The sequence below is a fragment of the Bactrocera dorsalis genome, chromosome 4 (assembly GCF_023373825.1).
Source record: "Bactrocera dorsalis isolate Fly_Bdor chromosome 4, ASM2337382v1, whole genome shotgun sequence".
In the NCBI taxonomy this organism is placed as follows: Eukaryota; Metazoa; Arthropoda; class Insecta; order Diptera; family Tephritidae; genus Bactrocera; species Bactrocera dorsalis.
This window is the reverse complement of record NC_064306.1, coordinates 63,270,936-63,415,114: the sequence shown is the minus strand read 5'-3', so window position 1 is coordinate 63,415,114 and position 144,179 is coordinate 63,270,936. Positions and strand designations below refer to the sequence as shown.

General features: G+C 38.6%; 1 protein-coding gene across 2 annotated transcripts; it reads right to left on the bottom strand.

Moving 5' to 3' along the window:
* Positions 1 to 36,807: 36,807 nt before the first annotated feature.
* Positions 36,808 to 128,587, bottom strand: LOC105226985 (runt-related transcription factor 3). 2 transcript variants are annotated; one of them, XM_049455313.1, is made up of 6 exons: positions 128,466 to 128,587; positions 76,025 to 76,671; positions 58,140 to 58,253; positions 54,504 to 54,620; positions 38,410 to 38,604; positions 36,808 to 38,212 (listed from the first exon to the last, which is right to left on the bottom strand). In XM_049455313.1, the coding sequence occupies exons 2-6, from the start codon at positions 76,533 to 76,535 to the stop codon at positions 37,245 to 37,247; spliced, it is 1,905 nt and encodes a 634-aa protein (XP_049311270.1). In that variant the 5' UTR covers positions 76,536 to 76,671; positions 128,466 to 128,587; the 3' UTR covers positions 36,808 to 37,244. The 2 variants fall into 2 exon arrangements, with proteins under 2 accessions (XP_049311270.1, XP_049311271.1); XM_049455314.1 differs by having other exon boundaries at positions 54,504 to 54,605.
* Between the last annotated feature and the right edge of the window lie 15,592 nt (positions 128,588 to 144,179).

Genomic DNA, 144,179 nt, shown 5'->3' with positions numbered 1-144,179 from the left:
CGTGGTGCACCCACTTTACACATAGCTTTCTCTTACTCGAATATACGATAATAATATGCTGTACACGTTCAGTTGGCAATCTTTAAAGTGCCTGCAACTACAACTACAACTACTATTTTGTGGAATTTTTTGTTGTTTTCGTCGGTAACAACATTCCAGTCCAATGTGTTCACCAACACCGCTGATCATTTTACCACGTCTTAGCTTAGCATACCAACTCTTGATGCTTGATTTTCCTTCGTCATCATTCATCACACCTAATATAAGTATTTCTGCTCTCTGATTTATTTTGTCGATTAACTATTTAGTCTAATAATGAAAGTTGAACTCTTCTGGAACTATTCATATTTTTTTGCAACCTAAACTTTAATCCTCTGTACCACGAATATTAAACACTTCAGCATAATCGAGCCAAAACTGATAACTTCAAGAAAACAAAAAAAAAATTAATATTGCAAATTCCACACATTTATTGGAGTAACAAATTTTCATTATTATTTCGCATATTTACTTGTCTTCGCAAGCGCTGCCCATACTTCTATTAACTGCTGAAGCAAATTTAGAAAATATTTTTGCTCAAACTCGATAAAAATTGTACAGTGATTGTAAATTCCCTGCCAAACTCCGCGACTTCACGCAAATCCAGCCAGTTGCTGTACTAACTCGCTGCTTCCAACAGCTGCCGCGGGTCAGCCGCCTAAAAGTGTGCCGCAGTCTTCCAGTTATAACCAGTAAGCGCGTATATATGCATATGTGTGCGTGTATTGGTTTGTCTGCGGCGATTGTTATTTATTTTGCTGGCGCTGTCTGCTATTTAATTCGCGAAAATATTCAATATTTATAAATTTTTTCCTCAAGGTTAGTAACAAGAATTGACTATTAGAACCGATGGTGTGCTGCAACAGCAAGAATGGCGCAAATTCCTTGCAGAGTTCCGCCATCGAAAGAGCTGAGCGTGTGTTGCTAATATTATTTGGTAGCTTATAGTATGTGCTATGTTGGTGAAAGTTAGTTTATTTGCAAAAAGTTGAAAGAGTGAGAGCAAGCTAAAATATATTTTTTTTCTTCTAATACTCAATTCATAAATTTTAAGCAGGAAGCATGTTAGAACTGGAAATTTTGCTCAGTGTAGCAAAAATTTAGATAAATTTAGAAAAAAAAAATACTTTCTTAATGACTTTGTATCCTTCTTTTCCATCCTAAGCTTAGAGAAATCATTTCCCAGAAACTTCATATCATGATATCATAATAGCTTAGCACAATAGAACACTACAACTCGTTTAATACATATCCTGCTTTAGCTGCGCTGAATACTTTTTCCTAAAATGAGTGAACAATTTTTACTGAGAGAGAGAGAGTATAGAATCCTAGTTCTCGTTGCTTTTTTCGGTTGATTTCGTCAAAAGAATTGATTATGCATTCATCTTCAGCGATGAGGCTCATTTCAGGCTGATTGGCTTCGACATTAAGCAAAATATGCGTTATTGGTCAGGCAGCAATCCACACGAACTCTATGAGTCCCCATTGCATCCCGAAAAAATTACGGTAGGGTTCCGATTTATGGACCGGCGGCGTCATTGGGCCGTACTTCTTCCGTGATGATCAAGACCGGCACGTTCCTGTGGAAGGGAATCCCTACGGCTCAATGATAACCGAAAATGTTTGGCCCGAATTGGATGATATGGATTTGGAAAATATGTGGTTCCAACAGGATGGCACCACAAGCCACACAGCGAATGTCACAATCGATTTATTGAAAACCAAGTTTGGTGAATGTGTTATTTCACGAAATGGCCCAGTCAATTGGCCGCCTCAGTCGTGCGATTTTACGCCCTGAGATTGTTTCCTGTGTGGCTACGTCATGGTCTATGCTAAGAATTTCATTAATATCTCAACCCGTTTTTTTTTTGTCAAAGCGAGAAGTGGTCGCCTCACGAGGCTCGAACCAATTAAGCCATAAACCCTGTTCGCGAAGGCATTTATAGGAATCTCTTTAGAAAACAGCAACTTAAGTCAAAACTATGTATATATTATCGACCAAATCAATGCCAAGACTAGTTTGAAATGAATACCTCATAAAAGCCTACCGTCGGTCAAGTGGTCATCTTCACGAAAGCGAAGCAAATTTTGGCCAACATATGTAAGCGGCTTCTTCGGTGGCAAGTACTGAATATTCCTTTCCACAATTGAACAAATTTATAATAAGAACCTACATAATCTACACAAAAACTTCTATAGACGCAAAAAAAGTTAACCAAAGTGTTCAACGTGGTCACATTCCAGCTGCTGTAATGGTTTGGTTGGGAATGTAAAGTCATTATATTTCTGTAAAGGCCCTGCAAAGGCATTATACCTCTTCGCTACTATGAAAAATGAGTTAGAACTGAGACAAAAATGGATGCTTTGGAAGGCGCGTTAAGGCAGTTAAACAATACTTTCTTCAATGGATAGCATTATATCTTCCAGCAAGATTTTGATCCAGGAAACAAGCCAAAAATCTCTCAACAGAAGCTTAAAGACAATATTCCTGATATCAAAGCTGCCGGTGATTGCCTCTCTGTAAGTGGACATTTGAATTCATTGGACTACAAGTTTTGATCAGAATTCGAAGACATGCCCTGTCGAATACCCCAAAAATAGTTAGAGAGTCTCAAAGATTATTTGGTCCGTCAATACTGTTGGTTTTGGAAACTGTGGCTACGTCTTGTTGAGCAAAGACGGAATGGTCTCAGGACTAATGGGAATGCAAAAGATGATCATTTCGAGTAAGATTTTTTATACTCGTATCGCTCACTTAATATTAGCATTCTTAAATTCTGTTAACTTTGTTTCAAAATGTATTACAGTTTCATTTTTATAACGGTCTGAATTTGTAACAGAACTTATGGCAGCATTAAGTAAACTTGTGGTCCCTTTTGAGTTCTTATGACACACGAAGCAAGGAAAGCGAGAAAAAATAGATAAACACAGCGTTTAATGGCTTCGTTGTATGAAACTGGAGTTGCCTTTAAAAGAGTATAAATTGAGATATAGAGACTTAGAGATTTATACAGGAAAGAATCTTCGAAAAGTGCAGAAAATGGAAATTAAAGCAAATCTTTGAAGTAAACTGAAACTTGCTTTGAGTAAAGAATATTTTTATCATCACCAAAATAGAAAAAACAAGCTGAAAATCTATTGGAAGTATCAAAATACTTAATTCCAAACTTTCCCAAGTCTCATGCCAAGTATTTGGAATATAATTTGTTATCTCATTTCTCTCAGTGCACTACGAAAACTAATCCAAGTAGAAGCTTGGAGCTCTAGCTGCCAAATAAGTTCTTAAGCATACACTTAAAATGTGGTAAAGTGAAAAATGAGAAAAGGATAACGTAAAGTATGCGACACCCACACTCTAAAGCACCTACACACACACACACACCTACATATGAGTGTAAGCAAGCGCCGGGCTAAAAGCAAGCTTAGTCCCGGTGCAGCTTAAGTGTAAGGCTGCCAAGTAGAGGCAACATCTCTCAACTTGACAAGCATTAGTTTGGATTTTTAATGGTTTTAGCGCAAAACTAATTCCCGGAAAAATAGCAATTACACGAAAAGAAGCGCCAAAGCTCGAAGCAGCACTAACATATGTGTATATGGTATATATATATGTGTGTGTGTCACACATTCTTAAGTCCGCGAAAGCAAGAGCAAGTTATTGGAGTTAAGAGCAAAAAGTTTCGCCAAGCAAGCCACTTTTACTATTCATCAACGACGCTCACACAACGGCTTCTTTTACTCATGCTCTCACATACTCACCGACATATGCGAGTGCAAGGATGAGCCGGCGCTGCCACATGCTTTCGCGTTGTCGTTTACATATTGTCGGCGGTTAGCGACTTGAAAGGCGATCATCATTTTTAACTCGGCGAACTATTAATTTTAAGTGAACGCTGTGGAAAAATACTCGGCTTCGTTGTATTAAAATCGTTGCACTCCGCCATCTCGACTGAACTGTTGTTGGTGTGGACGCTTGCAGGCTTTTATACGCATGCATATGTCTTTATATGTATAATGTGGGAGATAATGTAACAGTGTGCATATAAAATTATATATATTGTAAGCACTTCTTGTTGTTGTTTGCAGAATGGAAACCCAGTAGAGAAGACGAAAGAGCTGAGTGTGAGAAGGGAAAGAATGAAATCATGTAAATAGTACCAGCAAAGCAGAGTACTGAGACCAGAACAAGCAGAAGAAAGCTAAAGCGATACGATTGGTTCGGATCTGGAGGCCTCGAGCAATTCGTTGGAGGTCTAAGTTGCTTAAGACATCAATATCGCAATTTGATTTATTGTAGATAACTTCTGGGGTAGATACTCGTATATCTTCATCGTCTGTAGATGAGTTCAGATTCAATTAGATTTTGGGTAATTGTTCTTTAGAATTGATTAATACTTCATCAGTTATGAAAAGCCGAGTTCATTTGAATTCCGTGCGGACTTAAATATATGAAAAAATTATGTTACAAGCTTTAATATTGACATCTTTCGCTTCGATTTCTTTGGCTTGGACAATCCTAAATATCTGGTCATTATACTTTTCATAAATATACCTCCGAACCCCTTTCGCTGTCGAGCATTATGAGGACCGGAAGATGCCAGTGCATGCCAACTTTTTGCAGGAGAAGCTATTTTCTGGTCAGTGTCTCAGGAGACTAGGAATCTCACTGAAAATTCGTTGAAGTCTCGAGTCTCTCTCTAGACTGTGAACAAAGAGACTTCGACTTATTGCTACAGATTTGCGATGATATCGATACCTTGATCAATAGTCGTCGATTCCTCAATATGGTCGCCTAGATGCAGTGAAACGCAGACGAGGAAGCTACACAGATATGTCAGAACCCCGCACTCCGGACCACAACGAGATGCTTCTTGGTGTCTCCCGTCGAACAGCTGCGTAGCGAGGCCTATATATTGCCAATTAATGAGCATAATGAGCTCCTCTCAAAGCAGTTTCTGGTGCCGTGCTTTCGTAAAAACCATCCCTGCAGTCACCTGCTTGTACCGGAATCGCCTCCTAGGAGCATCAAAAGGTTCTTCCTCAACTACGTCGACGACATAAAACAATTCGCTGACCAGACTTCGGACGCAACAAACTTCAGACATGCACTTACCGCCATTCACAGTGGCACCATAAACACCTTCACCGATTTCTTGGCGTACTTAGAGTCAAACCACCACTCTTTGCAGATGAAGAACTCGAGTTGCCGCGAGAAATTAAAGTGACCCATGCGCATCCTCGTTCTGGATACTGCAGGAGGTTAAACTCCTATTTATTCAGAATCGACACCGATAGATCAAAAATATGTCCAGCGTGCAACGAGTCTCCTGATGACACTAACCGTCTCTGTGCATGCCCAGCTAACCTTACACGTCTGACACCTCGCTCCCTATGGTTCAACCCCGTCGAAACAGCACGTTTCAATCCCCAAACCAACGCTAGATGATCTCGATGACAACTTATCTGAACGTTACCATTCTGACGGGGACTAGCCGTTACTACAACATCAATTATACTAACGAATCCAACCATTTGTCAAAGGTTCTCCAACATCCACTCAGAACATAGGGTTTATGAGGAATGCAAATACGTACTAGTCTCAAACTCATTACAAACGTACTAGTTTGATATTAATGCTTTATTCTACGGTTCAGCGGTAATTTCTCTAACATTAAGCCTTCCTTGCTTTTTCTTTTTATTTTTACAACAACTCTACATATTTTCGCCTAGACACTCACACACACACATACACACTTGGCCCTCAAGAATGTCTAATAAATATGTGCATTGTGTTTTTAATGTTTGAAGTAGTTTTTAATCCTTTCGACTTTCGTACAACAACATAAAACAACAACAAAGACATCAATAAGCGAGTAAGAAAATATGCTGTAGCTTGCCATGGCAGCCACTCGCTTCCTACACTGTGCGCCTTTTTCACTTTTTACTGTCAATATTACTGGCACGCACACACACATACACCTACATGTACACATACACATATGTGCTCGTTAATATGCTATAACTCTTGCTTATGTGTACATATGTTTGTATGCATGTAACAACAACACACTCCCGCATGTGCGAACAAATCTAATCTGCTCGAGTGCACTCATTACATCCGTCTGACACCAAAAAATCTGCCAACAACAATCTCCTTTATTCTAGCCTCCGCCACAGAGATAGTCTACTAGCAAACACACTCGCATTCATACTGCGCTCAGATGTGTGTGTGTGTGTGTTTGTGAGGGCTTTCTTAGTTTGCTTATGGGTCAGCTTCGTTTTTTCGTTGAGGTTTGCCGGCGAGTGAGTGTAATTAGTATTATTTTAATATTTCAAGTGGGATTAATTAAAATTTAGCTTGCAGAAAAGCATTCAGCTCCAATGCACACACACACATACAGACATGTTTGTATATAGTAAATACATATATATATAATATTTGTATGTGTGGAGCAGCATTTTTAAGGCGTCGCTTGGAAAAAGGACGCGATGCTGGCAATTATTTGTGCATTGAGGATCAGAGAACAAATTGATGTGGTATTTCGAGGGCACTTCAAAAGTACACTGCAAGAAAATAGAGTTTATGCACACATATATATGTATAGCAAAAAGAGAGTAGAGAATCAAAAGCATCAAAATTTGGGGGCAACGGTGGCAAACTTCATGCAAATGATGGTAGACACACGGTTTGATTTTGGACATACATTCGTGAAAAGATAGATAACATGGAGACCTGGATTTCCACCTGACCCAAATACTCAGTGGCTATGGGTGCTTTACCTATACAAATATCCTCATGACTTTGGTCCATCTTGTTCGACGTGTATAGAATGTTTAGAAGTCTCTGAAAACGTGCTCTATCATTGCCCTAGGCTTTCAAGTATAAGGGAAAGGCTGAAAACCACACTTGGAGGTAGTCTTACGATGGAAAAATTTCCTCCACTTACATATGTGCGAATCCTCTGTAAAATGGTGGGCCGTCAGCGGAGCGGCAGCTCTAATTATGATAAGAATGAAACATTTATAAGAGACTAGGCTTCAGTCAGTTCGTACATTAAAGGATACTTAAATCTCTTCTATTCCATGAAGTAATACTTAGTCCAGTGATCCCGTGGGGGAGACATGCGATGGGAGTAGATTAGCTTGGTTAGGTTTAGCGGATTAAAGTCTCATACTCTGGCTTTCGATTATTCCTCTTACTTAAAAAAAATGCATTGAATTAAAATGAAACATTTAATCTTTATTGTGGATAAATGCCAATTTTAATTTAATTTTTACTAATAATAAAAATATAATTTTTTAGCGTGTAGTAACGAAATCTACGGACAATATTTCAATCATGCTAAACTTTCTCGTAAATAAGCTTTGTAATCAATTCTTTGTGAAAACTAATTAAACAAATTAAGTACTATTTTGCTCTAGTGTACATAATGGGCATAATACGGTACTTTTTTATTGCTGAAAAACATATCTCTGTTTTATTAGTAGATATTGGTAGGATAAATATGATTCAAAACGAAATAAGGGAATTCCCCATTTCCATTATCATTTAAATTTTTGCTCAAAACCTTTACCTAGAAAGTATCATCCCATTGCAGAAGTGGTCGAGTTGTCCCTTGCATCTTGAGCGACCCTTGTTCAACTTCGTTCTGAATACTATAACAGGTTAAACTCCTGCTTGTCCAGAATGGAATCCATATGTCCAGAGTACAATGAGTCTTCTTAAAACTCTAACCACCTCTTTGTATGTCCAGCGAACTCCACTTAACTACATCACTATTGGTATGGTCAGGGTCTGTTCAGCACAGATAGAAAAGCAAGATCTTAACGAACTCTCATCCCGGAAAGGAGGTCCCAAAAGCTCAAATCTAGCAAACCTAGTTACTCTAGTTAGTTACGAGCCCTCAATAGGAACAAATTTTTAATTCTAACTACTTATTTTAGAAAGTCATGCTATAACATACATATGAGTGGGTTAAAGACCTAGGCGCGCTAATAAGGCGTCAAAAAATTGCTTGATATGGAAACAGACTAAATTTACTTTCATATACACGCTTTATATCTTCTTTAGAACATTAGGTTAGGTTGTGTTAGGTTTGATGGCTGATCAAAGAACGCATATGAACTACTTTTTACGTAGTCCTTTTCTGAAGATAGAAAAAAGAAAAACTTTCTGGGTTCAAACTTATTAATAGCAAACGCTTAGAAGTCATCTTATTTTAAAAAACAGTAAATTGGATGCGGAGTCGACGTTGCGAGTTTTTCCGAGAGAAAAGTTCTGCGAAAAATTTATGGTCCGTTACGTGTTGGCCACCGCGAATAATTGCATTCGATGGAACGATGAGCTGTACGAGATATGCGACGATATTAACGTAGTTCAGCGAATTAAAGACAGCGGCTGCGGTGGCTAGATCATGTCGTCCGAATGAACGAACACACTCCAGCTCTGAAAGTTTTCGACGCAGTATCCGCCGGAGAAAGTAGAGGAAGAGGAAGACCTCCACTCCGTTTGGAAGGACCAAGTGGAGAAGACATGGCTTCGCTTGGGAAATATCCAAGCCAACGTAGCGAAAAGAAGAAACGACTGGCGCGCGGTTGTTAAACTCGGGCTATAACCGCGTGAGCGGTGTCTGCGCTAATAAAGAAGAAGAAGAAATTGGCGGAGACGGGCCTGTCCGGGGGTATGTTGGAGGTTAATCTGCAGAATCTCATCGTTCAGACTCTCCTTCAGAAGCGTTAGTTCAGCATCCACGTCTTGTCGATCCGCACTTCCTTTCACAGCTGTTCAAGACTGAGGACGGAGTCGCCTCGTTGACGAACCGCCTCCAGAACGCTCGCTATGTCCGAAAAGATTCGGGTCGTTCTCCATGGTCGTTTGACCATCTCCACATGCATATCCATTGCATCGTGAAGCTCGTGAGCGTCATCAGCTTTGGCATCCGTGGAGAGTAACGTAAGGAACCACCCTTTCGAACCCATAGTCTTATGGGCTCCCTTGGTTTTACTGAGAGGAGCGACGGATTCCGCATTTTAGCAGAATCAGCGCTTGCCGATATGTTTCCTTGGTTCTCTCTAGCTTATTACAATCCAGTCATGCGTGGTAGTGACTGATTGCATTGGTCTGAGGATTTTCTCAGAGTCTTACTGAATGAGGAAAGTTTAAGTTAACAATCAGACGCGAGCTCTTAGGTGAAGCGGATGGTCCGAATTTGTTCACAGCCTCCAACTTAGCTCTCTTCCATACCTCCACCACCCGAGAGACTGCCTTCTTATATAGGACAGCCGATCGCTCGGCACATTTAATGAGCTTAGGAAGCCCATGGTGCCATCCGGCCTTTGGTCAATTTTTGATTATCTTCTTTGACGGTATGTCATTGTTTGGATAATATTTTCTTTATTTGTTTATTAGACTTCTTCCACGGAGAAGGCCGGAATAATTTCAGAAGTAGAGTTCCTTTGTTTTCGTCTTTTCTTTAGGCTGTCACATTAAGTGTGCTCCACTCGATGTGGTCGATAGAGTATAAAATGGTCAAAATTTCTTGAAAAAATAGTTCCCTACCCACCCTAGTATAAAATATATAAGTATAAACTCATTCACTCATACATAAATATTTCCATAGAAAGAAACTAGTAAAATCCTCAAGCGCACTAATGATCAGACATATCATCCTACCCTTGGCGGCCACTCTAAAATGTGTTTGCTTAACCATACCCAGGATATGTGTGCATGTGTGCGAGAGAGGGCGGAGTTTTGTATTCTTTGTGGTTAACCGCAAATCATAATAATTCCATATTCAGTCAACAGAAAAACTCTGAAATCTCAGAGAAAAAAAAAACACAATCAACCAAATTTGATGAAGAGAGCGCACACGCAGGCAAACAATGAACTCACATGTGAACATCCACACACATACACACATAAATATATGGAAATATAGAACTGTGTGCGATTATGCTGAATATTATCTGTTCGATATTCACCAAAAATACCACAAATATTGCTGCCAGCAGCGGATAAGACGACAGCAAGCAGTCAGTCAATCAGACAGTGAAGCGAACGGACACGCAAACACACACACACACACCGGCACATTGTAACTAGTGTAGGTGAGGGATGGAAATGCAGGCAGGCAACCACTCAGTGCTGAGGACAATTGCAGCAGCTGCTAGGCAACCGTTAGCATGAATTTCCAATAAGCGGACGCTTCAGTGATTAAATGCAGGCACACATACATATTTACATATAAATATACATACATGTACAGTATATATATCCCAATATATAAATATTTTTTTGGTGCAAAAACTAGTAAACGGCGTGGAAGGGTGACAAGCGCTCAAGCGCTACTCGCAGTGTGAGTGCAAGCGCATGAAGATTTCCTCCACCGTTGGCTGAGAGCGCGCCACTAATACTCGGGCGCATGAGACGAGCAGCGCCGGCGTCGTAGATCTGCCGTAAATTGTCTTCTATGAATTTTTGCGGTTAACCACAAAATATAATTGGTCGAAATCCGACTCATGTGTGTCTCTACAACACGAGTGTGTGTGTGTGTGTATGTGTGAGTATAACAATATGAACGCCATTTCTTCGTGTAGTAAACGAAGTTTCCATATGTACGAGCGAGAGCCACAGAGTTTGACTGAATATTGAGTGAGTTATGCCGCAATTAGATGTGAAGGAACATAACGGTACAAGAAAAAAGAGTTTCTACACTTTTAAAAATAAGCAACCGAAACGAAAGCTCATTAAAAATGCATTTTTATTATCTATTATACTAACTGTATTTACCGTTTTGTTTAGCTGAAACGAGCTTTTCGCCAACAACGCCATCTAGCGTCTAAGACGTGCATTAACGTCCAGTTGCGCGGCAAAGTTTTCTTAAAGACAGCAATCAACAAAACAAAAAAAACCAAGAGAAAACGTTAAGAAGCTCTAAACTTTTTTCCTTATGCCAAACAAGGCCGGCCACGTCGCGTAAGACGTTCTCCTTCACGAGTGCGCAAGAAAAATTCAGCGCGCAACCCCCAATGCTGGAAGCGCTGTGTGTAGTCACTCGAAAGTTGCTCAACCTCCCCTTAGTTACCTGCTTCGCGTATCTGTCCAAAGGAAAAGTGCCAAGTGATGAAGTGCGCGCGCGTTGAACTTGGTGGGGGAGTGTGGGAGTTGCGTGCGTGGTGGGCGGCAGTAGAAAAATCCCTTCGTTTTCGCTTTTTTTATTTTTCCACTTTTTTCTTACTCCAGCCCTCAGAGGGGTTGCTTTTTCTAAGACGCTGAGCGTGAGAAGTTACTTGAAGAAGTTGGCGCTGAAGGCGAGTGGAGAAGTAGCAAATGAAATTTCCCCTTTTTGCGCTCTGGCTGGCGTTGTAAGAGTCTAGGTGACATCTAATGCACCGTTATGTTTGCTTCTCTTTATTTATGATTTGAGGAAAAAAAATGTTGCTCTTATTTTTTCTATCACAATTTTTTATTTAATAATGCTTAATAGATGGCGCTGCTAGTACTGTTTTCAGTTAATAATAATTTCGCATTTAATTATTATACAGTTATGTACAGTTGTGGGCCTTGAAGTATGAACACTTAAGGAGAATGTGAATTTTTGAACACTCGCAATATTTATGTTCCTCAGATTATACTAATTTTGTTCACCTAACGATGGGTTTTTAATCCCCAAAACTCATGTAGAGAAGTATAAAGTTTTTATATCAAAACAGTCAGGAATATAAGCCCAGTTTAATTCAATATGGCGGTCCATCGGTCCATCTGTGCAAGCGATAAAATCTATGAATTTTTTAATAAATCAGGTCTCGAGAAGGCTGCATCGGATCCAGCGCAGTTATTGGGCAATTTACCTTTTATGAGGAAAAGTAAAACTAGTATTGACCCTAAGAAAGCAAGACATTTTGTATCATGGTTGACAGTGCTGTGGTGAAAGATCAGGATACAGATACAGGTACAACATCTCTCAAGCCGTAAGAAAACTGATGTTCACTGAGGGATTGAGGAAAATGGATTATGCCAACCTTGTAAACCCATCTGAAGCCCTCGCGCTAGTCTTGTTAGGTTTCACACAAAATTCTAACTCCATGCGATAGAGATACAAGAGGGATTACAAATAGCTTTAGGGAAATGTGAATAGATAGAAATCACTGGAGTAGAGGGGTAGTAAGCTTCTTTACTGAAAGCTTAAAGGCTGGGGAAAAGTTAGAGGCACAGACTATTGCAGAGAACTATCCATCAGCATTAGTTTCAGATTGCCTACACCGCTCTTCAAACCTTCGTGACGATAGCACTAGATCTACAGCTCTGAAGTGTAATTCATGGAAGTACTATCCTCTATGTTATACGTAGTAGAGCAGCGATACTAGCCTTGAGCTCACCAACTGAGCGTTCAAGGGTAGTTAGAAAAAGCCTAATCTTAATATCAACGGCATTGAGAATCTCTTTACAAGACAAGTAAGTCCGCAAGGGCACCAATTAAGTCCGGAGGTAACTCCAAAGTGGACGACTTCGCAGGAAAAAGCAACCTTGCCCCACTATAAATAGAATGGGGAATAGATAGGAGCTCCCGGTTTCTTCGTGCGTTCTACTACTGGATAGCTTAGCTCAGAGTCTCTCTGGTCAACGCTGGGCTACCTTTTATTTCTTGCGCTGTCTTAAGATCCATTTAGCCCAAAGTTGAATTCAAGAGCTCTAAAGAGCTGTGGAAGATGTTGTTGTAGCGGCAGAATTGACAGTCCTTAACCGGATACCAAATTCGGGTCCGTTCGGGTTTCGTAAATGCGACTGTCGTGGGAACGGAGAAAGAAAGAAAGCTAGAAAGCTCTCTGCCCTCAGTAAGCTTAGCCTTTCTTTGCTCGCAGAGGTGCTAACTGTAGATTGTCCTATAGGCGTTCATGTGGTAAGGCTAATAACCTTATTGGATGACAGTTATAGAAGTTTTTTGGAGGAAGATGAGGTAGACAACACTTTCTTCTTGATTATGCCGCTTTTGCGAGATCAAGGCTTACAAATCTACGACTTAAAATTTTTAGGCATTTCGTTGAGCTGATGGGAATAGAAATAGGCGAATTTGTATTGGCCTTAATTCAATTGGCTGGTTGAAAAGTGAGGTATTGGAGTGAACTTAGGGCATCAGTGGTCCCATTATGATCCCGGGTGGTAACTAAATTAAGTCTGATCCAACAAATGGGAAGGATGTGACTGAATTGGAGTGTTGGCAACCATGGAAGTACTTAACCGACTCATTCGGTTAAATTCTGGGCGTTCACAAAAATAATGTTTCATATTCCGCCGAATCATTTTTCTTGTTTCTTAAAGTAGGGTCGTAAGGTTTTTTAAGTTCCATTTTGCCTAGAAAAAGTTTGAGCTTTCCATCATCAAAAAACTATGTGACTACGTTGCTAGTGTTTCCAAGACTTCGAAAAAAAATGGCTCTACATTCCAAAAAATTTTCTTATTTTCCGAAGATGTATTGTTAAGGGTAGGTGCTTTTTGATGATCTTTACTATATTCCTAAGTTCCCTTTTGCCCTAGTACTAGAAGCTTTCCATCATCAAAACCACCTTGAAAGCACCTTTGAGTTGGTAGTATTTCCAAAAGCTAGGAGTTTTTCTAGGATGCATTGCTTCAAGCAACCTAAAAAGAGTTGACTGTTCTGAGAAAATTGTGTTCCCAGCTACTGCCGAGCAGGCCAACTTGTATACCTTTATATTTCTTTCGATCCATAGATGACTGCGTCGGCCAGCAGATATTAAGCGAGGTTTTGATTTACAGGACTTATTATCCTCTGACTTCAGAAAAAAACATATCAAGTTGCTCAAGAGTCTTCACGATTCTGAGAATCCGCAATTAGAAAAAACTATGGAAAGGAGTAATCACTCTTTCTTCCTCCCTCTCTCACCAGATCGTTTTACACTGTCTCCTTTTTTTACATAGATATTGATGAGCATAGATCTAGATCAAGAGTGTTTCACTATCCTGTGGGATCCGCCTTAGCAGCTATGGCAAAGCAATAATATCTCTTAGTGTCTCTTTCCCGTTCTCTGGATATTTTACTTTATCTCCTTCTTTTTCATAGATCTTGATAAACCGTTTAGTTTTTAAGCAGACGCTGCTAATATCTACCACCAAACCGTGCGGTATTACAATGCCCGTGACTGTTTGAAAATGAATTTTAAGCACACTCACTGGCGCGCACATTAACTAATCGCGGCGGCGCACGCAACCAATCAGCGCGCCAAATGCGAACGGTATATATTTTAATGAATTTAGAAATAAAATGGAATTAAATAATAATTTTTTAAATGCCAAATTGCCAACTGCTTTATTGTTCGTTAGCGTGGTTTATTTTAATTGTTGTTGCAACGATGGTGCGGGCGCGCTCGCATCGCTCGACACAATGCAAACTCTAATGAATTATGTAATTATTTTGCATTTACGCTGCAAATTTGCATTTTCCGTTTTTAGTGAAAATTTTAATTAAAATGATTTGCAGTGCATTCGCAAAACCGCAAAACGATTTGAAATCATTCAATTCATTCATTTATTGGTCGTCCTTGTGTCGTCGTCCGGAAGCTCAAGTGCGCGCCTGTGTGCGCGTGTGTGTGCGGGTTACGGGCGATAGCGTTGCCACCGCGTTTGTTGCACAAGCATTTTTATTCCATTTTGCTGTTCTTGTTTTCGTTGTTGTTGTTGTGTTGCATTAGAAAGGATTTGCAATGATTATGGAAAAATGCACACATGTGTTATTGCTGTTGTTGTTGGTGCATTAGAAATAATGTTGTGCAACAGCTCGATAGGCGAATGTTTTATGTATATTTAACCCATTAGTGGCGGTCGCTGCCATCGACAAATGACAATGAATTGATACTGCGCGACTATTGTTGTTGTTGTTGCTGTTGTTATTTTACGCAAGATTAATGGCCTTGCAATTGCTGCCATAGAAATGTGCCATAATTATCTGGTTGTTGTTGGTGAGCGCCAGGTTTAAGCGATTTAAGAAATTGGAATAGTGAAAATTATTTCAAATTTTGAAAGAAAATCGGTGGAGCCTTCATTAACTGTTTAATGAAATTCGAAAAATTTTGGATAAACTTCATTGCTGGCTTGGGCATTCATTCTGCGGTTATGGAGATCAAATATCTTATGAAACTATTCGGATATGCCATCTTATCAAATTTGATCCGGACTTGGCCCAATGTAAACAATGACAGCCGCGAAATCTAACACAGAAAAATCACATTGGCAACAGGTGCTTACTTCGAACTGAGTAGGCAATTGAGAAGTAAAATCCTCTCTCGACGAACAAAAGACCAAATCTTCAAACTTGCCTCGTGTGTGTTGTCCATTCAGTGGGTCAATACTTTCTAAGAGTCCGACACAAAGACCTGCAGAAATAAGATCAAGTAGAGCTCGCTGTGACAGAAAATAAGTGCAACCAAAAAAAAATATTGGATCGGGGGAATCATCTACTATGACTTGCTCCCCTACGGCCAAAGGCAGGACATGTACTGTTAACCATTGGACTAGCTGAAGGATGTAGTTCCCCTTCTGCCAAAAACTGGACCAGTTTCGCTCGATTCGATGGAAAACCTTGATAAGATGGAAAAAGGTAACGTCAGGCTATACACAACGAAAAAAACTCGATGGTACGTGGTACAAGCTCAGGAAGCTGATTTGGGATATTCTTTTGTATATACTAGCAGAGTCCAGAACTGCCACTAAGTGATTACTTTCGATTCCTGTCCTCTGATGAATAATTTACCTTTAAAAGGAACTTGTGAAAATCGAAAATTCAGTTTTGTCAAGCTCTTTCAGAAATAGACCTTAACGATACATTGACAAGATATTCTGCTAATTCTTCTAAAATTATTCCAAAAAAGTGTCTAGAATTAATGTCTCTCTTGAAATATTGGATAAGTGAAAGATTGGAGTGTCGGCAGTTCCAGACCGTTTTGACTTCGCACTGGATCTTTTGGGATCATAGAGTTGACAAAACCAAATTCTGGCACTATTTTTCCAGAAGACGCTGGAGCAGATAGACAATGAGCTTTTTTACGGAAAGCTGGAAGTGGAGTCAACTTTTTCTGTAGTTCAACTAACCATCAACATAGTTTCATACTGTCTGCACCACTTTTAAAGCCAAGGACGCAGAAAATCTATTGTTCCAGAGTCTTCTTCGATGAATATGTTTTTTTCAGATAAGTGAATACCTACTTTGATAGTAGGAAGGCGATTCTAACCTCGATTCCATTAGCTTCGTGATGAGATTAGTGTGAGTGACAAGACCCCATCGAAATTCGCACGTAACTGAAACGCTGACATTTTTCAGCGGAAATGGGACCTTAGCCTCGCTGTTAAAAAAATGAGAGTGGCTCAAAGCTTCGGTACTCTTCATGCGTTCTACCACAGTATAGCTGAGATACACTGGAGCTTATTCCAATAATCCTCAACAGGCAGTATTAAGCTGTTTTTAAGATATCGCACTTTATCCAATTTACGTATACACGTACGGTATATTCAATTAAAGAGTGCTAAATATACAAAATGAAAGTAGTTCGTTTCTCTTACAGTTCATTTTCCGCCGTTTTACCACATAGATTTGTAAAGTCCGGTCTAGAGAAAGAATTTGATCAATCTTCGGATATTTTTATAGAATCTATGCATGACTTCAAATAATTGGTTAGGTTTTTTGAGGGCTCCAAGAGGACCGATTTCCAGATTTTGGTTTCAGAGTTGCCACATATCGCCAACACTATGGCATATGTACTAAATTTTGAGTCGGCAGATTTTTTTGTATATTACTGCTCTACACAATAGATGCTACTTCGGGATTGGTAGCCAATTGAGACCAGATCCTTCTCTTGGCGAACTAAAATTACGCTCCATAACTCTTTTATCATTCTCGTTCTATTACGCGGCGCAGAAACATGGACGATAACGATTCGAGATGGGAAATTACTTTCAGAATTCGCAAGAACTGTACTCCGCAAGGTCCTTGGAGCCGTCCGTGTTAGTAATGAATGTCAAAAACGATGTAACCAAGAACTGTATGACCACCACCGCGATATGTCCGCACTTGAGATACACAAAGGATAAAAGGCAATTAGCGAATTTCTGGGTTCCTAGTCTAGACCGACCCAAGGTTGGCTGCCTACTTTTAGTTCTGCGCTATCTAAAGATCATTTTCAGCATCAGTGCTGCTATTGTGATCACGTGTGGTAAGCAAATTAGGTCTTATCCAACAATTCGAAGGAGCTAGTAAAAAAATCTGATTCTTTTTTTACTCCAGCTTCTCATTATCTCTTAAAATGGAGTGTTGGAAACCGTAGTATATATCCCGCCTCATGTGGTGGAAAATCCAATTTTCTAAAGGTGGGGTCAGGGTAGGTCTTGTGATGACCCTAGGTAGCGTTCAAAAGGAGATACTAAAAAAAATTTTGCTACAATTTTCGATATTGCGTCCATAGTCTAGCTTATGATTTGATCGGCTTATTATATAGTATTTCTTTTTATTCTTGGAGAATCTAAAGTATATACTTTTATATAGTACATATTCAAAGCCTTGACTTCCAATAATTTTCATATATCTCTCATTATAATATACAGAGTTATATGTGTATATCAGATCTCGAAGACCAGTCCGTCCGTACTTCGTTCTCTACAAGTGAGCTATTGCAGCGAGCGCCTAAAGTCCGACGACTATTGATTTGAATCAATTAATTCATGTGGTCGGCATTGGAATTAATCCCACGAATCTAATTAATTTTAATGCGCGAGTACACACAGGCATAGGTAGACCACCCGCACAAGCACCACACACACACAAGCAAGCGGAGAGTGCTCCCACACACACACATACATACACAGAGGCATTAGTTTAAACAAATAACTGCCGAGAATGCACTGGCTGGCATCGGTCATGTAACGGACTCGCTTTCCGCTCACTGGATTTACGCAAGTGTGCACACACACATATACATACATAAATATATAATGCATACGTGTGTGTGTGTGCTTAAGTCGAATTATACAATTTGCTACCAATTGATTGCATTTCTCCGTCACTGTCAGTGCACCCGTGCGCCTCCCCGCCTCCTCTTCTCAGCAGGCATTTTCCCTAGTCTTCTGTGTGAGTGTGCGTGTGTGTGCATTGGTTTTCCACATTTCGTTTTTCGTTTTTCCGCACTCAACATTTGCATATATTGAAATTCTTGTTAAAATAATATTTGCCCATTTTGGCCAAATCATTGAAACGTTTTAGTGAATTTGCGTTCGTTCGTTGGCTGTTTGGTTTGTTGGTGAGACGACGCATCCGGCGGCCGGTTGGTGTGTTCGTTGGTTGGTTGGTGGGTTCGCTGGTTAGTGGCCATTTGGTGGGCGGGTGGTTTTGGCGAAATAGTTTGCCGTATTGATGAGCGTGTTTCAAGTGGCCAGTCAGAATCAAGTTTGGATGATACAAAATTAGATTTTAGAAGTTTTGGCGGAGGATCCATTTTCGTAATAATTAGTATAACCGTTCTTTGCTGCAAGAACTTTAATGTTTTCTTAAAGTTTTTTTGTCATTTCCAACCCATAATCAGTCTGAATCATTATTATGTTTTCATGAAAGGTTTATGCCTTTAAATATCTTCAAAATGCATTACTTGACAGCTCATCGGGAAAATTTTATGTCAAAATTCACTCTTAAGCCAGTATGGTTTCCTTGGATTTTAAAAAAGTTGGTTTCAAGGTCTTTTAAGCTTACCGGATCTTAATTTATTTTCATAGTTTGGTTTAATAAAAATAATTCCTCATCCGTTGAAGAGTCTGGCTTCTCCGATGTCACTCATATCATAGGTTGAATGGCTATACTGAGTGTAATCCAGATTTTTAGCTGGCTATGTCCAGCACGATATAAAGAATACGCCTTGGAAAATACTGTTTTTAATAATCATTAAACATTAAGTATAATTGGCAATATTTATACCATTCTAAATAAAGAGCTTCTTTGGCATTTATATTTTGCAGATTATTCTATCAAATGTTGGCCACGTCTTGCGTCTCAAATAGTCATCCGTTGAGCGACTCGTTTGAGCATTTTGACTGGTAACTGGCGAATGACACACGCGTGACGTTTGCCTCCATTTGGGAAGCTGAGATGACGCAAGATTGTCTGCCAAGCTTTGACCTTAAACTAAAGATTAGATATCCACAGGAAAAAAGTTTAAACGGTGTAATAAACACAGGTCTTGGTGGTCAGTCGACCATCAAAACTTGAAACTATCTGCTCACCGAAGAATTCTTTCAATAAATCCGAATGATGTCGTCGTCATTGACGGTTACGTTTTCACGGCATCTCTTTTGAAGAATGTGGAACGGTGATTCCGAACACTCGCCCACAAAACCACACCAAACCGTTGTTTTTCTCTAGATGAGATAACATGCTCTTGAATCTCTACAGGTTTGCTCTTCGTCCCAAATGCACAAGTTTGCTTGTTTACTTAGTCATGAGCCAGAATCAATATTCGTTGAAAAAATTTGTCTCGAAAACGTTGGATATTCTTGGAAACTTTTCAGGAGTCGTTAGTCGTTCCATATGTCCAGCTCAGAATTGCTTGCGATCTGCGCCGCATAGACTATCCAAGGTTTCGTTTTTTAGCTTGAAATTGGTTGTAGGTGAGCCACAACTCATCACCTTAAATGGGATAAATTTTTTTCTTTTAACAGACATAATATTATATTCATGATACGCCGCCAAATTGACTGTGATATTTCTCGTAATAAACAAGTCGCAAGCTTTGCTCGCATATGTCCCATGGTTAGATGTGAAAACATGAGGCGACGGCACCGTCTTTTATTAGAAATACGGGACCGTCCCCACGCTCACTGTTTGATCGCCTAATTTCGAAAAGAAAAAAGGTTCAGTTTGTTGCCGCCATACCACGTAAAGGAAAAAGAAATTGATTCGCTAAGCCACTAATGCCTATAGTTGTCCCAATCTCAAACACGATATTTCTTTTTCGGGTTTTAACGTTGCAGTCCCGAACCTGCACGCACCTGTGAAGGGACGTTAGGCTTTACCATTTCACTTAAGCTCACCCTTTCAAACGGGGGCTGTTTGTCTATTCCAGAGGATACTTGGTCTAAGACCGGAGCTTAAAATGTTGTTCCGACGCAGAAAAAACTGCTGCCAACAGGCTGATACTTCAGACTGAGGAGGCATTTTGTGGTTGAGAAGTAAAGTCGTCCTCTTGACAAACAAAGATCAAATTTTTACAAGTCAATCATTGGATCCCCGTCCTGCCTATGGTGCAGAGGCATGGACGATGACAAATCCTGATGAGTCAACGTTAAGAGTTTTAGAGGGAAAGGTTATTGGCAAGAAATAATGGTATGCGACCCGAATTGGCCACGGCGAGTACCGCAGTCGACAGAACGATGAGCTACAGAATGAGAGATATACGACGACATTCCGGCGGCAAAGTTCATTGGGACTTTCCGAATCACTAGAGACAGCGGTCAACTTTAAATGAAATTACAAAAAGTAAATGTCATGGATGGCTAGGTCATGTCGCTCTTAAAAAATCACGCCGAATGGATGTTTTGAAGAACCTCTCCAGCTCAATTGTTGTGTCACGAAAGTATTCGATGCGAATGACAAGCAGAGCGCCCGCTGCCAGGAAAAAGAAACAGAGCAAGAGGAATACCTCCACTCCATTAGAAAGACCAGGGTAGAGAAGAAGAGCTGGTTGCAACTTGAAATCTCTAATTGTGTGTCGATTGCTGCTAAGAGCGAAAAGGAAGAACGACTTAAAATAACTCGGAGCAAAACCAACGTAGAAATTCTGCTGAAAAATGTTTAGGAAATATTGCTATACTCGTATGGTGACATTGTCTCAAAAATGACACGATGAGCTGAAGAATATCTGTCTAAGGATATGTATGTATTTATGTATTACCGCCGGAGAATGCAGAGCAAGAGGAATACACAAACATGTGAATAAGGATCTGGGTTGCACTTGAAATCTCTATTGGTGTCAAAGAGCGAAAAGAAGAAAGACTTCAATTGTTAATGGCACTCTAATGCAATGTTAATGGCAACATTGTTTTTATGACAACAATTAGAACTGCGAGCATGTGAAAGTTTCAACAGCAAATGAAGTAAACATAAACATCAGCTTCATTAACCTCATTAGGGCACACATTGTCATAAGCGTAATTGAGGTATCAAGCTCATCCTGGCACTCATACTCGCGCTGCACTTGAGCGCACACATTTGAATTAACAGCGAGCTCTCCGCCGCCATAATGCGCGCTTTCAAGAATAAACCGTAAAAAGTGACAACAACAACAACTCATAAATGACGACAATTCATGTGCGTAATAATTCACAAGTGCCTCTTGGCATGGCGAGCAATACATTTCGCCGGTTGCTGTTGTTGTTGTTGTGGCTGACAGTGTTTGTTCTTACCCGTGTAACATTACCGAGTTTATTGCATTTGAAACTTTTTCATTTGCATGACAAAGCCGCACGACGCACAGACACACACATATACACACAAGCATAAACAAACACATACACATATGCACAGGTGCACAGCGTTAAATGCAAGCAAGGTGTGCGCTGCGCAGTTGCTGTTGTTACTGTTGTTGCCGTTCACCTTTGGCTGCCAATCATTTGTGTCAGTGGCGCCTGTTGCGATGTTGCGACGCGCTTGTCGCTTCATTTGGCTCATTTGTATGCGCGCGGCTCGCAAATAAACAAATACGCAAATATCCTGCGAATTATTAATCCTTCAAGCCACTTTGCCAGCGACTTAATTAAGCGGATATGAAACTTTTTTCCAACCGACTGCCAACCAAGCGACTTATGACTCCTTTCACTGCCTCCATGTGGGGATATATGTGTATATATATGTGAGCTCGTTGCTCGTAATGAGCATTTCTGTGTGTTTGTGTGTGTATGCTTCGCAGCTTATTTGTTGTGCTTGGGCAAACAACAGCGCATATGATTAATTTCAAGCTCGTAAGCATATAAGCTCATGCATAAGCTCGTGTGTACTCTCTGACGGTTTTCTTATGTTTATTTGGCCGTTCGCGGATTAGTCTTAGCTGGGAATTCGGTGCTATTTATTTGGGTATTCTATGTAAATATGGCTCAGGCGAGCTTAATTGTCATTTTTAAAGAGGCTGCTTAATTTATATGATAAGTGCTTAGTTCCGGATGTGCCAGCCTCGCAAGAAATATAAATTAACAGGTCTTGACTAAATTTAGGTCCTCCAAAATCGAGCTTTCACTGTACATTTTGCGTGAGCTTTAAATAAAATACTAAATAATCGATGATTGCAGGAGAATTTTGGAGAGCTTTAAGCTTATGTTATAGAGCATATGCTGGAAAAGAAAAGATAATGAAATGAAACTGAACTTTTAAAATAATTGAGCTTTAAGCCTAATGTTTTTGGAGAACTTTTAGCTCGATTTATTGAGCTTTCACTGCAAAAGAAAACATAACGAGTTATTCTGAGGGATTTAAGATAGCTTTGAGGTTATGTAAAAGAGCTTTCACATTAAAGAAAAGATAATGAAAGACCTGAGAGTTTGTAGCTCCTTAAACGAATATAAAAAAGATTCTAGAACAATTTTGGAGAGCTTTAAGCCTAGGTTATAGAGCTTACACTCAAAAAGAAAATATGATGAAATGAAGCTAAGAGATTTCGGTAACTTTTGAAGTAATAGAGCTTTCATCGTAAAGTTTTCGGAGAGCTTTTTGCTCAAGTGATTGAGCATTCACTGTTAAGGAAAATATAAGAGATGATTCTGAGAAATTTCAGAATAATTTCAGGTTAATTAATAGAGCTTTCACATCACAGAAATGACAATGAAAAACCTGAGAGATTTCGTCGAACTTTAAACCAATGCACAACAGGTGTCTTTGTGAATTTTGGGGGAGTTTATAATAAAAAACTAAATAATCGGTGACTTAAGAAAAATTTTAGAGAGCTTTAAGCTTACGTTATAGTGCTTACACTGTAAAAGAAGAAATCACGAACTGTAACTGAGAGATTTTTAAAATAATTGAGCTTTCACTGTAAAGTTGTTGTAGAACTTTAAGCTCCGGTTGTAGGGCTTTCACTGTAAAAGAAAATATAATGGATGACTTTAAGAGATTTCAAAAAACTTTGAGGTTATGTAGTAGAGCTTCCACGACAAAGAAAAGATAACGATAGTCCTCAGAAATTCCGAAGAGCTTTCAAAATAAAGTAATTGATCTTTTATAAAAAGTTCGAGTAAGCACAAATTAAAGGAAAAAATAACCCTGCATGTATTTGGTGTTTAAAAACTTCAAAAAACTGTGCTGTAAAAAGCTTTCAAGCAGTCGCTGCCATATCATGAGCTACTGAGGCCGGAATTATAGAAGAAATCATCATTGTCAGCAGAGCTTAATTTTTTCAGAACAAAACTTGTAAAGCCAACATGTTTGCAAGGCAATTGGCAAGTTTTTAATCGACTTTTGACCGAAATTATTTAAAGGAAGCCATTTCATGACCAAAAATCAAAAAATTGTTCAAGCCCAAGCAAAACTATTCAAGTCCTTTGGTACCGAATATGTGGACCCCAGTATCTATGGTTGACTTTTGACTGAAAATATCGGTCAATGTGTGAGATATACAATTAAAATTCAGAGAGAATCCTTTCCTGACAATAGTAATCCTGTGCACCCATATACCTAATAATTGCTTGGATTCCGATGCTCTGGTTGACGTTCTACACCTTAAAAATAATCAGAAAATAAATAAATTAAAAAAATTCTAAAAATATTAAATAATATTTGTAATGAATATTGTATTGCTCATTATTATGAAGCAAATACTTTTACTATTTCTTAGCGAAAAACTATATAAAAATATATTACTGTATAAATGAAGAATTGAATATAAGAAAATAAACACAATTATATTTAAAACAAAATCCTACAATAACACTGCTTGCTCTCGGCGTATTCGACCACAAGTATTTCTGCAGACAATTATTCCCATTAACTGCAGCAAATGTAAAAATAATTTTTTTCCTTGCCACTTGCTACTGACATTAATCACCTTAATTTCATTGCCTTTATTGCTTGGCAAAATTCTTGCGCCAGAGCGCAGTGATTTTTGTAAATTCTCCGAATATTTGCTGAGCTCACATTTTTCTGCTGAACTAATAAATTCTCTGTGGCTTACTGCTTAGGTGTCTTTAATACTTTTCTCGTAATTTATTTACAAAATTTAAATACAAATAAATATTATAGTTCTTTGAAAGCTTCTTTTCGGCAGGACTAAAGCAAATAAATGGAAAATAAAGGTGTTGGAATGAAACCATTCGCCATTTATCTCAATATTTTCTTCAAACAATAACCATTCCTAGGAATTATAATAGAAAATTTGCAATGATTTGACAAAAAATATCTGCTTGCTTAACCAACGAACTTAAGCTTGGCCCAACCAAAATCCATTTTTACTTCAAATATACATATGCTCGGCTAGATATACGAACTAGCAACCGAAAACTACTTGCAAAAGACATAGAGTTTTAGAACCGTAAGCGTATCTGAAAAGGCTTTCAAGAGGAACTCATATGTCAACACTTACTAGATGATTTGAATTCAAATTTAGTACAGCATGGTCCCTTGATAATCTTACCTACTCCTGATTGTTTTTCTTCGCAGCAGATAAGTTAGTGACGTTATCTTCTTTATAAATCTTATTGTTTGCTAAAGTCTAAAGTAAAAGTTGACGAAATCATACCATAAATTTTTAGGCTCCAAGATACACAATAGGAGGACTTCACAGCTAATTAGTTTATATACCGAAACATGAGTTCATACAATTAAGAATGACTTGAATCGGGTCAGTACTTGCTCTATACGCTTATACATATAGTATAACCAAATGATTTTAGAACTTCCGCTAAACATTATACCGTGTCCATTGGGCAATGTGTGAGATAATTAATTGAAATTCAGTGAACATATTTTCCTAAATATAAAACTGGGGCCAACTCTTTCCCTATCTACCGTTTACCTAACACAAATTTTTGGTATTTCCGGTTACCTAAAAAAAGGATTTTCAAACAATCGATTAACTTATTGTCTTATACTTGAATGTCGTCTCAACAAATAAATACCTTAGGGGAAGACACACCTCTGGCTCCTCTTTCAAGGGACAGTGTTACGACGGGAGTCAACTTTGCAAAGAAGTTTAAATTTACTCTCGGCAGTAAGGAGAAGTGGAGTGATTCCACGCACGACCTACTACTGAGGGGTAACCCTATCCAGTGGTAAATTAACAGCTCGAAAACATCAGAAGGCATTGGAGCAGGCATTGCGGGACTGCATATCAACCAATCCATAATCGCATGGTCGTATCGTATACTCAACTATAGTCAAGCGGCACTAAAAACGATCTCAGCTTATGAGATCAAATCGCTTTTCGGGGTGCAGTGTATGGGAAGATTGAACCGCCTATCATTTTGGAACTGTGTACATCTATGTGACATAAAGGAGTAGCCGGTAATGAGCTGGCCGACGTACTAGACTGCTCTGCGGTAGCGTCCAGGATGATGGAATATTAGAACCATGCATTGCGGTGGGACCAAACACTATAAAGGAGTTGCACCACATGGAGAAGAGAGTGGGGAGAAGACGGAACTGGTAGCAGGTTACAGGAATGTGCAATGCAAAGCTACTACTGAGAGGGTACAACCTTGCAAGGTGATGGACAAGATATGTAAGTTCAACCTCCCGCGTGACATATTCCGCCTCCTTGTGACGCTCTATACTGAGCACTGCAGGCCCACGAAACCCTTGTCAATCACAGGCATAGTCTCTTCTGCCGGTTTTACGGCATGGAACTGGAAACTCCAGACCACATGATTTTAGATTGTCCAGCAATTTTTATAAGCAGGCTCAAGTCCCTGGGATTCATTTACGTGAAAAGCGATCACATCACCTCCATCGAGCCCAGTAAGCCTCTGGGAACTTTTGTGACTATATATGATACAGGAGACAATATACCATAGGTCGCAGTGCATAGTCTCAATTGTTTTCTATCAATCTGCGAATTGAGCTATCTTAGTGAGATTAAAAGAGCATATTTTTCTGTTAATGATATATATATATATATATCGAAAAATAAATAAAATCGGGTTAATACCAGCTGTAGCCCCCATTTAAAACTTTCGGTTGGTTTTATGCTTTGTTATTGGTCTACTCGTATATACAAGATATTTCAAAAAATTTAAATCAATGTATTAGCTCAGGTTTGCTGTAGTTTGGTACCGAAAGAAGTTGAAATCGATCGACTAGTTATCCCAGCACCAATCTACTATATATAAAGGTTTTCGGCTTAATATACTGACCCGACATATTAGGTTTCCATAAGGAAACGTCAGAGACCCTATAAAATATATACATACTTGTATGTGTCGTAAATCATCAGCGTAACGAGATGAGTCGATTTGGCTATGTCCGTTCATCTTTCCGTCTATATATGCTCGACCTAGTACCTCACTTTTGGAGATATCGATCTGAAATTTTCCATAAGTTCTTTTTTTTTTAAAGAAAGTGCTCATTTGTCGGAACTGTCGGTGTCGGACCACATTAAAATATTGCTGCTATACAAACTGACTGACGAAATCAAGTTCTTGAATGGAAACTTCTTTGTTTTTGAAGGGTATTATAGCTTCGGTGCAAACGAAGTTAACGCTTCTTCTTTTTCTGGTATAAAGTTGACTTTGAAAGCGGTCCTGGCCTTGGTTCATAATGCAAGCAACTTATTTTTTCTATGTCTTCTCTTCGTATCTTTTCCAAACTATTGCCAAATATATCACCTTCAATCATTGGAGTTTACGAGTGGTTAAAATTTAGGCTGCACCAGCATTATGCCATATTTTCTATGAAATTCACTTTGCTGAAAGTTTGCAATTGTTTTAATAAATTCTACTAAATCATAAAATCTTAAAGAAGTTTCAAGCTTGGCAATTAGCTACTACTTCAAGCTCGAACAGCAACGATTCAGATGAAAGCAACATGTGTGTGTTTGTGTGGTGGTCTCTAAGGGATTCATGTGTTATGTGACCCAATAAAAGGGTAGGAAGCAACAAGAAAACATAGAAGAAACCAGTGTGAGATGCGCGAAAATTTCAACAAATTGAAACGTGTTAAAATGTCGAACATGAAATAACTCACACCCACCACTTAACCTCGCTTTATGTATGTACGTGTATTTGTTTGAGTGCGAAGTTGCTAAAGAGTGCTTCCGATTCATACTTATGCTAGTATTAGCTGAAAGTTTCTTAGATTTTATGGATATGTAATGCACAAGCACACAAACTTATTTTTGATCATATATATATGAATGTATATACATGTATACGTGTGTATGTCAGTGTTTGTGCCCACACATGTGCATTTTTTGTTGTCGTATGCATGCTGAGACACCCAGAGACCGTTGTTCTCAAGTGGTTACTAAGTGCGAAGGCTTAACATGCGAGCTTAGCTACTTCTGAAGACGCCGCATACATAAATATCTTATGAGCAAGGGTTAATTTACACACACACACACATACATTCGCATAATATTGGTAGGTTAGTGAAAGTAATGTGTAGAATTTTTAATTAGGCTTTTTATTGTTGGAGTATTTCAGCATTTTCGGTTGCCAGCAGCCGCTGCTTCTTTCTCCCAAGCTCGAGTAGCTGCTTTCTTACGGCTTTACATACTTTAGCTCAATTCTTCTTCTTCCTCTTAGCTCAATTGGGACATTTAAATCATAAGAAGATACATTTGCGCAGCTGAAGTGGCAATTGTTGTTGTTGTTGTTAACGTAAAAGGCTGTTGCAGGCTATGTTTGGCAATATTTTAGGTTGCCAGCGCTTCGTTGGAGTTGTTTGGAGTGTAGTTTGCCGAAATTGCTCATTTGAGATGCAAAACATCATTGGCATGTTGCAGACAAACACGGATTAATTAAGAATTCTTAATATGCAGATTTGAAGATTCGAAGAATGCGAAAGGCAGCAAATTGCTTTATATGTGTGCCTTCTTTTTTTAAGAATTTTTCTTTTTCTAAAAATTAAGTATGTGCTCGCTAAGCATATGCGTATTAGAGTGGGTCGATTTGTATGGATTATTCTGAAAATGCTTGCTGAAGAAACTGTTTGTCTAAAACTGATTTTTAGTCAGTGATTTTGAAGGCGAATTTAAGTTTTTGAAATTTTAAAAATTCTTTCGTCAGTTTTCGAGATATATTTTTGAAATTATTTTATACAGAGGTGTTTGTTGTTGTATTAAGCGTTTGTCGGAATCAGTTAGATCGGGGAACTAAATATAATATATATCTACTAAACTTTTACTTTCTGGTGTACTTTCGCGTACAATTTCTCGTATACTTTCGGGTATATTTTCTGATACATTTTCCTGTATACTTACTGGTGTACTTTTTGGTATACTTTCTGGTAAAATTTTTGGTATACTTTCGGGTATAATTTCTGGTATACTTTCAGGTATATTTTCTGGTACATTTTCCTGTGTACTTTTTGGTGTACTTTCTGGTAAAATTTTTTGTATACTTTATGGTATACTTTCGGGTATATTTTTGGTATAATTTCTGGTAAAATTTTTGTATACTTTGTGGTATACTTTCTGGTATACTTTCTGGTATAATTTCTGGTATTCTTTCTGGTATAATCTCAGGTATACTTTCGGGTATATTTTCTGGTACATTTTCCTGTGTATTTACTGGTGTACTTACTGGTGTACTTTTTGTTATACTTTCTGGTCGCCTTAAAAGCAATTGCTTGAAGTCGGTTTTAGACCTATAGTTACTTAAGAAAATTTATTCAGAAGGTACCGTAAAACATTTTTTGTATATATGATTTCTCCGTTCACTCGGTCCCCTACAAAACGACCCCCACTAATGCATATGTATATAACTTTGTATGGTTTAAGCTATATATGTGGGGCGATTTACCTGTTTTGCTTTCAAACATTCTTCGAATTCGCAGAAATTAACTTGTTAATGAACGAGAATTCTAAAAACTCTTTCTGAATATGTCAGAAGCCAAAAAAAAACTTAATTATATTCCAGAATAGTCCATAGATCGATGAGAGACGACTCTAACTCTACTTTTACATAAATAACTCAAAAATCAAAAAATTAAGTCAGATTAGTCCGATAAGATATTGAGCAACGCATTGACCAGTTTTCCTTCATTGCGATACCAGAGGGAGTGCCTTTACGAGGTCCATGAGGATCCTTTAAAGGAAAGTCTAAATGAGAATGACTTACTTCTATGTGGATGACCAACTTCACTGAGAGTGTTGTAGGAATAGAGAAAATTGCGTTGCCAATCATCAAGTCACTATTTGAGAAGGTTATGATGAAGTAAGCATGTTAGATCGTATGAGTCAAATATGATATATCATATATAGCTAGTTGAGATTGTTCCCAGAAAGCTTAGAACACAGGACTAATCTAGAAGAAACATGTGCGGAAAATGTCCATCAGATGTCGAGCTTTTGCTAACGGTGCCGATGTCCTCGTAAGAATAAAGGCTAACATTTCCGTCGTCTAAGAAGTGCGATGAATGGGACAAGGACTGAGGCGAGTAGGTCCCTGTGGCATTTACTACAGTAAAGAAGAGCAAATTCCGTTGGGACTCGTGATTGGAGAGAGACTCCATCGCCGAGTTCTGGCAATCACCCGGTGGATCTTCAGTATATCACTGATTTGCGTACATGCTCCGACGGAAGCGAAGGACGATGTGACCAAAGATGTCTTCTATGAGTGGTTGGAGTGCATCTATGAGAGCCTCAACGATGAAACATTGCCAAGTGGGTTGAGGCTGATGGACTTCGCCGGGGTCCGAAATACGGTTATCCTTAGTACTAGTTTTTAGCTTAGGAAAATGCTTGAAACTACCTGGCTGTCTCCGTATCGAAAAACCATCAACCAGATCGATCATGTTGTGACAGAGCGAAGACAAGTCTGAAGACGGGCGTACGCTCCGAAGTGCTTATATTGACTCGGCTCAACAAACAAAGAGAATATTCGAAGCCGAAAAGCTGCAATCACAACAGACAGCCAACCGATTTTCTACTCGGCTTGCAGTCCTGGTCTATGAGAGCACTCATCAGCAACTCGGTATAAGAAAACTGTGGGACGGCATTTCAAACTTCTTACGTTCAGCTGAAGGGTTCTACGGAAGATTTGTGATCCCTATGTTTCCTTCATCCAATAATAGCCAAAATAATAAGTTCTGTAACTCAATAAAACTTAAAAATTGAAAATAAGTTCTTTCGACATTTCTCCGAAACGCACAACTTTGCTCATTTGTACGAACGACTGCCCTGAAACTTTCACAATTTTTGCTACTCTACCGAAAAAACCACGCTCTCCATTCACTTCTAGCCGCCATTGCATTCACCTTAGTGACGTGACTAACTTGGACCGCAGAGCTTCGAACTACAAACTCTTCTACTCGCCCATTAATATTTGCAGCTCCCGTATAGAATTGCCGGCGGCCAGCGGTTCCAATTGCTCGCCGTGTTCCACACACTTTCGCCCTCATTACCCGTGTGTTGCTGTGTTTCTGTGCTTTGCAATTCATTTATTTGAAATCTGTGACCCGCAGCTATGCTCATTTGTTCCGTTTCGCTTCGTGTGGTCGACCGGTCGAATTGCTCGCCACACAGCACATTCGTGTGTGCTACATCGTGTCTGTCCGCTTTACTCCGCTTCAGTGCTGATTCGCGTGATGTTTGTCTGCCGTCCTGTTTATCGGCGCGCGGGTTCTGTGACACGCTGGCTGTCACCCACCTTGGCGTTTGCGCCAAGTTGCTAGTTTTAGCTTAATTGGACGCCACAATGTGAAATAAATTGAGCAGAAAATTACTTTGTACGTTGCGCTTTACTAGATATACCCTATCAGTTGCACACACATACACATAGAAACAGGTGTAAGTTTGATTTCAGCATCGATATCCCATAGGTGAGCTTTGGAGCTCCCTATGTGGACTTTTTCCCACACTTCTTTCGAGCGCACCAAATTTCCCTATGTTTAATATACTGAAGTTTGTATGTAAATCTACGTATGTACGAGTATATGTGTATACAAATATACCTAATATATGTATATGAAAATATGTAAACATGTTCACATACGATCCATTTCCATTTCATTTTTACAATTTTACATTTTTGCTCTAGTCTTACTCCGATTTATAGTTCTTCCCTTATCATTGTATTTTCTATTGTAGTTGTTGTAATGATTGACTTCGCTTCATTAGATATAGCAAATAAAATGTTTGCTATTCTTTTCAGCCAATGTCCCACGTTGCTTTTGGCAAATTATTTGTTTATTTCCGGCTGTCTTTACGTCTTCGATTCCGCTTGCAATTTGGAACTTTTAATTCCATTATGGTCTCATAAATTTATAAATATCACAGCAGAAGAAGCTTAAAAATAGATAGGTAGAACTCAGTTGAATCCCCAACTCTTTATCGCTAGGTAAAATGACAAAAAAATTTGAACAATTTGTAGCGCATCCATGTTCGCAGTTTGATTTCATATGGGCTTAGGTAAGAGCCCGCAAACAAACTATCTGGGTCCTTGGCTCATCACTGATAAAGACTTGATCTTTATTTAGATATCGACGCTTCAGAAGTTCATTAACGCTTTCACAGAAACTTGATTAATCGGTTCAGGCAAAAGTACAAAAAGGTCTGGTGATGGCTACTCGTTTCCCTTAGAATGTCTGGTCTGCGTGATTGAATTTAACTGAATATAAATCCGACCTGAAATTTTATCTCCGCATTTCAAATGGAACTGACTGTGGTTGCATTGTTTGGTAACACGTTCTTTATGTTATGAAGACATTATCATAACCCAAATAATGATATAAGAAAAACAAGCGTCCAGTAAATACGGTCACCCTGTTGTCAAAAGCTATTGCTTAATTAAACCAATGTTGGTATGGAAAAATTGGGAGTTTTACTAATTGAACGAAATTAGCGACTATTCTCCTTTCGGTCCTGTCATATCTGAGCGGTTATTGGCAGAGGATATGTTACCGCATATGGAGAAACGAGAGTCTAACTATATAGGCTATATATAAAGGGACGCATAGACTTTCGACTTTACATACACCATACGATCTTGGTAGCCAAACGACTGGCTCATAATGTGAAATTATCTGCGCAATGAAGTGTTCGCTCTATAAATCCATTGATTGAGGCGATGTGTAGGAAGTGGCGCCGTCTTATTGAATTCGAATGTCCCCGAGTTTCAAATTTGCGCTTTTCCCCGCATCAAACAGCCGGTTATCATGACGCAATAACGGTCGCCATTGCCGGTTACGTTCTCACCGCCATCACTTTTGAAGAAATATGGACTGAAGATTCGATTCGATTTTCTGAATAATGTGACAGCACTTGAATCTTTTCAAGGTTTCTCTTTGTGCCAAATGAGGAAATTTTGGTCGTTTATATAACCATTGAGCCAGAAACGGACCTCATCGCTGAAAGAGATTCGGCTCGAAAACGTCAGATCTTCTTGGAACTTTTCAAAAGCTCATAGAGCGTAGCGATGTCGCTTGGGAAGGTCGAGCGGCTTCTGTTCCTGCACAATTCGTTCCATTTTTCTGTCCGAATTGCTGCGAATCCACACTCCACGGACTTCGAAGACTGACTTTTTTCCCAATCATCCCCTTATGATGGACTGATTTATATGAATCCTCAGGTGAATGTGTAAAACAATGGCCATTGACAATGAGGTACCTGGCGGTAGATATAAAAAGATAGGGATATAGACCCTGAATCATAAAATTCAACATGGAATGAAGCGGCCTGGGATATCAGTCAAAAGGGAGGTGAGGCTACTATCACCGGTGGTTGAAGTACTATGGCCAAGCCAACTCTAGAGCGCACGGTTGCTACAGTATGTACATGAAGACTCCGACCAAGAAGGGACTGTAAGCATATAACGTTGATAAAAAAAATTATTTGAGAAAATGTTGGCATTCCTAAAGAAGTCGTCTTCGCGAAAATATTCAGAGTGTCTTAAAAATCAAAATTATTAACGAAAATCTTATTCTTTCGACCATTACCTGACAAATGTATATGTACATATATCAGAAGTTTTTGGAGAATAATGATTTCACAATTTTGGGGGTCCGATTTAAAAAATTTTATACAAGTAAACTCATTTCTCCGAAACTTTTTGCCGATCAATACAATTGAATCAAACAGATATAGCAATTAAGCGCAGACATACTAAAGGATGACTACTCCTCTTGGACCTACCAACTGAACTCCATCTGGTATCGCTAAGGACCAAAACTGATCTATGCGTGACTTATTGGCCTACCAGAATAACTTAACCTAACCCTAATTAAGAAAATAAAACACTTCAAAAATTTATTTCTATTTATAATTTCATTTTTATTTTCACAATGTAATTATTCAGAGTTATCATGGCGAATTGTTTTTGTTTTTTTTAATTTATTTTATATGTATGTTCTTTAAAATCGTTAGACACTTCATATATGTATGTATATTTTCTTGCTCATCTCCATCTCTATTCTCAACTTGAATGCGGGTACACACACCTGCAAATGCCGTTAGGAATACAAATGTGTGAGACTACAAGCCGTTTTCTTTACTATAAAGAAACTGCAAGCCCAGCAACTTCACACTGCAAACCGATTTTAGTTGGACAGAAATTCGACAAAGCACAGATACATATGTATTATTTATATGTGTGTGTGTTTATATAGTATATGCTCGGCTGCATTTTTTGCTTTGTAAAATTCCTAGATGTAATTCTAATCAAGACGATTTCCATTTTTCACGCACACATACATACAAATGTGCTTGGTTGCGTACGTGGGTGTGTGTGTTGCAGTTTTAATTAGACTTAAACGGTATTTACATTTAAAATTTTGCTACTAGTTTAAGGCATAACTGCCGTACAATTTCATATACATACATACTTAGTTCATATACTTGTATTAGTGCATGTTTTATTACAGTTATTTCGCTAGCTTTTTCTTAGGCGCACACACATGTAGTTGGGTGATTGGAATTTTTTATCGATTGAGGATTTCAACACACATATGTACACACATATTTTTTGTGGTTTTTATTAAAAATAACTGGAATTTAGGAAATTAAGCATCTTTTTGGTATTCAAATATTAAATTAAATCAGTAAAATGATTTTTTAAATAATAAAACAATTATTAGAGTACATTAACACTGCAAAATAATCGTTTTTAACTTAGGATTGTAATGTATTTAATTGTATTGAAGTGATCGAAGTTCGTCCCTTGCTCTGATAACTTGAGCAAATATCAGAACACCTTAACGACATTTGATCGTCCTCCCATAAAAAGATTTGTAGTCTTTTGAATGAAATTTTTAGGGGATAAATGAAGTTCAGCTATACGCTATACTCATACATAGATAGAGGCTAGGGTAGTTTTCATACTGAAGCAGGTAGTAACAACCCAATCTACTAGAGAGACTTTAGACCTATAAGCTTTACTTCCTTCCTGCTGAAAATGTTTGAGAACTTGGACGTGCACATTAGGGTGTATACGAAAGGCATATCAGTAGAGACTGAACTCCATATAGTGGCATTTTATATCGAAAGGTCTTTTGAATACAATTAATACGCACTTACAGCACTCCTGGACATTTCTGGAGCATTCAACAATGTCTCTACAGAATCTATTCTGAATCCTGCTGTACAACACTTGAACAGAAGCTTCTTGACCTTTAGATTAATAAGAGCACAGTGCTTGGATGACCAAGGAACTTAGACGGCAAAGTCCCTAAAATAGTGGAATATGCAGTTGATATTGGCATCTTAACAACAGATTTCTACAGATCATTAGTAGCATTATGACCACCACTTACAATACAGTCTAGAACTGGACATCGCAAGCGAGTTTGGGGTTGAACCCGGAGAGAACGGATCTGCCTATGTTTACAGGAAAGCATAAAATTCCTCTATGGAGATTTCCTTCGATAAATGGGACACAACTCTTTCTCAAAGACCGCAGCAAGTACCCACTATAGCGTGGAAGACTGCTGTACGAAAGCACAATCTAATGAATCGGTGAGAAAGGCTCGCTGCACTGTGCATAAGAAAGCTGGCCTTTAATGCACCTGAAGGCAATTTTCCTCTCTTATCTACTGGTGCATTCAGCAATCAACGCAGTAATTGATTGTCGTATATCGGCCAGAAGTGTCTTGGGTAGCAGGGAGGTGTTACCAAAAGCAAGCAACTTCACTCTTAATGGGTGCCAGGCTACAAAGGCATCGATGGCAATGAAATAGTAAAAGAGAGATTGCCAAGAATCGTGTACGGCTAATACCGGAAATTATGATCAACATTGGGAAACGCATGTATTGTCTATACGACGATCAAGACAGAAGCATGGTAAAGAAATCAAAAGTCATGTAAAAAGCTGTAGATAAGAAGTACACAAAATTCCTACTCGAAAGAAGAGACTGTAAGAACATGATCGGAATACTAACTGGTTACTGCCTGGTGGCGACACACGATCGCAGAATGGAGCGGACAGATCGTGAAGACTGCAGAAATATCTAGAGTAAGGCACCAGGAGCATCTCTTGTGCACTTGTTCCGCATTGGCAAGACTAAGCTTTAAGCATTTGGGATCTTCCTGGTACGATACACTGAAAGAGGTTTCCATAGTGAGGCCACATAGTCTCTCATAGAATTTCGAGTCATGGGCTTGGTAGCTGAACTCCATCTGATATCCCAAAGGGCCAAAAGTAGTCTATGCGTGGCTCATTGACCTACCAGACTAACCTAAACTATCCTTTGAATGAAAACTATATTGAAAAATGCAAACTCAAAACATTAAAAAAATGATTATTTAAAAAATTATTTTTCGATAAAATTTGGATTATTTTTTATTCAAATATATATATTTTTTAAATTAAAATATTATTTTTGAGGGTTCTGTTTATTAAAAAACTATTGGTTTTAATATTTAGCATTTTTTTAATTTTCTTTAATTGCGAAAACTCCAAATTTTTAATGCAATCAGTTTTTATAACTTTTTTTTTTGATAAAAAAATATTAAAAATTATATTTAAAAACAAATAAAGAAATAAATTTTTTTTATAAATTTCATAAAATTCCAAATATTTAAACTTTTCAATGCAAGTAATTTTTAATAAATTTTTTTCCAAAAAACAAAAAAAAAAAATATTTTTAAAAAATTTTTCAATAAATTTCAAAAAATTCCAATTTTTTTCTATAAAATTTTTTCTTCATAAAGTTGAATTATTATTATTGCACATTTTTAAAAAATACTAATTATCATTATATGGCATATTTAATGATGTTTGAAGAAAAATATTTTTTTAGTGTTGTAAAACGCGACAATGAAATCGAAAATGTTATGATAAGCGGGTTTAGGAACTTATTTATGCTCTGCTGTGGATGGTGATACACATAACATTTACATAGATACAAACATACATATGTGTTTGAGTACATACATAAATATATAGCGGACTTATGAATACATTTATTTATTTTTAATTATTTAATTTTTTGTTTTTGTAATAGTATAACATTTTGCAGTACTTAAACTACCATAAATTAGTTATTTTAAGACGTTTTTTTTATTTTAATTTTTTCATATGTATTAGTTAATCCAGATGCCATATATGTACGTATATATATATATATATATAGTTATATATATGTATTTTTTTGTAATTTGCTAAGGACTCTTAGAGACTTACGAGTAGAGTTTATTAAGTGTAGACTTTAATATGAATTAAATAATACTTAAAAAAAACAACTTGACTATTTATTGCTAATGCTAATATTTTAAAACAAATTCGACTAGTTTTCTTTTTTCCTTTACGCTTTAAAATGTTTACAAATTCACATTAAAAAGTTACTTGCTCACCTTCAAGTCGGCTACGAAGTTATTTACATTAGAATATACACAAATCTTGGCTGGCAATCCGCACTCACCACCTCAATTCACCACATGCCACCACACTAAGTAGTAACTCACCACACACTCGCTCCTCAGCCATACCAATATTTAGTCGGTTCACTGGTGCCGCCGGCGTTCTCACGCTCGCTCTCCAGGTTCTCGTAACACTATAGGACGGCCGAGCCGCACCAGAGCACCTGACCTCAATATGGCCGCCACACGCTACCCCCATTATCGGTGGGTGTGTGATGTCCTCGATGGGCCGCCAAGGCAGCCACCTGCCGCTGCGTATTGCTGCCGTCTTCGATATTGCGCACCGAGGCGCCACAATTGCCGATCAGCGTCAAATCGCCGGGATGCGTCACGCCGCCGCCTGTCATAATATTGTGCTGCTGACGCACACCTACGCCCACGCCCACACCCACATTATTGATATGATCCATAACGCTTTGCAATTCGGCGCCGTGCACGGATGAGTTCGGTGAGGCGTGTGTCGGTGTCAGCGCATGCGAGTGAAAGCCATGTGTCTGATTGGCGGCCGTGTAGAGTTGTGAGTAGAGCAGACTAGCCGGCAAGACGGGGTACAGTGAACCATTGCAGCCGGCACCAGCGCCGCCTGCACCGCCACCACCTACGCCTACACCAACACCGACGCCCGCACCGCTGCCGCTGCCATAGTGCGAGGGGTTTTGTGTCTGATTAACCAGTCCGGGGAAGTTTTGATTGGCACCGACGAGCGTGTTATTCGCCGCGGATGAGTTGGAACCGCTGCCAGCGCCAGCGCCGCTGCTGCCATTGGTAGTGCCATTGCCGTTGTTCGTACCATTGGCACCGCCTCCACCGCCGCTGCCAGCGCCGGCACCGCCGCCCCCCAAATTGGGCGTATTCGTGGTGAGTAGATCTTCTTGTACCGGCGATTCGGCTTGCGAGGAGTCGCTCAAGCTGCGCGGTCCATTCTGACTGGAGTGTACATTGTAATCGTTGTTGGTATTGGTGTGATGATAGCGTGGCACCAGTATCGAATTTGTGCCGACACCGCCGTTGACTGTGGAAGAGATCGCCGATTGACCACTCGAGCCGAGTAGGCTGTGGTGTGTCATCTGTCCGGTGGTGGAGCCCACGAGATTGCTCAAATGCTGATCCAGATCGGTGGCCGTGGAGTCGGGCAGCACTGGAGGGAAGAGAGTGTGTATTGGAAATGTTAGTATTTTGGCGGAAGGATCGTTAAGAGATACATATGTACTCGTATCAATAAAAAGAAACATTCGGAATTTCATTACAGCCTTCGTTTTGGTTGTAGTTTTTAGCAAAGCAAAGATCTTTCAAAATTTTTCACTGGAACCTTAGCTAAATTGTTTTCATACTTACTTGGTACACAATCCCGATTTGTTCCGCCTGTAAAGTCCTGATTGTTCGACTGATCATTGGAGGAGCAGGTAAAGCCCAAAGCCGGATTGTTAAATTGTGCCGATGTTGGTGTTGTGCAGGACGAGAGTCCACTACCGGCTAAGTAGGGCGAGTAAGCGGATGCTGAGCCATAACCCCAGTGTGTATTGCCAGCACCTGGAAATTTTAATAGAGATACTTTTTTAAATATGTGTTTTCCTCACAAATTTATATATAAAATGAAATAGAAATATGATATTAATATAGATCTAAATGAATTAGCTCTTCGTAGCGTTAACTATATTGAAGAAATGTCAACAGAAAATTGTAGTGCTAAAATCAAGCCTATACGTAGTGTTGAAACTTAATATTAAGGTTCGGACTTTAGTGTATTCGCCTTTTTAAGACAAATTTCGAGGAACAATGAAAGGAGGTGGTTCCGGTATAACTCCGTTCGCTCATTGTTCACCATTTCGATTAATTAGATGTTCGAGAGACCATTAGAAGCCTCTGCGTTGCTGAACTTGAAAGATCGGAAGATACTTATGAAGCCTTTGAGAGTTTCTTTTAAAATATTCATACATCCAAGGCAACTTTGTATCGAAGGGTCGGTAAACTGGCACTAATAAGATGAGTAAACAATAAATCTATACCAAACTTTTGGGTACCTTCGAAATTCTAGGGGCGATATCATTAAGATTTTACGAGATAGTATTTTCTTTACTTCTAGTTGGAGCATAGATCCAAACGAGATATGGCGATGCTTTATTGTATGCTGATTTGGTCAATAGAATGGGTTTGGAGCTTTTAACTTCCATGAAAGAGAGAAGACATTTTGAGGCTCAGACAGGACTTATATTGGTCTCTGACTAATCCGATGATCAGTTATAGAACCGGTGAGGTAGCTCATCTTGACCTAAACTTTTTGAAGCAATTATAACAGACGACATAACCTTCCGGATCTCTCCACTAATTTCTTGTTCTCAGCACGGTTTGCGTAAAGGGAAATCTACAATAACTAACTTGCTTGAATTTGTATCACATGTATCAGCTAGCTTTAGGGAGAATAAGAATACTGATGTTATATACACTGATTTCAGTAAAGCTTTTGATAAAGTAAACCATTCAATTCTTTTGAATAAACTTGATCTTCTCGGTTTTCAACCAATATTTCTAAAATGGGTTGCTTCGTATCTTAGCAATAGAATTCAACAAGTTTTATTTAACGATACTTTTTCTTGTGCTTTTCACGTAGATCTGTAGACCCAACTTCATACACAATACAAAACTTTAGGTTGGAGCAAGTATGCAGTTTTGTTGATCTGGAAGTAACTATGGACCCCAAACTTAATTTTAATCTTCACGTATCTTCCACGGTTTTTAAAGCTAAAGGCGCTCTTAGTTTTGTTAAACGTTGGTCTAAAGAATTTGGAGATCCGCTTACCACAAAAATTCTTTTTACATCTCTGGTGAGGCCTATATTAGAGTATGCTTCTGTGGTATGGAACCCTAGTTACCAAGTCCATTCGGATAAGTTAGAGTCCGTTCAAAAACAATTCTTACTTTTTGCATCTCTCTTATCTGATATTAATGTATATGCCATGATTTCAATTTTCATTCCAGCACATTTGATTTCACAGACTCACTTTTTACAATTAAAAAAATAATCTTAACAAGTAAAATTATAAACTTTAATTTAATTCTTAATTTTGGCTGTTGAAATTTTTGTTTCTGTAGCTGAGCAGCTTAAAATCGCAACGCTTAAAACTCTCTTGCCTTTTATGACTCGGCTCATTCCACTCGTTCGCGGATTGCGCCCCTCGCGTCGGTTGGGCGGGAGGAGGGTAACCATTGGGTATTATTATTGAATCGTTTGAAGACTTACGTTCCGCAATATCTATATTATTGTGATTTTTAAAGTGTATATTTGGGTGGCTCTGAAAGAATATTCCACTCCTAAGCTGTACCGATTTTGTAATGATTCGACACTTCTCTTTTTATGCCCCGAACAGGATATACTGAGTTAGCCTCGATGTTTTTAAAACCCAAAGGAGACGTTGAAAGTCCTAGAAAGTTTATAGAAGTATAAATGATCATTGTGATATGGTCGCCTGGTTGTAGTGAAACGCAGACGAGGAGGCCGCAAACATTTTAGAACTTCGAACTCCAACAGGATACTTCTTGATGTCTGTCATTGAACACCTACTCAGTGAGGCCTAACTAGGAGTATTGAGGAGCATAATGAACTCCTTTTCGAGAAGTTCTGCTGGGGTGCTTTCGTAGAAATCATCCACAATGGAGCCATTATAACCTTCCACGACTCCCTCTCATTTAATGGTGTACGTGGAGGGAAACTACCCAACCTTGCAAATGAAAAGCTCGAGTTGCCGCTGGAATCGAGAGTGACCCCTGGACAGCTTCGTTCTGGATACTGTAGCAGGTTAAACTGCTACTTATACAGATTCGACTCTGACATTTCAGCGTGCAACATGACACTAGCCACCTATTTCCATGCCCTGTTAACCCTATACATCTGTCACCCTTCTCTCTATGGTCCAATCCCATCGAGACAGCACGTTTCTTGCGACTAGAGTTGGATGACGTCGATGACAACTTATTTAACCTTTACTATTCTAACGGAGTTTAGGTACCCGTTACAACAACAGTATCAACGAGCTGAGTATATTAAGCTATCTGTCTGCCTGTATATATACGTGTAAGTCTCTCAGTTTTTGAGTTATCGGTCCAAAATTTTGCACACGTGTTTTCTAATCAAGAAACTAAGCTCTAACTAACTCTAATCAAGACCGTCGATATCGATATCGGTCCACTATAGCATATACATAGCTGCCATACAAAGAGATTGATCGCAATGAAGTCCTTGTAAGGAAAACATTTTCATTTGACGAGGTATCTTCACGAAATTTGGCACAGATTATTATTTGAGGCATTGCTATAATTTATGAAAATATTGTGCAGATCGGACAACTATAGCATACAAACTGAAGGATCGGAATCAAAATAAAGTGCGTTTTTTAAACCTTTTGTGCTATAGATATGAACCAGTAAAGGGAATTGTAGCTTCGGGGCAGTCAAAGTTAACGTATTTCTTCTTGGTTATACATAAGGGTTGTTCTTAAATGTGGAAAATATATTTTTACTTGAAATCATCACCTACCATAATACCTGTCTTACCTTATTTGAAAAAAAAACATATATTTGTTAGAGTAAGATGTGAGAAAATTAAATAAAATGTGGACCAAGGTACAGAAAACGCTGTGGAAACCGAGAAAATTTTATATAAAATAAATAACAATTAATTACATGATATAATATTTATTTCAGAGTATACGTAATCATCAGATAGTGGAGCGCATTCTGGCACCAAACAAACATTTTGGCACAAACGCAGACAAAACTGCTAATTAATTGCCACCCTAATGTACAGCACCGCATCGCACATGCCTTGTTACAACAAAAGGAATAAAATATGGACCACCCACAAACGATCACACCGCATGTCTGCTCCATGTCTGCAACTATTTGACGGCTATGCCACATATGGTGGCACGATACGCTGCCTAACGGTGCATACGTGTTGTATACCGTATCTAACCGTTATCTGCGTGCATGTTTATGAACACATTTGTGTAAAATCAACGCGGCCGCGACGCGCTAATTACGTCAACATGGCGGCGTGCGTGTAAATGAATGAGGCTATTATGCGGGCAGGCTGCTGATTGGTTTGGATTGGATTGGATCGGACTACCGTTGGCCATTGGCAATGTGTGTGTAATGAGCAGACGTCATTCACGGCATACGCAGCAATGCGCTCACATGCGCTGTATGTGTGTGTGTGTTCGGCTGTGTTTATGAGCCTTGTAATATTTACTTATGACTAGTCGCTGCAAAATCGCTCACAATAGCAATAAAAATAACACTAGCGTTGTGCGGTGTTTACTCTGGCGTTATTGATTTATTATTGGTATTGGATAAAGCGCCGAAAAACTACCGTTACAGCGCTAGTAGTTTGTATGAGCGCATAACACAAACTAAAATTGCGCGAAAGGTTAGCCTATATGCGGGCGCTTTGTCGTGATTTCGCTCCGCAGCTCGGCCTTTTGAACGGTTGTTTGGATTTTTCAAAGCTTTCTCACACAATGGGCGCCGTGTAATTAGGCTTAATTAATAGCTCATTTGGAAATTATTAATTAGTTTTTCGTTGAGGCATCGCCGCCGTGTGCGCTTGCTGCACTCCAAATGGTGGATATTGATTATGTGGTGGCTTTATTAATGCTATTGGCTTAAATGTTTCATAAACACATCATAAACAATGCAAGTTGGTTGCTAGATAAATGGCAACAACAAATTCTCGCAAAATAATTACGCGGCTTTTATGCAGGCGAAACTGTTTTAACTAATACAAATTTAATTTTTTTGGATACAGATTTAAAAATAAAAAAAAAAAATTAAAATTAATTGCTTGTAAAGCAAAATTATCTGCAGTTATTGCTTCGCATTAATTTCAAAATTGAAGCCCTAAGAAATGGGTATGGTTTTCACCCAAATAATTTTAAGTTTTGCTTTCAAAATATAGACATAAAGGTATTCGTTCTTTCCTGAGTTGATTCATTTTGTTCAAACGCGTCCTGAAGTCTTTGTTTATGTCTTCAAAAAAAAACTTTTTTTTTTTTAAATTAAATCGTACACAAGTCACCTTACCTTCCCATATATTTAACATGTGATATTTTGATATTTTGCAATAAATTTTTTATCTCAGATAAAGTAAACCTACAGCTTTGGAGATATGATATTCTAATACAAAAATTTCCACTCTACAAAAAAGGTCCTAACAACTTTTTTCATAGAACCTTGTCTTTAAAAGTTATATGCAGTTGAAGTTATACATCAAATATACTGAGCATTCATACAAATGCCTTACAACTGCTATGTTGCTCATACGACATGGTGTACTTTATGAATGCTCAGTTACTGAGTGAAGGAGCCTTATTGTATATGAAATTTTTATACCCTGAATAGGTTATATTAAGTTTGTCACCAAGTTTGTAACACCTAGAAGGAAGCGTCGGAGACCCTATAAATTATATATATACATGATCAGTATGTTGAGCTGAGTCGATTTAGCAATGCCCGTCTGTCTGTCTGTATAAATACGAACTAGTCCCTCAGTGTTTACGATATCATTTTGAAATTTTGTAAACAGCATTTTCTCTTCAAGAAGCTGCTCATTTGTCGGAACTGTCTATATCGGACCACTATAACATATAGCTGCCATATAAACTGAACGATCGGATAAAAGTTCTTGTATGGAAAACGTTTGCATTTGACGAGGTATCTTCACAAAAAGTTGGCACAGATTATTTTCTAAGGCAACAATGCAATCTCCGAAGAAATTGTTGAGATCGGCTTACTATAGCATATAGCTGCCATACAAACTGAACAAATAGTTACTAAAAGAAATGCACCTGTGAAGGGTATATTAGCTTCGGTGCAGCCTTTCTTTTTTCCTTTAATTCTTTTTTTCATTAATTTCATTCGAGTAGAAATAAAACTCCCATAATTTAAGGTTATGGCCGAAAATAAACTTTTTTATTGGATAAGGGTCTGTCATTATGTGTTTTTTTAAAGTAATTTTAGGCAAGTGATCGCTGCTGGCTCGAATAAATGCAAGCTGGGAGAACCAATTTTCGATCACTTTTTGCAGCAATTAAGCACTACGGCAGCAATAATGCGCCGAATATTCAATTCCTATAAATCGTCTCAGGCTTAGCTGCGCAGACAAACGATTTCACACAACCTCACAGAATATAATCCAGCAGTGTTACAGTGCATGATCATGGAGTCCACGCCACAGGCTCAAGTCGAAAGATAATGCGCTCACCAAAAGTTTCCTTCAATAAATTTATTATTTCGTTGGGTGTATGGCATATAATGTCGCCATGTTGGAGCCAAAGATCGTTCACATCAACATCCTCCAATCGTAGCACGAAAAAGTGATTAATCATCGCTCTATAAACGGTGCTCATTGACTATATCAACGTTATGGTCGGATACATTTTTGAAAAATTATGGAGGGAATGCCCTTAGAACACACCACGCTGTGACTTTAGAAGATGAAGAACGCATCCTAACTATGGCTTGTGGATTATTATCAGTCTTATTGCGACAATTTTGTTTGTCAATTTTGTCAACTAAAGGTGAACTTCATCGCTGAGCAAAATTTTTGGGTGGCCGAGAGTTTTGGATTGATTAAACTAACGAGCTTCGCGCTGAACGTTCAACTTCAATTCTTTCCCGATTTGAATTCTTCAAGCTTTTTCCATAAAAACTTCCATTAAGTGAATGGCATAATGCTCCAATTATTGTCTGCAATGGTGGATGGACTCACTCGTGTCTTCGTCGGTAGTTTGCTCCACAGCAGCAATAACGTTTTCAGTGCTAACTGTCCGTCGGCTCTGAGGATGCGCATTTTGCACTATAGCCAACGTGGTGCGAAGACTATCCAAGGTTGCACGAATTACTAACTCTGTGGTTTTTTTGTGATTCATTGTTTCGTATTTGCAGATATCACTAGAAATTAACTTATATTTATGTATCGTACCAATAGTAAAGTCAACAACCGTACATGTCACCCTTTTCCAAAGACAAATATTAGGAATTGAATTGAATAAAGAGCTGTGCAGCAAGTACTCTGCTTAAGCAGAAGGTTAATAAAATGCTACAAGATTGAATATCAATCCTTCAATATTTTACTAGAGGGAGATGTCATATTTCACAGGAGGAGAGTGATCAACTATTTGCACTTGTTTGATTTTACATGAAGCTATCACAACTAATAAACTAGGTGAGAATCGGTTTTAAAGACTGCTAGGAGAGCCTAGCACAGATGAACCGAAATCCATTTGTGAATATAGAGGTTTAGCAGGGAAAACTAAAAAAACTTGTAAATGGTTAAGAATACTGGAATTAGTTAACTCATAAATATTAAATAAAGAAATAAAAAATCACATCGTCGATTTTTGTAGACCAAAAATTCTCTTTAAAAAGAAAGTTTAAGAAATTTTTTTCGATTCTAGTTTATAGGTACTTTTTATATAATTTTTAAACTCTTGTAAGCTGAAATCAGATTATAACTCCGCTCATCCCCCTTAAAAGACACTGTTAAAAACTACTTAAAGCGCAATAAATCAAAAATTAAATACGCAAAATACATTAATTTTTTTTTACCTCCGATATGATATGGGAAGGCTTTATAAGAACCTATGGGAAAATTGGAGGATGAACGGGGCACCTTCCACTTTTTAGTACTACCCTATGACTTCAAATTGCCCAAATGGAACTAAAACTGTTCAAGACCTTAGCTATGGAATATGTGGATCCCAGAGTTGACTTTTTACCGAAAACATCGGTCAATGTATGAGATATAACAGGTGATCCAAATAAAGAGACTTTTTTCAATAGCCTCTTTTGGCAGATTATGCGTGAGCCGTATCAAGCTGTATTGTTATTTTTGTTCAGTATTGTTTGCCATTTCATCATGGAAAAACTTACGCCTGTACAACTTCGACTGACGAATGAAATGACTTGGAGGATTTTACATTGAGATCTTAAATTGAACGCGTACCAAATACAGCTTGTACAAGAATTGTAGCCGATCGAGCTTTCAAAGCGACATCGCTTTGCGCTGTGGGCTCCTGAAAAAAATCCAAGAAGATCCAACATTTTGAAAATTTTGTCCAGCGATGAGGCTGATTTCTGGATCAATGGGTACGTAAACCAGCAAAGCTACCGCATTTGGCACGCAGATCAAGCTGAAGAGATTCAAGGGCTATCATTTCACACAGAAAAAACAACAGAGTTTGGTGTGGCTTGTGCGCTGGTAGAATCGATACCACAATAATATTGAAGTTTTTGTGTTTTTTCGTTTTTTCTTTAAAAAAGTAGAGAATTCAGAAATAATACTTTTATGATAGCAGTATATCTGTGTGGTACAAACTTAAAATAACGATTTTCAAATTTCCGCGTGACTTTATATGGCATATGTGAGTTATCTTAATAAAATTGAGAGGGCATGTTTGTGCTTAAAGCGAATAAAATCGGTGAAAGATCGCCCTGGACCCCACATAACTAACTTTAATGCTTGCAGATTGTAAGAGTGTGATATGTTGGGTTATACCCGAACCTAGCACTTCCTTATTTGTTGATCTTATATATAAAAACTTTGAAACTGGTCAACACCAAAAATTGATTGATTGACTCCAATTGATGAATAATTAAATATTTTGCGTTTTATTTACGATTTTTGGGTACTTTTTTCCGTAATGTATGTGACATTTCCATATAATAAATTTCATATAGCAAACTTAATTGCAATTAATATCAATAAGAAAAATCTGAATAATAATTTTCCAAACAATTTATTTATTTGAGAAATTTGTTCAAAATATTTAATTAAATTTTCACTTTCAAAAATATTGTAATTCAAATAATTCAAATAAATTAAATTAAATGCTTAATAAATTGAGTAGAAACAAGTACAGTTAACATTTAATGTCAATACAGAGATAAGCTCGCTCGGCGTTTTGGTCAACTTAATTTGGCAGCGATTATTTGGAAATTTTTCTATTTCACCGCAATATTGAAGTATGGCCGCGCTAATTCGTTTAGCATTTTAAATTTGCACTAAATTAAATTAAATGTGGCGAAACTTCAAAGCAACACAAACAAATCGGTCGGATTTTTGAATAATGGTGAACAGAACGGCAGTAATCACTCACACACACACACACACGCACACAAACGAGCGCATTTAAATGACCGAATAATTTATTAAAAATGCATTGACAATTTCATATTAAATAACGGCAATTTTAAATTGCCAATTGCCAATTTACCGTTAGCTAAGTGTCGCGGAAAAAAGCAATGAAGACTGGAAAAACGTTAATTTATATTAAACGCACAAATACATATGCATATGTATATGGTTTGAATGTGGCGCAAATCGCAAAATGGCAAAATCACAAACGAATTGAATGCAATTAATTTATATTCAGGCGCGCATTGACTGCTTTCAACATTAATTTAAATGCTTTTTAAAATCATAATTTAATTCTTAGGGATACATTAATAAACCCAGTGAAAGCGCATAAATTATGCATTTATTAATGCATGCAAGCCTTCCTGTGTCTGTGTGTGTGTTCGCTTAGCTTTGCAGGGTTGCATGTGTGCAGGTGATTGCATGTGGCATGGTGTTGTTGTTGGCGCCGAGCATAGATAACGCTTTTATTTATATGCAAAACACGAAAATCGCGCAGCTCAGCAGGTGTGACACAGGCGGCGACACAAATTTTTGCAGGAGGAGGTTTTAGAGAATTTTTTGATATGTTTCGTTCATATTTGGAAATCTTTGGCTAGTGTTCTTTTTTATAGTTATTGTGGCGTAGCTAAATTTTTTAATATTTTTTGTAACAGTTTTCGATTTGATAGTGCCTCAATGTTTAGAAAGTCGGGTTTGTGGTAATCGAACTAAACTCGTATGTGGATCTAAATGTTATTGGAAGAATCTAACAACTTGATAAGATTATGAATCGCAACTTTAGGCAACAGAAACATTTATTATAAAATTGTTCAGATTTTTCTAACAGAATAAATATTATAAATTTATTTAGTCTTGTGGCTCGCAATATTATTTTTTTTCAGAATCCGACAGTATGTAGGGGTTTTTAAAATTATTGTAGGAAAAATGTTTTTAACCTTCTAAAAATAACTTTCGATAAAATTTTTGATTTCAACATTCCGATTATTTTTTAAGAAAAAAATTTTGGAAAGAAAAATTTTTTGAAAAAAAAGTTTAAAAAAAAAATTTGACAAAAATTTCAATAAATATTTAAACATAAATATAGTCTGATCTATGAGAACTGATTATTTCAGTCACAAGTAAACCAAAAAAAATTAATTTACAAAATTATTAAGCTAATTTTAATATTTACATTCATGAGTTAGTAAGTTTAAAAAACTTTGGAGAGTGTAAAGAACATATGGCATTTTTAGCGCAAATAACAGAAGTTAAAAACTCAAAATCTGTAAAAATAAAAAATTAAGTCTGTCGACAATGTCTCAGTACTATATTTATGCCTTCTAATGTGAAATCGATACTAAATATTTTTGGCACGCCTAACTGGTTGGGGAAGTTTTATCATATTGTACTTTTGGACAAAAAAGAAAATTAAATTAAGTTCGCCGGTAAATGATATTTAAAAACAAATGTATTGTATGTATGTATGTATATGACTGTCCTTAATTACTATACCAAATATGAGCGCGATCTGTCAACCAGTTTGTCTACGGCAGCTGCTTAAGTCGGTACACCTTAGTAGGACGTTAAGATTTTCACAATGCATAAAGATATCCAAGAAAGAATTTGCCTTATATATTCTATTTCTAACCAAATTTCGTGTACGTAATCGTTACAGCAAATCTTCAAATGTTAGAGAGATGGCAAGAGAGCTCAACATGTCAATCATCTATTCAAGGAGAGATGAGGCATGGGTTTATGAGTTTGACATGCACACAAGTCAACAATCATCGGAATGGAGGGAAAAAAATGAGCTGAAACGAAAAAAACCACGCCAAAAACCACTCAAAAATCAAGGTGATGCCCATTATTTCTCGATAGACTATAGTCTATAGTCTGATTGCTATCAATAATAAGTTCTATTTGGTCGTTTGCATTCGAACACCCGTTGAAAACGGCCGTAATAGTGGAAGATTAATTCATATATTTTACACGATAATAATGTATCATCGCATCGAGACACGATTCTGATCGAATTTAAAGCCGAAAACCCAATGATTCGATCAACCAACGTATTCACGTGTGATTTGTTCTTGTTGCCCAAACTGAAGTTGCCGCTCTGTAGAACCCGTTTACAGACGATCCAAGAGATAAAACAAAATTCACAGAAGGAAAGTGTTTCGAGGACTGGAAAAATCGTTGCTATAAGTGTATTACATCTGGTGGGGATTACTTGGAAGGCGATAAAATAAATATTGATGAATAATTAATTATTGTGTGTTTTGTTTACGAATTTCCAATTTGTGTCACAATATATTTATTCCTTCTAATGTGAAATAACCACTAAAATATTTGAGCCACGCATAACTGGTTGGAGAGATATTACCACATTGTGAGCAAAAGTTTTTCTAACGGTATGCATCAAAGTCGAAAGTTCGTTACTAGTTTTTGTTTGTGGTTCACCTTATTATGCACCCACTCAAACCTAGTCACCTAACACCACTCGCCTAATGTAATTCTAATATTTCGACTCTAATGTAACAGCTTGGTTTCTAGGTAGCTTTTTAAATGTAAAGTCTCTTTCAAGTGCCAAGAAGACAAAGAACCGCTCGAGGTAATGAAAATCGAAGGCACAATAGACCCTAGGTCGCGGTGCAATCCTCATTTAATTACCAATCGAATGAAAATATTGCAGCCGCTCAGGCAACTGTTGCAGAAGACCGCAATTTTCGATTCCAAAAAACGTTCTAAAGAATTAGGACTACCCAAACTACAACCTGGTAGATTTTGTGACAGGATTCGGGTTTATGTACATCTGTATAAAATTGTTCTAACTCAAGAACTAAAGCCATTCGATCACCATAAGCATCATGAATTTCCTGATCTTGCCTTGGAACAACTCGAAAACGATAACAATTTTTTTAGGCATCTTCTCCGATGAGACTCACTTTCATTTGAGTGGTGCGTTAGGTAGACATATTTTGTCGATTCTAGTACGAAATAAATTCACACATTATTATTGAACAACCATTACATTCACCTAATTTGACAGTTTGGTGTGGTTTTTGGTCTGGTGGAATCATCAGTTCGTAGTTCGTAATAAAGCTGTTAATGGATCTTGATATACATCTTTTGAGGGCAATAATTGGAAGGAGTTGAACTTGGCAATATCTGGTTCCAAAAAGATGGTGCTATGTGCCACATAGCAAGTATAACAACCGAATTAATGCGAGAAAGGTTTGGAGATTCGATAATTTCAAGAAATTGTGACCTCCGACAAATTGTGATTTAACATCATTAGATTACTTCTTCTGATGCTATTTGAAGAGATTAATCTTTAGCAATAAGCCAGACTCTCTTCAAGTTTAAGATTTCAATATTGAACGTGCTATTCATGACTTACGACTTGATTTAGTGGAAAAAGTACTCGGAAATTGGATTCATCAGATTCGTTTCTGATGCAAAAGAAGTCACAGAATCCATTTGAATGACGTTATATTTAGAAGTTAATTGTATCGATTGTACTTCACAGTCAATAAAAAACATTTAAAATTCCTTAACAATTAGTGTGTGTTTTTTTTAAAGAAATCATATCACTTTTATTGGAAACCCCTATACTTTAGGGGGTCTCCTACGTCCTGCTGGAAATCATTATACCCTTTCCATGTTGTAAGTTCTCTGTGTACTCGCGACTTTAAACCTCATATACTGAGTATAACGCCAAATATTTTATAAAAATGGCATATACGCGTAGTTAGTTTTAGTAGATTAATGTATAGTATAATATATATGCATAACCCGTTATATTTAAGTAGATTTTAATTCTCCACTTACGTTAAACACACACTAATGCAGCGGCGAGTCGATTGAAATTCATTGAATGGCGACAGTACAGTATTTTAATGCTTTCATGAATCACACAGGCGCACACACATTAAGTTCATGTATGTGTGTGTGTGTTTGTGGTGTTAGTGGTGATTATTTAAATATATTTGCGCGCAAGCTTTCGCTACATTCCTGGTGAGCCGCCTATTTGACCAAAGCAAACTGCTTCCCAGCCCACAATTGCAACCAAAATGTCTACATGCGCGTGTGTATGTGTGTAGTTATGACAGCGTGTAAGTGTGTGTAAACGCGAGTATGCAAACATTGGTTAAATAAAGTGGTCAACGGCTTAAATGCCAATAATGCGCTCAAACGCACACAAAAAATGTGTGTCCGAACACACACACACATACACATATAAGCACATAAATCTCTCAATTACATATACCACCTATGCGTGTGTGTGTCTGTGTGCCTCGCATCGCATGGGTTTGTAGTGAAATTAACAAAATGGTTGCAGCATAAGCAACAACAACAAAAACTACTGCTAGTTGTTAACTAAAGCTGCGCGCTAAGCCACCACGCGTGTGTGGTGGGTAGCAGGAGGCCAAGTGTAGCTTTCACCAACACACACACACGCGCACATTTTTATCACACGCATATAAAATTAACCAGAATATTTACCACATTGCATTGGTTGGCAACATTTTTTTAAGTATTTATTTTTCGGTTAATCTCACGCACTCTCTCCCGCCCTCTCTCACTCTCTTCCTCCTCATTTCAGCCCGCAGTGGCATTACACAGCGCGGATTTGCGGTAATTGGTAAATGCAACACTGTGCCTACACTACTACTAGAGGCGACTGCCGATTAACGGTACTAAGCAAATGGTCACGCATTGCACTTTACTCTCCGAGAGTTGCCGCTCGCTGCCAATTTAATTAAATTTGTGCGTTACTAAGGGTATTATTTATTCAATATACAAAAAAAAAAAAACAACGAAAACAAAAATTAAAAAATAAAAAAAAAACTAAAAAAAAATAAATAAAATAACAACAACAAAAAACAAAAAAATTAAACAAGCCTCGTCTATCCGAGTTAAGTAGGTTTTATTTACTCGCCCATTATTATTGGCAATTAAAATCTGCTTGTTGTTGTTGTTATTGCTGCTGGCGCAGTTTTGTCCATTGAGGCAAAAAGCTTTAATAACATAATCGAATTTACCACTCGCCATTGAGCACTTTTTCTGTGCGCTCTCTCTCTCACACTCGTCAGAAACTTCGGCGTTGACGGATTACCGTTATGTGTAGAAAAAAGCGTATTTAACCGTTAGCCGTTGCGTCGTGTGTGTGTCGCACTCGGTGGCCCAGTGGTCCGGTGGCAACCGCAACCGTTTTTGGTCAAACTTAAAGCGGGATTTTTAAAAACCGAAACTAATCGTTTTGTGTGAATTTATGTGGTTTTCGATTGTTTTTTTCGGTTTGTATTTGAGTATTTTTTTGGTTTGTTGAACTTTTTTCTTTGTTTGTGATTTTGCATGAAGTCGTCAAAGCACTTAAAGGCAATAAAAAAACGTCATGGAAAGCGTGATATTTGAACATTTTTTATATAATTTTTTATTGTCAAGTCATTACGGTTATAATAATAAATTAATAAATGACTGAATAAGCAATTTGAGAAACCGGGTGCTTTTTAGCAAGCAATATTTTTCACAAAATGAGCTTTATAGCTGAACACAACCCCACTTTAATTTGGTGGAATGTGTCCTCGATTCGCTGCTGAAGCATAACACTCTCTTTTCAAGATATTAACATATGTATATAACCAACAAAAAGCAGCGACTAACAGACGGTTTCAAAACCGGAGAATACATTTGTAGAACCACAAGAAGTGATCTAGTGATTGATGCCAAGAGTATACTAAAATTATGGAGAAAACACCTCTCCAGCCTGCTGAATGGCACTGAAACCATAACACCAGGATATATGGAACCCGATTTCTCAATCGAAGATGTTGAAGCAGACGTTAAATTGCCCGACCATGAAGAAGTTCGAATAGCAATTACCCGTTTGAAGAACAACAAAGCAGGAGGTGTCGATGGATTGCCGGCCGAGCTATTCAAACACGGCGGCAAAGGACTGATAAGGAGCATGCATCAGCTTCTTTGCAAAATATAGTCGAATGAAACATGTCCAACGATTGGAATTTAAGTGTGCTTCGCCCAATCCACAAAAAGGAAGACCACACACTCTGCGCCAACTACCGTGGGATAAGCCTCCTCAACATCGCATATAAGATTCTATCGAGCGTATTGTGTGAAAGATTAAAGCCCACCGTCAACAAACTGATTGGACCTCATCAGTGTGGCTTCAGACCTGGTAAATCAACAACCGACCAGATATTCACCATGCGCCAAATCTTGGAAAAGACCCGTGAAAGGATAATAGACACACACCACCTTTTCGTCGATTTCAAAGCTACTTTTGACAGCACGTAAAGGAGCCGCGTTTATGCCGAAATGTCGGAATTTGGTATGCACGCAAAAATAATACGGCTGTGTAAGCTGATGGTTAGCTATACCAAAAGCCATAGGGATAAGGAAGCGAAGCAAATGCGTCTTATAGTCTTGTAGACAACCAGTCAATCGCGACTTGGCTCCCATCTCACAGTTGAAAGTCACTACTTCGAAATCGCAGATAATTTCGTCTATCTTGGAACCAGCATTAACGCCAACACAGCAATGTCGGAGAATATCGCTTGTCAAAGGGTGCTACTTTGGCTGAGCAGGCAATTGAGAAGTATAGCCGTCTCTCGATGAACAAAGACCAAACTCTATAAGTCAACGGCAAATACCGCAGTCAATGGAGCCATGAGTTGTATGAGATGTACGACGACATTGACATAGTTCATCGAATTAAGAGTTTTTTCGTCAATATCTTACGCAATGACTTCTGCAAATATCTTATTTAGCCCTAATGGGTAATTGTTTTGAATGTGGATAGTCTTTGAAGCGCTTCTGTTCGAATTTAAACCAAATCCACGGTTTCGTATAGGTTGAATACTCATTTTAGAACCTTACATAAATTTGGTCTACAAACAGTAGAAACCTTTAAAATCGATCGCAGAACAAACATATCCCGAGATGCATATTTACAAAATAAATTTCTGCTGTAAACGAGTAATTCTGAAATAATTTTTCTTAGATTACTTTCTCATAATTATTTCTTAAATTGTTGGTTCTAGCGACATTTCAGCACTACTTATTCATTTTGTTAATCAGCTACATATACTCGTAATATGTAATAATATGTGATAATCGTGTAAGCGGTGTCTACGCAATTAAAGAAGAAGAATGATAATAATATGTGAGTTTCTAACTATTATATCTTAAAATATTTTCCAATTCAATAATATTACATCACAAGATTTGTACTTACTTTGACAATTTCCGATTGGCGGCATGCGAAAGCCTGACAAAGGATCGGCTGAGAAATGGAACGGTCGCTGTCCGAATGCGAAATGGAACTGTTGTTGTTGTCCTAAAAGCGACAACACTGAATTGTTGTAAGTTTTAAAATAACTGTTCTTATCTTAAGTTGATTTGTCGAAATAGCAATGTTATAAGTTATAGGTTATGTGTTGTTGTCAAATGTGTGTGATAGTTGGAGTGAAGTAATATTTCGCAGTTTTTTATGCTTAAAAAAATTGTGGTTTAACACTGCGACCTATAGTCTATTGTGCCCTCTCCTCGATCACATATGATCACAAAGGTCCAATACTCTGAGCATTTCCAGGAGCTTGTTGGGAGGCGATGTGATCCTTGTCCACATAGACGGATCCAAGGGCCTTGAGTCTTCTTCTACAAATTTCAGGGCAATCTGGAATTAAGTGTTCTGTATTTTCGGTTTTAAGTCGACAGTTTGCACAAGAGACTATGCCTAAGTTGGACAAGTTTAATGGGTTTGAAGTGCACAGTATAAATCTTGTTAGGTTGCAACATGCCAATAGCAACTTGAAGTGGGGCATTCTCATTGCCACTGCCATTGCCGTTCTCTCCTCACTCCCTCCTCTCTGATTTTGACTCCATCATCCTGAAAGCCGACGCAGAGCTGTCTAGTTCGTTGGCGAGCTTATTGCCGGTGACGCCTTTATGCCCCGGCACCCACATCAGATGTAGACTGTTGCAAACTGATAGGCGGTTCAGCCTTCCTCTACCCCAGCAGAAATTGCTAGACGTTTATGATGCTAAGTGCTGTGGTGGTGCTGTGTTCTTTTCTGAAGCCATGCAGGTGGTTTGCTAGACTCAGGAGGTGCGTGAACGTCGCGAATAACAAGACCTCAAGTATCTTCACTATTGCACAGAGGAGAGTTATCGGACCTTTATTGGTGGGTGCACCAGAATGAGGGTTATGCTGACTGTTTGATCTCCTAAGGACCGTAGAGGCCCTCTGTAGTCCAATTCCAATAACGTAGAACCGGCTGTTGTGGAAATTCCATAACCGTTAATCAAGGTCCTTGCAAAACCATGAATTGCTACAATCCCTTACATTGTTCTCAAAGTAGATGGGCCTACGCTGAAGTAAAATACCTATTTTATAACCGATTGAACAGTACGTTCTCGGTGAAGATACCCGAAATTATTTCAGAAACATTTTATGTCTTCACAAAAGCAACGAAATCTTTAAATATGGCACCCACGCACATTTTCGGTATGAAAAATGTAATCTCGCACTAAATTCCTACTTAATTTAAGTACTTAACCCATTAGCTGGCAGCTGTGGCGCCCACACCCCGGCCAACTTCATTATAAAATTATAACCTTTCGTCTGGTCAAAAGGGACACGCCATTGTTTTAACTGCTGCACCCCAAGCTTGGCAAAGCGAACATACAACTAACAACAACAACAACAATAAAAACTTGCTATATACATCATATGTGTACTTATACATGTATATTGCGTACATATGTATGTATGTGTGGCTGTGCCTCACAACGGCAAAAGCGAATGTCTTTGGCTGTGCTGCTGCAGTTGGTGGCGAAAGATAAATCATTTGCGGATTCAATTGTTGCAACTAAAGGGTGATTTTTTAAGAGCTTGATAACTTTTTTTTTTAAAAAAAACGCATAAAATTTGCAAATCTCATCGGTTCTTTATTTGAAACGTTAGATTGGTTCATGACATTTACTTTTTGAAGATAATTTCATTTAAACGTTGACCGCGGCTGCGTCTTAGGTGGTCCATTCGGAAAGTCCAATTTTGGGCAACTTTTTCGAGCATTTCGGCCGGAATAGCCCGAATTTCTTCGGAAATGTTGTCTTCCAAAGCTGGAATAGTTGCTGGCTTATTTCTGTAGACTTTAGACTTGACGTAGCCCCACAAAAAATAGTCTAAAGGCGTTAAATCGCATGATCTTGGTGGCCAACTTACGGGTCCATTTCTTGAGATGAATTGTTGTCCGAAGTTTTCCCTCAAAATGGCCATAGAATCGCGAGCTGTGTGGCATGTAGCGCCATCTTGTTGAAACCACATGTCAACCAAGTTCAGTTCTTCCATTTTTGGCAACAAAAAGTTTGTTAGCATCGAACGATAGCGATCGCCATTCACCGTAACGTTGCGTCCAACAGCATCTTTGAAAAAATACGGTCCAATGATTCCACCAGCGTACAAACCACACCAAACAGTGCATTTTTCGGGATGCATGGGCAGTTCTTGAACGGCTTCTGGTTGCTCTTCACCCCAAATGCGGCAATTTTGCTTATTTACGTAGCCATTCAACCAGAAATGAGCCTCATCGCTGAACAAAATTTGTCGCGAAACACATTTCGAACCGAACACTGATTTTGGTAATAAAATTCCATGATTTGCAAGCGTTGCTCGTTAGTAAGTCTATTCATGATGAAATGTCAAAGCATACTGAGCATCTTTCTCTTTGACACCATGTCTGAAATCCCACGTGATCTGTCAATTGTTGCAACTATTTCATTTTGCATGCGGCGCAGAGACGGACGGCCAAATCCTTTTGTCCTTGACTCGCCGGCGTTGGAGGGTTGGACGGTGCGGCGGATGAGGTATCGGAGGGCTGAATGAGTTAGTAAGTTAGTGCAAACTAACTGTAAGCCTTTCACATACACACACACATATATATAAACATGCATATTTGCATGCTCATGTGTGTAAATGTGTATGTTCGTTGGAGAGCCAAATGAATCTGCTGGCAAATGTGCCGCTGTAAGAACTCATCTGTCTCGAACTGTCTGCATTTAACATATGCAAAGTAAAATATTTGCATGCTTATAAATATTTAGTAAATGGACACGGCAATGAATGGCAGGACTTTTCAATGCACGAAAGGATGAAAAGGCAGCTAAACTAGGCGGGCAACAAACCGGTGGCAACGCCGGCAAACGGCAGACGTATTTGGTCGAACAAAGGCATATTTCATTCGCCGAAATGTTGTGCTTCCGATCCCCCGAACACCACCCGACACCGCTCTCTCACTAACTACGCAGACGTTGCATGAATTCATTTGCTGAAGTTTATAGGCTTCAACTGCGTATGTGTGTGTGTGCGTTTGCATATGTTTGCTGGGATTTGCTAATGAATAATCTTAAAGATGAATTGTTTCATTAGATGGGCACAACACATGCACAGGCTGAGTTGGCTGTTGCACGTACAAAAAGGGACTCCAGTGCGAGCAAGCGGGACAACAGTAGCAAAGCGAATGCTATAAATTTGTATTGCCACACTGGCGTAGAGCGTAGAGCAGCACAAGGCGTGTAGCGGTAAATAAGTTGCGAACATTTCACTATCTTGAAACTAATAAATTGTTGCTGTCATTGTAGTTGCTTTGTTGCAGTCGCATATTTTAGTTCGGGCATCTAAATTAAATACTTTGTCGGCAAGCGGCGTGTGGGTTGGGGGACAGTAACTCCATCTAAGCTTTATTCTCTACGCTTAATATGCATGAGTACTCGTGCATTACAAGTTTCTTTGTGTGTATGTGTGCTAATATGTGTTTGTGTCTGTATTTTGTTTGATTGTGTTTGTGTTACGTTGTTGTTGCATACTTACTGGTCTTTGAACGCGGTTCACGCGGTCCATCCACTGTCACTTTGATCGCTTTGTTGTAGGTGGCAATATGTGGCGGATTCGTGGATACCGTTATTGTGAGCGTAAAACTCTTCCCTGGAAATTAGAAAAAAGTATATACACATATTATTAGAATTTCAATTTGATGAAAGTGTTAAACAAATTTGGATTTGAAATGAAACGAAGAAAATGAAACACCGCGGCTAAGCAACATTTGCTTTCTTAAGATTTCTGTAATCTCTTCTAACTCAGAGAAACTGTTTTCGTATACATGGCAGAGCCATCGTTGGAAATAGCTTTAAAAACGGCGAAATAGAGGAACAAAAAACGAATGTAGCAATTGCTTTAAGATTTCAAGGGTAAGAAACAAGTGCTCATATTATCAGTGGTTAAGCCCTTCTTAGCGAATGGAGCAAAGAAAAAATATAAATTTGATAAAACGACGCCGCTTAATAAAAAAATTTTACATTTTATCCAAAATGGTGGTCGTTTTCAAACCTATCAAAACTCATTTTTGATCAGAAAAAAATTGGTGGGACTATTACACAATATTTACAGAGCCTGAAAATAATTGCTAGTAGCTTCTTTCTTATACACGTAATATTGCCAATGCGGGACAAGTGTACAAGGTATGTTCTATAGTTTTCTTGGTGCCTTGCTCTTGACATTTTCTGCAGCCTTCTCGATCAGACAGTGACCAGTTAGCATTCCGATCATGTTTCTACAGTCCTTATATCGGGTGCCAGTAAGAATTTTGTGTACTTCAGATCTATCGTTTTACACATGACTTTTGCAGTCTTACACTCAGGTAGCTCGTTCCACCGGGTTTTGGTTTTATTTAACATGTTTCTGTCCAAATCGTCGTATAGACAATAGATAGGCATAGATTTTTCAAGGCTGATCACATTTTCGCGTGGTTAGCCGTACACCACTCATTGCCTATGCTTCCGGTAGGTGAAATTCTGTGCGCCTGCCCACTATACTACAGCACCGTAAAGCAGAATTGGTTTTACAATAGCAGTGTAGCACCAGTGCATGAGAGAGGAAAATAGCCCCCAGGTTGTGCCGAGCATCTGCCTATACGCATTTAAGACATTGCTAGCCTTTCTCACTCTTTCTTCCACATTGTGCTTCTACAGCAGTTTGTTGTCCAAGACAATCCCAAGGTACTGGATATGGTCTTTGAGAGAGAGTTGTGTATCATTTATCGAAGGGAATCTCCATGGATAAATTTGGTGCTTAGACACCTGCCAGTTATTAAGATGGCAATGTCGTCCGCATATGCCCCTATCTTAGGGGCTTTGACTTCCTACTTTCTTAGCACTTTATTCACCACTAACGTCCATGGAAGCGAAAAAGCCACTCCACCTTACGAGTACCTCTACAGACTCCTTGGTCATTCTAGCGTTTTTAGCTTTAATCCGTTTAGAGGTCAAGAGGCTTCTGATCCATCGGCTGGATACTATTCAGAATAGATTCCGTAAAGACGTTGTCGAACGCTCCAGAAATATCCAGGGATGCTCCAAAACGTATTTCTTATATTCAAGAGACCTTTCGATATTAAATACCAATGTATGAAGTGCAGTCTCTACTGATCTGCCCTTCTTATATGCGAGGCTGTGACTTGGACAAGCTTCTAGAAACCGTCTGCGCGTTCAAGATTTTCTCTAGCCATTTCAGCAAGAAGGAAGTTAAGCTTATAGGCTCAAATTCTTTTTAGTAGGTTGGGTTGTTTCTTCCTGCCTTCCATATATAACATAATCCATAAATTAGCGATCAATTTTACACTAGAGGGACTCTCCAAATAAATTGCAATGAAAGCATTACCGTTTTGAAATATTCTTTTGTAAGAAGACGAGATTTGTGCTGTTAGTTCAGTAAATTTAATTTTATACGGCACTTTTGATCTTTTAATTGATGCTGCATAAGTTGAGAAATATTTGGCAGGAACCTCAACTGCTCATATTCAGACACGCGTGGTAAGGAGTTCTGAGGAAGCTTTTCATAATAATCTTTCATTTCTTATTCTAATATTGTAAATTTTATAATGGCGTTGAAATAATAATTAACAAATTTCGTCAAGATTTTTTTAAAACCATTTTAATTGAAAATTCCTTCAATTTAATAGTAACTACGCCAAGACTACAGCCAATTAATTCAAATAAAGAAATCACATATGGCGGCCACGGCTTACAAGCGCTACATATGAACTTAAATTCGCTTGAGAAGCGCACAGGTATGTTGTCTTTGTGCTCACTTACCTCTTAACCCTTTACCTACGAACACTTCGAGCAGATAATTAATCACAGGAGCCGCCGTAGCGCGTGGGTTGCTAATGGCAATTCATGCCACATAATCGTTTTCATTATTACTGAGACATATGCAAACAAATCAAATTGTAGACAATAGAAAAGAAATCCACCGAAAAGTAACGTGTTGATATATGAAGCCAAGGACTTACTAAACGTAAGCAAAGCGACAGCAGCGATGTGTGGCGAAAGGACACGCAGCACAACGTCACTCGTGTGCGCTTTAAAATGAAGAAAAGCGTAGACACGTGTGTTGTTGTTGTCACCGCTTTAGCAACAAAAGAATAATTGTGTTTGCACATATGTTTTTTGAACTGAAGCTGAAGCATACAAGCGGGCGCTTTGTTTGCCGAGTTAAAAGCTTTTTCACTTCTTCACACTTTTCGCGTTGCCAACAACACTTGATGTTGACAAAAGAATCTGTGGCGCGCATGAAGAAATGTGAAAACAAAGCCGTCTTGCGTGAGTTAATTAAATTTCAAAGCCAAAGAATGTTGTTGCAACAACTTAAGCTGACGGGCCTAAAACTATACCCCAACAAATGTAAAGGTTCGCCGCCTCAGAGCACAGCTAATAATGAGCTCAACCAATAATAAGCACAAAAACAAATATGAACAAACAAAAAAACAAAAAAGTAAGCGACGAAGAAAGTGCGACTGGAGCAAGTGGTGTGGCGCCGCCGCAGCAAATCACAAAGCCGACAAGTCGAAATCCTCATAAATCTTCTTGTTTTACTTTGGCACTTTGCGCCCGCCTCTGCTGCTTAGCGGTTTTTTCAGTAAATGCGAACAAATACTTTTACTTGTAATGCCAACGCCAACAAATAACGGCACAACAGGCGGCATGTAAAAAATCATGAACTCGCTAAAGGAGCACAACAACAACAGCAAGGTGGCGGCGTGAAAAAACGGAAGCCCATAATCGGGCATGACATGACATTTGGGAATTCCTGTTGCACGCCTGCGGACCGGCACCCAAACTTTTGTGTTTGCTACTTTCTTTCCTGCTTCCTTACGCTCGCCGTCTCCCCCGCCAACGTCTTCGTGTATATTAAAATAAGTCCCTTTCTCGTCTTACACGAGTAAGTTGTAATGGAGCTGATTATGATATCCTTGTCGGCCTCGGCTGTGCTCCCCAAATTTTACGCCGCCCGTCCACCTTCGTGTCAACACAACGCTCGCAAGCCCACCGTTACACAATTTCATACCCTGCTCGTTTTTTATGCGTGTTCATTGCTTCTTTTTTCGCTTTCTTTATTTACTCTGTGGGGTTGCTTTGGCGTCCTTTTTGTTTAAAGAAATTTACACGGTCACCTTTTTTTGTTTGTTTATTTGTTTGTGCATTATTTTGTGGGGTTTGTTGTTGTTCTCGGCTAAAAGGCTAACTTTTCTTGCCACTTTGTGTTGGCTTGGTTTGCCACTTAAGCCCCAAATAAAGGGTCTTTAACGGAGCTCATCATTTGGTGAGTTAATTGAGTCGCCATTTGTTAAAGAGAGGGCTACAACTGTGGGCAAAAAATAGTAAGACTTTTCAAAAATTCATAAATTTCCAAAAGTTGGTTCGACGATGAGAAATTTAAGTTCTCAGTAAGAAAGTTTTCGAAATATTGGTTGCCTTTACAGCAAGCTTTACTCAGCCGAGACATTAGATAAAGTTAAATTAGAGTCGTTTATGCAAACGAATTTTGAATGAGAGAAAGTAGGAGAGTTAATATTAATAAGCTTGTGGGACAACATATCGTCAAGTGATTTCTTTAAAGCAATCGGGAAGAAAAATATCCGAAGAGTGAAATAGAGTCCACCCAGGCCCTCCTCCTACAAGAACAAATTATAATGTATTAAAATAAGAGTCACACATAAAGTCTTAAGTTTCATCTTGTCAAAACTACATTGAAGTTCCAATGTTGACATACCGCGAATGTAAAGCTTGAAAGTCAAAAGAGATATATAATTTCCATAAAAAATTTTTCCATTTGCATTTTTGCGCTATAGCTGAAATATTACGTAGTCAAATATCTCCCTTCTGCTTTTTTGCTCTTTATTCAATCCTTTATACAAAGTGTTACAATGATCGGATTTAGTTTGAATATGCGCCGTTTCGTTCCATAATCTGTTTCCATCTAGACGACAACTTCATAATACCCCCTCGTAGAAACCCCCCCTCCTTATTTCCAAAGAACTCGCACTGTCACTTTTCACAAGCCTCCTTTGAGTTCAACTTTACACCAACAAGGGCGTTCGCCATGGACAGGAACAGGTGGTAATCACTTGGCGCTATGTCCGGGCTATATGGTGGATGCGATAAAGCCTTCCATCCGAGCTCCCGTAGCTTCTGACGAGTTACCAACGAAGTGTGTGGTCTGGCGTTGTCTTGATGGAACACTACTCCCTTCCTGTTGGGCAACTCTGGACGCTTCTGGTCGATCGCTTGCTTCAAGCGGTTTAGTTGTTCGTAGTAGATTGTAGAATTAAGTGTCTGGCCATTTGGGAGCAGCTCATAGCTCCCACCAAACACACAGCAAAACCTTCCTGGCCGTCAATTCCGGCTTGGCCACTGTTTGGGACAATTCACCAGCCTTCGACCACAACCGTTTTTGATTAATATTTTCGTATTTATTTTTCGTCGCCAGTCACCATCCGCTTCAAAAATGGGTCGAGTTTGTTCCGTTTCAGCAGCATATCGCAGGCGTTGATTCGGTCCAGAAGGTTTTTTTGCGTCAAATCATGCGGCACCCAAACATCAAGCTTTTTTGTGTATCCAGCCTTCTGCAGATGGTTTAAAATGGTTTGGTGACTAACTCCCATCTTCTGGGCGATGTCACGAGATGCCACATGTCGGTCTAACTCGAAGTTTTCCATGATTTGATCGGTATTCGTCGCCACAGGTCTTCCGCCGGCTGGCTTATCCATGGTGTAGTTTTCATCCCCTCTGAATCGTCGGAACCATTCCTCCGCAGTTCGAAGTGATTGAGTACCATCCCCCAAAACACCACTAATCTCACGGAACGTTTCTCTAGCGGATTTGCCTTTAACGAAGGAAAACTTTAAACACCCCATAGCCGCGACGTTCAAAATACGAAAAGGCGGAAGGGAGATATTTGACACCTATTGATATATTGAGAAATATTATGAGAGGTACGAGCCGGCAATACAAGAGCAAAGGGAGGTCAAGTGAAGAAGGCATGGGCTTTTATGGACATAGAATAGTTTAACGCTGCTTATATGTTGGAACCGCCAATATCGGTTCACAATAGCATACAGCTGTCATACAAACTGAACAAACAAACTCAAGTCCTTATATGGAAAACTTTTTTATTTGAAAAAATGTCTTCACGAAATTCGTCTTGGGTTATTGTCTCAAGTAATAGAACAAACTCTGGGAATATTTATTAGATCGTGCTATTATAGCATATAGCTGCCATACAAAAAGATCTAACAAAATCAAGACAAAAATTCTTTTTATACGCTTGAAGGAGATTATCGTCTTCGGTGTAGCTGAAGTTATCATTTTTTTTGTTTACTTTTAGCTTACCACTTTTGTAAACAGGTGGGAGTGGGATTTCAGAACAAATCTTGCAAGAGATCGTAAGATCTTAATGATTTTGATATGGAGAGGTCTCTTCCGGTAGGCCCCACCTCATATTGAAAATTTATGTTATATTTTGCCGTTATCAACTATATTTGTGGGTTGTTTCAAGGCATCTATATATTAGGGAAGGAGTAATAAAGATTTATGCTACATATATTACATATATCTATACTACACGCATACAAATGCATCTATATGTTATGTTTACTTAAGTATGCAAAGAAGTGCATACGTAAGTACTTGGCCATCAAATTAACCTCAAACAGTATTCACTTTGTGGCAGAGCCGATGACAATTTATTGGCAACACACAAAAACACCAAACAAAGTAAATAAATGTCCACACAAAGTAAATATTAATAATAATTGCTATGGAATTTTGCCACTGCAACAACAATAATAACACTAGTATACTACAACAACAAGAGTAGTGTGTTACAACAACAACTAGTGCGTATACAATAATAGCCCAGCACTTGAGCGGCAACTTAAAAGGCTTTGCGCAAACAACTACAACAAAAACACTCACAATTAAACCAACAACAACTAAAACGCAAGTGCAAATAAACAGCAATTGCACTAACGGCACTTAAAGCTATCGAAATTATTATTTGAGTGAAAAATATGACAACAGTTAAATATTTGTCAAAGCATTAGATTCGATTTAACCGAAGAAGTGTGCAAATCTTTTGGCAAATTTGTTGCGAAATCCCACACAGAGTCAGGCGAGGAAGTCAAATGACTGACTGTCAGTGATGGCTGCGAAAAGGTGTTTGCCAAGCTATGGCTTATAAGCAATTTATGCACGCCGCAAAGGGTGAGTGTGGGAGCTGGTGGAAGGAGGAGAGCGGGCACGTGGCAGCAGTGAGGGGTTTATGAGGAAGGTGTGTGTGTGTGGCACAACTGACGTGATTTCAAACAATCAATACAAATAAATCAAATGTCGACTACAGTTACAGCCGCTACAAGGCTGGCTGCATGTTACTTTTACGGCAGGTTACTCATACGCCATGGCAGACGACAGTTAAAACGAACTGTGAGGCCTACAGCAGTGCTTAAAAGCTGCTGACAAATGTGAGTGGTTTAGGTAAATGTGACGCAGGCTTTGAATTCAATGCGAGTGGTATTAAACGAATGCAAACAGTTAGCGCAAATATACATACAAGTGTATACATATTTATATGTGTATATTGTCACCTAAAATGCAAAACAACGTAGCATAAAAAAAATTGAAATTGAGTTCTTTATTGCTTACAATTCACTACATTAACATACATAGTATGTATGCTTAAAATGTTAAGTTATCAGATATAATCAATACATAACCAGTTAGCAAAACCATTTCATAATCAATATATAACCAGTTAGCATAACCATTTCATAATCAATATATAACCAGTTAGCTTAACCATTTACATATATAACCAATATATAACCAGTTAACATAACCATTTCATAACATATATAACCAATATATAACCAGTTAGCATAATCATATTATAACCAATGCGTAATCATTTCATATCATATATAACCAATATGTAACCAGTTAACATAACCATATTATAACCAGTTATCATAACCGTTTTATAACCAAAACTCAAATTTTGGTTCATTATGGGTTTCCACTAAATCGTTTTTTCTTTACCTGTAAACATTTGAAAAATGGCGTTACGTTATTTTGCATTTTAGGTGACGATATCTATTTCTATATGTATATACACATAATACATAAGCACACAAGCCGTCATCCTTGCAAATTTCACATGGCAAGTGTGTGGCATTTATGTTTACAAAGAAATTTGTAACTCACACACACCATGTGACATTCCAACACACGCACAAATTTGTCACTTAAACAACACTTGCCTCTAAAAGCAAATAAAAATACGGGCTTACGAAAAGAAATTGTGTTAACAAATAACTGCCTCAACATATTGACAATTAATATTACAAATTGTGCTTTAGCACGTGACATTTGTCTTACAGCAAATCGGCCGTAATATGTTTTGTCACTCACCAATAAATATTATTTTTTGCGTATTTGCTTTGTGCTTTACGGTTTTTGTGACTTTTGTCAGTTATCGTAAAAAATTATGTGTTTACCGTTATTGTGTGCTATTTATGGTGCTATTTGTACTGTCTTCTTGTTGTTTTTTTATTTTGAATGTTGTTGTATTCTATACATTTGTTGTATTCTTTATTGTTGTTGTATTATTTATTGTTGTTATGTGTTTTCACTTGTTTTTTCCATAAAATATCTTCATAGCTTGTTTTAGTTAATTTAATGTTGTGTGAACGCGCCATTGTCACGTGATTATTATGTGCTAGGCATGGTTAGAACTCATTTACGAAAACAAGGTGGCAATATAATAAAAATAAGCTATTTGTTGTGGCCACTAAGCACGAGTTACTAGATATGAGAGAAAAAAACAAAATTCCATATTTGATTTTTGTTTTTGAAATTTAAGATATATAGATTTAGATGGATGAAAGTTGAGGGTTGCACTGCGATTTATATTCTGTTTTGCTCTCTTCTGCATCGCAACACTTCATTTAACCCTGTTGAGTTAAATAGGCGTACTAAAGTTCATGTGTACCTTTATCGTATTCGTTTGCCCGATAGCCTGACTCCATCTTCTTATGCTTTCGGGACAATCAAGGAGTATATGTTCCGTTGTCTCAGCCTTTTGTTCATAGAAACAAGAGGAATCCTTGGAACAGTAAGCCAATCTGCACCGATGAGCGATTAGATTGATTCAGATGATTATATTGAACTGTTCTTTATGACAACCATAAACAAGATACCCTGACTCCATCTTCTTAGGCTTTCGACTAGCTTGAACGTATCTCTATAAACCCATAAGCTACCTTAAATTATTTATGTGGAGAACCAGAGTGTGTTTATTGAAACGATTTTTATCAAACTCTTCCAGAAACAGCGGCAGGTTCGACGAAGCCGCAACATTTGTTGTCACCGGAAATTCCTGCAAATCTTTTCCTTTTGACGAAGCTCCTATCATAATGTGTGTGGACTCCAGCAAAGATCAGTTTCGATCCTGTTGGTTGCATTGTCGCAGCGTCTTTTGCGAGGAGTTCGGCAAGCTCTTTTCCATTGATGCCTCTATGCTCAAGCATCCTAGCCAAGAAATCATATTTTTCCTGTTAAACGTTTTTATGCGTTTCAATACCATTCTAGATTTCATTTTAACAGACGACACTGCCTAGAGTGCCGCTCGACTATTACTAACAAAGAAAAATCATTGCCCTAGAACGTTTTTCTATAAAATAATCTCTAAGCTAATGTTGACTATAGGCTTCAACTAGAAAAATGTTTTGGAAAACTGCGCGTGGACATTGACAATTCGCTGCCTAACTACATCAGTCCCAATTACATCTACTGTTTTCGAGTCTTCTGTATTTCTGTTCCTACAAAGTCACTCTTCGAAGATGGAGCCCTCCCATTCATTTTTGCCATCCAGTGAAGCTTTGAACCTTTCTTCACAGTATATGCTCTCGGTAATGGCGCTTCTGAGAAAGAGTTCTTATAAAGTTCTGATAACAACAAGACTGAGATAGCGTCTTTTGCTGTCGTTTTCGTAAACTTGTGGTGTGGAGTGAAGTCCAAAGCTACCTCTAGTCCAGCTATACGACTCGTGATTATGGTTCCAGAGATGAATGGGCTTGCTAGCCGCGGCACTTTCAAGTAAGCCTATTGCTGCTCATAATGTCGCTCCACATGTGAGCATTAGTGTGACTATTAAGGTGTACATCCAACGTGGTATGCCTGGTTTGAAGGCTCAGGTGCTAGCAATTAGGTCTTTACACACCATTAACGGCTTGCTGGCTTTCGCAGTCGTGGTGTTCACATGCTTCTCTCACTTTAATCTTGAATCTCATACCAGCCTTAATGCAAAAAGTCATTCGCTTATGACCTAACCAACCAGCCAACTCAGCGACAAAGCCAATTAAAAGCTCTGCATTTGGTAGGATTTGAAGGTCGTGCTGTATTATGAGCTTCTAAAACCATGTGGAGCTATTAATAGGGAACGCTACCAGCAATTATTCATCAATCGCCCGGAATTCGTGTTTAGACACTATATTATTTCCAACAGGACAGTGCTCGACCTCATATTTAGAGATCGGTTGAAAGTTATTTGGAAAACAGCGGGTGTGAAGTTTTACCTCAGATGCAGTTCTGTTGAGATGAAACCCATAAATTATCAAAAAGATTTTGATAATGATATAGCTTCAAATGTTTTTTATATAAAACATTGTCTATGCGTGACTCATTAGCCTACCATACTAACCAAACGCGCTACTTTTTAGGTGATCTTAAAGTAGAAGAAATGATTTTGAATCCATATAAGATCTAACTATGCATAATATCCAAGGTTCTATTAGGATTTCCAAATTTCCGCAATTCCAAAATCATTTATACAGCTCAATTTGAATGCAAGGAAAATTGCTTAAGTTCTCGAGAAATTATCTCGAAACAAACGAAACGAACGCTACAGCAACTTCATGCAACACGTAAGCCAACAAAGTTTTCAATTAACACAAAACAAAGTGCGCGGAATGCCTACAAATTCAGCCAGCGAACGGTCACTCAAAAATTCTCAGTTGTGCGTCGGCGAGCCACTGCTGCCCAGTCATGCCGGTGCGCCCACAAAATTCGTCGAATTCAGTTTGTTTGAGCGATGTAGAAATTCTAGCAGCTCGACGAAATCCAACAAACAAAATTTGCCAAAACAAAAAATGCAGCGAAAAACAACAAATGCTTGTTGGCGGATAGCTGAATTTGCAATGTGGCGGCATTCCAGCGAAACGAAGTTGCGCGCAGCGTACAAATAACGGTCTAACAGTGAATAGTCAATAGTGAATTGAAAAAGCCTTGCATACAATAAGGCGCCGAGAGTGAGCGCGCAAGTGTGCGCGTTGTTGGCTTTGTGATTGTGGCAAATAGCATCTGACGCGCCACTGCATGTTGTACACTGCCGCCACTACACTGCTATCTAACGGCCTGCGCGCGGCATAACAAACGCCGATCCGATGCGTTGGTTTGGTGTGGCATGGCGTGGAAGAATTTTTCTGTGGTGCGACTTTGATAATTGTTGAACTTTTGCATTTGCATTCGCGAAAATCGCGCATTGAATTCGGACGCGCGCGCTCACATAAAGCGCTTTGAGTGTGTGTGCCGCTGATGTTGCACATTGCTAGAATTAAGCCTCCACGCCGAAAAGTATGCAATACCGAAAAATATACCAATGACCATTGGCACAAATAAAAGCGTCGAACACAAATAAACAGCTATGTGAGGCACAATTGGTTGCGCGCACACCTCCCTGGCCGCGTCACTCCGCGCGCCATAGCGCGCTTTCTTGACAAGCTCGGTAAATCAGCGCAAACATCACTTTATTTACACGCAGCTGTGGCTCATATGGAGCGCAGCTCAACGCCAAACACGTTACGATGGATACACGCAAGGATAACGGTGCTGCGCAAAAGGCGGACCAACAAAAATGTTGCCAAAAGCGCCAACAAATTTTACAACCAAAGCGAAAAGCGAACACCGCGCTCAAATTTTATGGACAGCGCGGCGGTAACGGTGGCGGTGGTTATTGGTGCTGACTTTGATGTGAGTACAACATCAGCTAACATAACGGTATATTCGCACTACAGTTAGTATAGACGTGTGTGTGCCGCGCCGCGTAGAGCCCTTATTGTCTCATATTGACAGGCGCTGAGCCCTGAGCCTTTATAATTAAATGCGCGCCGTGTAAATGAATGGCAAGTGGCAGCAGCGGTGGCAACGCGGGCACCATTTAGCGTGCGGCCATTGGCGCACACACACGCGTGTGCCAACTGACGGCAACACTCTGTGTACTGCGCGTCTGAACGCCTTGTCCGGGGTCGTGTTGACGAGCAATGCGGCCTGTATTGAGGCTTTGGTTTTTGCGGTTCAACCGCAAACGGTTGCAAGTTGATTCGCTGCCCTTTGTTGTTGCTTTGTTGAATGCTTTTTTGAGTAGCCCGAATTTTGTTATTTGGCGCATTGTTTTTGTTAGTGTTCATTTCCATTGCAAATACAGCTATTCTACAATAGTTTCTCCATTCGAATTTTCCGCGGCAATTTTTGTAGCAAAGTGAGGGCAATTGTGTGTGTCTGTGTTTAGCATTGACTTCATATAAGCCTGAAACAAGTTGAGTGACTTAGAGCAAAGAATGCGCTGTCCAGTCCAAAGAAAGCTCCTGTGTTAACCACTAATTCTCACTTAATAGAATGGTTAGAATATTTAGTAAAGTGGTTGCAATAAAGTATACTTTTCAGCGCGCCAACTGGAAGTCCCTATATAGCGGAAAGAACCTCCTGGACCGAATTTCATCCTTCGAATCTCTGCTCAATCGCATGGAAATCAATCCAATTCTGCAACTGTTGATTATTGACCATGAACGTGGGTCACTTACGACAAGGTCAAGCGAAAAGATTCATGGCGGAATCGAGGTGAACCCGCGCAAATAGTAGCTAAGCTAGAATTGACGGTCAGGTAAGTTTTGCTATGTGTTTGGGAGCTTCACAGTGAATATTCTACTATGAGCTGTTCTTCTACGGTCACACTCGTGATTTAGATCTGTGCTGTTTACAATTGGAATCCTTGAAGAGCAATCGGAATCACCCAGAAATGAGAAGATTTGTTCAATGGGAAAGGAATTGTGTTCCTTCACTACTAGGTCGGGCTTCATACATGTATCAACCTTAGTATATACAACTTGGTTCTGTTGATGTCAAAAGGTTTTGCTGGTGAAGAATCTGTTTCTAGAGAAGCTTGAAAAGTACATATTTCTCTCTCGTTCTCTTTATTTTCATTTAAGTATATCGGTTGTTTGTTCTTTTCGCCACTTTTCAAAGTGGTTTTAATTAAAATCGTTGAATATTAATATTTTTCTAAACAAACTGGGAGATAATCTGTCAATTCGGAATAAATCCCATAAGTTTTTTTCGAAGAGTAGATAATGAAATGTAATGTTCCTCTCCTGAAGTACCCTCATAAGATCACGAATGATCATCACTCTTATCGCGGCATTAGCAGCTTCAAGAGCTAACGCGAAGTATGTGGTCGGATAGGCAGTATGGGTTCAGAAAAGGACGGAGTGTTGGATTGGATGCATAGTTATACATATGTTCAGAATCTTGTTAGGGAGAATGTCAACAAATATGTCCTTGGCAACTTAAGCTGGGATCGATTGGTACAACGACTGGAGGAGCTTGGTTGCATTAATGGGAGTGTAGAGACCGAAGTGGTTCGTTGCTGCCCGCAGGAATGGGAGTGTGGTCCATATATCTGGAATGTCATGATGGACTCTCTGCTTGGGCAGCCCGAGCCACTCTGTAAGTGTTGTGCGTATGTTGATGACATTCTTCTTCTGGTTGAAGGTCGCCTGCGGTCTGAGTTAGAGCGCACGGGAGGACAAATTTTAGAAATTGTAAATACTTGGAGTTTAGGTGTGGGGGTAGACATACCGATGGAAAAAACGGGAACAATGCTCCTTAAGTACTGATTGATGCTGGTTCGTCCACCGATTGTCCAGTTGAACGGGGTCTTCATTATCTGATGATGATGTGGAGAGGGAGGGATCTTTAGGGAGTATCAGGCTCCTGAGTCTAGGTTTTCTGCTTACGGGGTATGGGCCTCTGATTGCATTTTTGGCATCAGAGGCATCTATCTGATAGATGTTTTTGTGAGGCGCGGATAGAGGACTGGATGGATGTAACTACAGAATGCCCGATGTACTCAGACATGAGAGATCTGGATGGTTTGGAGACTAGCTAGACTGTTGGGCTTTCGGATGTTAGAGGTATGATCTCCAGTATTCGAAATGCCGAACTTTTTGCGAGTGAATTGTTTCGGCGGTGAAAGCATTATCTGGGAAGTGAGGTACAATTCTTGTGTGAATGGTGTGTACGTATGGGGTGCAACCACTCGTCGCCAGCCCAGAGGAGTATGGAAGCCCCACTGGTAGTTGTTTGGGCTACGAGGTCCAACTGGAGACTTAGGTCTGTTACCACGGGGAACAGGAGCCCTTAGAGCTCGCTCCAATCTACCCATGCGGACTGGTCCCTCGGGGAGTGTCGCGATGATTGGGGTTAAAACCTGAATGCGGGTCAGTTGAATGTGGTGTTGCTTTGCAACCGGTTGCCGAACCCAAAGTACGGCAAGGGTTTTAGATGGGCCTTGAACCCTACCATAGTGGTTACTGTGTCCGTTCCACACTGCCTATTGGTACTAAAAATGCCTGGCATCCGCCGATATCGGAACTATATAGCACATATATGTCATACGAACTGAACAATCGGAATAAAGTACTTGTATGGAAAACTTTTTCATTTGACGAGAAATATTCACTAAATTGGACATAACTAATTTTCTAAGGCAGTGGTGCAATCTCCGAAGAAATCCTTGAGATCGAATGACTATAGCATATAGCTGCCATACAAGCTGACCGATCAAAATCATGTTTTTGTAGGGAAAGTTTTGTATTCTAGCTTCGCTGCAGCCGAAGTTAACGGTTTTTTTTGCTTTTTTTTATAACGGTAAAGATACAAAAACAGTTTCATTACTGCATTGTATAATATTAATAAAAACGCGCTATTAATGATGTAAATTAATTTGCCACTCTAAAACCGGTTTTTCAAACACTTTTTGCTGTTGCAAGAGCACGACGAAGAGAACTGCAGAAAAACTAAAGTCCAAGGTGGGAGGGGTGGCGCTGCAAAAACGGCAGCCAAATGAAGCTGACCGCGTGCTGACACTTTTCCGCTTAACAAGCGGTTTAGTTCGGCTGCCATTAGAGGCAACAAAGCGACAGCTGTACAACTAAAGGGCGTAAGGTAAGGGGTACAAGGGAGTGCACGAAAAGGAAAAATAAAACGGTAAAAATTTAAGCAAAGTTTCAATTGCTGCGAAATAAATACACGACAAATTTAGACGCCTGTGCAACGGACGCCCACAGCGAGCGGGCAAATTGGTTGATTTTGTTGCACGTTCCACTAAATGTTGCTGTTGTTGCTTTTGCTTACGTTTCACGCAAAACTTTTGCCTTTTCATTTTCATTTGCGCGCCGGCAAAGCGAAAGTTTTGCACTTTTTTAATTTACTCGCATTTTAGTGGCTCTCGCTGCTGTTGTTGTTGTTGGTGTTGGTTGTGTTCTTGTTGTGGACACTCGAAGTGGAGTGCTTTGTTGCGAAATATTTTCAATTGTTTTTTGCTGCTGGCGAAATTGCATTACTTGCCGACAAAAACCAAAAAAAGGAAAAACAAAAAAAAAATTAAAAAAGTGGCAACGCCGGTCAGCAAGGCAAAGGGCGCAGTTGGTACTAAAACATGCAGCTTTTGTGAAGCGGCAGTTGTTAAGCGTGCCTTCGCTGTCTAATGGACAACTTTAGCTCTCCAAGGGTTGTGCGGGGTATGAGCGGACCCCCGGGGCATGAGGCGGCTTTTTAAGCGAGAAACCGCTACTCTCAGCGGTGGCGGCGGCGACGACGGCTGACAGCAGCTGTTTTTTGTGCTGCCAACAATTTCGCCACTTTAAGTTTGACTCAACAACAATCAAATTCCAAGTGTTGCAAGATAATAGCGGCAATGACAACAACAACAATAACTGTGAAGTGTGTGTCGTGCAACAAAAGCGAATTTTCATCCAGAAGAGTTTGTGTGTGTGCGTGTGTGGCAAATATTGCTACTAAAAGGCTCACTTTGGTTGCCAAAGTGTTGCCACTTCACGTTCCCTTCTTCGCTTGAGCGTGTGTTGTGTGCGTGTATGTGTTGGTGTGAAGTGTTGCATTGTCAGCTGCTGAAAGACATTACTGCTGATGTTGCCATTTTGATTGTTGCGAATTTTCGTTGTTTTAGTTTTGCTTCCTGATTTTTTCGCAACCGTCCTATTTTGCTTTTGTTGCTGTTATGCAATTGTTTCATTGTTCGGCCAGAACAATCCACTCAATTATGCCGGCATTCAAACAAATATTAACTCTTAATTGAGGGTGTAATTGAGAAAAAATTTTGGGTGAAGTTTTTAGGAAATAAAAATCGCAGATACTCCGTTTTTTGAAGGGTTTCTCTTGTGCTCGCATGGCGAAATGTTATGCAGTGTTATATATGAGAGCAAATTTTGAACACAAGTGGATTCCGTTAGTACTTTTTATGCCTAAATATCAAAGAATATATAGTCCAAAACGAAGAACAATAAGTCTAAGGGGGCTAAATAATTCAGTAGAGTTCGCATTCAGTTGACCTACTTAGGTTACATTAGGTTATGTTAAATCGTCGTTCCTAAAAGGGATCTCACTTATACAGTTTAAAATGCCGGTCCACTGTGGTATCTGGGTAGGTAACGAGATGTTTCAGCCTCTATGCACAGTTCAAGAGAAAGTTCTGAATGTTTCCCCAACTTGACAATTTGTGTCTGACTTGATTCTAAGCAACATAAATGCCAATTGGACTACATTCAGTAAGAATACCTATCATTGCTACAAGAAGATTGTTGCTAAAGGCAAGCTGTGCAGTACATCACCTAGGTTTTACTCTAGCTTAGAAGGTTTCCGAAGTCGCTCAGGAGCTGGTCGTCGAACATCGCTGTTAAGCGAACGTGCGCTCTATAGGTTCAGTTCTAGAACGCAAGATGCCAACGGAGATCTTACTCGTTTCAACTACGATGTGAGCAGTAGTCCGGTAGCTTTAAGCTAAGTTTGAGTGAAAGATCCTTACAGAGCACTCCTCCTATAACTTTACCTCATAACTAAGACCCATCCGTGAAAAAGCTCTTCTCCGTTGACTTCTTCACATATTCCTCGTGGGTATAAGAGCGGAGAAACAGCCACCACCTTGAGTAGCTTCTGTAGCAAAGTGTTCTAAATTTTCATCATTTTCCATACAGCTTCTGCAGAGTTTCTGTTGAGAATCGCAGCCTTACAACATGGTCGCCAATGGCCGGGCAATGGGCTGCTAAAAGTCTCACAACTGGGGAGAGGCTATCTTACTCGCGATCGATATTGAGCCAAAAAGTGTTTGCGATAGCTGAACGCACTGTAAATGATTTGAAGGCTAGTATCGCCGCCCTGTTATCTGAGTGTATGGTCACTTCTATGAAGGAGGCTGCACTCCGGATTCTACTGCTACCTTATTGGTTGCAGCCTCGACTTGGAAAATACTGCAATAGTCAGGAAGTTTAAAGCTGGAATTAATAAAGAGCTCCTGACAGTAAATCCATTCACCAACCTTCACCCCAAGCTTTGACCCATCCGTAAAGAAGCTCTCTGACCCTCTCCTACAACGGCTTCTTCCTACCCGTAATTTCTCGCCGGTAGATGGGTAGAGAAGGAGCAGCCAGAATTCGGTTTGGCGAAGTCAAAGTGTGTCAGTGTTCAGACACGTGTTCTTTTAGGATGGGCACATAGTGCGTTGGCGTTAACTGCCATGGTCATCGTGGACCTTAGTGCACCACAAATTGATGAGCGCCGCCCTTTGAACGTTCTTGAGTTTCTTTGCAAGTGTGATCTTTTCTCCGCCACATATATAGATTCCATAAAATATAATGTACTTGACTATGGTGTCGTCAGAGGTCCACTTTTGGTGAAAGACCCCAACGGCTTCTCTTCTGTTCTGAATGCCTACTAGGTAAAGAAGATTAGTTGAAGGGATTGACTTCAATCCAATAAAATTTTGACTACCATACTAGTACGTGTCTTATCTAGAGAGACGACAACCACAACGAGAGAAAGATTTTAGATTTTTAACTCCAAAGTTCAGTAATAGAGGTCTAATACCCAGGGAGTTCGAATTATCAAAATTTAACATAATTATTTATTTCAAAATATTACGGAACATTTAGCGGAGTTGGTTGTCAAGTCCAAGAATTTCTGCTCATTTCCCCCCAAAAATGATCAGTAACAAAGAAACATCCGTGTACTCACCTCTACCGCTGCGACCGACGAATCTCAAATCATTGAACTTCGCCACTTGATTCTTCATAACGGCCGTACAGTTCCGCAACTCGGCGCAGTAGTTCTCATCATTACCGGCGCGCACCGTCACCATAGTACCGTCCATGATATCGCCCAACGAGACCACTTTGAAGGCGACCGGCAGCGTCTTGTTGGAGCGCCAATGCGGCGGCAGTACGGTACACACGAACAGCGGACTGCTGGTGCGTATCAGCTCGCCGGGATGTTCGGTGAGGAAATCGCCCAAAGTCCGCTCCGCTAATATGTCCGAGGTCATCTTTGTGTAGGCTTCATTTAGCAGTTGGGCGGCCGTTGGCGGTGTGTTCTGTTCATTGGAATTGTTGTTATTGCCATTTGTAGCATTATTGTTGTTGCTACCGCCGTTATTATTTGAACTGGAATTGTTTGTGTTGTTGCTGCTATTCTGTGTCGCGCCCGCATTGTTGGCGACGACGGTGTTGGTCGTTGTGGTGAGATGCATTCTGTAGTGGTTGGGGCCGCAGGCGACTTGTTTGAGGCGAACAATTTTTGCAAATTTTTCTTTGTAGCACGGCGACAATGGAAAAGTTAGTTAGTGGAGAGATTGGTAGAGTTGCTTATGCTATATTTGTGGGTGTCTGAAAAGATGAAGCAGAAAAAGTTGTAGGTAAGACAATTTTTTTTCAAATTTAGATTCATACATATAAAGAGTAGAGTTAAATATAGATTTTTATTGGCAAGCCGTAACATGCCAGCTCGGAAGTAAATATACCGACAGGACCTAAAATCTCCTTACTCTACCTCTTTTTCTCTGAACCACCCTATAAACTTGCTGAAGTTCATGAATTCAAAAGTTTTGTATGGTAACTTCCCAAATATTGTCAAGAAATCCCAGATCTTTAGTTTCGATTATTTTTCCTCACAAGGTCTTGCACCTACATAGGACCCATAGGATCTTCTATTTTTCTGTTTGTTGTCAGCTTGGAGATCGGCATTAAAACTATGAATATCGTCATTGGTTAAGCTAACCTCAAGAACTAACTGCCTTATTCTAAAACTTTCCTTCAAAGTTTAAAGAGGAAACTGTCAAATCAAATTTCTAGCTTTAAGTAAGTTGAATTATAGTCTGTTTAACGAAACCCTATGTTGAATAAAGGAGCTTTTGGAAAAAATGTAAACATATACACCTGCCTTTTTTAATCACTAGTACTGCAGAGAGCCCAGCTGTTGGAATTGGAGTATAGTTATGTCGTAGGGGTGATCCAATATCGATGGATCTCGCCAAAGGTGTGTCCACCGAGATATTTCAATATCTGCCTGGCAAAAGTCGAGCAATAGAGAAGGAAGTGACAAGATGACTCCACTTTGCCTTCCACCATACAGCTTTGGCGTTGGAGCGTTCGACGAAATAATTAGTCGCGCAGCGGGTGAGCTTATTGGACTGTGTCGTACGACTGGCTTTTTTAAGAGCCAGTAGTTCGAAAGACTTCTTTTGGTTTACTCTGAGCCAGAAATATCTTGTAGTTCTGTTTGTTCACCAGCTCACTGGAGGTGCAATGGTTCAACGGCAGAACGCGAGAAGATACCGGAAAATTGACTCGCTTCCAATCCGATGAAGTTGGAAATTGCGGAAAGGGTGCCATCTTTAGCAAGTTTATCGGCTTTTTAGTATCCGGCGATTCTGCTGTGACCAGGCATGCATACAAGTCTAATATGGAAGAAACTTGAATATATTGCTAATGAGGTTACGAGCTCCTTGACAAATTTTGAGCGCACAATCAATGTGCTCAAAACCAATATAGCTGCTCGGCTATCAGAGTGGATGCACACCTCCCTGAAGTTGCACTTGTGAGCAGTACATCTACAGCTAACCTGATAGCACCCATTTCGCTGGAAAGACGCTACAGTAGTCTGGTAGTCTGAAATAAGAGTTGATTGAGAGCTCTCGATAGGAGACCCTATTCCCTATTCTAACTCTTAACTTCAATCCACCCACAAAGAAGCTCATTGAAGCTCTTCTCTAATGGCTTCGACTCGTCCATATGCCTCGCGCAGGGGTGTGAACTGAGAAGGAACGGCCGAAATAGGGTTCTGCGATGCAATTATCCAGATTGCGAGGAATGAAAACGAAGCAGTAAGAATTTCAGTGTGTTTCAGTTCGCAGCTCCTCATATACCCAGCTTCCTCGAGACTGATAGCAGTCTTCGTAGCCTGGTACCTGGCTGCTATGTATGTCTGGAGGTGTTACGTGCAGACTGACATTGTTTGCCATTGTTGTTCATAGTGATTATAGTCTTTATTGTTATTCATTATACATTTAAGAACACATAAATCAATGTGATGTCATACCACAATTCGACTATGATGTATGAGGTATTTAGCATTTTTTTCGCGTTCTATCGATCTTAACCTTTTCTGAATACGATATTGAATTGATACCAGCGACATCTAAGATATTATTTTTAAAAGCTATATAACTCGCTTACTAATTTACAGATATACTAGTATCGAATAATAGTTTTCTGAGATCGTAAATATGAATGACACAACAATTTAACATCAGCGCCACCTAGCGGATAATAAATTTTGTCTTGGCGTATTTCTTTGCGATGAAAATACGCAATCTTGTTCCGCTTCTAAGTGAAATTGGTCTGTGAATGCCAATTTTTACAATTATTTCGACTGGAGCGCCATCTGTTAGTTTTAAACCTTTTTGGAGGGAGCTCGGTGCCAGCTTGATGTTACAAGTATTCAAGAAAAAAGTGGAAAAACGGTATAATGCAGGAAACTATACCAATTAATATTTATATGAAATTGAAGCTCAAAAAATGCCTTCCCATTTGCTTGCTTTTCGATCAATATTTCGAAGCAATTTTTTATTTCCAGAAATTTTTTCTTTCTAACAACTTTTTTCATATAAAAAGTAATTTCAAGCACCTTTTTGTGTGCCTGAGGTGAGGTATAATCACAGTCTTGTTAAATAATTCAAAATCAAGCTATGCTACTGCCAAAGCGCCCTACACCGTGCTCTGGTTTTGTTGGCAGCCGGGCACATGACAATGGCCAAGGTGCCGGAGCGTAGAGCCATAAGGGCGAGTACATAAATGCCAGAAGCCAGTAGCCAGCAGCCTCGCTTACAAGCTACAAATATTACTCCAATTATTTGTGTAGTCGCTGCCAAAGAACCACAACCATTGTTCGCACATTTTTGCGCCTTTTTTCCGGCATTTTCGCAACCTTTCGTGTGCCACAAAGGACTATGTAAATATGCCACTTATACTATGCGCGAAAGTGTGTGTGTGTGAGAGTGCCTCGTAGACTGGGGTTATTTGGCTGCACCACCGAAACTGGCCATGTTAAATGCTTTTATGGATGGAATCACAACATGACGATGGCCTTGTTTAACACGACGATTTCCACCGATGCCGCCCAACCGCCGCGCAATATGCGCGCGAGTACATTTTCCCCAGCGAAGCTGTGGCGCAACGGAGTGATAAAAAAATGTGGCAACATGCAGAACAAAAAGGAGTCGCGCATGAAAGTGGCACAAAGCGCTGGACAACGCAACGGTAAATGCGCAAAAACAACGTGGCACAACTGATACGCTTGTGATTGTGGAGGGATGAGCGGTGCGCGGGGTAAGCGCGGCGACCGATAAAATTACTTAAAAATGCCGCAGCTGTTGGTTGACTTCTGGCCAAAAACGTAAGGGTTTACGCGCAGTGAATGGCGCGAGCTGACCGAGGGGTTGGGCTGGGTCCGAACCGAGCTTGTCGGGGTTTTGTTGCGCTCTTTGTAGCCAGCATTTTTTGCGTCGCTGCTGCTGTGCGATTTTTTGCTCTCCACACATTTAACGGTGTTAACATACTTCGCTTTTGTTGCTCATGTAAAGTCTGCTTTTTTTGGCGCGCACCAACACACACGCACACTTACTCCCATGTAATGGCATTTGTCTGCGCAATTTTGCATACTCATATGGAGTTCGTGCAACATGCCACAAGATATTAAACAGCATACTCCATTTCAGCTGCTTTTTCGTCTGCTCGCTTTGTCCACTCTCTATCACACACACACACATTTCCACTTTCACACACATGCATACAGTGTGTCGGTAATGTTTTATTGTTCGACAGCTCCGACAGCGTTCCGTTTAATGGTCTGCCAAGCGTCGGCCGTGGTGTCACTGACACCAGCCGTGCATATCCGTTAGGATTAGTGTGCCCATTTTCTTGTTGTTTTTGTTTCAGTCGCGGTTTGTCACCTTGCTGCCGCTGTTGGTGTTTAGACTCGGGCAGCCGCTGCCATTTCATATTTTTTTGGCTCCTTTTTCGCTTTCGGTAAATCAAAATTCATGGTTTCCTGACTTCCTTCCATGTCTGCGGTCAATGTATCAATCGATTTGGTGGCTTTTAGTCTGCTTCGCCATTTGTGTTGTTGCTTGCCACACTTTTTTCTAATAAGACTCGGGTTTTGCTGGATTTTTTTTTTCATTTAAAATAGCACATAGTTTCATTTTAATTAATTGGTTCGCTGAAATTGCTTTAATTGTTTTAATAAATTTTTTGGCTAGATATTTGAGTTGGAAAAATTATTTTATTTATGTTTTCTGCTAATTTCCTTTATTGATTTCATATGCTAAATTTTCAGAAAGGAGTATTCTTTTGAAGATTTTACGATAAGAAGATTGGACAAACAGAAGGTTTCAGGGTCGGAACATACTCTTTTAGAACTTCCAGAGATGAACTGGTGACCAATGCCCATAGCATTGTGAAATTATGGATAGAACACTTCTCCAACTTGCTGAATGGCAGTAAAACCATAACATCTGGAGACGGCGAACCCGATTACCCAATCGATGACGATGGAGCAAACGTTCCATTGCCCGACCAAGAAGAAGTTCGAATAGCAATAAGTCGTTTTAAGAACAACAAATCGGCGGGGACCGATGGATTGCCGGTCGAGCTATTCAACTGATAACTAGCATGCATCAGCTTCTTTGCAGGATATGGTCGTACGAAAGTATGACCGACGATTGTATGAAAGATAAACACCCAACGATCTATAAAACAAAAAATTGGACCGTATCAGATTGGCTCTACCTCTCTCGACGAACAAAAAAACAAGTTCTTCAAGTCACTCATCATACCCGTCGCTATATGGTGAAGAGGCATGGACGATGACAACAGCTGATAAATCGATGTTACGAGTTTTCTAGAGAAAGGTTCTGTGGAAGATTTATGGTCCTTTGCGTATTGGTAACAGCGAATACCGCATGGTTAGTGCTTTTCAAGTCCACACTGCCTATTGGTACTGAAAATGCCTGTTCAACGTATTGATATGATCCGCTGTGGTCTTGAGTGTCGTGGGGTAAGGCTGTCGTCAACAGGTACTCAGGTTAAACACCGGACTTTTTGCCTTTTAAGCCGCCATATCACGTCGTTACATTTCATCAGAGTTTTTTGTTATTGTGAAAGTGATCTAATGCATCTGCTGGCAACTCCACAATTATCATCTAGGTAGGCATCCAGATAGCAATCAACACTTTAAACTCGTTTCGGTCAGAAGTGCCCTGGAAAGCATGCTGCTTTTGCAGAGTGTCACGAGTAACAAGCGACTTCTCTTTTACTTGGTCGTAGATCACAAAGACTTCGAGTGCAATGAGATAGTGGACGGAATTAGCAAGAGTGGTATGCAGTTGTCATCCGAAAACATGACGGATATTGGTAAACCCATGCATTGACATTACGACGATCTGAACAGAAGTGTGGAAAAGAGGGTCAAAACTAACATTAAATACAAATCGGTTGATCAGAAATACACAAAGTTCCTACTCATTCTTAATAGAAGGGACTGTAGGAACATGATTGCGGGAAATGTCAAGAGAAAGACACCTAAGAAACAGTGGATCCCTTGTGAAGTTGTGACGCTTTAGGATGCCAGCACTTCCAGCATTTGGGGGCTCAACGGTATGACACCCTGAAAAAGGTATCTTTCATGAGGCCGCAAAATTGATTGAAATTCGATTAAAGCGCTAACACTCTGAAGTATGACTATTTCTTAGAAACTAAGTAACGCTAAGGACCTAGACCTTAAAAATTCTAAAATCTGTCTTCAAGTCCCGTTTCTATATGAAAATATTTAAAGATTTCATTATAATCTCACTTTAGCCAATTTAACCATAAGTCGCTTAAAACTAAAGATTTCTAGTCGTCAACAGCTTTGTAGTTAAATTTATGGCACCATATTTTGCGCAGTTTAAAGTGTGGGCAAAAACAACCGCCAGCAATCAACAGTCATTTAAGCGTTGCAAGGCAAACTTGCCACAAAAGCATCAAGCTGCCAAAGAAATGTGTGTGTTTGTGCGCCCAATGGACATATTTGGATTGTGATTTTTCAATTTACGAGCATAAAACAACTGACTTTCATTGTTTGCACGCCTCCACGGCGGCCAAAGCGTCATGTTGCAAGTGCATGCCGGCTAAAAGTTCATAAGGCAAGCAACGCGCAGGAGTGTTTGTGTGTGTGGCAAGCCAACTACAGTGACAAGCGACACGAAAGCAAAATTTCGTTAATCGTTCACTCCGCAAGTGGACCGCAGAGGCCGAGAAGAAAGACGCGCTGCAGGAGTTGACACAAGACGGACCTAAGGCACGCGGAGCGCATGACTCCATATTCGGCTACATTCTGAGTGTGTGTGTGTGAGGCTGTGTGCGAAGTGCCGTTGCGTAAATGCAGTTTACGCACCGTCCAAAGTGATTTATCTTCCAGCCAAGTAGGGTGCACCACAGGCAACAACAAGCGGTCACACAACTCACCGTGTTGTTTGTGCAACATATACCCAGCGCTTACACAGAGCGCGTCGTCCAAGCGATAAGCAGCAAGTCGTCAACGAAGGCGCTGATGTTGATGGTGTTGGTGGCGCCTCCGACTGCATGCCGGCGACCAGACACGCCAGGACTTATTACGCCACTTTAAGCTGTGCCGAAGCTCTTGTGGCAAGCAGCGTAAAACTAACACTGCATGCGCGTGAGTGCGTTGCAAGCACACGCAAAGGAGCGCTCTGTGTGGCAAGGTGAAGCGGAAAATGCCAACGAAAATGCAGCCAAATCCCCAGACGGCCGACGGCAGTGGATGAACACGTAAATTGCTGCGCTCCAAGAGCGCAAATGATGTTGCAACGGCGCGCAGGGGCCGAGGCCGTTGCGTATCACGCATTACAACGAATAACAACAACAACAGCGCTGGCATTAGAACTATAATTGCTGGGAAAATGCACTTTTCGCCTTTGTGCGGCACCACCGTTACTGGGGCGGCATGTGGCATGTAGCAGGATAGCCGGAAACTACCAAGGATGCATTGCGGTGTGGCAACAACACACGGCTGCCGGTCGGACGGCGTTGGTCAACACTGGAATGCTGGTTATTGCAACTGACACATGGCGCCTCAGCGGCCTAAATATGCGGCGACAGTTATGGTGGTGGCCAGTAGTGTTTGTGGTGCGGACGCGGGGGGAGGGGTGCCGTGAAATGCGTGGGCAAACGTGATTTCTATGCTCAGGCGCACACATGCACGCGCCCTTTAGCTGTTTGGCATATTTATCAACACAGCAACGTGCAACAACAACAACTTGCAACATGTTATGGCGCTGACTGTAGTGCTGCCACTCGACGCTTATAGGCTGCAAAATTGCGAGGCGAACTCAAGTGACAGGCCGTAACCCCGAAATTGACCAAAAAGTCCAGTTGCTTTTGGCATCCGGTTTGTGGCTTTTCTGCTGTTGCACTGCTTATGCTGATGCTGATGCTTCTTCTTCTTGATATCAACTGGCGGTGCTGCCTACCTTTCTAGCTATATGCGTGTGCGCGGTGTGCGTGTGTGCCACACTAAATGCGTAAAACGAGTGCATTAAATGCACTCAGTAGCATGCAACGTGCCACACTTGCCATGCCACCGCGCTGTTGACTGCGATGAGGTCATCAACGTTGGTGTTGTCATCATCTGTAGCATGTCGTGACACTGCAATTTTGTTGTTTGTTTGTTGTTGCCACTTTGTTGTTGTTGTTGTTGCAACATTGCCCATTGTGATGTACGCTGTTGCCACCATCAACGCCATCATTAGCAACGACTGTGGCAATGCTTGTGGCACAGCCACTGACCATAGATAAGGCAGCGCTTGGGGTAGCAGCCGCAGCAACGGTAGCAAGGCCTATGCTAACAACAACACCAACACAAAAGTCGTTGACGTTTTGCAAGCAAAATATTTCGCACAATGCCATGACAGTCGCAAATTGACGCACAAACACACGTGCATGTTGCAATTGAAAAATTGTTGCATGCAACTTAAGGTGGCAGCATGAAAGATCTAGTCTCTTTCAAATAAGTGAGTGAGTGTGAGTGCATGTGGCAGGCAGCAGATGATGATGCAAGAAATGCTGTAATTATTTGTTCGAAAATCATGGGGCACAGACGCAACAACTTGCATGTGGCATGCAACTTCATTCAGTGCGAGTTAAAGCGCATATTAGATGCAAAACTGCATGCTCACGTGACCGCCTGCACCCCTCCAGTGGCTGCCAAGTGTGTGTTGCAAGTGCGAAAAGAATGGCAAAGCATGTCTGCATTGTTGTTGGTTGCCTAAAGAATGCCCTGCAGCATGCAATCACTTTCAAGGCACTCCGAGTGCAGGCCGACTTGGCTGCCGCCGTAAACGATTGCCTCGAAAGCACTTTACTCACCAACACTGTCTGGCTCCGCATGTACAAAAACAACAAAAAAGGTACTGCCAGTCGCCAGAGCTTGAGCCTTTGGCCAGGATAATTTATCAATTTTCGGTTAATTCAGTGTCGACCTCACATTCACACACACACACACACACCCAGGGTTATGTTGTTGCAGCCACGTCTGCTTGTTTTTTGTTGTTGTGGTGTTCTGGCTATGTGTCCTTGTTGTTGTTGGCATTAGTATTGGTGTCTGTGGTATTGGTTTTGAGGTCTGATTACTTGCCACTTTTTGTGCGGCTGTGTTGCAAACTTCATTTTCGGTTTTGGTGGCCAACAAAGAGGCCTTGAGGCAATTGCTTTGTTGGTTTTTGCATTTACGGTATCTTTCGCAGCCTTAAATTCACTGGCACACACACATACACACATGCGTATGCCTAAAATGCTTGCAACAATCTTTTGTGGTGCAACGCATTGATTGCATGCGTAGGTTGTTGTTGTTGTGGTGTTACATTAATTTAGTGTTGTTGCTTGCGCACCCATTTGCTAATTTCCTTTAATTCACAGTCATCTGCGAAGGGTACGGGGATTTGGTTTGTAGAGTGGGCTTCGATACTGTTGCGTTGAGTGCTCAGAGAAAATTTACATTTTTTTCGATTTCTATGAGACGATCTTAAAGAAGTCTGTGAAATGCTACTAAATCTATTGGTAAAAGAATCTATGTTAGGGTAGATCGGAGGGTTGATCCAAAATCGATTGATCTCACTTGGACAGCTTTATGTCCTTTGTATTACCCATAAACTCTTAAATAGTGGATCACCAGATCCTCAAAAAGATATTTCGATCTCAGTCTGGCAAAAGCCGGTCAATAGAGGGGGAAGTGATTAATGATGATTCCACCTCGCATTCCTCCATAGAACTTTGGCAAAGACCGTTCGACAGAATATTTAGCCGCACCGCGCGTAAACCCATGGGTCAGAGGCAAGCCAGAACATCCTCAGTCGCGGCGGGATTGGCTTTGCTAAAAGCCATCAGTTCGGGGGACCTTTATCGATTTACTCTGTGCCAAAACGGCAGTGCGGCCCGCCAGGACTTGGCTGTTGGCCAGCGCTTACTGGGCGCATTGGAGGTCCAAAGGTCCAAATTACAGAAAGGATGCCCTCTAGCCTGCTCAACGGCATTGCAGTTTTGGGCGCTGCCGCTGTGAGCGAGCACCCAAACAAGTCTAAGATGGAAAAAGCCTGAAGCTGTTGGAAAGAGGTCATAATTGATGTTTGACTTCCATGAAAGCTGCATATCAGGATCAGCCTAAAGTATTTCACCCTGTCCACCAGTTTAAGAATACTTCCCTACCAGGATTTTATATCTTCTATATAGTTAATATCTTCCACTATCCATTTCTATCTGCCCACTTGGAAACCACATTTAGATACCTTTGGGCTTTGGGTGTTTAGGATTTTTTCTTTTACCAAAAGAGCTACAAAGTTTGCGTAGGCTACCACCTGACAGCTTCGTTACAAACGCTTTTTAAAAACGTCCAGCCGTTCTCTGGCGAAAGAGATTATAAATGTTATGCCAGAGATTAACTTTGGCCTTAAACTTATTGAGAGCTCCAATAGTCGCTTCAGGCTGTGCGTTGCTGAAGATCCCCTCGATGTCAAGAAAAGCACCCAAGGCATAGTCTTTGTATATAAGAGCTTCCTCCAACGTCCTACTCACGTATATTGAAATATGCGGTAACAGAGCTGACTTATAATGAAACTTTTTCAGATATTTATTTCTTTCTCGACTGGTATTTTGGACTGCAACGAAACAACAATCGCGTCGATTAAATTATTTTCTATGAACTTTAAAGAGTTTTTGAGAGAATGGGTTTGCGGAAGATTTAAGATAAACGATGGAACGATGTGCGAGTTATACGAGTTTTACTACAGGATTGCACTCCAAAACTTATTCATGTCTCTTCGAGGCTCAACGGTCCGATATTTTTTCTTTAAGCTAAAAAGAATTGCTGGAGCTTGACTTCTCCACTTGGTGTTTTTCCGGTGAGCTGCATGTAGGAGAATTTTGTATCCGGCGTATATAATTTTTGACTAGACCAGCTCTGGCGTCAATCGCAGATTCCAAGTGTAGTCAGGTCCTTTTCCACCTGGTCTTTCCAACGGAGTGGTGGTCTTCTTGCTCTGTTTCCCTAGGCGGGTACTGCGTCCAATACCCTCAGAGCTCGAGTGTTTTCATTCATTCGGACGTCACGATCTAGATAGTGTAGCCGTTGTCTCTTAATTCGATGAACTAGGTCATCGTTCCATCGACTTATTAAGCTTCCGCAAAACCTTGTTGTTGTTATCGTCCATACCTTTGCATCATACAGCAGGAGGAAGATGATGAGTGACGTGTAGAGTTTAGTCTTTGTTCGCCGAAAGATAATATATCTTTTTTTTAACAATCGACAATCTCTAGTGGTACTGTGGCCGATTTCCTGAGATATTAGAACGACATCGATACCCATAGACCTAAAATTTATGGAAAGGTGATGTTTGTACTGGAAGTGGTGGACTATTTTACGTTATGAAATACAGTTTGGAAATTACTGTTTTGAAATCGGTTGGAAAGTAGTACGATTTGAGATGCGTTGAGTAGCTTTTCTATGTGGTTGAATCTCAGGTATGTGGACACAATATCCAATACTGAGTTTCTAAGAGCTTTTGTTAATTTTTCTCTGGATCTTTTCACTATATTTCATCAGAGGGAATCCGGATTTGTTTTATTATAATTCATGAGTGTGAAAAATTCCACGTGGCTGGGCTCTTTTCTGAGAAAATGTCTACTTGATAAGAATCTTGCCATTTTGATACGAGTCGAGAGTTCACCATTTTTCAATTCTATTTTCCACAACTCAATACTAAAACACTTTAACTCAAAAATGTGCTTCAATTCTTAAGCAATGTCATAATCTTTAACGGGCCAATTAATTGCATCGCTAGAGTTCCAACCGTGTGTCTGTGTAACACTGAATGTAGGAAGACCAGAGTTTGAGTTGCAAAATTCATTAAACACTTCAAGCAAACAAAAGAGCCCAACGGGGCTCAACTCGAAAATCGCCTGCTTATGGGGAAACTTGACAAATTCTGGGCTGCAGGCGACAGGTGACACAATGTGACAAGGTGCCAACATGTCATCACGCCAAGTCAACGCACCAAACTCCTGACGCCTGGCAAAGCAATTGCGATCAAAGCTCACAAGCACGAATGACGGAGCGCTAAGTAAGGCGAGTGTGAGTAGATGTGAGCTGGACTGTGGTGTGAAGATTGTTGAGACAAATCGACGGACATTACCTTGCAAGTCGACACAAATCAGCAGCAATTTCCTTCCTTCCTGCCTGCGTTTTCTACCTAGCTGTCTTGCTCTCTTCCTGGCAGTATTGTTCTCATACCAGCTATCTTGTTCGCCTCCCAGCTGTCTTGCTCTCCTGCCAGCTGTCTTACTGCCTTTGCCGTCGGCACATCAAATCAGTTTTGTAGTCAGGCTCTGAGCGCTTAGTGTTGAGGTGAGGTCATGCAGTCCAGTCGGTCGGTCGAATCAATTGAAGTGTCAACAATATATTCGCACACACACACATGAGATACATGCACACAAATATATGAATCGATATATGCCTGAGATGTGTGAGCGCCTGTGAGGCGTTGCCTGCAGTTTTGCCGCAAAGTGCCAACACGCCAACACCAAGCGAGTCTTAACACCAAGTGCCCCGACCCAAAACCTCAGCAGCTGGAGTGACTGCAGGGTTGCATGGCTGCGGTGTTGCATGCGTAACGAGTATGTCACAACAATGTTACGCACTGGAAGTCATTTAATTTGTTAAACTCGGCGATTGTAAAGTGTAACGGCAATCCTTTCGTGGGTTGGGTGGGGCGTTGCAAGCACATCCTTGGCGGAAGGAGGCGTGTAATATTTTATGTCTGCCATTTCCTGCTTCCACACACCGGCAGCAAAAGTGCGAATTGTAAGGTGGTGGACAGCGTGAACAAACACCTTCTCCCCCACCCCCCTTAAGTGCATTCTCCGTCTATCTGTGTCTGCCGGTTGCGGGGCTCTTGTCTGATGGTCTTCAGGTCAACTCAATTGATGCAATATTTTCGTAAATTTACGGCATGCCTCCACCTTAACGCACTAGATGCAACACTGCAACCCTTGCAACATGTACCCAAGTCTTCCTCTCTCTGTGTGAGTATGTGTGTGTGTAGCGCTCGCTTGGGGGCATGCTTCGTTGCATATGTCTGCGGTTTGTGTAGATTTGTTGCTCGGCTCTAACTCAGTTGTCGTTTCCATTTCAATTATTTGTTGTTTTAGTTGTAATTTTAACTGTTGTTTTCGTTAACTGCAAGAAATGCACTGAAGCTGACACTTGCAGCAAAACAATGCACAAGTGGCACTGTGGATTCGACCAGAAGTGTCGATGCAGCTTTGAGCGTTCGCCATTGTTAGCAACAACAATAGCAATAACAACATCATACTCATCATTACAGTTATCATCAACACCGTTGCAGCATGCTAACGGTAGTTTGTGTAGATTTATATATGTATCTATTCATCGTGTGGCTGTATGTGTGCGTGTGTCTGTGTGGGCTTAGCGTCTCTCCTTCGGATATGCAAATTATGTAATGTGTCAAGTTACCGGAAAATTCATTTTAATTGCCAACGTTATGCCGGAGTCTAGCATTGATTTCCAAATGTATAATAGCTACAATTATAACAACAACAACTTGTGCATTTTAACTGCAATCTATTTGTGCCAGCCTGCTGAGCCGTTTCATGGTAAAACCAGGAATCGAGTTTCAGGTGAAACTGATTTTCTGCGAAATTTTCGGTTTGAGATTTCGAGAAAAGATGACGAAGGAACGAGTAACAATTTGTAGAGTGTTGTACTTGATTTCGTTGACGGTTATTATAACGGTTAGTATAACGCCCGACTGAACGAAAACTTGTACGAACTTATATTTGAATACTCTTCAGATTGTAGGAGGTCTCCATGCTTTCGCGGTAGTCTTAAAAGCTGCTGTGATCTACAATGATACACATTGACTTGACTTTTAACGATTTAAATGTTGCAAATTCATTAAAACCCCTCCTTATGAGGACCAGTGAAGTCAGCTGCGACTTTCATGCCGTTTATTTTGTATTCGTAACAGCTACGTATTATTCTTTCAATCAATAATAATTGTTTCTTTACCCCGTTAAATATTTCCAATCCATAATCCTGAGGATTCCAAAATAAAATAAACACCTATTTCTAACACGAGAGTTACCGTTAAAGTCCTCGATCACTTGGTTCATTTATGTTGGCCTCAAATTGACAAAGTAAAGACCTTCCTCTTAATTACTTATATAAAAACTATAGAAATTATATAATCGACATCTTCTTCTTCTTTATTGGCGTAGACACCGCTTACGCCGGTTTAGCCGTGGTTACGACAGCGTATCAGTCGTTCTTCTCTGTCGCTGTTTGGCTACAATTAGAGATTCCAAGCGTAGGCAGGTCATTCCCCACCAGGTCTTTCCAATGCAGTAGAGGTTTCCTCTTTCTCTGCTCTTTACGGCGGGTACTTCGTGGAATACTCTCCGAGCTGGCGTGCTTTCGTCCATTCGGACGGCATGACCTAGCCAGCGTAGCCGCTGTCTCTTAATTCGCTGAACTATGTCAATGCCGTTGTATGTCTCATACAGTTCATCGTTCCATCGACTGCGGTATTCACCGTTGCCAATGCGAAAAGGACCATAAATCTTCCGCAGAACCTTTCTCTCGAAAACTCGTAACGCCGATACATCAGATGGTGTCATCGTCTAGCCACTCTGCAGCATATAGCAGGATGGAGATGGTGACTCGGGAAATTTGGACAACGTTAGTCGTGAAAAGACTTTACTTTTCAATTGCCTACTCAGACCGAAGAAGCACCTGTTGGCAAGAGTTATTCTGCGTTGGTTTCCGAGGCTGACGTTGTCGTTGGTATTAATACTGATTCCATGATAGACGAAATTATCTACCACTTCGTGATATGACTGTCAACAGAGACGTGGGAGCCAAGTCGCGAGTACGACGACTATTTGTTTGTTGACAGAAGATAATTCGTTTTTTCCTCGTTCACTACCATTTGCTTCGCTTCTTTGTCCAGTCTGAAGAAAGCAGAGCTAACGACGCGGTTGTTATGGTGAATGATATCGATGCCATCGGCTTAGGCCAGCAGTCGTGTATTATTGTAGAAGGTTGTACTTTCTTTATTCAGTTCTGCAGCTCGAATTATTTTCTCCAGCAGTAGATTGAAAAAGTCGCTCGTTAGGGCTTCGCTTTGTCTGAAACCTAGTTTTGTATCGAACGGCTGGGAGAGGTCTCCCGATCCCGACGGAGCTTTTGATGTTGCTCAACATTAGTTTACTCAGCTGTAATAGTTTTGCGAGGATACCAAATTCAGACATTGTGGTACAAAGTCAGCAGCAGCGAGTCTCTTCCACTACTTAATCCCACCCCCCTGTTGCAAGTGTCACAAGGACCTACTCAATTCAGTCCTTATCCCATCCAGCGCGATTCTTGATGTACAATGATGTGATGTCGGCCTTTACTCACACGACAACATCTACCAGCTAGCGGCACCTTCCCAATTGAGGGACCGGGCATTCCAGGTTCATGCCCTTGGCTCGTAATCTCTTATAAGTTAGCAGTAGTGGTCATAAAGAGGGGACTCTCCCATCCGCCGTTGTTCTTTTAATTTCAATAATGGAATTTTTTTACGAGGCGGGTTCCAAATCTAGCGCGAACCCTGCAGAGGGGAAATGTTTCGCCTTCTCACCTTCAAACGATTGCTCTTACTTTACGCAGAGGATACTAGGTCTAAGACCGAAAGTCGTTTGCTGCTTGAGCCGTCTGTAAAAGAATCATTTTGGCCACTCCCAAGTGAATGGCGCTCAAACAACTTTACTCACTTGCGTAAACTTCAACATGTAGCTCCATCCGCCCTTTAGGTAAAGAAATGTCGACTTCAGAGTGGAATTAAAACCGGTTCTGTAGTTTTCATTGCTAGAAATTGTTCGCTGGTCTTAAGTAGTAAGTTAAACTCATTTACTTATTGAAGACCAGCTCTCATAGAAATGAAGTCGGTACAACTTTATTCGACGTTTCTCTTACTAGCACCCGAGTTCTTCTCTATTGACCACAAAGCTGTTGGAAGTACTTCATTTTTGACGAGTTCGCTAGGGAAGGTGTTATGAAGAACTTCGTTACATAGAACAGTTGAAGGAAGGAATTTGTTCCAAATTAACGCTTGTCCTTCAATGCACTAAAAATCCGAAGAAGACCGAATGCTAGAGGAATTGTTCGTCAGGTTGCTTACGGAGCTGGATTTGTGGTGAAAAGTTTTAAATTCTAAATAATATTTCGAAGTCACTGTTGGTCGAGCTAGATGGACGAAAGTTTTCTCAGGTGTAACCGATTATGTGATGATTCGAAGACTCACGAAGCTTTCATAGCCATATTTTTTCTCCAACAAAATATATTTTTTCTAGAATTTTCAGTTTTTGAAAATTGGCAAAACAAGACAAAAATATATTAATAAGACTAAGAAATGCTGAAAGTGCAGAAAAGGCACACAAAATCGCTTGGCTCCTCCTACAAACACCCGACCAATCGCGCTATGACACTCAAGCGTTCCGAAATATATGTGTGTGCGGTAGATATAAATAAATAATCTGCCATATGCTCTATATACATATATACACACATATGTATGTATATGTGAGCACCATGAGTCTGTATGCGAATGGCAAAGCAATCATCGCTTGAAAGCTGTGGATTGCCTACGGACCACCCTCGCGTATTCGCTGCCCGGCAATGATGTCGTATCCTTTGAACGAGCGAATTTGATTTTTACGACAAAATTTTGTTTAATGAAATCAAAAGCATATTTACAAATACACGCGCACACACATACAAACGCACAATATTAAAGCATTAATAATGCAATATGCAACATTGTCTAATCAACTCAGCCGCCGACAGCACCCGCTGCTGCCACTTCTATGCACAAACACAGGCAGTCACTCAGGCATGTATGTATGTGTGTGCGCGTCGCTGTGCTTAAATTTATTTGATTTCTTTGTTTACGGTAATTAAATGTCTTCAAATATGCACTTCGGTTTATCAAAACACAAACAACATTCATCATTCCAGCTCCTCACCGCCAGCCAGCGCTGGGGCACGCGCGTCTGCGTTGCGCTCGTAAAATGCTGCCTGATCGTGCCGCCGCGTGACGCGCTGTGTGGCAAACCAATAAAAAACGCATTTGTGTGTTATTTCTGTTTATAATTCGCATTATTGATGTAAACAAGTGATTTTAAAATAGTTTTATTACCGATTAGCCGGCTACGCGGAGCAATTCATATCATTTTTGTCATTTAGGTGTGGAGCGGTGGAGTTGCGGAGTTTTGTAGCAACAGCTGGCAGTTGATTGATGGTTGATGGATGAAGATGAATGGCAAGCAGTTTTTTGCGCGGATTTTGTGGTTGAATTGGATGTGTGAGTGTGTGTTTTGCTCGCTAAGAAATCGCTGATTTATAGATTTTTGCTTTATATCAGAAATTTCAAGATTTCTCAATGAAGCTTCGAGTATATTAATATGTATCTGAGTAAGTATATACATATACTATTTGTTTACATATGTGAAATAAAATGTTGACAATTTTCAATAGAAGTTTTTAACATATTCCAGCAGCTGGTCAACTAGCTCACATATCGAGCACTCCGATGATCCCAAGTAATCTGCAAATCCCATTTAAACGGCTTCAATTTGCAGTGAAAACATCTTTCTCCCTAACTACAAACAAGTCCCAAAGCCAAACTTTCGAATTAGTAGGAATTGCTGCCACAAAATAAATTAACATCAATTATCGTTTACAGGAAAGTTCTGTGGCAATATTATATTATTATAATATTATTTTTCAGAAGCAGAGAAAGTAAAATACATAGTGCATTATCTTCGTGTAAAACCCATGAAATGTGCCTCCACAATTACAGCTGTTTTCTACGGATGTTCTCACGCAAACGCCTCAATACGGTCAAATAGAATTTTTTATTGAACATCTTACCCCCGGAAAAAATTGATGAGCATCAAACCACAAACATCGAAAAAAAAAGCAATGAGCCTCACCTTGATTTTTGAGCGTCTTTTGCAGAGTTTTTTTGGTTTCGACTCGTTTTTCCCACCATTTCGATAAATGTGTACTTATTTGCATGTCAAACTCATTAACTCAAGTTTCATCGGCACTCAAAATGCTTCACATGAATGTGGTATCGGAATTGGCACGACCAAACATATCCAAAGAGAACTGTTTGCCGTACTATTTTTGAAAAAAAAATCAGCATTATCAGCACGTGTATAGCATCACGCGTTTCATACCCAAAATATCCACTGAAATCAATCGAACGGACTCACGAGAGATGTGTCTATATCCTGTCTGTAACACTTGCCTGGCGATTTTAAAGCACCACATCCCTCACTTTTTTTTTATATTTTCATCAATTGAAGAGGTCGTTCAGAACAAGGCATGTCTTCAACGATCTCTCAACCGTCTTTGAAGGCTTTGTATCGCTGGTAGACATGTGATACAACCGAATCACCTTTCTGAATCATACTGTTCTAACTTTCGCAACGATTCCGCACACGAAGTTAAGTGAAATATAAAAGTTGAGCCAAATTCTTTATTCGATATATCATTTATCCGGGGAATTTAAGTTACAATTTTAGGGTACGTTCTTGTCTATTTCTAAAATATTTCCATATACTCGTATATCTTTTATAGCTGGAACGATACAGCCACTCGCGTAGAAAAATTTAGCTAGGGATACTAAAATAAAACATCAGTGCAATAGTTTCTGAAATATGAATTTCTCCTTTAAGCGAATGTACTAGACCCGTGTTCCTGTTTTGCACTGACTCACAAGCCTGCCCAATTAAGTTTAACGTTACAGATGTTCTTACAACTTACAGTCTGTCAAGTAAGAGGGTGGTTATGTTAATTTATAAAAAAAAATATTTTATGAGACTTTCATATACACATTATAAACAATGATGCAATTTGACGGCGTATTCTAGTGGCAAGGATCTCCAGATCCGACGAATTTCGTAAGACAACTGCTTCAAAGTGTATGTTCGTCTACCACGAAGCTTCTGTTTAATATATGCCTACACATTTTCAACAGGGTTTGCATCGGGCGACTTCAATTTAACGAGCCAGATTGAGTTATCCACTGAGTACAGAGCTTGCTGCGGCGTTTAGGATCGTTGCCCTCCTGCAGAATGCAATCTTCATTTCTTCTGATAAACCATCGTTTGGCAGATGGCAGTAAAGCCTGTTTGTAGATTTTTATCATTTTCTAGGCATTTAGGTTGTCAGTAAAGAGGTACAAAGTGCCGAATCCCTGCTTTGAGTAGCAGCCCCAAAGATGCACTTTTATTCCATGTTTTACGGTCCGCTGAACAAGCCTATTGGTGGAAGTTGACCAGGCTCGCGTGGCCATATAGAACAATCATCAGTAATAATGACATTTTCAAAATCTCTATCAATATTCCCATGCGCCAAAGCGAGTCGCCAACAAGTTTTTCAGTCAACAGAAGCTTCTTCATTGTGTTGCGCCATTTCAGATCATGAGTATGAAGAAGGGTTCCGATAGTTTCGTAGGTTATATCTAAACCTTTTGCCATTAATTTTGCTTGTCCTTGCCGCAGTGTTAAAGCAGTATTCCGCGAAAACTGATTCACTATTCTTTTTTCATATTTTTTTGTTAATTTTTCCTATCAAACCACGTTCTGGTAAATCAACGACATTTTTAGCCACTTTATATCACAGTATCCACTTCTGTAAATATGCCCTCGACTTTCGCATATGTTTAGCAGCCGCTGATTACGACATTTTGGGACCTTTCGGGTGGATGCAAAGGAACACAGCCTCGTAGCGTGACGCGTATTGAGCACACTTTGTTGACAATGCATCAAGGACAAAGCTTAGAGCGAAATCTTTCATTAACTGTCGGTAAAGAGATTATAATGGAAATATCGATAATCGATTAGGTCGATTAATCGCCTGATGCGTCATAATGAATCGCAATAACATATTTAAATTGAGTATTTATCGTTTTGTTGGTTTTTTAGAAAATTACTCTGAATTTCACTAACGAATAATTAGCTGTTGTGTTTACTCATCACTTTTAAATACGAGTACGTGGGCGGACATACTTTCTCTTGCAATATTTTTGGCAACAAAATTAGAAGTTTTCTTAAGTTCAGAATTTTCAAAGTATTATCTTTATTATTGTGATGTAATTTTGAAGTCAAAGATTAACCACGCGCTGGAAAACCAGTTGTAGGTAACAACGATAAATCGATATAAATGAAAATGGAAATCATCGATACAAAAATAAGATCGAAAGACAAAAAATGGGCAAGCCCGAGTTGACTTTGAAACGTCTCAAGGAAGCATTGCTCAGAAGTGGGCCCCTTTGGTCTATAAGTGAGGAATTATATTCTATAAAGACGATATCAGGCCACACACATCGATAGTTAGGGGACTCGCAAATGAGTTTACGCAATTGCAACTCTCAACGCTATGTTTTCGGTTCGCTATAACTTATGGCCTTATGAGATGATATGAAACCCCTAAGTGACTCGTCAGAAGGCGGTTGGTAGGGATATTCTTATGTATTCATAGTCCATATCAGACGCCAATTGATTACTAAATGTTCGTGTCTATGGCGAATGATTTTGTTGGTGGAAAAGGTTATGAAAATCGACTGTTCCCGTTTTTTGCCAACAAGAATGAGGTTTCGTTTGAAAGTGGCCGTATGTAATTTTTTCAATAGTGAATTTATTTTTACTTGATCATACATCCTTTTGCATGTATATTTTTCCAAAGAAAATTTTTTCCATTTTTTCTTACAAATCACATTTGAAAATGGTGTTTTATGATATAATATTACCAAATACTTGGCGTTCTTTGCGGCAAACATCAAAAGACATTATTTCCAAAAAAGCGAGCCTTAATTTAAGAGCTTCTCTGTGAACTAAAAGCAATACTAAATTGTTTGCTTTTTTGAAAAAAATTCGGCTTAAACTTGAACTTTAAATGATTGGAAAACTGAGTTGATGAATAATTTTCTCGGGCATTTTATTGGACGTATGATGGTCATGTGTTAAAGAATCGTGTTTTCTCCTTCCTAAATCTGAAGGGCCATTGCTTTGTAAATAATGATTGATAAAAATGTTTTATACTAGCATCCGTAAGGCAATAAGAAGCTGTTTGGAATATTTCTAATATGGAAAAGCTTGTCACAAAATTCATTAGCTGTTAACTTAGATGGTTCTGATACCTTAAAACTTAGAGTTATGAACATTAAATACAGAAATAGCAAATTATATATTTTTTAATCACAAAAACAAGTCACTAAAATATCACAAAAAAAATAAATTTTTTTTCTAAAGCAGGGTTGCAATAATTCCTGAAATCTCAAATATGGGAGAAACACACTGCTTTTCAGCACTTTCGTTACCTTTTGTCAGTTGAGTTAGTTGATCACTCGATGTAATTGACCTCCAAGTATTAAATTTGCAACACGGCTAATTATTTTTTGAAATAAAATTTTTTTAATATAAAAAAAATATTTCACGCACACATATTTATTTGATAGATTTTACTAAATATTAAGCGCTTGCTACAAAAGTTTCACTTATTTTTCAAGGGTTTCTCATACCTTAAAGTTTGCTTCGAAGTCAACAGTATTCACCGACGCTAATGAAAACACACAGAAATCTCCGCTGAAATGTGGTCGAAAAGCGCTGCCGCAATGTGTTGGTCAGAGGAAACAACAATAAATGCACAACGTTTGCGGAACAGCGTTGTTTAGCGTTAGAAACACCGATTTTTACCGAGAAATTTTTTGCAAAAAAAAATACAAAACAATTTTTTGAAATTTTTGCACAATAACAAAAAGTCGCGCTAAGTCACAATACACAATTTACTTTTTTACTTTGATTTTCTTGATTCAATACACTTTTTGCAACAAACTTGCATGCACTACACACACTAGCCACTACAACAACTACACTCGCTTGACCACTTGTCACTTCATTTGATTTTTGGAGGTTACGCTAATGGCTGCCGCAAACACATAGCGGGCGCGTTGGTGGCCAAGAAATCATAACCGAAATGCGGTGCGCGCTGTGCCGAGCAACAAGCCAAAATTCATGATAACAAGCAAAAAAAAAAAAAAATTATTTGAATACGAACACTATGCGCCGCAATGCCACTATGCATTTGTGTGCGTTTCACCGCACGCGTGATTTGTTTGTTATGCGTCCGCGTCGGCGTGCGTGTGTGTAATGTGCTTTTTTTTTCGGTTGCGTCAATGATGATGTGTGGCGAATTTGTGTTGATTTTATTTCAGTTGTCGGTTACGGTTTGCCGTTGAAGTTGCCAGTGCTGGCGCATATGGCGTTGTTGAGTGGCTGGCGCTGCTGCTGCCGCCTGCACAGTGATAGCGCCAACGCGGCACACATATGCAAGCGCTTGCATTGAGGCACGCGCACACACATACACGCTTGCTAGCAAAACTCACACGCGCCACGCACATAGCTAAACGCACGAATGAGAGCGCAAATATTGTCTATACGCGCGCACATACACACACACAGCGCGCTGGTGGATGCTTGCCGAACCCCCAAAAGCAACAGACACAAACTCAAGCGCAACTGAAATTGCTCCAAAGCAGCGACGCGGCGCGCATCTGCAAAGCAGCGCTGTGCCACTGAGTGGCGCTGTTATTAAATGAGTGTGTGTGTGTGTGTGTGCGCTGCCACCGTGATCGACATCCGCATCCGTTCTTAATTAAAACGCGACCACTCTCACTAATTCACTTGAGCTGGGTGGGCGGAGAGCATGTGCGCTCTCATGTTTGGCTCAGCGCTGCCGTGTGAGTGTATTATTTTGTGGCGCTCTCTGACCTGCACACTTTGGCGCTCAGCTTAGCTGCTCATTTGGCTACTTTTGCCAGCTGAGTGTAACGGCATTTTAACCCTTGCCGCAAGTGCAACACAAATACAGTGGCAGCGGCTGCAAAGCGAGTGGCGCTCGTTTACTGACAGCGTATGTGTATGTGTGTGTGAGTGTGTTTTGCATACATGCATGTGTGTGTGTGTGTGTGTGTATTTTTCTGGCTGCTAAAACGCTCTGCGCCTGCATGTTGCAAGTAGCTTCATGCATTTGCATATATTAATATTATTCAAAGCGCCTTCAGGTGCTCTCGATAGGTCTGCCAATTGCACTTGCATACGTATGTGTGTGTGTGTGTGTTCGTAGCAGCACGCAGGCAAATAAATAAATTTTGCTCGACTGCAAGTTGGTCAGCCAGATTTCTAATATTAACGAGGCTGGTGCCTGGCTTGTTCATATGATAATAATATCATTATTATTGTTGTTGTTGTTATTTTCGTAAACACACAGATTCACTCACATAAATATGCTTAATTTTAATTTTTATTGTTGTTGTTTTTTTTTGTTGCAAATCACGCTCCAAAATGCCTAAAGTCAATTTTTTGTACCCACTCCTCCTCCTACTTGCCACCAGCCACCTGTCTGCCACACTACCGCTACTTCGGTTAACCAGCAAATTCTTTTGAATTATTTGCAACCTCGCCCACAATTGCAATAATGCTTGCCACTACCCGACGCAAGTAACGTACTTGCCTCCTACACTTGTGGCACGTTTGCCGTCGGCACGCACACATGCAATTTGTGGGTATTTTAAGTTGCATATTGCGTGTTGCCCCTTAAAGTATGCTTCTTCCACGGCGTTTTATACAAATTGCATGCGTGACGCACATGCCCCCTACGCACTGCCCCAAGTTGCCTAGGTTACCCCCAAACAGCGTTGCATGTGTGATTTTTGCACCCTTTGCCACATACACACACACACCGTAACGTCGTTGCACTCTTCACTTGCCTTGCAACTAATGCATTTTACATTGCGTGTGTTAGTTCTTCTTTGCGCGCTCTCCTCGTGCTCGTGCTGTTGCTGTTGCCGCCATATTGTGGCAAGTGCAGATTTCGGTTATTACCGAAAACTAACCACGTTTTGTGGTTATTGAAGTTGTGTGGAATAATATTGGTAGGCCATAAGTTGTTTTTGGTCGGTTGTCTTCTCGGCGCTGTTGTTGTTGCTATTTCTACTGCTATTGCACTTCTTCTGCTTCTTGATATTGTTGCAACAGCTATTATAATTGGTGCTTTTATTGCTGTTGTTGTTGTTTCAAATGTTTATTTTGTTTCTGACGGCATTGTTGCATGCATTTGTTTATTTTTGCTTTGTTGCACGCATGTTTATATACTTACATACATATATGTTTATATATTTTGTATATAGCGTTGTGCAAGTGGAGAGTGTAAGTGTTCGATATTTGTTTAACAACAAAGCGAGAATTCATAGTTGCATCATATGCGCGTCTGCAATTTCTTTTCTGAATATATATATGGTCTATCAAAATATATTCAATCTAGCAAACATAAGAAAGAAAATTCCAAAAGTAGTTCAAAATTAAATTCTTTGACCCGCATGAAAATTAGAAAAATAATTTATTTAAAAAAAAAATGGTAACAATTCAAACACAAAAGATAATTTTCCAATTGAAATCTTTCTAAATAAAATCTGAATATTACACCAGTCAACCAAGTTTTTTTTTTAACAGAACACTTCAACATCCGTTTGCTATTTATGTCTGAGAAAACCACCTCCTTTTTGTACTCTACTATTTCACATTCTTTATAATATTTAAGTAGTTTTTAATTATTAAATTCATTCATTTGGCACTTTTATACAGAATAACTTATTTTAACCTATTTTATAATATTTGAGTTCTGTTTACATTTTAACTTTGTAATATAAAATAACATATGTATGTATTTAAATTTAATTTAGTTAACTTTTCAGGTAGCGACTGATACCGCTAATCTGCCCTTCTTGACTTCTTCAGCTCTCCTATTCTGTTCTACTGTACTGTTCCAATATTATTCGAGTTATCTAGTTTTTGTTCAGAGATGCAATTAAAAGGCACATCCATTACGTGTGGACTTTTGACCCAAAGGTTCCACTCCCACATTTATATATTTATTTAGAAGGTGTAATCTGCTGTACGTAAATTATAAAAAGCGCTTAAATGCCAGGAAGAATTCAGCCCTGTAATATACTTATAAGGAAGCTGTGGCCAAGTTCAAACAAGCAAAATCCCCTTTGGAAAGCTCAAAAGTCGATGACGCCATCAGTCGACTACAACATGCTTTTACGAGGCTTCGTTAGAACCTTAAAAGAACTTAAGGCACAGACCTAGTGTAATGGCCTAAAAAAGGTAATTTTTGTGAATTTTTATTAAAAAAAAATTGCTTCATCAATTATTTCAAAGTTTTAAGAATATATTTATACATGTTTCAAGAATATACAGTGAAATTTTTGAAGAAAAAAATTAAATATTTATATATAGTTATAGTCGATAACAAATTCGAAAAATGCTGTTTCGAGAAAAACGCGTTAAAAGTTCCAATGCAACTACCTAACTGCCGAGCGGATACTCTTTTAAATGACTATCTAAATATGAAAAAATGTTAACTGAGTTACCAAATATTGCTGTAGAGGTGCTCTCTTTGCTCTTCAATGCAATTCTTAGTCTTGGATGCTATCCAATTTCATGAAAAAAGTCGCAGATTATCATGATAGACAAACCTGGGAAAGACTTAACACAGCCAGATCTGCATACAGACCAATCAGTCTTCTACCCTGTCTTTCTAAAATATGGAAACTGGGCGTGCTTTTAGTCCGATTTCATAAATTTTTGCACTGTGACACACTGTTCGAAATCTATCGAGTGTGTCTCGGGATATGTGATTTCCCCTAAAAGTGGGCGGTGCCGCGTCCGTCGTACATTATTTACCCCAGCTCTTATAAATCCCTACTTAAATCATTCTTGGTATAAAGTTTTAATTGATTTATTTCGCAAAAGTCTCTTTTAGCCCAGGACAGACATCGTTATTTTGCTTCTGTTTGCAAAACCCGATGATTGTTAATCGAATCGACTATAAAGCCCGTCCAGGATTCACAGCACCATTATATGGGAAGTAGGCCGATCTCATCCATTTTTACTTCAGTTATAGCGTGCACGGACAGACGGACAGAAAATCACTCAGATTTCAACTCGTTTCAAAAAGCTGATCAATTATATATACATAACCCCATATCTAATTCGATTAGTTTTAGGTGATACGTACAACCGTTAGGTGGGTTGTTACTTTTTAAAATTTTATAGAAAAATGTGATTTATAGTACAAGAATAACTTGATTATTTTTTATATTCTAAGAGCCGGTGTGCTTGGTAAGTAGTCATGGTGGCTACCAGTGGGGTGTCAGGTAGGTTTAGGAGAGTTTTTAAGAGAAATATCACCATCTGTAAAATATATACATTTTATGATCCACTGACTCTTATATTATCACTGATTGACTTAAATTGTGTACGTTATTTACAGTAAATTTCCCGCTCTAACCTAAGCATTTGAAAAAGAAACTGCGCACATTGGTATATCTGTGGCCGAAATTCAAAAATTTCATGTTGTCTGATTTGAATGAAAATTTCACAGTTTGTTACCAACTATCTATACATTATTTTCCCAAAGTATTAGGATTCTATCTGCATTAGTTTTTTGTCCAGAAATACCCAAAGTTGGTGAATGTAGAGAACATCAAAATTAGCAAAAAATTTACTCAAAAGTCAAATCATTGATACAATAAAACAACTATTGAAATTCAACTTTGTTATTATTTTTCATTTATAATATGTATCAAAGAAAAAATTTGCATCAAAATCCACTGAAAAAAATAATGCATAAAAAATTTTGTGGAACAACATAATTTGGACGTCAAAATTTCAATTTTCTTCAAATTCAAAGTGGTGCATCTTTTTAGCGCTGTCTACCGCTGTCGACATACATATACCGAATTAAAGCCTGAAGTCTCAGCTAAACGATAAAAAAAAATTCAGCTGCCCCAAATTGCCCCCCTTGAAAAAAACAGTGTCAGAATGTCACGAAGATGTAAGAAATTTGCTAAAAGAGACTTGATAAAAGAGAATTTAGTTGTATGGGAGGTGGGCGTAAAAGTGGGCGGATATTATTGAAATTTAACACCAACATATATAATGTCATAAAAATGCTATGCACCAAAAATCAGTGCTGTAGGTCAAAAATTAAGTTTCACCTTATATGGGAGGTGGGTGTAAAATAAAATTTTTTAAAAAAATTTTTTCATTTTTTTCTTAATTGGAATCCAAAACAATGATGTACCAAATGTCATTGTCCTGCGACAACTCCTTATATTTTTAGCCGCAGTATGCACTAGCAGAAACCAATGTGCTGCGTCTGCACATTACTGATTTTCTTTATTTGTCATATATTTTTGGTTGAGCGAATATTTCTAATTGTTTGCCAAATAATCGTCATTTGCGGGAAGCATTGATTTTCTGCTTTCAGTTAAAGAAATTGGCAGCTGAAACACATCGCAAACTTCAAAAAGTAAGATACAAGAATATTGAGTTCTTCATGATTTAAAACCAAGGGACGTTGAACGACGCCTTTTTACTTGTGATCAATTCATTCCATAGCAAAAAAGAAAACGTTTTCTTCATCGAATTGTAAAAGGTTTCATTACAGCAATCCAAAGATAAAAAATATATGAGAACTGTACAGCCTTGCTCGCATCTGCTGAATATTCACGCTGTGAGAGTAATGTTGTGTATTTGATGGGACCACGCCGGCGTTATTTATTATGAACTGCTGAAATTAAACGAAATCAACAATAGAAGACAGTCTGGCCTTCAATTGATGCGATTGAGCGGAGCACTGCGCGAAAAGCGACCTCAGTATCAGGCGTGGCATGAAAAAGCGATGCTGCTGCATGAATTATTTTGTTATCATTTCCTTACAATAAAATTGCATTTTCATTAACAGCGAAAAATTAGTTGCGCATCTAATATGTTTTTAGTCTGAAATTGCTAATTTTTCTTCCAGTATCTACTTCTGGTAGATAAAATTGAAAATCTTTGGATTTTGGTTACATATTCATAATTAGAGAAAACGAGGCTTTTCCAAAATGGTAGGCCTTTCATCAAATAATAGCGAACTTAATCACCTCAACAGATTTGATATATATTTGAGCATAGGTTGAAGCCCTTTCTTAGAGTTTATTTATACTACAAAAGACTTGGATAAAATTTTCTAACTGGGTCATGAAGATCAGCTTAAGTATACCCTGGAAGATGCGTCGATAGTGAGACCAAAGAGATTTCAACGGACAAACAACAAGCGTATACATCCTAAAGGATGTCTACTTCTAACGGACTTAGCAATTGAACCCCATCTGGTATCGCAAAGAACCAAAACTGGGCTATGCATGGCTTATTGGCTTACCAGATTAACCTAACCTATTTGAATAGATACGATTAGTATGAAAACATTCTAAACTAATGAAAATCGATTATATTCTAATATAAATATGGTTTATTATCTATTATATAATTATTCAATGCAAATTGATGATGATAATAATCAGCTTAAGCTTCCAATCTAACCGAAACTATGGTCAATCATGCAAGCAGCTCTAAACGTAATTTACTTATGATTCTTTGTATTTCGGAAAGAATTAGAAATTAGGTACTTTAGTATTTGAAGTCTGTACGGTTAGGTCACTGGCAGCTCCTCCACTGCCGTTCTACAACATGAGCCTACCAACTCATATGTGTTATGCTTCAAAGAAACCACAATATCACTAGAGGGATCATAGGGACTCTTAACTCAATGCAATCCGAAACCTCTCCAAGACTCTCTCCTCTAGACGCTGAACGCTGTCCTGAGGCCTTCTTCTAAAGATTAAAAAGAGTCCGCTTTAAAGGTTTTACTTTAAGAAAAATGAAGTAAATCGCTCCAGAAATTTGTATGTCTGTATGTACATAAGCATTCATATGAGACACGGTTGACCTGTAGCATCAGCAAAATGCTAACAATGTGCGATAAGGTGATGAGGAGGAAAAAAACAACGGCGAACAATAAATAAAACCAGAAAACAAAATAAACAACAAACAAACAGCAGAAATTGTAACTGTAACAGAAATGTACGACAAACCGTTACAATGACTTCGCGAAATTGTAAAGAATGCAACAAAATGGCGAACAACAAAAGCAGCACAGCAAAAACAACAACAAATGCTATGGCAGGCAGAGCAACAATCAGAGCTACAACAACAACAAATGCAAAGCAACATTTATGTCTACAATAACAACAACAAATGTACAACAACATTTATATCTACAACAACAATAACAACAAGCCGGTGTGTGAAGCGCTGGCAGCGGCCATGTAAGTGGCAACATCAACGGCAACAGCGACCGCCGTTTGTTGGAAGTGGCGAACAAAAACGCAACAGCAACAACAATAGCGAAACCAAAAATCACCAACCAAATGCGGTTGCCACGACTACGCGCCAACAGATGGACGAACGCACACGCAGCCAAACGCACACGCAGCCAAACGCACGTACACTTACATGCAAGTGTGTGTGTGTATGCTTGTTTGTATGTATGTATGATTGTATGTGTGTATGTATGTATATACATATATTTATATGTTCGTGCAGTTGGGTGTCTCTTGTTCGGTTTTGGGGCGCGGCGGTGCGGTGAAGTGGCAGGCATTTTTGCTGTTTGGGGTTTTCGCTGTGAACAAATAACACCAGCAACAACAACAACAACACGGCTGATGACGCCAACACGCAGGTGGCGATCGTAAAAAATTATGCTGTGCAAACAACAAGCGCCGCACAACGACAAACGACAACAACAAGCTTATGAAAAATGCACTGGAATAACTGTAATGCAAGCAACAAGAGCAACAACAACAACTGCGCGCATTAAAAATACAAAATAAAATGGCAGTAGTTGCCGCCTTGCAACACCGAAATATGCGCGCACACCGCAAAAATAAGCAACAACTGCAACATGAAAATAATAACAAGGCGACAACAACAACAACAACAACGACCAAAGCAACACTTATGTTAACGAAGTCAAACAGAAACGCGAAATAAAAAGTCAACGTTGAACCGCAAAAAGTTGTTGCTTCATCATCGGCGGCAAGTGTAACGGCACTGAGATGCCGTCAACAACCAACAACAACAACACACACATCCACCAACGCACAGTAGCTGCTTGTCAGGGCGGCAGGAGCGATGTAATCTCAACCAAGAATAATGCAACGGACTGCTGAGGCACAATGCAACAACAATAAACACGAACAATCAACGCAACGTTGGCGAGCAGCGGATGCACGCACACGCGAACAAACGGACGGACGGACAGACGGAAGAGCAGCAAACGGAAGTGCGTTGGCCAGTTGCAGGGTTTCCGCTTCTTCTGCGAAGCTGCCAGCAACAAAAACAAGAAACAACAATAAAATAATGAAAAAAATACAAATAACGGTAAAACAGAAATTACGAATGCAAAGCGAAAAAATTAAAAATGAAACGTCAGCAGCAAGCGACGGCGAAACAAAAGCATCAATGATTGTTGCAAGTATAAAAAATCAATAAAAAGTGCAACGCATGCCGCACGTTGCTGTTGCACCACTCCACAGGTCAGTTGAGCTTGCATGCTTGTGTGTGTGTGTGCAGGAAGTGCAGGTGGTCGTGTCGGACAGCTGTTGAGCTGAGGTTGGAGGCGGTGCGACCTGCTGGCTGTACAAATAATCGTTGATATATTGCTGCAAGGGCGGCATGATTGTGCCACACACACATTATTATATGTATGTAACATGTATATCACACACACACTCACCACTTGAGCAAAGTTCAAATTATAAATTAATTCGTACAATTTAAATAATGTCTGTCATTGTGCGCTTGCTTTTACAGTGGTGGGCCGTAAAGTAGGGACACTCTTAGTATTCCAAACTATTACTTTAATAGAAGTGGCCGAGAAGATACCCAAGTAAAAAAATATGAAATTAAGTATGAAAAAATTTTTAAATTCTTTAAAAATATTATAACTGATTCAACTTAAACTAATTTAAATCGATTATTATCAAAAAAATCTGGTAATATTTACCGATTATTATCGAAAAATGCTAAAACTGTAATCGATTATTTTCTAAACTAATTTAAATCGATTATTATCAAAAAAATATTCAAGTAATATTTATCGATTATTATCGAAAAACTTTAAGTTATATCGATTATTATCGAAAAATTTTAAGCTAATGATAATTGATTATATTCCAATATAAATACGGATATTATTTATTACATAAACACTCCATACTAAAGGATAACGATAATAGTCGAAAAATCTTGAGTAAAAACACGTCGAATATTATCGAAAAATTGTAAACTTTTCCATCGAAAAATCGTAAACTTATAAATTTTGAAAATAATTGAAAAAAAACGAATAGCGATGGGTCACTTTGGGACAATGCTAATCGAATAGATATCGATTATTATCGACACATACATCCTTGACGTGGTGCAAGGACTTAAGGCGCGAAGAATACTCGACGGTGTGAACGGTGTTGTTGCGACCAAGAGCTCCCACCTCCTAATCCAGGGTATTGTTCGACTCCCGTACCCATTAGAGGATTTGCAGCCAGTAAGTTAATTCGCCTTTATACTAACGAAGTCTTCCCAATACCAGGTCGAATTGGGAAGTAACAGTGGCCTTACCGTGTAATGGGGCTCTGGCCAGGTGGACCTTCCATCAAAACAACAACCCCAATTTCAACAAAATTTTCGACAAGACAACGACCACTGAAGACGGCGAAGGGCTACGGCAATGACAACAGCACCGGTGCATGTATTTTACTTTTATTAGAAAATAATGTCACCTCATCCCCTTGGCCTTCAAGCTATTTACGTTTAGCTCCTGAACGCCTCAGTGCCAGGCTCAAATGGAGATAAGAACTCCTGAGGAAACCGAATATATGGCGCGTAACAGGCTTAGAGGCAGCAGTGCTTCTCCTGCATCAAAGGGAAGTAATGGGCGAAAATACCGCATCTTTAGCAAACGGAGTAGCAAGTTTCGGAGCCTTGGTCTAGTAAACGTTAAACGTACAAACTCACAAATAACGCGCCAGGACCCACCGAACTCTAAACGGCAGTTGGTTATTTAAAAGGCATACGGAAGGCTGTCTGAACTACACTGGGTGCCGCTCTATATAGGGAGGTATACAGGGGAAGTTGTATCGTTGATTGGAGGTACTTAAGGGAGGTATGTTGCGGGTATATTGCAAGAATGAGAGGAGTGCTAACTGGCTACCGGAGACCTCTCTAAAGCTGGTAGGCTGGAAGGGTCCCGCCCTATGCGCAAAAATGGTAGAGGATATTCCATCCATGCCCATCATGGCGGTGTTGCTCCCCCAGATGTGCAGGTAAGCTTTTATATTTCCTCTTGGGCTCCTCAGCAACCGAAACTTGGCAATTAATACTTTATCCTGGCGAGTAGTAGATGGCAAAGTTGAGGATTCTGGATGGAGGTTAAATATCTGTGTGTACGCTGATTCCTATAAGCTCATCCAGAAAGAAGGCTTCCGCCTGAACTATCGGTTCAGCTCGGTAGTCATCAGACCTTACAGGCCCAAAGCGGAAAGGATAAGAAAATGCAGGTGGAGGGGAAGCGACTCATTCAGTACGGTAAAGTAGGCTGCCTCTGCTGAGGCTGCAGAGGAAGTCCCGACGGAGAAAATAGACGCAAAAGCGGCGGAGCTACACGCAAGAGCTCTTGGAGGGACTTAAGGTTGTGAATGGCAACGTGAAGAATGGCAAAGATGAATACCAGTTTCTCATAGAACCGATCCTATAGTGGTCGCCGATGTGGAAGTTGCCCACATGAACTCCGCTCTCATTGCGAATAAGTTAACATCGAATAACCTGGGCATCCTGCTGATACAGAAGCAATGGATTCACAAAAGAGCCTCAAAACGGACTTGAATACGGTAATCTGGGATCTCTCTAGCTAGGTCCAGAACTTGTGAAGTAGTTAGTTACAATATTGATTTCTTTTGTATTTCAGAAGAAGACCTGGGAGGAGTACAGATGCAAACCACATTAAAAAACATCACGCATATTTGTAGACACACGTAACCACTCCGCAATGCCTTCAACATTTCATTGTTATTTTCATCTTCATCGATTTTTCGGTTGCTGGCGTGTCGCCACGCATACTTCCTTTCGCCTTCACCGCCCGACAACCGGCTCTCACTCGTGGCTACCACGCGCGGAAATGCAAATAAAAATTCAATCGGCGCGTGTCCTTTTGCCAATTTCACTGCGTCACCATTCGCACATGCATCGGCCCGCGCTGATTGGAAAAAAGAGCCAAAACGGCGGAAGAAAAAGAAACTAAAAGAAATGCAACTCGCGTCGTGGAATGCAGTGCGGATAAAAGGAAAGCGACAGTGGCGGTGCATGCCACAGCGATGGTTTGCATCGCAACAACAGCAACGCCACCAAAACAAGCAAGTGAAGTAACGGTTGTAGTGGTGATGCGACCCCGCTGATAGGCTTGTGGCACTCGGCCGCGCATTACTTTTGTTGTGCTGTTTTTCGGTGGGCCTTTTTGATTTCTGAGGCCAACATTGCGGCCACCAATCTTCTGGCTTCGTGGTCGGCCGTTAGCTGGCCGCCTCGTTGTTGGTCCCTTGTTGGGTTTGTGCTCGTTTTTTCGGTTATTCCCAACTGCTGCTCTTCGGCGCTTTCACACACTCCTCTTTGTACTTTTATTCAGTGATCGCTTGTTTCTCTTTTTTTTGGTGGGTGAGTGTGGGAAGTTGGTGTTGCAGCACGCACCGCCGTGTGGCAAGCAAATGACATGTGGAAGCGCATGCAAGAATACTCAATTTGTCACTTGATTAATGCAAGCGACGTTATGAAAACGACACTTCGTGGGTGAGAGGTGAGAGGCGAGAGTAGTGAGCATAAGCGCGAAATATTGCAGTACTTTATTAACAGTTAGCCATTCCTTTAATCAGTCGGACCACACTTAATAAACGAGCAGGTGTTAAATGGGCACTTTTTGCTTTTGCGCTTCTCACTTCGTGGTAAGACTCTTCAACTGTGACTCTTTATTTGTGTCTCTTCATGTGTGTATCTTTGTCTGGCTCTCATCCTTTTTAATGAAATTTATACTTTCGCCTACATAAATGGCGATATAATCGTTGGCGCTCTACTTGCAGGCGTTTCACAGGCCGTAACCTGAGCAAACGCTTTTCGCTGCATTTTTATCTCCTTTATTCGCCACTTTGTAAGCTCTTCGTTGACCTTGTACGCCGCTTAATGCAACCACAACAAATTAAATTAATTTTTGTAACGTGAAAATCGTCCACATCTCCGGCACTTTGCTGCTCGTCGTGGGTTTATACACACACCCGCATATACACATGAAGTATGCAGCGCCATTGGCCACACGGGCGTTGCCACATATTTATTATATACAAATATATGTACATCAGTAAGATACAGCGCAACCACAAGCAGTTGCAAGGCGTGTAATAAGTATATGTGGTGACCGGCGAATAAATTGTGGAGCTTTCAGGAGCTTGGTACATAGCTTCATGGTTCTTAGTACATTTAACTAGTAATGCAAAAAGGAAATCATCTCTGTTCAAATGAATAATATAGGTTAGGTGAGGTTAAAAAATAATCGCTTTCAAAATAAGCAAATTTATAAAAGGTGATTGATTTCGAGGTTCCCAACTTTTTTTAAGAAAAAAAATACAGAAACTTCAAATTTAATGCGGATTTTTTTTATCATTCGAAAAAATTTTCTTTGTTATTTATTTTTTGAAGATTATCTCTTTCAAATGTTGACCGCGGCTACGTCTTAGATGGTCCATTCCTTCAGTCTAATTTTCAATGACTTGTTCGAGCACTTCGACTGCTAACTGACGAATGACTCGTGTGTTGTTTTGCTCATAGACTTTAGACTTTACATAGCCTCACAGGAAAAAGCCTAACGTTGTGATATCACACGATCTTAGAGGCCAAGCGACTAGTCCAAAACATGAAATTATCTGCTCACCGAAGTGTTCTTTCAATAAATCTATTGATTGATTTGTTTTCAATGGCATCATTTTTGAAGAAATACGAGTAAAAAGAAAATTTGTTTGAAAGCGTCGGATCTTCGTAGAAGTTTTCAAAAGTCCATAGATCAAAGCGATGTCGCTTGGGAAGGTCAAGCGGCTCCAGTTCTTGCACAAGCGGTAAAAAACGGCTATTAAAAAAGGGTAGAAGTAGATTTTCAAAAATGAGAGAATTTTGTGTAACAAATTTGAGGAGTAGAAGTGTTTGAATCACAGTCCTCAGATCTTCTTGGCAGAATAAAGTATTTGAGTTGATTTTAATAGTCCTTCCATATTATAATTTTTCAATCTGTCACACAATATCCCAAGATACCGCTTAACGCAGAGACAAAAGCTCAAATTATAGATCATCATCAAAGCCCTTAAAAAGTGTGGCCCGTAAATGACCTCCATGCTTAGCCACTCAAATGCGACACCTAATTAGAAAATTCTTCATTGCGGCCTGAAAGGTTGCAGTCGCGATTGTCTCAATTGTCTTTGTTCGTCTGAGAAGCAGTTGCCTACTCAGTCTAAATAAACATCTGTTGTCGAGAGTGATTCTGCATTGTCAACAGTGAGCCTAATCGCGAGTGCGACGACTGTTTGTTTGATGACAGGACATATTTCGTCTTATCTTCGTTCACTGCCAGACCTCGCTTCCTTATCCAGTGTAGAGAGAGAAGAATTAATTACTTGAGTTATTTTCTCCTGCAGTACCAGGTTGATCAGCAAGTAATTTCGTTTGATAAGAGAGGGCATTGCTACAGCCCAACATTTTTTTTTTGTTGGTACACTCTTCATATGAACGTATGGGAAGTTTCATTTCAATCTGTACATTTTTTGTTTACAAAGCAACAACACCCAGAAATCATATCCAAAATACAGGATATGATTTTGGGGAACATCGATTGACTGAAAGAGATTTAGTAGAGGCTCTTCATATCTCATTAGGCAGTGTGAGTTAAATTTTAAATGAAATTTTGGGTTTTAGAAAGCTGTGTGCACAATGGCTGCCACATTCCCTAAAAATGGAACAAAAACACATTCGAATGCGACTTTCCCAGCAACATTTGGAGCATTTTTAAATGGATAAAGTCGGTTTTGTGCATCGATTCATCACTATGGATGAGACTTGGATCTATTACCATGATTCTGAATCAAAACAAGAGGCTAAGGAGTATTGTGAAGCTGGTTGTTCGGCTTCGAAACGAGTTCGTGTACGGAAATCGGTCAAGAAGATTATGGCATCAGTTTTTTGGTATGCGAAAGGAATTTTGTTTGTGTAAAATAATTAAATCTAAATATTATTGCAACCTTTTGGACCAGTTGAAGGAAAAAATTCGTGAAAAAGACCCGGTTTACAGAAGAAAAAAATTATTTTTCATCAGGACAATGCACCGTGTCACAAGTGCATTTTGACAAAGACTAAAATCCGTGAACTAAAGTTCGAATTGTTGGAGCATTCACCGTTTTCACTAAATTTGGCCCCCAGCGACTTCCATTTGTTACCAGAACTCAAAAACTTTATTTCATCAAAGGAAGAGGCCAGACCTACCGGATTCTCACTTCATGGATGGGATCCACAGATTGGAGGATCGTTGGGAGGTTCAGGTAGATTATACTGAATAATAAAGTGTATTTTGAATCATAAAATTGTGTTTTCCTTATCAAACGACAAAACCTATTGGCCGTTGAAGAAGTCGCATTGTCGAAGGGAGTCGCCTTTTCTGAACCTCGTTTGGTATCGAACGGCTGGGAGAGATCGTTCCCGATATTTCTCAACGGCTATTCACACAGCCATATTAGTTTAAATAAAGATTGGAACTAAATTTTACCTTATCGCTATTATACTTTTTGCTGTTATTGTAATAATTATTACAACGTATGATGCCGTTTCAAGTTTTGTTGTTTTAATTACATAGTAATAACGACGGCGTTGGCTTTTGCTGTTGTCATTGTATATTATGTGGACGCTACCATAAAGTCTCATTACAAAATATGCATGCGTGGCAAATATTGCATGCAACAAACTGCTATTTGCAGACAACTTTATATTAATACATACATATGTACTTATATTATATATATATATATTGGATACATAAGTATGCTTATAAATATATTTATATACATATATGCAAAAGACACCACCTGGCGGCGGTCGTTTGTGTTAATAAACTACCAAACAATCGGTCGCTTGTTAATGCAGTAACGCCAACAAACCCACACGCACACACACACACACTCAGCAAGTGCGGCCATTAAAGCGCGTCATAGCCGGTCGCGCGTTGCCGTAAACGCTGGCTCATTCGCCACAAACGCGGCGCGCGACATACATAAATGCGCTTTTTAAGTGGATTTAATTGACACGCATACGCCGGCCAAGAGCAAGCAACGTCAATACGATAAGCGGTCGCTGGCTGTTGCTACTGTGCCGCGAACAAGTAAGTCCACAGACACACACACAATCAAACGCGCGCTTACAAGCATGTGTGAGTAATTACTACTTTTTAGTTGTGTGTGCGCGAGTGTGTCTGCGCGCAACTTGCCGCCGCCTGTCCATTGATTGCCCACCGCGGCCGAACCAACAGGGCGTATACGTGTCGCGTAATCCACTTCATGTTTCCCAGGGCTCATTTTAATGAATATCGTCGGATTAAAGGAATTTGCGGATTTTTATTGAATTATGCATTTTGGACGCGCTGACCGACCCAAGCGACTTCGGCCGGCTGTGCCTGCCTGCCATGCGTGCCAATCAGCAACCGACAACCGACAGCCAGCCAAACAGCGCAGATTGCTGGCGACGATGATGCGCCACATACATAAATATATATGTCGTGACAGCAACAATGTTGGCGCGTAGCGAGCGGTGCGCGGCGCGTTTGTGCTTTCGCGGCTTTGTGTTGTGGTGGCAGCGCGCGCGCTTGTGTTTGCCTGTGTGCGCGCGTATGCTTTACCAATTGCAGTTGTTGTTTTTGTTGTTGTTGTTATTGACAACAATTTCGCAAGTATTGCTGCTTGCAACGAATGTGCGATGATTTATTAAGTTATTGGCGTAATGGCGGCCAGCCGTCAGCGAGCGCCGCGCCGCGCCACGCACCGAGCGTAAATGTATGTAGGCGGCACGGCGGTTATGCTGAGCTGATCAGATCTGTTTGCAGTTAAGCTGCTTCAATCCGCGCTGAGCACTTGTATTCGCTCAGCGGAAGTGTGTGTTTGTGTGTGCGCGCCCGCGCTACTGCTGCTGATGCTGCTGCGGTTAGTGGCTGCTAGTGAACAACTTGTAATTCTTATTAATTGTCTGCGTGTCGATGCGCCAATCTGCGCATCCGAGCGGATAAGTGCGTGTCCGTCCGCGCCAGTGCAAAGTATGCCAAATTAAAACGCCCTCAGCCAATGTACACACGCGCGCGCGTTTGGCTGGCGGCGCGTAAGCGTTCACGGAAGGTGATATTTTGCGGATATGATATTGTTGGCGCGCGTTTTTGTTGCTGTTGTTGTTGTTTTTAATGGAGAACACTTTTATAAGCGCATTAAATAATGTGACATACCTCAATCAACGCCCACGCTTGCAAGCGTGCGCACACACACACCCGCTTGGAGAAGAAATAAAAAACCATTGAGTGTATGTGGCATGCAACATGAACGGTGTAATGTGTAAAATTAACTCATGCTCTGGCACTTTATAATCAATGCCTTTGTTTGTTATTTGTTATACTTATTTTATGAAAAAATATTGCCTCGGCGCTGCTTAAAACTTAAAGCGCGCATTATTGTGGCCGGAGGGGGCGTGGCATGTGGACATTTTGTGTTTATTAATTAGTGGCGCGTTGCAAAAATATGCGCAGGATTTTGCTCTACCCAACGACTTGCATGTATAAGCTCACACACATGTAGATATAAACACATACTCACTCAGCGACACATATTCACCTACGCTCATACACCCAAAATAAATGGCTGTTAATTTTAATTATTGACAATTTAATGTCGGGATTTGTGCAAAAATGTGCACTTAATTATCGTAAGCTCTGCAACATGGCACCGCTGCGGCGGCCGCGCTCGGAAAAACTCACAAAATTTCTTGCTTTGCGCATTCGTTCAAAGCGAGGCGGCGACCGGCGGCTGGGCGCGCCGTTGACCGCTGCTTTCGTTGCTGAAAAATTGCTGCATTTTAATGCCGCATTTTGTGGCGCGCTGAAATATGATTTCGAGTTGTCATAAAATTATTTAATACGCTTTAAATCCACTGATCGCTCATTAAGCAAAAAACGAAAACCAAAAATAAAAAATGAAAGAAAAACAAAATGGCGCGTTTACTGCGCGCTAATAAATTACAGTTTTCGGTTATAAAATATATTGCCAGATTTATTTGGTGTACTTGCAGGCCTTTTGTTAGCGAATAAATTGAGCGAACTTGCATGTTTATATTTTTTAGTATTTTTTTTGTATATCGAAATTGCTTCCTTCAATGTTGAATATAAATTTTAGTTTGCAAATGGTTTAAAAATTAAGAGACACCGCTTTTGGCGTACTGTATTTGCACACAGGGTCCGGTAACCTATTAAAAAAGCCCTAAATTCGGTTTAGAAATTTATTTTTATTTTTTTAAAGTAAAAAATGTGTGAAAATAATCATAAATTCAGGACCAATTCACTTTTGCTCGATATGACCACCTTTCGCCTTAACTATGGCCTTGAGACGGTCAAAAAACGAATCGCAAGCTTCCTGAATGTAACTTTTTGGTATTTTGGCCTACTCATGGATAATGGCTTTCTTCAGCATCTCGAAACTGGTGTATTTTTTACTTCGGACCTTGCTCTCCAAAATGACCCATAGAGATTAATCCATTGGATTCGTATCTGGTGAATTCGAGAGCCATTGTTTGGTCGTAATGAAGCGCGAAAAATTGTTTTTTAGTCATTCTTGCTTCACTCGCGCTTTGTGAGACGGTGCTGAGTCTTGTTGAAACTTCCATGGTTTGCAACCGAAATGTTTGTTTGCCCACGGCTTCAAAGCAGCCTCCAGAACACTTTCCCGAAAATATGTCGCATTTACTTTGACGCCAGGCTCGATGAAAACAATTGGAGAGAGCCCATCTGCGGTGACAGCGGCCTAAAGCATTGTTTGTGGCGGGTGTTGCCTCCTGGTGGCCAACCGATGAAGCGGTTTTTGTGTTCTTTTAGCCTGCGCAGGTTATATTAAGTTTGTTACAGATTTTGAGTACCTGGAAGTAAGAGCCGAAGACCCTATAAAGTATATTCCTACATATATTTTTCAAAAATAAACGATGCACAAACAATTGGCAGACAAGTTTGTTTTTTTTTCTCAAAAATGTTAATAAGTGTCACGCTCTTGCCATCAAATAAGCAAAATGAGTACTCAGCATAAGAAACGTTTTGAAGGAGTGTTTCCAACGAATTATCTTAAAGATCCGATTATTAAAAAACTGCAAAGTATTTAAATACCATTTCTATATTTGTAGAGAGAAGATCTGGTCAGTATAAAAAAATTGTAACGTAGATGTCTAGCCAGAAAGAGTTAGGAATCACACGACACCTAAATATGAGGACAATGTTATTGCGATTCTTTTTGAGAAGAAACCGCTGCTAAGTATAATAGAAGAAAATTTTATTTAAAAAGGGATTAGAAATATATATAGATATCTCTAAATACTCGTACAATAGAGAGATTTGACATCAAACGAAGCAGTACTGTAATCAAGCCACTACTTTCAAAAACACAGATTGAAAGCCGGTCCTGCAGGACAACAACAATCGTGATTGGAGTAATGTAATATTAATTGATGAGTCAACTTTTACTTTGTTCGACCTCTTGAGCTGCGTTTAGCTAAGCAAAGGATAAATATTTATTCAATAAAATGATTAAGCACCGGTGCTTGTTAAAGGATGCTTCTCTGCTCATGGATTTGAGGTGCTTCACAGAAAATCTGAAAGCCGCCGGAATGATTCAATTATAACAAATGGGTGTTCTGAAGTCAGCAGAATTGTTTTGTGGCAAAAATAACCATGATTGCATACTACAAGAAAACAATGATCCGAAACATAGGAATCGCCTGTGTACTCAACTGAAACAAGAAAACCATATTGTTACATTAGATTGGCCATCACTGTCAGCACTCATAAATCCAATACGAGTATCAAAATATCAAGAAAATATTTAGTGTGAACAAAATATTTTATTTAATTGTAAGTTAGTCTGTGTGTATATACGTCAACTAGACCTTCAGTTTTTAAGATATCACTGTGAAACGTTCTTTTCTACCCAAGTAACTGCTCATTGTTGGAACTGCCGATATTGGTGGTCCAAAAGATATAGTCCCGTGCAAACTGATGAATCAAAATTAAGTTCTTCTAAAGATAGCTTCACGAAATTCTACACGTATTATTACTTAAGAGAATGCTACACTCTCTGAGGGAATTGTCCAGATCGAACAGCTATAGCATTTAGCTGTTATGCAAACTTACCGATCGAAGTAAATATCTTGTATGAAAAACTTTTTGATTTACCATAATGAGAATTTATCTTAAAGAAATTTGCCGCTTATCACTATAACATTTAGTTACCATTGCTAGTTACGTTGTCAGATTTGGTTATAGATATAGTTGCTATAAGAAATGCAAAAGAAAATTGCGTCGGTGCCGTCGAAGTTATGGTGTTTTCTCTTTGAATTGCTACCTTTCTTTATTTAAGATTTCCGTATTTAAAAATAAAAATCTCAGTTTTATTGGTGTTTAGTATTCTTAAATAAATTTCGGTTAATTTAATTCAAGGATTGCCAGCGTACATTTTGCTTTACATGAAACTTAAGGTAAAGTTGGGTAGAATCAAAACTGGCTATCTAAAAGCTGAGTTAAAGTCTCTCTTTTTTCACAATTCTTCACGGGGTGGCAAGGTACATCAAGGCGTATACAGTAATCGCCAAAATTTTCCTTAATTTACGAATTGATTCATTAAATCAAAGGTCATCGGCATCGAGTTTTAACAACTGTGTCGTAATAAAAACGTCGAAAACGTAATAATTAATATCACAAACCCTTTTTCGTGATTCAAGGGAGTTTCAGGTATCTCATTTGTTCCACTGGAAATCAAGTTGAGAATCAAGAACGTAGAGCGAATTATATAGTGGATTGGCAATAGTTTTCGTGTTTCGTATCGGAGGAACAGTTAAGTTCACATAACAGAAACGGACTCGAACTTGCATCCGAATTTTCTTCAAGTCTACCTTAAATCATTATTATCTTTATTCTACATTTTGGAGACCATTCTATCGCAGTGAAACACATTTTAAGCAACCGAAATTTTTCAGATATAGAATTCAGGTTTCAGACACTTTACACAGGCTTAACATCGTCTTAGAAAAAGCAACAAAAAAATAGAAGCATGTTTGCAAATTTTTCGAAAATAATTAGGACGGCCTCCACGCTGATAGTGAAGTGTGGATACTCTCTACTATTGGAAATCATCTAACTGTTTATTCTCAGGTTACGTTACGTTAGTCTGGTAGGCTAATCAGCCGCGGGTAGACCAGTTTTGACTCTTTCCGATACCAGATGCAGTGCTATTAGTGGTCCATGAAGAGTAGTCATTCTTTAGAAGGCCTGCGGTGAAAACGAATTGCAACAGGATTTGTGGCCGCACAAACGATACCGCTTCCAGTACCTCGTACTAAAATTCTCATACTCATATTCTAAAATTCTTTGTTTATATATATGTTCTTATAACTCACGCTTGTCAATAAATTTCCCATCTTTTTCTTTATGTGCCTGCATATATTTCTATATTAATAGCACTATAATTCAATTTCAATTAATACCGTTCTCGATTCGTTAGAAATTTCTATTTTAAATATAATTAAAACGCAAAATCATTCAACACATGTGAGTTCAAATGAAATGAAATGACAAAAATCTAAAAAAATAATGGAATTGAGTTGCCAATTAATTAGTGACTAATTAATTGTTTTAATTCATGCAGCAATTTTTCTCTTTTTTCACATTTCCAAAATAGCTCAATAATTCAGTTTTTTCTTTGTTTGCAAAAGTCATATGGTTATGTAATTTTTTTCCCTAGTTGTGTGTTGGCCAGTCAAAACAGCAGCAAAGTAAAACCGCTGATTTACAAATCGCCACAAACACCCTGACACGCTATTTTGTTGGCCACAAATAAAAGCCACTTTTGCGGCTTGTTTGGTATCGCTGATATTCGGAGGTTGATGTTTGAAGGTTAGCGGGCTGAGGGGAGTGTCGCATGGTGTGTGACACAATTTTTAGCACAATTGATATTATTTGTTTGAGCATAATTTTAGGTGGTGTGTGGGTGATTTAAAAATGGTTTGAGTAAAGGAGTTGGAAGCAAATTATTTTTGTAAAAATTTATTATTTCATTTTAAATTTTTAGGAAACAAATAGTTTTTACAATTTTTTCTAATTTTCAGAAGAAAAATATATTAAGTGGTTTAGTTTTAGTGTAGCACAATGTGAGGCGTAGTCGAAATAATAGAAAATAGCAGTAGAACTTTCCAACTGCCTTTGCTCACAAATTTTCCAAATAATACCCCGACTTTTTTTCAATTGGCTTCATATACGAGGGCTGTCCGATAAATAACCGACCTCAACGTGAAGCTAGCGGCACATCTGAAAAAAAAAGTTTCTACTTCAAATTGTGCATATTATAATAGCTACTCGCCAAAATTTCAGAAATTTATCTTGCGCAATTATCTGTTGACAGTCGTTTTTGTGAGTCTATTTCGGTGATTTCCCCAAAATGGAAAAAATTTAATATCGAGCTGTAATTAAATTTTTATTTTTGAAAGGCAATACGCCTTCACAAATCAAAGATGAGTTGGACTCTGCGTATGGTGACTCTGCACCATCGTTTACCACCGTAAAATTTTGGGCAGCTGAATTTGAACGTTGTCGCAGTAGCTTGGAAGATGATGAACGTAGTGGTCGTCCAAAATATGTATCCACTAAAGATATATTCGCTAAAGTTCATCAATTGGTACTAGACGACCGCCGGATTAAAGTTAGGGAAATAGCTGAGATTATGAAGATGTCAAAAGAAACTGTTTGTCACATATTAAACTAAGATTTGGGCATGGGCATGAGAAAGCTGTCCGCGCGTTGTGTGCCGCGTTTGCTTACGCTAGACCACAAACGTGCGCGCATGAACATTTCCAGCGCTCTGTTGGCTCAGTTTAGAGGCAATAAGACCGAGTTTTGGCGCCGATTGATAACTGTAGACAAAACTTGGATTCATCATTATACGCCCGAAACAAAAAACCAATCTAAACAGTGGATTGAAAAGGGGGAACCAGCCCCAAAAAAACCTAAAGCTGTGTATTCGGCTGGGACAGTGATGGCGAGCGTTTTTTGGGACAGCCATGGAATTATTTTTATCGACTATCTGGAAAAAGGAAAAACTATAACAGGAGCATACTACGCATCATTATTGGACAATCTAAAGGAAGAAATTTCGAAAAATCGACCACATTTGCAAAAAAAGAAAGTCTTGTTCCACCAAGACAACGCACCATCTCACACCTCAACAGTCGCCCTGGCGAAAATCCACGAATTGCAGTTCGAACTGCTTGACCATCCACCTTATTCACCGGATATAGCACCAAGCGACTTTTTTTTGTTTCCTCAACTTAAAACTGCGCTCGGCGGCCAGAGATTTTCGTCAAATGAGGATGCAATCTCTTTCGTGAACTCGTATTTTGCAGACAAAGACGCCAAGTACTATTTAGAAGGGTTGCAGAGGTGGGTGCATCGCTGGGAGAAGGGTGTGGAGTTACAAGGAGACTAGGTAGAAAAAAACAAAAATTTTTTTGAAAACGTCGCGTGCATCATGGGTAGGTCGGTTATTTCTCGGACAGCCCTCGTAAATCTGCTTCTCTCGTTTATAAAAAATATATATTTAGAGAAGCATACCTTCAGGCAACATTCGTTTACAACTCTGCAAATACTACCTAAGGTAATTCACAAGAAAACTGTATTTCCAAAAGTAGTTTTTGGAAATATTTGCATACTATTTCATTAAAATTTACAAAAACAAGTCTATAAAAATTTTTCTATTATTTGAGAAAATATTTAAAAAAATTTTTAATTTTTACTTAAAAAAAATTTCGTTATTTGTTTACAGCGGGAAACTTCAAAATTATTATTATTTTCATTAATTTGTATTTCTTTAACAAATTTGGTTAAACAACTTATTTTGACGATATACTGCATATAATTTTGTTATTAATAGATTATTAGTAGTATAATTTTAGGCGTTCCAAAAATTTATTTTCTAATAGATTTTTTTCCAATTTTATATTAATTTGGAGTAAAAAATATTACATCAATCCTTCAACTACTCTCTCAAAAATTAAAGTTTGCATATACCTTAGCATACTTTTAGGTGTTTCACCGCAAAAAATCGAAACCACGCGCTTAAAATTTTCCAAACGCAAATTTTTTAAAGACATATCAGCAAATTATTGTGTTTAAATTTTCAAATATATTTTCAAAACGTTTTCTGTAAAAAAAATATTTCTACAGAAATAAGCAAAATATTTTTTTTAAGTTGCAAGAACTAATTCTTAAAAGTCAAAAAGGTATTTTTCTTTAAGTTACCAATATTTTTGTTAAAGCTAAACGTGCAAATGCAAAAGTAAATCTAAAAAGACAAAAAATCCAATTTTTAATAATTTTTAGCATACTTTTAAGCAATATGCTGCAAAAAACCTTAAAGGTCCGGAATAAAGCTGTTCGAATTTAGCATTTGTTTTATTCCTTATATAAATATGATTAATAAATTTGGAAAAAATTGTCAATAATTAATTTTAAAATATAAAAAAGGCATAAAATCCAATTTTTCATAACTTTTAGCATACTTTTAAGCGATATCCTGCAAAAAACTTAAAGTGCCGGAATAAAGCTGTTCAAATTTAGTTATTTTTTATTAAATATATAAATATGCTGAGTAAATTTGTAAAAGATTTTCAATAAATAATTTTAAAATTTTTATGCAAAAAAAAATTCTCAAAATTGTTATCCTTTGATGTTTTTATAGTCGGTTTTTGGGTGCTCCTTTTCAGTTCATTTTCTGTTCTGTTAATGTTCATTTCCTGTTCAGTTGATCAATGAAAGTTCAAGAATAATAGTAATCAAAATACGATTTCTTGGCATTAGCATACCTTTAGGCGTTTACTGAGAATAATATCCAAACTGTCGTATAAGCATTTTCAAAATTTACATGTTTCTAATAATATTTTATATGTCAACCTTCTTATTAAATTTGTCAAAAATTTTCGAAAAATATTTTTTAATTTATTAGTGCAAGAAACGTTCCTTAAAGTATGAAATTCTCAATTTTTTGAACCAAAAACATAACTAATCGTATTATCTAATACACTTTTGAGCAATTAACTGTGAACTACACTGCAAATCTATGCATTAAGTCAATTTAAATACATTTTTTACTTAGCTAAGCACACTTTTAGGCACTGGTCTACAAAAACCGGTAGTTACACTAGAAAGAATATTCAAAAGTCGAAATTTTTAATGCATTTTTTGTTTTACGAGTTTAATTAATTTTGTTTTTAATATTTTTAGGCAATTGGAAAATATTTTTAAGAAAATAAAAAAAAATTAAATAAAAAAATTTTAAGGAGCCATTAATTGCACGTTTCTGGTGTAACACTCTTTAAAAAACTGAAAAATCACGAAAGAATTTTTTTTGAGTTCCATTTTTTTCGAAATCAAAATTTGCACAAATAAGTTTTCAATAATATATTAACTAAATTTATATGAAATTTCTCGTAATTTGTAATTTTTCTAAGTAAACACAGCATGTGGTCTACCTTTGACCACTCCGTCCAAATGAAAAAACTCAACTCACAAATCTAATTGAATAACAATCGCTTTGTTTACAATGCGTGGCATGCTTTTAGGCGCTTTTGCGCTCGCATCCGACACACACGACCTATATTCCCTGACAATTTCATAATTATCTCGTTGCTTTGTTTGTTATCGCCGTTGCTTTTGTTGTTGTTGCCGCGCCGAAGTTGTAAACAACGGCATTGTTTTTTACTTTCATTATTTATTCAATGTTGCTGTTTTTGTTGTTGTAGTATGTGTGTGTTTTTATGCGCTCGCCAGTTTTTCTGTTTTTGTTTCGTTTGTGGTCGCTCAGTTGGTTGACCACTTCAAAACAAAAATTACACCAACAACTGGCCTACTCTGCGGCCAACACAACGCACACATAAGCACAAATACAGAGACACACACACACATACACACACATATATGTACATATACGCAGGCGGTGAGCGAAGTAACTGCGCTGGCCAGTCAAGCGGCGGCAGGTAGACCGTGGCGATTGATGGCGGCGCTGGTGGTGCGTGGGTGGCGGCGGGAGGACGCCTGAGTTCGGCTCGCAATGCCAAATAACTGTTGTACACTTGTGCATTTTTTCTCGATTTCATTTCGGTTAGTTCGTTTTCGTTTTGTTTTTGCTTTTGCATGTAAATTTCTGCGTTTTTTCCGCAATTGTTTGGTGTTAACTCGCAGCCACCGCCGCTGTTGTTGTTGTGCTTGAATATGAAATTTAAATTTTTTTTTATGATTTTTTAAGTGACTGCATGTTTATTGTTATTGTTTTGCTTTTTGTACAACTTTATGACTCACACGCACGCACACACACGCAGCTACAAATGCCACAAGCACACATTTAGAGCTGCTGCAAGTACATGTTTGTGTGTGCGTTCGCTTTGGCTGCGCTTGTGTTGAAGTGCGCTTTTTATCGAGTTGCTCGCCGATATTTGCCCTCGGTAAGCCATTGAATGATCAATTTCGCGGTGAAACTTGCGGTAAATAAGTGCGGTGCGCCAGCAATTTTTCAATTTTCAAGGTTTCACTTTTTCACAATTGCCTTCGCTGCAGCTTTTTTCCTCGCTTTTCGGTGCGTTTTCGTTGCGATTTTGTTTTAATATCAATTTATTGTTATTATTTCGATTTCATGTAAGAATTTTACTCGACATTAATTGTTGCAACAAGCAAATAAAATACACTTTTGTGTGCAGGCGCTGTGTGTCTGTGTAAATATTGAAATGAAGTTGAAAATGCATAAATAAAAACAAAATTAATAAAAACTTACAGTGTAAAAATATAATTCCATAAATATTCTAGCATTCGTAACATATTTGCTACAATTGTTACACAGTATATATTACAGTTGTAATTTATTTTTATTTATAAATAACTAAGAAGAAGAAAGGCTATCTTCAGCTTCATCGACGCATATGCTCTTAAAGCAAATTTTATTTGATCAACTTGTATAGCCGCTATATGCTTTAGTAGCCCAATCTCTTCATAAATGTTACGTACATCATAGATAATAATCTATACCGAATTTCATGACGATATCTTATCAAATAAATAAGTTTTCCTCATAAGGACTTGAATTTTATTTACCAGTTTGTACGGCAGCTATATGGTATAGTTGTTCAAAATCGGCCATTCCAGCACATCAGGAGCTGCTTGAGGTGAAAGGGACATATGCAAAATTTCAGACCGATATCTCAAAAACTGAGGTACAAATTCACGTATATATAGTCAGACGGATGGATATGACCAAAATGACTCATCATATCATGGTGATCTAAACATAAATATATATATTGTGTCAAAAAAATGACCCTGAAATTATAATTTAAGTTCCTCGGCTATAACACATTTCAAACAAATGTATTTTGCTAAGTTAGTACTAAGGTAGTACTGTCCTTAATTACTATACCAAATATGAGCGCAATCTGTCCACCAGTTTGTTTAGAGCAGCTGCTTGCTTGACTCGTCCCGATAAAGCTGATTTTTTTCAAAAAGAATAACGTAAAGAGTTCTCTTTGGACATGCTTGATCGTGTAAGTTCCGATGCCACATTCGTGGAGAGCATTATAATTGCCGATGAGCAAGATTGTGGAAGAACAATTCACGGATTTTACACGATGATAATTCACCAGTGCATGGACCACGATTGTGACCGAATTTAAATCTAAGCACGCAATCAATACCATCGATCAACCACCCTATTCACCAGATTTGGCGCGGTGTGTTTTTTTTGTTACCCAAACTGAAATTGCCGCTCCATTCCAGTTGATGGAAGATATAAAACAAAATTAACTGAAGGAGCTGAAGGCCATCCCAAAAAATGTTTTGAGGACTCTAAAAATCATTGGGCGATTACTTAAAAGGCGAAAAACTACATATATTAAGGAATAATTAAATATTTTTTTGGTTTTGGTTACAATTCTCGGGTATTTTTTTGTCAATAATAATAAGCAATTCTTGTGTTAAATTGCAGAAATCATACAGAAAGAGTCAAATATTTAATAATCCTTTAAAAAGTTGAGATTTGTTGCTTTAAGCGCACTAGTTAATCATTTTCAAAAATTTTTCTTCTTATTACAGTTCGAAATTTTTTAACTAAAAAAAAAATTATCAAAAACTGTTTATAATATTTTTATTATATTTTAATTTTATAATACAAAACCATAGAAATGTATTTTAAGTATATTGCGAGTCATTAGTGAAATTGAGCATACATAAGGCTTTCCAATGCAAAGATATTCAGTAACATTTCTTTAGCCATAGATTACTTTCGGGTGAAAAACGTAATATTCGGGAATCTTGCCTTTGAATTTCGATTGAAGCATAACTGACGGAATTATGAATGTTTTGAAAATTTTAGAAAATTTTTCAAGGCTCGTGCGACTTATAATTTCAAATGCTTAAGTTTCTAGAGGAATTGCCGTCATCGCTGTATTTTTCAATATTTCTCCATGAAAATTTTACAGAATATTTTCAGATGTCATCCCACAACGGGTAATTGGGTTTTCAAAATAAAATTTAACTCTTTTCCCAGAAAAAGGATATAACAGTTAACCTTGTTTTACCCGAAATAATCCCCACCAGCTCGACACACAGTGGACAACTGAAGAAATGTGCCAACTTCAGAACTTATTGTTTACTGCGAGCGTGACGAAATTCAATTAGACAAGACAATTTTCTTGGGCTTTTTTACTAACTGTCATATTTGACGTATGTAATTCACTCTCACATCACTAAATTAGCGGCATTGAATTTTTCTTAATAGAAAAACTTCACAAGAGATCAAAAAAATAGGTAGTACCGATTTAGCGCAAGTTTCTTTTAGTTAGATACTTTTATCATTACAATTCAATAGCCTTATCACTGGCAGTCATTTTCATGAACCCAAAAGAGTTTAACATTATTTGAAACATCATTGCAACAAACAGAAAAGTGATTTTTTTAACGAAGTTGCCTTAGCATCTGCTGTAAACCAAAAAATACTTTAACCCCATAGAAAGAAGTATACTATAATAGCTCATTAATATTTTTCTAAAGAGTTTTTCTTTTAGTACAGCAATTTTTCTTTTCTTATGCCGAAAAGAAACTAATAAAAGACAATAATGTTCAACAAAATTTCAACACAGATATTCAGACACATTGTATAATCCAGAAAATAACTGCAGTGAAATAATTTAGCATTAATTTTTATGAAAATTTACATTTGACAAGTGCTTTTCACATTCAACATAAAACACGTAGCCTACAATTAGGCGCACAGCTATGTATTATGCTACCGAAGACCAAATCTAATGTGTTTTAAGGCGTTCAGAAGTTGATAAAGAAAACAATTGTGTTTTGGAGAAATACATCACAATTTATTTTTTCTAGAATAATTCACTGTTTCTCGATCAATATTATTTCATAATTTTGTTTTCGCTTTAAAAGTAAGTAAGTATACTTCTTTTTTTTAGTAATTTTGAGCCAAAGATATTTTTACAATTTTCCATGCAATTATTTGAGTTATTGAAACAAGGAAATGTCACAGAAAATATTTAGCAATTAAGGTGCAAATTTTTCGTAATAAAATTGCATTCAAGTACACAATAAATTATTTGATATAGTTGACACGATATTTCCACTTAAGGTCACAGGGATTGTTGACACCCACGAGAGAATAATTTTTCCAATTTCGTATGATTTTTTTTCGCTTGAAAGTAAAGATTTCTAAAAACATAAAACTTACTGACTTCTTAAAAAAATTCTGACATTTGAGGATTTTTGATTAAATTTTGATTTTAAGTCGAAATAAAGATTCCGTCTTTCTTGCGGAAAATCTAAATCAAATGTCTTTAACATTTAAGGGTTATATGGGTTTTACGGGTTTCAAAAAGTCGACGTTTTTTTATTGCTTATTAATTTCTACAACATCTCTAGAATATTATTATAAATCTTTAAGTTGAGCTTTGAGAACTTGTGCGCTCGAGGCTAGCTAGGCTAAGTTCGCCGTCTTTCACCGCGTTTTTCTGGAAACTGTGTTTTTGAAGTCGCTTGGCAAGATTTCTCGAGAACTACACAACGGACTTTATGAAATTTTGCACAGATCGTTGAGAGACAATTCTTAAAGACCTGGATAAAGGACTTTTTTCGATTAGAACTATTTGAAAAAAATGACGCGAAATCTTCACTGAAATTTTCATTTTTTGTAAAAATGTTGGCCAAAAATCTAATTATCAGATTTTTTCCTTCGTCCAAGTTCTAAGTTAAGATTTTTACTAAAGCACATATTTTTTCACCTTAGATTTTGCTATAAGGAGTTATCCTACCAACGGGGCATCTTTTCACGGAGGGGTCATCGGAGATATCGTCGCAATGGCTGAGTTTAAAGTATATTCTTCCAAAAGTTTCAGAGTTTCTTTGTTAATAGTGTATGTTTGTAACAAAAAAAAGTTGTAATAAAATATTTAATTTTTATATGAAAAAAAAAATGTTGAAAAAAGGCTGTTTTTTTGCGAGGAAACCTATGTAAGCCCTTAAAAATTCACACTCTTACGCTTCTTCGTTTTTTGTAACATTCACATTTACAGATAAGGAAGGACTAAAGATCATTGCTTGAAGATGAAATATATTTAATGACGCTTACATTTAAAAAGTGTCCGATAGATTAGTTCTTTCCTCGCACAATTTCAGTATTTATAGACCAAATATGTAAAGCCTAAGTATCGCCTAGGTTTGTAGCAAAATATATTAATTTTTGGTAGGATTTTTAACATTCAAACCATTTTCATTCATGTCGTTTTTTACTCTCTCAGTTTTGGAGCCGTCAAAAGGTGCACAGATATTTTAAAAACATTTTTTTAGGCAGCCATTAAATATTTTTCTTTTCACACCTTCAATTTTGAGCAAAATAATAAGAAGATATGAGGTCCAAACATGCCGAAAGCTCTGTTTTGTAAGATGCTTTCAGTGAGGTGGTGTCTGGAGGATATTATACCATATAGGCAAATAGAAATATTTTAAGGATTTTTAAAATATGTCGATCGTTTCTTGTTAGACAAACATAAATTTTTGAGCGAAATTTTTATATCAGAAAGCAGTACTTGGCACTTACATTTGTGATAAACACTTTTTATGAGCTTGCTGAATTTGGCTGGCTGCTTTTATGTGGATATTGTGAAGAAATATTTATTTCAACATCATGAGCAAATAGAAAGTTGACTTATTTTTCACATTTACACAACACTTTACAAACTTACGCCAACAAGAACTCAACGATTTTTTACACACGCAAAAGTAGATTTTTTACAAGTAATTTTTTTCAATTATTTTATTCACACATATGACGATTATGCCACAAAACTGTTACAGAATTCCCACGTACAAATTCACGCTTAAATTTTCAACCGAATTTCAGTCGATTTTCTGGTTTACACTGCACTTTGAAACACGCATTTGCCACAATCTAAATGGCGTGGCGACACCACCAACAAAAATCTGCCACTTGCAACCTGTAATTTTACACTTGCCACCTGGTCGCTTTTGGTCAGTTGGTCAACAAAAGTGCACACGCATTAACGGCGGTCACGCGTGAGAAAAGCGAGACGCACTTGCAAAGGTGCGATTTTAATGCCGCGGAACGCGCGTACGAAGCTGCTCTCGATGCTTTCGATGCGATGCAAAGTGCAACTTTAAATTACGCAAATTTGTGAGCCGGAAATGCGGCCGCCAAGTTGGTGGTCAAAATACCGAGTGACATATGCCACGACGACGACGACGACACAACGAGACAGCGCCAACGGTAAACGGTAACACGTTAATGGCAACACCAGCAACGACGGCGACAAAAACTACTACCGGCCGCACGAGTGGCGTTACGAGTGTGGCGCGCGCGATGTCATGCACTGCCCGCAACACTGCTGCAAATGCAATGATGCGTTGGTGTTGGCGTTGCAGGCAACAACAACACACAACAACAAAGAATGAGTTGTATGCAAATTTTCGTGATATTTTTGGGCGTTGAGTTGCGGTGTTGGCTTTGGTGTTCACAAGTTCCGGTTGTTTAGAGGAGCGCGTTGCATGGCGTATGTTTTGTGAACTGCTACTAATTCGATACTGTTAACGTGTTGGCGCGCGTAACGCGTTGCGGCGCTATTTAGCAATACGAAATATAGTCGACTGGCTACAGTGCTGTGGCACGGCAGAAATGCAAATAGTGATAAGCGCACGACGGCAACACAATTTTGAGTTGAAAATTTACAAAATTCCGCCTCATTTTCCGCCAGCAACGCATTATTAAGTGAAGGCGTACATATGTGCGCACACAAACACACACACGCATGTGGAGTTGTCCGTTTGTGGCGCTGAGTTGCACGCGCGCGCAACAGAAAGTTGTAGCGCTGGCTGTTGCTGCTCGCGTCAGCAGCGCGCTTGAGTCCTTTTCTCTGCTGCTTGAGTCCATTGTATGCGTGGGCCAAGCGGCAGGTCTGCAAAGTGACGAAAGGGTTGCGCGCCACTCAAGCGCTAGCCAAGTTGATGTGAGCGCTGTTTGCAGACACAAGCTCCTGTGAGCGCTCTTTGTAGACACAAGCGCGCGCTCATATAAGCTCTCACTACGGCTTGCTCCGTTGCTGGCGCTGCTGTGTGAGCAGCGTTGAGCGCACTTGTGTTAGTATTTTATTTGGTATGGAGCCGGAAACGGAAGCGTAACCATATACACGCTGTCACCCACATTGCGGCGCGTTAGTAGGTTGCTGTCGTAGCGCGCACCGTTATGCCACTTATTGCTGTATGTTGCGTATCGCAAACGAAGTGTTAGAAGTTAGCGCGTTTGCAGGCGGCACGGCGCTATGTAACGCGCACTACTTTTAATTTTGCGTGCCTCAAAACTTTGCTTAGGATTTTGCGCGCTTTAAATTTGCGACCGTTATACTCGTATATACCGTTAGCGTTTGTATAAAATACTATAGTAGTCAAACGCACAACATACGCGTCCTCAACACCAAGGACATGTTGTGCAACAACTTGAACACTTCCGCCGCACACAATGACTAACCTGACCGCAGCGCCTTCAGTGCCTTTACTGGCATGCAACGCGCTCTGTAGTTGTAGATTTAATGCAACCATATATGAGTTGGTCAAATAACGGTCAGATGGGGTTAAAAATTAGCAACAACAACAAACACAAATCTGTGCGCGCCTCATTTCATTATCATTAAAGTCGCGCGCTCAGCGCAAACAAAACGCACAAAAGCAATGTTGCATGTGGCATGAGGCGTAATCAGCCAGCCGCGCGGTCACTCGTTGCGTTGGTTATTCATGCAAATAAATGAATGTGAAATAAATTTAAAATAAATGAAATAAAAGGCGGAAATACAACAATTCCGCTGCTGCGGCGCGCCGGTCAAAGCGAAACAAAACGAAAAAAGGATGATAGTAACCCCTTCCCGGCAGATGATGCCGGGATATACATATGTTTATATGTACAAATATATACATATATATATGTAATAGATCAAAGCAACACACATACACACATGCTGCTGTTATCATACATACATATATGTATAAGAGTATGTGTATGTATGCATATATTTAAGGCTCAGCCGCCAGCCGCAGCTTCAAACAACTTTTAAGTCTTACATATGTACACATATGCATATGTATGTGTGTTTATGTATGTATGTAGTAACATCTATTCTTTCGTGGCTTTCACATTTCACTCATTTGAGTTTAAAATCCGGTTTATTTTCGATAGAAAAACACATAAATTTCACAACATTATCAGCCAAAGGAACAATAGCAACAACACAGTCACATACAAACATATATGCGGGTATTAATGAGCGGCTGCGGTGGTTGTTTGAGCAATAGAAACTAGTTTCAGCCGAGCGCACATACATAAATACACACACACACATGAATGTTGATGCAAATAGTTGCTGGAAAAGCGCTAACAGTGGGACGGGCCAACCTCCAATCACACATATGTATATATATACACACACACATACAAACACATTTACATATACACAACTCCACTCAACTACTAAATATATCCATATACCATATATAACGGCACTTTTTGTAGTTGCAACACATACACACACATGCCTACTTACACATATACAAATGTAGCCAAGTGAGATGGCTATATTCATGCATATGTATTGGCGCATTAATAAACGTACGCTCATTAACATAAACGACTGCGTTGGCAGCACTAGAGCGCAGCCAGTAATACAACAACAATGCGCTGCAAACTAACGTACTATAACGGTGGCGAATGTGAACAGCAATGAAGCGATTGCAAAATGCATTGAATATGTTGCTCATACGCTTAGCAATATGAGCGGCTATTTGAATGGATAAATATGCTATATACATACATATAAACATGCCATATACCTATATGTATGTAAATACAACATGTATTCATATGTGTGTGTTTTAGTGCTTATGTAGGCTTGTATAAAGCGGAAACTTCACATATATACCGTTAAGTAGCACATACATGCAGGCAAAGCTTTAGCAGTCAAAATACATATACCGAAATGAGCGCAATTATTTATCAGCACATACAGTGTGGAACAAGTGTATGGGTACGAATGATGAGAAATTAATTTAAAAATATTAGCTAACGATTTATTTTTTTCTTATATATGTATATATTTTTTTGTAAATTTCAATTTATTTAGTAAATGTTTAATTATAAAAAAATAACTAAATTCCATGAAGCTATAATTTATGAGCATATTTTTGCAAACAATAATAATTTACAGATTTTTTATTATTTTAGGTTAGCTTAGGTGACTGCTTTTCGAATAGCAGATCGGACAATTAACGCAGTCATATTTTTTATAATGCCAAAAAATTAAATAATAATAAGGCTGAAATTATTCTTATGAAATTGACTACGTCTGAATGATAAAAAAAGGGAAAATGAATGGCTTTTAGGCTTTTTTAAGATTATCAACAATGATCCTATGACCGAAGAGAAAGACATACCGAGGAGGGGAATCACTTTAGTTCTGGTATTAATGTTGTTATAGCGGCAGAAGTCTACCTAGTTGACAGTCCTTGGCTGGACAAATATGTGGGTCCGTTTCGGTTATGTAGACCCGACTTTTGTGGGAACAAATCTCTTTAGTTCTCTAGAGATTAACAGTGAAATCGAAAAAAAACTTTAGCTCCCCAATGATTAACTCGGGAATCAAAATAACCAATTTTTTGTGAGACGATCTCTGAGTACACGATTCAAGAGAAACCCAATTAAGTATTCAATGCCCACCTGCTCCCAAAAAAATAATAAAAAAGCGAGACATTCTGCTAAATTCATTACCAGGCAGCCATATAAGTATTTTGCAGAAAAAGCTCAATGCACTTTAGCTGTCAAAATGATCTTGCAGAATTAAAAAAAAAATATATATAAAGAAAAATTAAAAAATAATCTCTGTGCTGACCTAACTGCCCTCGTACACCCTGAATATATCACATTTTTACTGCTTACACTAAAACTATGTTGTATTGTAAGTAACTATAATCGGAATCAACATCTTGTATGGCGTAAAAGTACATTGCCATTAAAATCCAACATCAAAAAATTTTTTTTTAACAATTATGCTTTAAGGAAAATAACGCAAAAAATAACAAAATGTGTACTCAAAATTACAGCGCGACCCCTGAAAGCATGCTAATCACTAACGGCTACTCGCATTGCACTAGTTGCGCATACGCCCACGCCAACTTAACTACTTGCTATGAAGTGCCATATATGTAACTATTCATATATAAAACCAAAGTTTTGAAAATGAAAAATAATCAAAATATAAAAAGAAAATAACAAAATTAATAAATTTGAAAGAGAATATTATTTGTGATTATCTACAGATTTTAAGAAAATCATGGATGATCTAAAATCTTACATGCTAAGCAGTCAAAAAATAATTTTTTTCAATATTTAATATTCCAACGAACAACCAAATTTCAAAGTAAAATGTTTTTTAATAACAGCACAACCTTTTTTGAGATGACTTAAAAAATTATCTCAAGTTTTCAATTAAAAAAAAAATATTTTTAAATGCAAAGTACATAGACTTGCCCATCAGAGCATCAATATTTACTAACTTTTTTAACAGAATAACTTCCAATATTTTAAAATTATTTGTAGCGTTTGGTAGATAAAATATAAAAATAAAAAAGCAAGCTCAATATGAAATCCATTGGTGACCTTAAATCACGTAAAATGGACATAAAGCATACTTGCTTTTCACGAAATATTTAGTAGTTCTTTTATTTCATATTTTAATTTTCATTTTTTTACATATTTAATTTTTAGAATTTTTAAATTACTGATTTTTAATACAATCTCAAATAGCTTTTTATAAATTTTATTTCGTTTTTTTTTTTTTTGATTTTTTTAATTTATTTTTTTTTGAGTTTTTTATATTTTTAATAAATTTTTATATTTTTTAATATTTTTTTTATTTTTTTTTTAATATTTTTTTAATTTATTACATTATTTTTTTTCTTTTTTTCTTATTTTTCATTTAATTTTGTTTTAAATATTTTTACTAAAACTCTTTTTATTTTTTAATTTTGTTTTTTATTTTTTTTTTTTTATTTTTTTTTCCGTATTTTTAATTTCATAATTTTTTGAACAATTTTAAATTTTTTATTTTAATATTTTTATTAAAAAATTTTTTTTTTTACATTTTTTTATTAAAATTTTTTTTTTTTTTTATTATTTTTTTTTTTATTTAATATTTTTTTTTTTTTAATTACATTTTTTTTTAAATATTTTTATTTATTTTTATATTTAATATTTTTTTGTTTTAATTTTTTTTTTTTTTTTAATTTTTTATTAATTTATTTTTTTTTTTTTATATTATTTTTTTATTTTTTTTTTTTAATATTTTTTAAATATTTTTAAATATTTTTATTAATTTTTTATTAAATTTGTTTTGATATTTTTTTTTTTTTTAAATATTTTTTATTTTTTTCAAATAAATAATTTTTAATTTTTTTATTGATTTTTTATACTATTTTAAGTATAGTGATGATTATATTGGTTAAAAAAATACATTTATCTTCTTTAATTTCAATTTCTAATTTTTGATTATTAAAAAAATATTTAATGCACCTTTAATTTTTTAATATTTGTTTTTCCTAATTTATTTATTAATTTTTTTTTACTTTTATTAAAGTTATGAACTAAATTCGAAAATTATACTTATCTCCTTTACTTTTCCTGTCGGATTTTTTGTATGTTCTTTGATTTTTTTTAATTTTATAAAATATTTAAATATTTTTTAAAACTTTTTAAAACAAAAGTTTATTTTTTAATAATTGTTTTAATTTTTCAATATATTTTTTTTAATTATTATTTTTTTTTTAATTTTTTTAATTTAGTTTTTTATTTTTTTAAAGCCTAATTTAATTAAAATTTTCATTTCAAAGATAATTTTAAATTTTTTTTTCAAAATTTTAAGCAAACTACGCCCCTGTATTATTGAAAACCCGATACCAGTTTACCACATAAGCAAAATACAACTTTTTATTCAATATTTAATTTACCAATACAAACAAGTACATACAAATATGTCTGTATATATACATCCATATGTATCTACACATATATACACACGTCATTACATAACCAGCTATCCTGTTTTCTAACTTCAATAGCCTTTAACGAGCATTCACACTTACCGACTTCGGCGCTTAGCCAACAGCGCCAAGCAAAGAGAAGCACAACAAAGTGCGAGCCCATGCGTGTGACGGACATTTCTAATTTAAAGTAATTTCTACATCAACTCACAATTGTGTTAATGATTAGAAAAAGCAGAGTTACGCTTAAAAAACACCACACCACCGCACCGATTCCGCGCTGATGGCCTGTCTGAACTGGCAGACAGCCAGTTGGCATACATACACACACGCAAACACATATACATACATAAAGATATAAGCACACATGTTCAGATGTGCGTTTGCTTGCCCCAGCACGAGCTGACATAGCAATTAACGTGCAACGCAACGCAACGCAACGAAACGCATTCACATGTGTGTTGCAAGTGTGTGGAGGGAAGCGACGTGCTGGCTACGCACAACACCGTTATGCCGTTATGTAGGTGGCAGACTGCCAACCGTTTGCCATGCAGCGGCGCACAACTTCAAACTCTTGCGAACTGCCAACTCTTCCGACAGCCACCGTGCGTCCGGCTGACGGCCAGTCATTGCTGCCACACAGCGACCGAAGTGAGCAGGGCGGCGGCAGCGGTGTTGGCGGCGTATCCCAGCACAGCCGAAACAATTTGCCGGCTTTTGTTTCATGCACTGTGCAACTGTGCAACTGTGCTGTTGTTTTTTTTGTTGGTGTACTGTAACTGTTTCGAGATTTTTTAGTGTAATTTAAGTGATTTTCAAAAAAGTCAGAGAAAAAGGGTTAAAAACACACACTTCGAAACTAAACACAAAAACCTGTTTGGGAAGTTTCCGACATGACGCATGTGTGGCATGTGAGCACTAGTGCAACACACATACATACATACATATATATACATGAATGTGTTTGTTTGTTTGTGATTGTGCGTACGCATATGTGGCAAGTGGCAGCTACCGGACGGGGTGGTCGCTGTCGTTACGGTAAATGCAAATGAAAATTCTGTGGAAAAAAGCAGAAATACTCGCTTTCGCGCGAACTGCGCCAGGACGGCCGACGACAGGCGAGGTGAGTCGCAAGGTAGGCGGTGGCACAATAAAGGATACGCGCATTACAGATAGGATATCAGTTAAAAACCTGTTTGTGGCAAGTACGGGGTATTGTTGTGTGCGAAGGATATTCGAAAATGAATATATACAAACGCGCATACACACATACATACATACATATGTACTTATATATATGAGATACATAGAAAAGTGCGTGGCACTCAAAGCACGCATGTTGATTGAAGCTGATGCGCGGAGAGAAGGTTAGACGGAGTTTTTAGGAAAGTAGAATAAAGTTTTTGGTTAAATTCCATAAAAATGCAAAATTCAATTTTCGAAATTTAAAATTAAAATTTCAATTTTTTTTTTTTTTAAACAGATATGTAATTCCAATTCAAAACATAAAATTCAATACTCAAAAAAAAATATTTTCAAATTGAAAAATTCAAACCTTTTCAGCACTTGAAAAAATAAGTTTTGAAAATCAAAATTTCAAAATCCAAAATTAAAAATTAAAAATTAAAAAAAAAGATTTGGAAATTCAAAATTCAGGACTAATAAATTGTCAAGTGCAAATTTCGAAATCGAAATTTCAAAACTTAAAACTCTAAATCCATAATTCAAAATAACAAACCAGAACAGAAAGAATTCGGAATTTTGAGTTGAAAATTAAAAACTCGAATTGGAAATTTAATTTTAAAATTCATATACAAAATCTAAATAATAAAATTCCCAACAAAAAATTCAAAATTATATATTCAAACTGCAAAAAACAAAATTCAAAATTGAATAAAAAATAAAACAAAATAAAAATCAAAATTAATTCAAAGTACCAAACTCAAGTTTCAAAAATTAATGTTCAGAGTTTAATCAAATTCAAATATCAAAATTGAAAACTCAGAATTGAAAATTAGAAACTCAAATTCGAAATCCAATTTTCAGAATTCAATACAAAAGTTCAAAATTCAAATTGAAATTTGAATTTCAAAATCAAAAATCAAAACTCAATATTCAAAGTTTAAAATTCAAAAATCAAAAATCAAAATTCAAAGTTCAAAATTTTAATTTCAAAATTTCAAGTACAAAATTTAAAATTCAAAACTCAAAATTTCAAAATAAAATTTGAAAATTCAAATTCAAAATTTAAATCCAAATTCAAAATAAAAATTTCAAAATTCAAATTTAAAATTCAATATCCAAAATTCAAAATTTAACGTTCCAAATTCAAATCTCAAAATTAAAAGTTCAAAATACAACATTAAAAATTTCAGAAATTCAAAATTCAAAATACAAAATTCTAAATACAAATTTCAAAATACAAAAAAAATATTTCAAAAATAGGACAGAACTCTAATTCAAAACCCAAAATCGAATATTCGAAAAACAATTTCAAAATTTCGAAATCTAGAATTTAAAATTCAAAAAAAAATTTGGAAATTCAAAATTGAGGACTGATAATTTAGCACTTAAGAAAGACAAAATTCGAACTTAAAACTAATGAATTGTCAAGTTCAAATTTTCGAAAACGAAATTTCAAAACTTAAATTTCTAAATCCGGAATTCAATACAACCAACCAAAAATTGATTCAAAACTTGAAATTTAAGTTTCAAAATACAAAATTCAAGTTCGAAAATTCAAATTTCAGAATACAAAATTCAAAATGAAAACTTCATAATTCAAATTCGGATATTCAAATTTCTAATTTCAAAATTGAAAATCCAAAATTCTAATTCAGAAATTCAAAACTCAAAATTATAAGCTTAAAACTAACATTTCCATATTCAAATTCACGATTTGAAATTCAATACAAAAAACTTAAAAAATTTAAAATTCTAAAATTCAAAAATTCAAAAATTAAAACTCAAAATTTCGAATCTGCAATTCAATTTTTTTAAAAGCCATTTTTATTCCTTGACCAAATAAAATCGAACATCATGCCATATAAACAAACACAAACTTGCCACACGCTTTTGTTGCATGCCACCACAATGTCTGCCGGCCACCAGCTAGCTGGCTTCTTCACAGCTGCATGTTTTTAACCCTTTGTGCCACAAAGCGCAAGCCAAACATACAAACCGAGATATTTTAAATTCACACACGCACACATACATACATACATATACACAAACAAACATATACAGAAATGTATGTAGAGATGTAAGTGGCGTACTTTGCACATGACATGTGTGTGGCAAGCAGCTCCACCATGCGCCTCCATCCATGCCACACGCATTGCGTATGCTCACCGTCTCGTTGCCACGGTTGCTCCCACACACACACATCAACTAACTGCCCACCTACAACCATACGTGTATTAAAGCAACAACAATAATAAATAAAATGACAATAACAACAAGCAGCGGCAACAGCAACTCCCAGTGCAGCGCATTCAATTGGCTCCCGCTCCCGTGACGCTTGGAGTCATCAAGCTTTTTTAGTGGCTCAGATGTGGCAACGGCGCATATGCATAGATTTGCATGTGGATGTGTGTGCCACGCATTGAATTAGTGGCAACTGCGTAACGCGCGCCGTAATTTAATGAACATGTGCGAATGAGATGGCTGTGCTGCGCTCTGCCAGCGTCGCAGCGCCCAGCTCCACATTCAACACATGTGGCATAATGAGCTGCGCGCTGCACAAAGCGCAAGTGGGGGTGTGTGTGTGTAGGTGGAGTTGCTTGTGTTTATATGAAGACCTCAAAATTAGAATTTATTACCACACACACATACATATATGTATATAAAAATACTAAAATACGTTTGTATGTAGCATACTTTTGTGCGCCTGCAGCCAACCCAATGCGTGTAGCATCTTATGAAACAGAAGCCGACTTTCATTAAAAATTTCAACCCTCTTAACGTCGTCGTAAGTAATTTATTATGTTTGCTTGTTAAAACACTTGAAATTTCAATATTTTCGCTCAAAATTTTCAACCCTTTTCTTTTGCTCTACAATTACTTCTAATAGCATAATTCTAATTTTCTAATTAGAATTTCCCTCAAAACTCATATGTTTCCATGCGTTTTGCTGTTGCACTCTCGACTCTTACATACACTCATATACAATTCCAACATAAAATAACATAAGTGGAATTGTGTATGTGTGTGTGTGTGTTTGGTAATTTTACGTTAGTGTGAGTTTTGTTTACATTTTTGCCTTGACGCTCTGCACAGTCGCAGCCACGTGCTTTCTTGCTGCCACGCTTTGCAGACTTCGCTCAATTGCTTGCTGAGAGGAATTCATCTTCATGCTCTCGCTGGCGTTCTATATGCTCGCCGTTACTCCAGAAAGACAGGGCTGTTATACGAAAATGATTTAATATGAAACTTCGAATCACATACTCTCTAAAAGAAACTGATTGAATGTCACTGAGATCGAAATTTTTGAGTATATACGAAGAAGGCCTGCGCTCAGTCAATCCATTGTAGAAGTATGTTAGTGAGAAACTGTCTATGGAGCCTAATATCGAAAGAGGGATATAACCTAGCTTTAGTGGCTCAGTAAAACAGGCGAGCTTCCTAAATCTTAATTAAACTTCGGAAATTTTTAAGAGCATAACTCACTAGATCGAAGTATTATGCATTTATATTCGAGCAAATGGCAAATATAAGCTAAGATATACCAAGATAGGGCATAATAGACATAAGAACTTGATGCAATCCTCATACCAAAGAGAAATAAATGCTATACCTTACTCTTTGCATCTAGTTACCTAAAGCCTGCTCTAAGCCTTATTGGAAATCCTTAATTCCTACCATGTTGACTATTAGAACAATCAACCCCCAAAAAAATGTTGTAGCATAAACAGGTTGATGTTCCAATGACTGATTTCAGATCACTCTTAGACTTCTAAGTTATACATTTCTTATATTTATATAAGAAATCGTCATTGTAAGGCCAATTTCTGCTGCGACCAACTCTAATTATTTATTTCAGACAAATTTTGAGCTCTGTTTGCAGCCTTACTTCTCAATAAGTATTGGATAGGATTTTCCAAACAGAGAGGTTTTGAGGACAGAAAGCAGAAAGCTAAGGATAAGGATTTTCCAAAAGAGTGAAGAGATCTAGAGGACAGAAAGCTAACGTATACACAGATAGCTAAGCGATATTGCTAGCCTTGTCGTCGCCGAAAACTAAATTCAGTATTGTCAACAAACGCAGGAAGCTTTTAAGTTCACTGGCAGGTCAACTCCATCATCCATTATCCATAACTTGGGTACCCGATCTAAGATAATTTTTCATCAACGAAAATGCAGACATCTTGACCAAGTCTGGAGGCTCTTTAGGCGAATTCGAGGCAGAGATAACACCAATCCGCGAAGAACGAGAAAAAGGGAGCTCAAGACACAATATGAACAAAGAGCTCGAAACAGATGAAAATCTGTAACTAAATGTAAGACAACGAAGTAGACAGTGCGAAAATAGCAAGCCAAGAATTAAGGATTTATTAAATAGGTTCAGGGAGAGTATATATAGACTTACAGCTATCATAACAGGGCATGGTTCACTCGGAAAACATGGTATGAAAATGGTAACGCGCTTTAAAAACTTTTGCGGCAGCTGTAAACTCGAAGAGAGTAAGGAAATGATTTTATAGTTACTCTGTAAGTACCCTGCTTATCACAAACCCGGCATAGAGCTCGTGGAACCCATCAGGTTCCATACCTTGAATGTATGTCTACAAAAATTACAATGGCGATAAGTAGTTTCATTGAAGGCAGCGAAAGATTTCAACACAACGATGAAACAAGATGGAATGTCTCAAAAGTTTCACGAATGGTGTATAAAAACGGCGGATATAGCGCTAATTAAGCTGAAAGGTGACCGTGACTCTGCAGGAGTTGGAAAGTTAGAGGATCGAGCTACCCTTAAAAACTGAGATCAAAAAATGTATCAACACAAGCTTCGAGGGGTATTTCGGAGTGTAAATCTTTCTCGATCTGATCTCTATATTTGAACAAGTTAGCAAAAATTCTTGAATCACACGTGATGTTTGACCAGATTTTCAGCTTTCTTATATTTCAGACTTTACGACAAAGAGCTGTTTGATGCAGTTTAAGAGTATGAGTTTGAAAGAGAGATTCGTTTGAAAATTATCAGAGAGGGAGAGAGTAATCAAATTATGAGTTTAGTAGTGAAGAGCTGAGAGTATCTTTTGACGTGATTATTCGCTACGTGATCTACTTGTATGTTGATCTAAATCTGATGCCAATGGAAACAACACTCTTTACTTAAAAAGATAAACTATATTTTTATTTTACAGATCTCATCGTTTCATAGTTTACAAGTTTCATAAACTCTTTTTATATACCCCGAACTAGATACATTAAGCTAGACACGACGTTTGTAACTCGTAGAAAGATACGTCGAAGATCCTATGAAGTATATGGTATGTATAAATGATCAGCGTGACGAGTTGAGTCAAATTAGCCATCTACATATGTCTGCCGATCTGTATATAAGAGAACTTAATTTTCGAGCTACTGCTTATTTGTTGGAACCGCATATATCGGACCACTATTGTATGTAGCCGCCACACACACTGAACAATCGAAATCAAGTGCTTGTGTGGAAAACCTTATCATTTGACGATAAATCTTCAGAATATTTGGCTTGAATTATTGCCCAAGGCAATCTGTTACATTTGTTGTTTAGATGAGACCTCTATATCTTATAGCTATCACACAAAGTGGCCGATCATGAATTCTGTATTTGTGAAGGGTTTACATATATGTAGATTCGGTAGAGCTGCAGCGAACCTCTTTTCATGTTTATTGTATATAATCGTGAGCTTAATGGAGAGGTAGAGATCCATATGATCGTAGGTTACGTAAGCCCTGGTTATGAAACGTAAGAGAAAATGTAAAAGAAAATAAGTTTTTCCTCCTAATTGCTAAAGATTTCTTCCCAGCTAATTTTCCAAAACTATAACTCACTAAGAGCAGAAATCGGTCAAAACGTGCAGTGCCACACATAACGGTGACTATTTCGGCAGTGAATAAATGCCAGCGCAGCAGCCAGAATGCCGATACACTGCGAACCAGCTGCTGCAAACTACGCTCACTCACTCTCAAGCAGGCACGCACTCACCAACACCATTACGACGAGGCATCTCCGCTGTAGAGTCATGGATGCGCTCTATCTCTGTGCATTTAAGCGACTGCTGACTGTTTGTCAGTGCTGGCACGACACTTTCGTTGTTGTTGCTGCAGTCGAATGCTGTTGCTTCTGCATTTTGCTGCGCCGCAAACGAATGCAGCGAGCGTGGGCGATGACGCTGTCGTGACGCTGACAACTGCAGCTGTAAGTGTGTGTGTGTGTGTGTGGCTGTCGGCCCCAACCATTTTTACGAGCGTATTTTTCGCAAATCTGTAATGCGTTTTTGTTTTTGTTATTATTTTTCATTTTAGTTTTTCTTGTTTTTGTTTTTGCTTTGCATTGGCCGTGTTGTTTTAGTCGCATTCGGCGGCCGCCGTCGTGTACATGCGCACTCGTGCCTCGTGCTTTGCTTTGCAACAACACGAAAAAACCGAGTCGTCGAGTTTATAAGAAAGGCAACAACAAAGCGCACAGTAAATGTGCAAATTTCTAAAAAAGACATAAAAATGACAATAAAAAGGAAATTGCAAGTAAACATAAAAATCCTTTGAAGTGCCACACACACGAAGCCGGCCGAGGCGCAAAAAAGCAGAAAACGAATTTTAAGGATTCTCATTTGCCAGCGCCGACGAGGGCTGCTAAGTAGTGCCGCGCCCCCTATTTTGCTTTACTTTTATTTCGCACACACACACAAACACACACACACACGAACGCACAGCGTTGGCGAACGAATGAAGCGGCCCGCTGCAGTGGCAGCGCCGGCGGTAGGAGCGGGGGAGGGTTAAGGGGGTAGGCGGGTGTTAGTCAATTGCATTAGAGCCAAGCTGTCGGCTGTGTGTTGCTGCTGCTGCGCACTCCCGTTATAGACATGCTTTTTTGCTTGTTACTACATTTCTTGTTGTTTTTGTTGTTGTTGTTGTTATTATTATTATTGCAATTTGTTGTTGCATTAATTAGTTATGGCAGACGATTTTGCGGTTGCTCTGACGCTCACTGTTGCTGAAAGCTTTTCACTGTTTTGCCACTCGTTTTTGTTGTTGTTGTTGTTTGGTATTTTATATTTTTGTTTTTTATTTTCATCTACTTGTTACTCTTATTTTCCCATTTCCTTTTTTGCATTACAATGAGTGCGCTAGCAAGTAAGTTGGTGTGTTGTTTTTGTTGCTGTTGTTGTTGTTATTGCTTTTAAAAGCGCAAAGTAAATAGAATAAATTTTAACAAACTAAATTCAACTGATCTCCACTGAAACGTTGCATGTTGCACGTTGCCACTTACTGCCTTGCCACGTCCAAATGCAACTGGTGAAAGTTTTCTGCACCATTTTTCTGGAAATAAAAAAAAGAAAAATAAAAAAAATAAAAAAATTGCTTCAATTTGCTCCGGGCGTAATTTGCCTCTTTCCTTTTGCTCGCCTGTTCGTGTGCCATTAAAGTTGCTGCTTTAATATGTTGCTGCACTTTGTTACGTTTCATAAAGAGTCCTACACTCGGCACAATTATTTTATATGTGCCATAAGTACAGTCGTGGTCATAATAATGGGTCACTATTCTTTTTCTCTCAATTAGTAATTATTTTAAGAAGTCTATTTCACTAAAGGCTAATCTGGGAGAATCAATTTAGTTTTTATAAGAATTTAATTTATTGAGTCAGTGTTTCACCAAAAAAATGTCCTCCTACTCTTTCAATGGGTCGCTTCCTGCTGACCATGCTAAATCGGATAACTGAGATTAATTCTTCTTCTTATTTATAGTTATAGCTGAGTTAACAATATCATGCTCGTCATCAAAAGGGGAGTCTCTAGTCCGAGGCGGTTGTTTCGTTTTCGTTGAGGGAGGCTTTTTTACATGACGGGTCCCAAACCCAGCACACAACTTTGGGGAGGGATGGTCGCCTTCTCACTTTAGCACGCCGTGAACTTCTACACATAACTCCATCCTCCAGAGGTCCTTCTCAGAAGAATCCTTCCCCAAACTTACGAAGCTGCTTCTTTTCGTGCTGTTAAAGCAGCTCAGAAAT

What these genes read in the sequence shown, in the direction of transcription:
- LOC105226985 (XM_049455313.1), bottom strand. Translation starts at nt 76,535, where the DNA reads ATGCATCTCACCACAACGACCAACACCGTCGTCGCCAACAATGCGGGC. An exon ending in TGAACCGCGTTCAAAGACCA is followed by an intron (nt 54,621 to 58,139) that starts GTAAGTATGCAA and finishes ACAACAATTCAG; the next exon opens with TGTTGTCGCTTTTAGGACAA. An exon ending in GCCAATCGGAAATTGTCAAA is followed by an intron (nt 38,605 to 54,503) that starts GTAAGTACAAAT and finishes TAAAATTTCCAG; the next exon opens with GTGCTGGCAATACACACTGG.